Consider the following 144,179-nt stretch of genomic DNA (forward strand, 5'->3'; position numbering starts at 1 on the left):
ATGATTCATTGTCATTATTTTTCTGGTTCTCCTATCTAGGTCTTTTTGTTCTGTTCGAGTCTAGTCCACTTATCCAGCTTTGTATCTAATGATTGAAATTGCCAAGCAAATGGGGCACTCAAAACAGGCTTGATTAGCAAAGATGCTGAAAATAACTGGATGAACATCAGTTGAAGGCCGTTCACATACATGCACAAACCCAAAGCAGGGTTTTGAACTAAACAAAAACATTTCTTAGAGATGACCCCAATATATTTGACTTCCTAAAGTGAAATCCAAATAAATGTTTTGCATTTCAAAATATGATTAAAAACATCATATTTTTACATGATGACTTGATACCATCAATACCAATTCAATGGCACTGCACTCCAACACTTGCTTAATTGTGTTTTTAATTAGAATGTGACTAAAATCTTAAGCAAAAGTGTTTGGTGTTTCATTTAAATAGCACAAGTCTGATTTTCATCTCTGGCACTATTTCTGTCTAAATTGTTGGATTATATTGCTATCCAGTGACTTGGAGAAGGCAACTGGATTGTTGTTTCTGGGAGAGATTAAGGTAGAGGGACCATTGGCACTACTTTATTTTCTTTCTCCTGCTAATGGACATAGGTGATGTTGACTTTGCCAGCAGTGTCCATGGGAAAACTTGGTGGGTATCTTGTTATCTTGGATTGGGTGCCATTTTGCAGAACCTGGGCATACATAATTGGAGGATGAATTTTCCAAACATGCATCCCTATTTTTTTAGAAGCACCTTACAATAAGGTTTCCAGAGTTCTACATGAATGGATGCTACAAAAACAAAATAATTAGAATTATATAAAGCTCAGCTCAAAGAAAAAAATCCCTCACTATAGGTAGGCATGGTGATGAAAATAAGTAATAAATGTATATATTTATTAAAAGTATGATTTAATCCACATATCCCATCAGCCAAAGAGCATTGACTGACAAGAACTAGAAGAAGGGACTATTTCTGCTGTAGTCTCCGCATTACAGAATATTCTTCCTTTAGAGATTAGAACATTAGACTTTAAAGAAGCAGGATATGAAGAGTATTGAATCCTTTGAACGTAGGTGTTAGAGAATATTGTGGATAGCAAAAAAAAAAAAAACCCAAACAAATGGATCATTGAACAAATCAACCCAGATTTCTCCCTTGAGGCATAAATGACCAGCTCAAATTCTCCTGTGGACACGTTATATGAAGACCCAGCTCTAATGCTGAGAAAGTGGAAGAAAAGAGAAGAGGCAACCACCATCAAGGTAGATGGACTCAATTACAGTGGTAATGAGTGCACCATTGGTAGGAGAAATTGTTCATCGAGACAAGTCTTCTGCTGACCTGATTGCCTTTTTATTGTATTGAACAAGAAATCTTATCACTTCCAGTGTTTCTCTTAATCCTTTTTTTAAATTCCTTTGATTTCTTCGCCTTGTTTTGCCTCTTCAAAGAACTCCTGTCCATAAAATGGGTTTGGGGTGTGTAAAAGGTCAGTTTGGTGTAGTGAATAAGGCATGGGGCTAGAAACTAGGAACTCATGAGTTCTAGTCCCATCTTAGGCATGAAGCCAAGTGGGTGACCTTGAGCCAGTCACTCTCTCTCAGACCTAATAAGTAGACAATGGTAAATCATTTCCGAAATATTGACAAGGAAAATGCAGGGACTTGACCAGGTAGTTGTAAAGAGTCAACATTGAGCTGAAGGCAGACAAACAAATGCACAATAAAAATAAAAGCTAGCTGCTGAATGAAGATTTAAAAGTGCCTGAGCTTGCTACACTGCTTCAGTAACAACATCCAGGCTAGTTTAAATAAAAAGAAATATTATTATACAATTTAATTGCAAATAATATAAACCTCACTGCCATGAGGGTGAGGCAGCAAATATTGTCTAATAAAATTGCTATATTTCTTTGATATCTTCAAAGTGTAGTCATTTCCCCATCTTTTTAAAATTATTTTGATTTCTTTTAATTGTTATATTTAACAACTACAATATATAGAATTTGACAAGCATTAGAAATTTATAGGATAAGGTACTACATTATTATTATTGTTATTATTATTATTATTTACATAATAACTCAGATTATAATATAGTCATATTGAGAACAGAAACACTAAAATCAGTGGAATTTATTTATGCTCTTCTTGTTTCATTTCTTTAAGTAGATTCAGTTTAAGCAGGATGGTCAAGCATATGTTGCCATATTAAATAGATTATCATGGATTATATAACCTTTATCATACTTTATTATAGCAATAGCACTAAGAGTAGACTTATATACCACTTCACAGCGCTTTACAACCCTCTCTAAGCAGTTTATAGACTCAACATATCGCCCCCAACAATCTGGGTCCTCATTTTACTGACCTCAGAAGGATGGAAGGCTGAGTCAATCTTGAACCGGTGAGAATAGAATTGCTGGAAGCCAGCAGTCAGCAGACATAGCCTGCAGTACTGCATTCTAATCACTGTGCCATCGTGTCTCTTATGCATGCATATTAACTCACTCTCATACACATACATACTAGCAATGTGTTACCAGTAAAGGGTCTTGAAACAGTTTGTTAGGCCATAGGCCACATACTTGATGCTGCGTTACTTGAGATGGCAACATCTTCAATAGCCTTCATCTGGGTTACTGGGATTCATTATACCAGTGGTGGTATAGTCGTGGTTCAGTCCGGTTCTACTGAACCAGTAGCTCTGAGAATCATCTGTGAGTGAACTGGTCTGCTCTGAGGATCAGCTGCTGGGCTCACCCACCCGTCCCGGCTCTATTCTGATCTTTATTTCCTGGTTTTGAAGCTTAGCAGCTTCATGTGACACAGCGGATTGCCGTACATCAGCTGTTGAAGACACAAAGAAAGTGCAGGATTGCAGGACAAGGTCAGTAGCAAATCCTCTGCCTGCGTGCGTGCGCAAAGCACACCCACCAATCCATTCCCACAGAATCAGTGGTGAAAAATTTGAATCCCACCACTGCATTACACCATATTTTTCCAGACTATGAAGCCACATCTAAAAATGACCAAGAAACCTTCATGGTAACGAGAAATTGTTCCCAGAGAAAGTAAACCACATGGGAAAGCATGTGATGTTATATTTACTAACTTCCATGGAATGAATTTAAAGTCAATTAGGGATAGCAGGGTGGGGGCGGAGAAACTGAAGCAAGCTTTGTTGAAAGAGCAAGTAATTCATCAAAAAACCAGTGAAAAATCTGTGGATCCATTTTATTTTTACAAAACACATCCACGAGTATCACTCAGGAATCCAGGTTTTATAGAGAAACATACAAATTGCCTTCCCCCAGGTTTCTACATAAGGAGCTTTTAAAATGGGGGGGGGGGGGAGAATGCAGTCATCCGGAAAAGCCAAGAAATTGGAGAATTTTCTGCAGCCTTTGGTGTTCAATTTGCCAATTTAGGATGGTTGAGGCTTGAAATTATTAATGCTTATACTCATATATTAATGATTGGTTACCCTCCATTCATAAGCTGAGATCACCCAACAACAATCCATTGTCTTTTGGCCATTGTCTTTTCTTCTGTTGTGGTCATTTAAAAAAATATTTAATACTTAAAACAAATATATTTACATTGGCCCATTTTTTTAATGATAAATTGGGATATATGTAGCCTTGAGGATTCGACTATCACCACCTTTACTTTTCAGGTCCTATGACTCAAATTGAAGCAGCAAGAAGTTTTTTCAAGATATCAGTGAGCCCTATGACAACATGTTTTTTTAAACTTTGTTTTAGTGAAATATGGAATAGCCAAATTCTGATGGAAGCAAATGAGTGGGTGAGTTGGAAGTTTTGCTCCAAGATCAAACTCTGTATTTCTTGAAGACCCCTAATTCTTGATTAAAATATCTGTTAATAGATTTTATGCGAGTCAAAGATACATGAAAACTACTTGCCTAAATAGCAATAGCACTTATACCACCCAGTGTTTTACAGCCCTCTCTGAGCAGTTTACAATGTCAGCATATTGCCCCAACTATCTGGGTCCTCATTTTACCATCCTCGGAAGGATGGAAAGCTGAATGTACCTTGAGCCCCTCAGGATCAAACTCCAGGCTGTGGGCAGAGTTTGCCTGCAATGCTACACTTTAACCAGTGTGCTCCCAGGGCTCCTAAAATTCTATGCTCGCTTACAATTAATCTAAGCATACTTTTAAGACCTATTTTATCCAAAACCACCACCCTCTTGAGTGTAGGTTGGGCAGAGCTTCTAGGATTGGGTGTCTATTTGAATTTTAGTTTCTCCAGTCCTGCTCCAACAACCACTACACCATTCCAAGTTCTCACTGTCTAAAGAACTGGAGCACACATTTGACTGAAATACTCTTATGCACCAAGCAGGAATATCTTGTACTGCAACTCCCACAGTTGATGCGCCTTGTCACAGATTTATTAGTTGTGAATAGTTATTAATAACAATGGCTGCTTTCATTTTGTGCAGTTTGTAGTTCAGATACCATGTTGGAGAATGCATGCTTGTTATTACTTTATTTATTCATCTTCATTAGGGGTTACAAATTATAAGCAATCTGAAAAAAATCAAATAAAGTCACTGTGGAACCTTATAATACATTTAAAAAAATTGATTTTATTGAATGAAACATCCAGTAAAATATATCATTCAGTTACAGCATTATCATACATAATATCACCTGGGTACACCCAATGTACATACTGGCTTGCTGTACATACAAGTAGACACAAATAAATAAACATTGACTGATTTGATACACACAGAGATATTGTTTCCTATCTTCATAGTCACTCCTTATAGAAACATTTGAGGATAATTGCATGCATTCCCCAAATTTAGATTACCCAAAATACATTTGCTTGATTCTGCACCATAGTTAAATATGTGTCACCAAGCTACCCTATAAGGAGTGCAATGTATCTAATTGATGGTAAAGGTCCAAAGTGGTTAATTAAGGGTAACCTTGAGGAATTGGAAACTGCTCCCAAAGCTCTGTAGAAACATTAGCTGGGACTTTCATCTATTCTCCAAATAAGTAGTGTTCCAGTTTCTTAGATCTATGCAAAGATCTCAATACCTTCCATGTATCACCCTTTAGAAGTCAATTTTGGGGGTTTTGATAGTCATAGATGCTTGGGGAACATCAAAGCTGTGCTTGGGTTTTGCACATATCTAATTTCAGAAGTGCAATCGCTTCTTTGACAAATAAATCAAATTAAAGTAAGCAGACCTGACAGACACTGAAATGCCCCTTTATCCATTATCAGTTACAGAACAGACTAGATGACAAAGATAACTTGGGGAGAGAGAAATCAGAAATGTTTATTTCAGTTCTCATAATTACCAACTCAGTATGAGATCTGAGGAGGACCAGGATGGAGGACGATTACATTACAGAAACAACTAGACAGATAAAAAAAACCTCTTAATATGGCCATTGCTATAGCTTTATCCTTTTATGAAGACTACTAGAAAAAGTATATAGATAATTCAATACTGCCTGTTTCTTTGCTGTGCAAGAACATATAAATAGGCTACAGTTTATTCTAGAGGGGGAGAAAATGTAAAAGATAATTGTATACAGGCAATTTTAACATGTATACCCAGACAAGGCCATCAGCCACAATGCCAATGTTATAGGTTATAATTAGTGATAATGTCTGATGTAGCCTTTTTTCATTAAAATCCTGACCGGAAAAAGTGTTAATTCTTTAGAAGTCAAGAAGTAGTACTATTCCCACAAGAAAAATGCTTCATGTAGTGTTCAGTCCGAATAAAAAGTTTTATAGAACCATAAATTACAAAGTCATATTAAGGCATCTATTGAGAAATAAGTGAAACAAAATCATTTCATTTAGTGATTGTGACTAATACAACTAATACAACTAATAATCAACCATGAACACCCAGGGACTAGCAGAATGTTATCAAAAGAATATTATGCGACAATGAGCTTTTCAAATAATGGAAAATCTACAAATCAATAAATGTTAAAATCCTGCATTTTCTATGGAGGTTATACTTAAGAACATCTACCAAATTGGTCTTAATGGCACTTGCTATTTGAAAAGTGGGGTAATCCCAAAGTTAAAAAGCCAGTATCAAATTCAATAATGTTTCTTTGCGGCTTCATTAAGTTCCCTTGTTTTTGTATTTTCTGCATCCATTCTTTCTGTTTCAGTGCTAATGTTCACATAAAGAAATGTTCACATCATCACTTATAACAGTTCAAGATAAGATTATAAGACTGCAAGACAAGCATAACATTATCAACTCTACTGTTTGTAATCATTATAAAATCAAAATATCCATTTATTTTTTAAAAAAGTTAGAAATGTGTCATTACCACATTTTATTTTATTTTCTCTTGACTAATCTGGCTATCTGGCAAAGATTCTAGTTAATCATGGTAAAAACTTGCAATACCACTAACCTGCAGGTTTCTGCCCATGTCTCAGTGTTCTGTGTTCACTGGCAAAATTTAAAGCAGTTTTAATTTACATTTCACCATTACGTTGCCAAGACCAGAATATTGAATATTTGTCTATTTTCTAACATGCTTTACTACTGGTATACAGTATAGGGAGAGAAATATAAACCCCAAGCATATCCCAGAGTTAATGAGACATCTGTAGTTTCAGAAGAATGAGAAAAGGGTTACGAAGCTAACTCACAATTCATTTCATTATTTAATAACCATTTAACAATGCATAAAAAGTAGATAAATCATTACAATGATATTTAAAACCAGACTACAAAACATTTCCAAAATATTTCATAAACCCTACATGTTAAATAAATATTTGGGTGCCATATCTGAAGAGTGATAATTCCTCGCTCTCTTCTTCATCCTGTGTGGCTTATTCAAGAACAAAGTTAAAGATACAACCTAATCATGATTATTGGAAGAGATAAACAATGGTATGCATCTCATCTTCCTTTTTAAAAGCCATAATCTGACAGAAATATGCCCTACTCAATATAGGGAACAAAAATTTGCTTCCTGGTAAATTGCATTTTAATTATAATTTAAAAGTTACAGTCAAATTCAGATCTCTTGGCTAATTAAATAAAAATGGAAGAAACCACATGGCAAGCCACACATACGATCATTTTAGAAAACTGAAATGGTAGTATCAAAAACTTAATAATGCCATGAAACAGCTAAAATCTTCAGAAGAAAATTCTGAAAATAACCTTTGTGTAAACTATTTAATTTCAACACTGTTTCTGAGAACAGTATTCCTGAGAACAAAGGCAGATAACAGAAAATAGGATGTGTATTGCACTTTTAATATAAGAATCTCCATGTGCCTGCTCAATCAATTTATTTATCTGTTTTGATTGGCTAGCCTTTCAGGGCCTCTTATATGTGAAATAAGAAAACCGTGAAAGTTGGGCCCATGAATTTAACCTATGTACACATGCTAATTGGCTATGATTGCTAAGTAGGTCTCAAAGTGTTTCCATAATACAGAAGCAAAATAATTCAGAAGTTACAACTATGCATCTGAGTCACTTTTTGCTTCATAGTGTATCTACATATATACTCATGTGAAATTATTGTTTACATGAACTTGGATTATAATTATGACATTCAAGGCATTTTTTGAAATGTACGCTTGTGAATGTTCCTTGAAGCTACAACAAAGCAAAAGCTTACAACAGAGAATTGGTTTATAATATCCTGTTGTTTACACAACTATAAAAAAATCTTTAAAAACACTTTTCAATCTCCTGTCCAGCTCACATGCATATTTTTTTTTCACAGCAATTTGATATGAACCCTGCTATAGAGTCAAACTGGCAGAGTGCTGGACTTAGCAATATAAAACTTATTTCCATTTTTATATGCAGTCCAATTGGTGTTGCCTGGGAATTATAAATTATATAGCTTGATGCTGTTTTTAAGTTTCAGTATTATTATCAATAGACACAGAACTTCATGAGATAGGAGCATGAACTTACAGCATCCATTGTTAATATTATACATCAAGTTTCATTTCCACTTCCTTCTTCTGTGTTAGCTACTACTCCCAAGCTCTATTTCGCTTTACATGCAACTATCCAAAAGGAGGAATTTACTTTAGAAATGAGACATATCATTTCTAAATTGATAGCCTGGAATAGTTTAAGAACAAGAACAATGAAAATAAAAATGAACTATAACATGATGCTCAAAAGGCTTCATAAAAATCATCTGGTGAGGAGTATTGGGACTCCTAATTCTCCCCACTTTGACTACTCTTGATCCAGAAGTCTAGTAAAATCCAAGGTGCTTGCAAGACATTCAGTTTCTTCCAGATAGGGATAATCATAAAAGAGCACCTATTTTTTTTTATATGTCTCCTAAATCAACCCCATACAAAAAAAGAAGCATAAATAAATAAGAGACCTAAAAAAGAGCCCCTTCCTTTTTAACCATAGCCTTACTTGTTGAATCTATAAAATAAATAGATTTGGAAAGCGAGGAGGAGCCCCAAGTTCCAGCAGTTGCTATGAGGAAACTCAAGGTCCATCCGAATTGCAGATAACTTTTCAAAGTGAAAACAGGTTATAGTGTCATGGCAAAGCAACAGTGGCATTGGACACAGTTGGTACAATCAATTCATAGAGGGATTCATATGTCCCCACAACAAAGCCAATAATACCGAAGAGGCTGATGAGAATATCTTTGGCCAGGATGAGCGGGTGCAGGCCTTCCGAATAATAGGTGAAGATCTCCAAGAGGGGTGGAATAATAAGTGCTAGAGCACTGCTACTCACGGAGCCTACCAGAGCTATGACAATGTCCAAGCGAGGAATCAGTATTGCGAGGGTACCTGAAAGATAAGAAAGGAGGAAATAAAAACTTGGTCAAGGAAGATGCCTTACTGAAGAGCAAGCAGCTGAGGTAATTAGTCTTTCTTTTACTACAACTTCAAATGAAATAAACATCGCTTTAATTTTGGAGTATGTTTTTAGTCTGTAATAAACTCTTCTGGTAAAATAAATGGGGACATTAACAGACACACTGAATCAAGACAAAATATGCCATCAGGATGTACAAACTCAGAGATGGAATTTGTAAACAACTCAGAATCAATTCTTGAATCTAGCACCAATATTATTTATTACTAATAACTCTACAAAGCTATTGCATTAGTCAGGGGTCCTCAAATGTTTTGAGGTGATCAATTTCATGCCTTTGGAATTCTGAGACCATGATTTGACTGCCATGTGGGGTGACTCTCTAGTCATGAGGTGGCAACCATATTGGACAAGCCATATCACTATAGCAACCTAAGAGGATTTTTCACACATCTGGGTTTTTTGTTTTTTTTAGCAACTAAGACACTGCAGATCAATCTTGCAGCTCACTTTTACCCTTTTGGGGTAGAATTAGGGCAGGGTGGGGAATGATGGTACTTTTATGACTTATGGACTTCAATTCCCAGAATTCCTGAACCAAACATGCTGGCTCAGGAATTCTGGGAGTTGAAGTCATAAAGGGGCCATGGTTCCCCACCTCTGGTGTAAGGAGTGTATTTTTCATCAAACAAAAGCACTGTACTGCACTCGGCCTACATTTTTATTTTCTGTAGAGCCCAGTAATTTTCTTAAGAATATCTTTACCGCAATAAAGCATCCCATGGGCTAAATCTCTACCTGCCATGTGAAAAGAAAACTCTCACCACTCACATGTTATGCAGACCAGGAGTACTCTCAGCAGCACTTTGCAACATAATCTCCAGCGTTCAGGGACCTTGGAAGCAGCCACAGGTATTATTATTTCTGCAGGAACATAGAACTGCAGAGCATAAGTGAAGAAGATTCCGAGGGAGTAGAGCAGCTTGACAGACTGGTACAACCTGTGAAAATGAGGCAAGAGACAACCATTAAATCTACTTAGCTTCCTGGTGAAAAACCAAACCAAAAATTGAAGGTAGTCCACTGATTACACTCTTTGAGAATGCTTGGGCTCCCTGATCCAGTGATCATTAGGGAAATCTGGCTCACAAGTGAGGAGATAAACTAAAAGCAAGTAAGTCTTCCTTGAGGAACGAAAGTGCTGTTCCTGAATCAGGGCTTTAGGACTTGTAGCTAAGCAACAAGTGAAAGGAATTCCTATGGAAAACTGCCTGTCCCTGTTTTGACAACCACTAAAGTTCTTGTTCAAAATTACTTATGACTTCATGAGTTTTTAAAGGCACGGGTTCCGGTTTATAACTGAACACTCACTCAGTGATGCAACAAGTTTTATTTCAAAGCCTTCTTTTTTCAAATGGTGAGACATTTCTGATCTCATCAGAAATCAAACTCCTTGTATGCCATCACGAGATAGATAAAGCTGATAGCTAGTTGGTAAATGTTGGAAGATATATTGCTAGAGTTGGTGGGGCTGGAGTTTAATAAGGGTCATAGCTGCCCATTCCTGAATTATCAAAATTATTTTACATCTGAGTTTTGAAAATAATACAGCATATTTTTGCATATATATATAAAGAATCAACACCTGAATTTAAGCTTTCTCCCCTATGGAACTAATTCTGTTTATCTTTAGTGGCCACAAAAAATAAACAAAAATGAAGTAAAATCTAAAATACATTTTTTATCCCACCTACAGTTCTGCAATATTGTTTTTCTTTGATATCCTCTATAGTTTCTCACACTATAACTCATACCTCACTACCAAAATTTTGGCACTGGGAATATGTCCTGTCAGTTTTGATGTTATATTTATCTAGGAATTTCTATTAGAAATGGATAAAAATGAAAACTTGATTAAATCATCCGTATACGATAATTTATGAATTGGAGAACCTACTGGTGTGGTTGAAGTAAAAAAGAAGGGAGACTGGAGTACTCACAGTTTCCATCAGAATTAGAGATGGGTGAAAACAAATGAGGAATGGGAGTTACACTAGACAACTTTATTATCATCAATGCCCACATTTTCCAAGGAGGTATTCTAAGCCAATACAATGGCGTCCTACATGTGGCAATATGCTTAGTCAGCTAATGTAACTAGTTCTTGGTCCCCAGGATCATGAATGAAAATGTGATAACCCAAGAGTTAACACAATTACAGGGGACAGCTGCTCTGCATTCTCAAATATTTCTGTCGCAGCACTAGTTTTTCTCCCAGTACAAAATGCACTATTTGAAACACAGGATACATGCTTGAATCGGTTCAAAGCACGTCAAATTTAGAACACAGAGAAACATGGTTTGCTATAAGAGATGGTGGCCATGACGAAAAAATGAAGACATGAGACAGAAAGTGACAGGGAACACACACTAAGAGCTTCCCTACAAAGGAAGCACCTTTGCAAATTCTTCTCAGCGTCCACCTCTGCAATTCCATTCTTGCTCATTCAGGAGTAGCCTGTATAGTTCGGCTTTCTTTCTCCCTGGTAACAAAAGCTTCCCAGTTCAACTCACCAACAGTTGGGGAGGTTGAGTGTGATGCTGGCCTGGATGTTAGCTCCAAAGCGCAAATATCCTAGTGTTCCCAAGCTGAGGTAGAACGTGGTAACAATTGCCATTCCCACATACAGGATAATGTGAAAGTTCTGGGGGTTCTTCATTTTGTTTTCTAGAGGGAGCACCTTGGAGAAGAAAAAAAAACCAAATAGTCAATGAATATCATTTTAGTCTCCTAATTAACCTAACCTCTTCACAAAAGACCAGGGCATGCCATTTGGTCTTCTCAAAAAATCGCTGCTTGACTAGAGAAGAAAAGATATACAATAGATGGATGGATGGATGGATAGATAGATAGATAGATAGATAGATAGATAGATAGATAGATAGATAGATAGATAGATAGATACAGTAGTGTAACCCTAATTTCTTTGTTTTTGAGATAAGACTAGTGCAGAGTCTTTCTGCACTAAATTATGGTATTTGACTGGATCAGATGTAAGCTTCAAATAAAGTTATCCACTGGCTTCTTAAAAATCCAAGCAAAGAAGTTTCTACCAACACTTTATCTCTTTCCCCATATTTCCTGGGAGAAAAAAAATCTTCCCTAAAGCTAGTACTATCGTAAAGCAGGGAACTCTCAGGAATTGATACCAGAAAGCACAACAGGAAAGCAAATTGTTACCCTTTATCCCCGAAAGTACAACCTACCCTGAAAGTAAGTCCTAGCTTGATTTTTACATGTGCACCCAATATAAGCCCTATCCCCCAAAATAAGCCCTAATTAAGATTCTGCCCACTCGAGTGCACAGGTAAAATTAAGCTAGGGTGGGGATGATGGGGTGGAGCTGCCCTACTACCTTTGGACAGTTGTAGCCAGGCCTTGCATAGCACGACACCTGCCTTGCTGGCCCATTTGTTCTGCAGCCAGCAAGGATGGCAAGGCTTTCCTGAAGGCCTCTGTAGCTGATAACAAAGCTCCAGATCGATCTGGAGCTCTTTTATTGGCTGCAGAGGCCTTCAGGAAAGCCTTCCTGGCTGCAGAAGAAGTAGTTCCTGAAGGCCTCTGACAGCAAAAAGGAGGCCAAGGGCGACACACAAGTGAGGTTAGTCAGTGGATGACATCCCCCGAAAATAAGACCTGGTGCTTTTTTGGTGGCAAAGAATATATAAGACAGGGTCTTATTTTGGGGAAACATGATATTTGTTGCTGTATTTACATTGTCAGGAAAGGAAAGAGGCCCTTAACTACGTTTCTTTGGCAATGATGAGTTGGGAGGCAAGGTATGTTATTTGCTGCTGAGCCTCAGGTAGGAAAACTTATTGAACTGGCTTAGTTTCTAATACTTTATTAGATATTCCAGACACCTTCAATCACATCTGACAGTTTTGCACTCACAACCGATTGTTCTCAGTCTTCCTCTGAATCCTCAGAAATTGTCTTTATGATTCTTATAGCAAGAGTGCAAAATAATTGAAGTCAGTGCATAGACTGAGGCCTAATAAGCATTTGATAGGGCTCTACTGGGGGCCACATGGTAAGACACTGGGCTTGCACACCACTGAGGTCAGCAGTTCGGCGGCTCAATTCTTGTGAGCGAATAAACTATGTAGGGACAAGAAAGGAGCCTCCCCCAATTGCCTTCCGGCATTCAGAAGTCCTGCGGGTAAAAGTAACACTGCCCAAAAAAATTTCTTTCACAGAGGCAGCCAGCCACCTCGATGATCCCTGGCTAACACGTGCCATATGCTAAATAAATAAAGGGCTCTACTCTTGTTTTCATTGCTTGAATGCATAGCATAATCCAATAAAATGTCTCACAATAGCAACAATCATTCAAAAAACAAAATTACCCCTATGGCAAATTGGATTTAAATTGCTGAAAGATAAAAGACAAAAATGACTAGGCCAGAGAGAAGGAAAAAGGAACAGAACGGATCAAACATTTCCATGTTTATTCCAATAGATCAAACTAGATATGTTCAAAAGATTAGAGCTATATAAGATAAGATCACTCATGTACACCGTTATGTTGCATTTTAACTAGAGTTCCACATGGGAGTTCTAAGTTAGAAAACTCAACATAAAACAGTGTTTGATCCCAGAACAGCTGTGAGCCATTATAAAGTCAGGTAGAAACTGGTCAGATGCTGCCAAAGGATACAAAGATTCTCATTCAAATATAGATAAAAAAATATGTTGACAGCTTTTTGGTCTTCTCATATGTTCAATGCCTTGAAGACTAAAAGTTTCTGGATGCTAAATGCCACCTGACAATCTACCAAACCTAAGTTAATTTTCAATTCTTAGCAAAACAAGATTCCAAGCCAGGAAAACCCTGGCAACATAAATAAATGAACATTAAGGCCTGTGGACTTCAGCTCCCAGAATTACTGGCTGGGGAATTCTGGGAATTAAAGTCCATGGGTCTTAAAGTTGCCAAGGTTGCACACCCCTGTTTTAACCTAATTTTCTAGGCAAGACTTACCACTCCAATTCCTTCAAAGGCAAAAATGGCTGTACCAAAAAAGAGAGGCATTGTTTTCCAGGCAGCAACCATAGGCAGATCGCTAGGATTTGGAATGTCCTATACGGAAGAAAAGCAAAGGATCTTTAAGGGGTTCCAACAAGAGGCAGTTGCAAATTTAGGAAACTCTCTTATATGGAAGCAAAAAAGAACCCTCCTCACTCAGATTTTCTACACCAGCCTTTTCAATCTTAATACCTTCTTATTTGATAGAATTACCATACCCAGGGCTCATAAAAGCCTTGCTATCTATGGTACTACCTCGTGGGAACTGCAGTCCAAACTTGATAATTTCTTGCTCAATTGTGTTTGTATCCTGCCCAATTTTACAAAACTCTCTGGGCAATTATGTGGATATAACATTTTTTAAATCTAGAAATACAGCAAAACATACATTGCTGAGGAAAAATACAAATGTATGTAAAGTACTATAAACTGCCCAGAGTCACTTGATAGAGAGATGGCCAGCATATACATTTAATAAATAAAATAAAACCTTACAGAGATGGCAGTTATATCAAAATTGCAAGAATACCTCTTACATGGTAGCCTTACATTGACTAGTTGCTACTATTCAACTTCTCAGGCAATAGTGATGGAAACTCAACTACTTTTATTGTTTCCCTGACTTCTCATTAAGAAAGTGTTGGATTTAAACACATTAGTATCTATGAACCTCATAGATTGCTGAAAACAAGAGAATACAATGCTCAAGTGGTCTTCTACCAGCTACCAAAACCTTTCTTACTATACTCTTCCCTCATTAAATGAAATGCTAACCCTCAGATGCAAAAGTCTACCATAAAAAATAATTAACTTGTCCCATTTGTATATGAAAAAAATCAATCTCTTTATGGAGTTTTTTTCATTCTACCCTCAAAACAAGCATCTTATTGTTTCATGGGCTGGGTTTGGCTCACTCGATCTCTTCACATATGATATTTGCTCCTTCAATTCTGCCATTCATAACCTTTAAAAAAAAGTATTTCCTCTTTCTTCAATCCTTCCTGACCCAGAGCCCTTCACTTATTTGCATGTACTACTTTGTTCACCCAGCAAGATCTTTACTTTGTCCTTTCAAGTTGTTTTTCAGGGTAACTTTTCATCTAAAGTTTTTTATCATAATTTCACCCCCGTGACTGTCCAACTAAAATAAAATAAAAATAAAATAAAACTTAAAATATATGATCATGCCTTTCCTTTTCCCTAACCTAAGTTGACATTTAAATGACAAAGCACAAAGGCACTATATCTGTATTTGAAAATATTTCTTCCACACAATACCACGGACATCCTTATTAAATATATAGCATATTTCATTCACCATGGAATTATTATTATTATTAATGCAAAACCAACAAAACAGCAGCACCAAGTGCTAAGAAGATTCTGAAAGGAGTCAGTTTTATACATACCCGGACAATGTATTGATATAACATTATCAAACTGCTCAACATCAGAATATTGGCCACCATAGAGAAAATGGAAAGAATCTTGAGATTCTGGATGAAGACGAGCAATATCACAAATGGTAAGAAGGACAGGATATATAACTGAGAGCTCATCGTTGGAGCCCACAGAGCAGTTTCATTGACTCCGCAATCATTGGTGGTACCATTGGCAGCAGATATTACCTGAGAAATTATAAAGATAAAAATAAATTGCTTATGAACCAGCTGTCTATTCACATGATTCATAAAGTGATTATAAATTGTAGTCAACCAGATTGTGCCAATCTGGTACTGCTTAGAAGTCCTACAAGGCTTCATCACACAGGATATAGGATTATGAGAGTTAATCCAATACACTTGAGGTCAAAGGGTGGAGAAAACTTCTCTAAACCACCCAGAGTCACACAAGTATGGTGGGTAGTATAGAAATTTGATAAATAAATAAAATAAATTCTAATTTCAGCCCTAATTAAGTAGGATTTACAAAGGAAAGTTTGTACACTCCAAGTACTTTAAAGGTGTGATCATAAGTAAGTAGCACAACACAAAGCACGCACAAATGCAATGATGCTAAGAAAACATGGGCTTTGACTCCCACTTCTCATAGAATACCACTCATGATTTCATACCCAGATATTAGTTCAAAAGGAACAGATGGTTCTGAATCCCCATGTAAGAGGGCACCACCTGCCCTCTCTAAAAAAAACAAAAAAGATGTATCAGAACAGACTTTCAATACTTCATAAAACTAAACACATAAAATGACTCCATTTGGCTTAAGCCTTAGTGCAAACTTATTATTAAATCTGCTTGAGACATTGGCTCCATTTAGTAAACATTAAACTTATGGTATCTAGATCAGGATGAGAAGTGCTTGCCAGGGTATACAACTCATTATAGTATATTCAAATATGGAATCGAGTTGTTGACTTATGTCTCATGATTTATCATGTAAATGGCTGACAGGAAATCAGAAACTCAGTCAAAATAAATGAAAATATTTTTTTCAAATTCAGACAGCAATGATTCCACAGGAGAAAACACAGCCTTGGGTAAGACGGTGGCACTTTTGTGTTGTGCTTCCCTCAAAGATTAATACCACTGAATCCAGCATATCTTTTATGATTTCTCAAGACACGAAGGAAGCACATCTGAGATGACAAGTGAAAAACAAATTTGAGAAAAATGCATCTCATCTTTTGTAAGTTTAATGAAAATATTCTACAAGTTAATTTATTGGTTGGATGTATATGTTGCCATTCTTCTAAGAGAAGTAGCATACACAGAATTTTGTTCTTGGTTTTCCCCAGAACAACAATTTTATAAGGTGGTAGGGGTGAGAGATGGTGCCTGGCACAAAATATCCTTTTGTACCAGACAATGTACTTGAATCTAAATCTTCCCAGTCCTATTCTAATACTATACCATACTTGCTCTCCTTTTGTCTTGGTCCAAGTATAGGAGTGTTTGTTTTGCTTCTGGGAAATATCTTAGTTCACAGTCTTTCTAATTGCAGCAGAATACATATAATTTATAATAACAAGAGACTCAACCATGAGTCTCTTGCCATACATATGAAAGAGGTATATGAAAAGAGCTACATGAGAGAGCATGAAAGCAGCTACATGAAAAAGGTAAAGTTAGAACAATGCTTATGGTCTTGAATTTTTAGCAATACTTGCTTTGGATATTATAACACATTTCATTCTGTTGATTCTTACCTGTCTAAAATTGTCAGCAAGGAATACAAAATATACACAACAGAATCCCAGCTGAGTAAGAATTAAGAAAAAACCCACTAGGTACCTAAAAAACAAGACATATTGTAAGCAGGCAAGATGAACAGTTGTAAATATTTAACCTTCCTGATGTATCAAATTCAATCTTCTGAAATATTTCTAGTCATGGTCATAGTCATGAAGTACACTGAAGATGGTGTTTGATTTCGTTGCACAAGGTGCAATTACAATAAAGTAAACTAAAACTAAAGATACAAAGTCCAGTTAAAAATATAGTGCTCAATTTTAATGAAAATTAAAAATTCAGTTGGCAAAATGACATCTGATAATGCAACCAGAGACAGAATGAATCAAATCAAATCAAACTCATGCTGTGTGAGGATTACTGGCAAAGTAAAAATTTCCCCCCACTATAGTATTATTTTTCTCAATGAATTTTTCAAAGTAGTTTAGACCTGCTCTCAAAAACCTTGCCGAAATTGCGATGTAATAAAATTCAGTAGTAAAATTCCACAAAACATTTAAAATGGAAATTTGATTATTTTGTAATTACTTGAATTCAAGTAAGCTTTTGGATATGTCTGATGCTACACTATTATGTTCAATCTGCAAGATCTCAATTCTGTAAACAATACGCTTGGTATGGTTTAGCCAATTGTATATTCACCCAACTGGGACCTTCATAGTTTATGTTTGGCAAGAAATTTAACAGTTGGTTCAGTTTAGTCAAATATAGAGTGAGTGATCCCAAACTCCTTAATGGAGGCAGTAACCTGACCTAAAGAAATCTTGTCTGGTTTGAAAGACCCAAATCAATCTTCCCTGATCTGAATCCTTCCTATGCACTGCAAATGCAACTCATAAAATTCACAACCAGCATAGAAAAAAAAGTTAGGCCCATTTTAAGGGACAATTTAAATTGAGCACCATAGATCAGAGATATTAAACTCTATTTCATTGAGGGCCACATCAGGGTTGTGTTTGACCTCCGGGGGCCAGGGTGGGTGTGGCCAGGGTGGGCGTGGCCAGCTTGACATCACTCATTTCGGCAATACCTGTGGTGGCCCTGGTATTCTGCCAGTGAAGACGGGATCCCAAGCTCCATTTCTGGCTGTGAGGACCTCCTGCAACCCTCTACCAGCGAAATAGAGCTCACTAGCACCACGCGCAGCCCTCCCGAGCTCCATTTTTGGCTGCAACAGTCTCCAGCAACCCTCTGCCAGCAAAAACGGACTCGGGAGGACCTGAGCTCCATTTTCATTGGCAGAGGCACCACAGGCCACCCTCGCTGTTTCCAGGGTGGCCCCGTGAGCCAGATCCAAGCACTCTTGAGTTTGACACCCCTGCCATAGATGATACAACACAGTTGTAATTAAGATAAGTACCTTCCCCAGATAGAATGAGTTCTGAGCCATGAAAAGGGACTAGCTTCTAGCCCATGCATCACAGCATCCCCATAGTCCAGAAATGGTTTTTGATGCCTATTAAAAAAAAGAAAAGAGATATTTAGAATAGTAAGGAGAAAAGTGATTAATCTGCTTTCTGAAAAGGCATCTGTTGAGAAAAACAAAGTTTTGCTATGTATCATGACAGTGGGAATATAAGAAAACAGCAGCACTGATTTAGGGCTATAAAAACCTTATACGTATCTAATTCTATCACAGCAGCTCAGTCCATCCATGTTGAGACTTCAATGAACTAGGCAACACCTGACAAAGTAGAAACAGTGCAGTGCAGTGCAGGATCAACAAAAATAACAATAATATGTTTATATGGTGTCCTATAAGCTCTGTAATTGTAAATCATGATTCTGGGTGGTTTACAATTGTTAAAATATTTAAAAAAACAAAGAACAATATAAGAAACACAATAATGGCACAAGACAAAAGAAAATGATGAGGGAAAAAACAAACCCCCAGAGAAATTTCAAATATTTATGCATGCTTAACAGCAGTGGCTATAATTCTCATTTTCTTTTTGTGATATTCTCATGCATGTAGTGTGGAGTTTAATGTTTAGAGCACCAAATAGGCATATCTACACATCTTGTATCTTGAAACTTCAAATGTTGCCTGCTTCTCTGCTAACTATTGATCTTTTTCATTTTGTTTCATGTGACAATGAGATCTCTCGTGCAGAGAAAAAAATCAATATCACAAGTTTTTACCTGTATAGAAAAGAAGTAGAAACTTCTGCATACATTAGAATCTTCCATATTACATAAATAGAGCAAAGGCAAACATTGTAAAAAGAGAGATGCATTAGTCTATGGGGCAAAAAAAAATCAGGAATCTGGTAGCACCTTCTCCAGCTAACAAGTTTTATTAACAGGCATAAACTTTTGTGATGAAGTCAGCTGCATTTCATAAAAGGTTTTTTATAGAATGTTCTACTCCCAAAAACTGCTGCCACACTGCTTCTGATGCAAAACAGCTATTGGGGGCATTGTTGCATTGCTCTAGATGCTTAGCCTACCCTTTTGCCAATGACTTTGATAATAGCAATAGGAATCCAGGACTCCTGAACTGGGTCACTGGGAAGAAGGAAGAAACAATTAAGATTTCCTCCTTCCTTCTCAGATACCAATATGGAATACTGTTGCCATTAGCAATCCAGTCAATTTTTCAACCATCTTACAGAAAAAAAAAACTGGAAGCACACTTTTCCTCAAGTCTGCTGATCAATCTGATGAAGAGCTGATAAGGACCAAATGCTGCTTTTTAGCTATTGAAGGCAATCTGGAAACCAGCAATCTAATGATCATTCAGAAAACTGGGCAGAGTTCTAGAATAGCACATATTGAGGTTGCAGGCGACTTAAGGTCTATAGGTAAGTGATTCATAATTTAGATACAATGTAATCCAACAGAGTGCTTGTAGTATTTCAATATCAAGGTCAACTGAGCTTTAATTAATTACAGGTTCTCCAAAATGAGTCATTCTAATTCTGGCGCCATCGGATGCTTCAAGAGAAAAGAACACCATCCTAAAAAGCATGAGACTTTTTGGGCAATTCAATTATCATTTAAAGTCCCACCCTCAGCCCCCAAAAGGGTTGCCCAATTTAGCTTTCTAAACCAAACTTCACTAGGTTTTCTTAATAGAAATCTATTTTATTTCTGCATGAGATCTACCAAGGAAAGTCTATGCTTTCCCAGGGATGGAAATAGCTCTGAAAACAGATGAATTGTATATTTTCTAAATAGGTGGCTCAAGCATCATTTTTTTGTTTATTCATTTTAGTAGCATTTGAGAAAACAGAGTGTGTAATCTGAAGCCATTCCAACAGCTAATGAAGCATAACAGGATTGTGTAATCTTCTCCCACATGATTATTTCCATGCCTTCAATATAAGCTAATTCTTATACCCTGCTGTATATTTTGCTTTATCAAAAGAACTAGGTTTGTTATTTCAGCTATTTTATAATCACAATCATTTTCTTCCAGAGATAGCAGTTGTCATAATTCCCTCTTACTTCTGGCACAGGTGGTGAGCGCATTTAACAAGGATGTCCATGCAATGTACTGCGATGATTCCAATCACGAGCAAGCAGATGGGACCCAACTAAACAGTGAAAGAAGAGTAGAATTAAAAACACATTGTTGTCACTGAAAAGATAAATGCAGGCTTTGAGTAAAAACAGAAGAGTTTTCAGCCAGTCTTGAAACAGTCATCATTCAAAAGAGGGGACGGGAAAAAAAAGAACCCAGAGGTTGATAATCTGATATTTGAATTTTGGTACATCTACCATGTAAATACTAATACTAAATAAATACAATTTTTTTTTGGTTAATTGTCGAACTTACATTAATTCGTAATTCTTACAAGTTTTTATGCCTCATCAATCTCCCAATATTTTGCTGCCAAAATTCAACAATAAATCACCCTTTTTCCTAATTATTGTGGCCACAAGTTAATACCTCAAAATGTGAACAACAAAAGCTAAAAATCCAGGCCTCTATCTTCTGATAAGGTCAGGGCCACCTTCCATTGATTGCTAATTGCTGGAAAGAAACACCTCCTCACCCCAAATCTTTTTACTTGCATCCATGCCAACAACATTTCTATATACCAACAACATTTCTATATATCAAACCTCAGCAATATAGGTGAATACCTATACACCAGAATGAGCAACAGAACCCTCCAATAAGCTTCAAAAAGAAAAGATGGAAAGTTCTAATATCTTACTATTACCTGGGTTGCATATGGCACTATGCCATGATATTTTTAATATATTTTCCTAAATAAGCTACATTTAGACAGCTGCTTGTGCATATTAAGCTATAAACAAACAAACCCCTGTCTGGCTTGTCACAAAGTATGAATTCTGTCTGAAGATGCATTGATTTTTTTGTGGATATGTGTTTAATTTAATACTTCTATTCCCTGCAAAGGGTAGGTGAATTAATTAAGTTTATTCCTCTCAGTTTTTAATTTCCTCTGTCCAATTTCTAACCTTTTTTTAAAAAGTTGCATAAAATGTACGTATGAAAATGTAATGTTTTTTAATACAAATTTTATACACTTCCACTAATACAAATATCTTTACAATCTTTTTTTTTCAACATAAAGCATTCTTGTGTTAAGTTTTTATTAACTCATACTTTTGTGGGAAATGCATAATATAAACTATCAAAAGAAAATTGTGTGCCAGTCTAGAAAATGTAAATTAGATAAATATGAAACATATTTCTACTGTTTCTTCAGCATAGTTTCCATTAGCACTCAGTATGTTCATTTTATTAATACTCTGTTAGTACCTTTGAAACTCTTTTTTCAGCTTATTTTTTCCTGAAACCTATCTTTAATAAATATGACAAAAGCACCAAAAAGTCAATGGACAATGAGGAAACGTGTAGCTCCTTAAAACAGGTTGATTAAAGCATCAGGTAAAATGAACTATAATTTACTCTATCAGATACATAAACCTACAAACATCCATAATTCACTATAACTCTTTGTGCATCTGTTCAAGACTAGTGGCACCTCAAACATTTATATAAATTAGACATAGTCTTTCAGGTGCTAGAAGGTTATGTTATACTGAAATATGCTTGTTTTTTCATTTGATTTTCTGGTTCGTAAACAATTTTTCTATTATTTATCATGTTAATAATCCACTCACTCCTCCAGAAGTTTACTGAGGAGATGTTTCACTGGTTTCAATTCTTCCTCTTTCAAGCAGAATTCTCCATTTATTTGATCATGTGGCTTTCCCTCTCTCTTAGCTACTTCCTCTTGATCCTGTAATTCACTTTGAATCTTTATTTCCATGCTGACACAAGCCATTCACTTTTTTGTCATCTCCTTTTCATAATAGCTTTGCTTGTATTATTGCCATCCTGATGTCTCCTTATTACTATTATAAAAATGTGCTTTAGAAACAGAGAAAGCATGAGAAAGGAGATAAAATTAATGTTAGTCCTTTGAGGTGGGCCAAGTCAGGAAACAGACTCTACAAGTCTGGCTGGAACTTAACTTTATTGATATAGGCCACAATAACAAAACCTTGAAAGCTGACTGAGGTTTCCCCCTCTCTCCCTCTTGTACATTAGTCTAAGGATCAAAAGGAGGACTAATAGAGAACTAATCAGTCCTCTTCCACATGAGGTCTGGCTTTTTGTGTGTATTTTCTTTGTTTCTTGGCCTTAAAAGCATGCTTTCACAAACATTGTCTCTGCTTCGCTTCTTCAAAACTATCTCCTCGTCTCTCTTCAGTTACCTACATTCACTTGTGCTGAGGATGTCAAAATAATATAATTAGTACCATGTAGCTAATTCAGTTCTTTTGTATACCATACACATGACATTAAAACTATTTTGATATAACCTAATTGAATTATAGCTTATAAAACCTTAATGACAGGTTTCTGAAAAACTTTGAATTGCTGGGAGAGTTCAAATGCTCAAATTAGAGTCATATTTAGTTCATGGAGTATGTTTAAAATGTTAGGGTACAAGATGTCCACATACTTGAGGATATGTTTTTCATTAGTACAGCCTACACACTTAATAATCTAGGTAATTATTTCACAGAACAGAAAGTAACTATATTACTCAGGCTGTGTTGAGTGAATATTATCTGATGCACAAACATGCACTTCCCTAATGTTAGATGGTTTATCAATAGAACAAGATGAGGAGGACACTAAAAATACTCTAACTTAGATGTTTGCCATGGCTCTTATTCAAATTGCTAGAAAATTGAACAGAGGTACATGTCGGAAGTCCTCTTTTTTCAATGTAAGCAAACATACGTTATGTTTCTCTGTTCTAGCATGTATCATAGATGCTGTAATTATTTTAAAAGCAGTAAGGGGCCATTTCTCATTATAAATTTTCATTTATGGGGAATATTAATTATCTTATTGCCTCACTTTCTCCGCAGTTTTTAAAACACATATAGATATGTGGCAAATTCAGCAGCATTTCTATAAACCTAGTTGATGCAGTAGTAGGAAAAGTACCAGTAATTGAGGGAAAATATTTTACTCTATCTTTAGCATCTTGATTATTCTTCTCTTGATACAGGTCCACCAAAAATTAAGCTTGCGAATTGTCCATTATTACAAATTATGTTGCAAGACTTTGCAATAGTAACAGCTAGTTTAGAAAGGATAGCTCAGAGAACGATCAGAAGAGATCCTCATTTTTTTCTCAGAACAAAAATTACCTGCCAACAACACAAATTTCTTGCTTAAATAAGCAAGAAATGATGTAACGAAACTTGCAAGACAAGTCTTCTTCTCAAAGAATAGCCATGTGATCCCAGCAACTGAAACCAACCAAATGAAAAATTCTTACCACAATACCAGCATTTTTGATTGCTAACGGAAGTCCTAACAGGCCAGTACCAATATTTCCTTTCAAGAGATGTATTAAGGTTTGGTACCATCTGAAGGGGGAAAAAAAAAACAATACAGAGAGATTAAGTACTCCAAAGAGCCCATTGCTATTTCTTCAATATTAGAGATGTAAAACTTCTGTTGTTGGAGAACTGCAACTCTAGAAGTCCATGAAGCATATATAAAGTAAAGGATCTCAGATGTTGAAGTTCAGCAACATTTGGTGGTTCTGGAATTTTTCATCCCTGGCTTAGGGCAAAAGAAACGAAAGCTGAAGCTGAAAGATTGCACTCCTTTGGAGATGTGGGAGGGGTGCCCTATAAAAGTATGTTATGTTAATTGCAGCATATATGGCAGCAGCCAAACACCTATTTTACAGAAAGCAAGCAGCTGCTGTATTAACTGTTAACACAGTCTTGACCCTATGTCCAGCTTCAGCAGATCTAGTAATTCAACTGATAACACAAAATCTTTTGTTAAAAAGATGCCAAGACAAGCTTTCAAATAATATCACACTAGTAAAATCACCGATACAAATTAAATTACCAAAAAGGTTTCAAAAACTCACAATTTCTCTGAGAAGCAAAGTCCTTTTAGACTACAAAGTCTTAGCTTTTCTCACACTTAACTGATACAGATTAAAGATGTCAAATCAGAGACTTTAGAAAGACTGAAAACATGGCCTGTCACTTTATGGGGATTTCTGTGTGCCATCATGAGCAGATTTCCATGTTCAGGATAGTTTGGGGAAAATACTAATAATGGAAACAAATCTTTGAAATGGGGGAGCTAGCAAATCATAGTTATCTAAAGCAGTCAGAGGCCAGAAAAAATTAACTTTAAAATCTGAAATGTTAAGTAATTCATAATGAAGTAATTTGTAATTGGGATATAAGTCTGCATGCTGTATCCCCAGTAAATCCAATAAGTTTATCTGTGAATGAACACTGCTTTAGTTTTTTATCTGTAATCTGAATGGGCCCTAACATGATGCCTGCACGCTTTTCCCTTAAGGTTAAATTAATTTGCCTATGCATTTAGATGCAGACTGATTCTAATGAAGAATAAAACTACTTACGTTGTTCCATTTGTTTCTCCAAATCGTTGGTAGGATGATGGACTGGAAATATTGTTCAAGCCATCTGGAAAACTGCCATCAGGAGTTACATCTGTTGAACTGTAATCATTGTAGTCTTCATTATACAACCTCTTGGAGGACATTGTGACTGTGGGAAGAGTAGTATTAATAACCGAAGTATTTACTAACTCAACATTTCCCACCTGGGGCTTTGTGGCCTTAACTACACAAAATTTCTCTAGATGGACCATGACTGTAGCACAAGTGTCCTGCTCCTATCAATGGAACGAATTCTGGCAGCTATAATTATATATGTAGAGTGCCACACCTTCTGACCTACACAAAGATTTGCAACAGGAGCATATTTAAAGGAAAACTCCAGATCAGAGATCAGCACTTTAATCTAATTACCACTGAAGTCAAAGTATAACCCTTTCAAAGTCCAAAACACCCACATTTTCTCCCCGTGGGCAAGAAATTGCCTCTCTGAAATTCACTCATCCAATCCCACTACCTTGAACAATATCGTCACAGATTTTTGTACTTTGCAGACTGCAGCAATTCTCCCCAGCCATTCTGTACTCAGAAAAGAGGTCAAGACAGATAGCTTTCTATCAACTAGTTCAGGTGATGTCTCTTTGAAGGGGGCGTGCCTAAGTGCACCAACGTGCCTACTGTCCATGTCCTATTGTTTCTTCTATTTTTTTATTTTTCTTATATGTATCCATGTATTCATAACTATGTTTTACTTATACCTATTACCTTGTAAGCAATTGACAAAAATAAATTAAATAAATAAATAAATAAATAAATAATTCCTAGACAATAGGGGCCAGGCTAGTAGCCAATCATAAGAAGCTGTAGCTTAAGTCTTAAAGACCACAATGAATAAAAATGAACTAGATGAAAAACAGTGGGTGTCAGATTTTAGGATTTTGGGGGGAAAAAACCATGAATTATCCAACTAAAATTATGACAAAATTTTTTACTCGTCTCTTTTCATAGACCCTGATTCAGATACAGAGTGAGACCAAACTAATTTCGATCATATTGCAATGACTTTTACTTGATTCATTTCTTTCAGTGTTAGACAGCTCATCCAACTTTTAACGTCAATGATATTGTCCAATTCTCAGAAAGGGACGGTGTGTTGCAGATCCCAAGGTTTAACTGGTAGGATCCAGACGTGAGGCAGGCCCCGGCCCCCACTTTTCTGGCCTTCAGAAACAATGTTAAGACCAAGGTCTGCCAAATGGCATGGAAGTCAAAATGTGATATGCAACGCTGGGATGGTTGGTCTCATGAGTGTATTCTCTTTACCTTGTTAACTTTTAAACTTTTAATACTGTAACCCTACCTTTTAAATCTTGTTAACATTGTTCTTATTTATGCTTTTGTATCATATGTTTTTTTTTTTATGGTGAGCAGCCCAGAGTCATTGAGGTGAGGTACAAATGATGAATAAAAATACATTTCCTTGTTGCTAAAAAGCTTTCTCTCAGGAAAAGCTGCACAAAAGGAAGATTTATTACTCAGATCAGCTTTTTGTCTATCCAAGGAAATAGAACTAAGAAGCCCAAATATTGACTGTGACAGAAATGAAATACTTTTTGTCTTGGATTAATTTTTTTTTAACTTTATAGTTTTTCAAAGCATATTTTTTTATCATATGTCACACTTTGCATAATTGTTGATTCTGTCTTTAGGGAACTATAAACTGCAAAACTCTACTTCGAACAATTTGGGTGCTGTATTAGTGAACAGGTCATATTGTACTTATATATGACGTGTGGTTCACAATGACCGTAGCAAGAAGCTAGCCCTCATTCAGATATAATGTTAAGTGTTCTATGAACGAAGTCAATTGCTTTGTTCAGCAACCGTGACATGAAAGATCCTGGCACAGCATTATATATAAACTGTTCTTCAAAAATAGTAATTAAGAAAATTAAGAACAGTTATTAAATGTGTGTTATTTCTTCCATGAACACCAATTTCTCAAAACCATGCATGTCCCAGAGTTATGTGATCATCTTTTGTGAACGTCTGGCAAGCAAAGTTAATGGGGAAGCCAGATTCACTTAACAACCAGATTCACTTAACAACGGTGTTACTAATTTAACAACTGCAGTGTTTCACTTAACAAATGTGGCAAGAAAGGTAATGGGGCAAAAGTCACTTAACAAATTTCTCACTTAGCAACAGAAATTTTGGGTTCAATTGTGGTTGTAAATCGAGGACTACCTGTATAATAATCTAATGGAGAGCAAGAACAACAAAACAAACCAGGGGCTACTGAATGAATAATAAACATCAATCCCAGTCCTAAAACAAAGTTAAGTTTTCAAAGTTTTCAGGAACCCCTGAAAATATGGCACCAAATAAAAAACAGATAGTATCTGTAGGTACACAGATTTTCTATAATTTAATCTCATTATATCTTGGAACAATAAACAAAGGGACAAACTCTCTACTAAAAGATGGCTGAAGGGAAGTAATTTCATAGAATCCCAACAATAAAGACAAAAAGGGAGGATGTACATCAAATGTATTCAGTTTGAGCAAAGATCAGTAATAAAAGAGAAACAACCAATCACCCCATCCCACTTCCCCAAAAGATAAAATGATATTTAAATACCAACATAAAATTTGTTTAAAGAAGCCAAAATGAGCCTATTACTCAACAGAATTTGGGTTCATTTTGTCAGCAGATATTGATGATTGCTATGCAAAATGTTGCAACTTTCTGTGTCAAAAGGGTTTTTTTTTGTCCTGTCAAAAGGAAGTTAACATGAAATGTGTTAAACCAACCTGGAACATGTAATAAAAGGGATAATAGATTAGCCTTCATAAACAGTCATTAAAGCAGGAACTATTTGGCACGAATGGATGAATTTTACAGCATTGGAGTCACATGGACAAGTTCAGCAAGTTACAAGCTCGATATTTTTCATATTGTTTACCTACTGAGGATAAGATGTTAAATCTGGCTCTAAAGGATAATGTTTGCTGATTGGCAAAATCATGTACTAATCATGTTCTCTATGGTTCTCCGGAGATAAGAATAGTTTCACATTGATATCCAATGCCTATAAGCTTTTTTCCGATTATTTTCTTATATAATTATTATTTTCTTATTTTCAAATATATTTGAGACCATGAAGGCTGAGATTGGCAGACGGTGTAAGAGGAATCAATCTCGTGGAGAAATAATGGCCAAATAATTAGGCCAGATACATTTATTCACACCCCTGTTCTTTCAGTCTTCAACTGACCAGACTCTAATCTCTGGACCTCGTTAGATGCACATTCAGATGCTGGTAGCATCAGAGGCGCCCACAAGATGTACCACTTTCATCAGTAGTGCCATCATAAGTTCCAGTTCCTTTCACACATGTGTGTGAGAGCATGATATAAATACAGATAAAAACTCAGGGTAAACCTCACCAAACTTGATTGCAAGAAATACAACTTCAGCAACAGTGGTCAATGTCTGGAATACTCTACCTGACTCTGTGGTTTCTTCCCCAAACCCCAAAACTTTAACCTTAGACTGTCTACTATTGACCTCACCCCTTTCCTAAGAGGTCTGTAGGGGGCGTGTATAAGCGCACCAACATGCCTACCATCCCCGTCCTATTTTTTCTTTTCTTTTTTCTTACATGTATCCATTTCATGTATCCATAACTATGTTTATACTTATACCTGTTATCTTATAATTGCTTGACTAAATAAATAAATAAATAAATAAATACAAAAGGGACATATTTCCAGTACAAGGGTACCTTATTCATTTGCCCATTCTTATCTCTCTTCCCTGCACCCCAAGTAGTTATTGCCTTTCTATTATCAATCTCAATTTCCTAGATACCGTTGCAAAAGCTTTCAGTTTAATATGCTGAAAAGTAATTACCGACTGGTTTTCTTCACAGAATTATGCTAAGTTACTGTGGGCTCATTTAAGGCTAACCGGAATCCTTAAGTTAATTGTTGCATTATTATAAATGGCGAGAATGGCACATTCACTTCTGCTGCTTTGAGAAGTTGCAATTTAATCTGAAAATGTCTTTGCAAATATGTTTAACTATAGATAAAATAGTAAAGGAACTAAAATGCAACATTATTCAACTCCCTTATTTACCAAGATCTGTATTAATGTTGAGATTTGTAGTTAGAGCCAGTTTGGTCTAGAGGTTAAGGCACCCATTAGAAAACAAGAGACATCTGAACATGAGTTCAAATCCTACCTTAGCTAAGAAAGCCAGTTGGATGACCTTGGGCCAGTCACTTTCAGCCCAACTTACCTCACAGGTTGCTGTTATGGGGAAAATAGGTGGAGGAAGGCGCATTGGATATATTCATTACCTGAGTTATTTGTTGTAGAGTTGTAATTGCAGGAATGTTCCGATTTTGGGATGGTAAACCTCAGATAAAGAAGCTGCTGCTTTAGGAGGGGGAGGAGCATATACAGTTGAGCAGCTATTTTGTTCTGGACCATTTGGTACAATTCCTACTCAAGTTGTTCTTCCTCCAGCTACGTTAACTATTGTTTCTGAATGTGCCTTTCGTGCTTTTCTTAAGGTACCCCAAGCTGGAGAACCTGGAGCAAATTTTTCAAACATTCAACAGAATGCCAACGACCCTTATGGTGATTTTGTTGAGCATCTGTCCAAAGCAATTAGACAGCAGTTATCATGATCATCAGGAAGCTGCCGGTGAACTTCTTCGCCAGTTAGCTATTGAAAATGCTAATGCAGATTGTAAAAGAGCTTTACAGCCGTTAAAGGCTACTGCTCATTACACTCTGGCAGATATGCTGCGAGTCTGCCAGGATATTGGATCACAAACTTATAAAATGCATATGTTAGCAGCTGCTATTCATAAAGGACAGTGACCAATTGGTAATTGTTTTAAGTGTAAGAAGCCTGGCCACTTTCAGAAGGACTGTCGTTCTACCCCTTCTATGCCTCAGAATTGTCCTTCTAAGAAGTGCCCTATATGTAAAAAGGGATTTCATTGGGCCAATCAATGTTGGTTTCGGTTGGGAAATTTGCCAATGGGTGTGGCACCAACCCAGAATCCAAAGCGTGCCTTTCCCATTACTCTGACTCCTCCAGCAGTCTCTCTCACTCCTCCCCAGCCACAGCCGGTAGCGCTGGGATCGATTTAATCACTCAAGAGGAAATTGAGTTTAAATTTCCCATGGAAGTCAAAATAGTTCCATCTCAGTTTAAAGGTCCTCTTCCTTCGGGATTAGTTGGCTTAATTTTGCCTCATTCTTCTGCACACAAAAAAGGCTGTTTTGTTGTGCTTGGGGTAATAGATTCAGATTGCACTGGTATCCTCATGATTCAGATTTGGGTGAATCTTCCTCTTCTTCCTTGTAATTCTTCTGTTGCTCAATTGCTTCTTCTTCTGAAATTCCATCTCCTGATATAGGTAATCATGGGGATGCAGGATTTGGATCAACTTCTTTATCTGTAGGCTTACTTCATCAGCTGAACTCCTCTCATCATTTGTTAACGCTCTTCCTTAATAAACAACCATTTCAAGGGTTATTGGATACTGGAGCCAATGTTATTGTCATCTCCTCTTTACAGTGGCCAGTACAGTAGTCAAAAACAACAGTTTCTTCATTGTGGGGAATAGGAGGTTCTACAGCTGCTTGGCAGAATGTTCAAGAAATTAATGTTACAACATCTGCTGGTAAGTCCTTTTTCCTACAACCATACATTCTAGATATTCATACTAATATTTGGGGCCGTGATATCCTTTCTCTTCTTAATGACCATTTGATTCTTGATGATGGCTCTTCCTCTTAAATGGCTCTGTTCTACGCCAGTTTGGGTGGAACAATGGCCATTATCAAGGGAAAAACTCGCTGTTTTACAACAATTGGTTCAAGAACAATTGGCTGCTGGTCATATAGAACCTTCTACTAGTCCTTGGAATACTCCTGTTTTTGTTATAAAAAAGAAAAATGGGAAATGGTGCCTCCTGCAGGATTTAAGAGAAATTAATAAATGTATCCAACCCATGGGTCCTTTACAATGTGGTCTACCAAATCCTAACTTAATTCCTAATTTTATAAATTATTGGTAGTTGATCTTAAAGACTGCTTTTTTACTATACCTTTGCAGCCTCAAGACAAAGAAAAATTTGCATTTACTGTCCCAGTTTTTAATAATAGCATACCCACAAAACGATATCATTGGCGAGTGTTGCCTCAGAGAATGCTTAATTCCCCTACACTTTGTCAATATTTCGTGGATAATGCCCTTCATCCCTTTCGGAATAAATTTCCTTCCTATTTAGTCTATCATTATATGGATGATATATTGATAGCAGCCCTGGATTTTGATGAATCTAAGTTGTTAAAAGAGTTAACAGATACTGTGGCACAACAGGGATTGTATATAGCCTCAGACAAAATTCAAAAGGTAGAACACTATACCTACTTACGACGTAGAATGTTGCAGAATTTCTCCATTCCAATTCTTCCTGAATTACAAGTGCAGAAATTATATACACTAGTACAATGGCAAAAATTACTTGGCATTATTAATTGGACACGCCCATTCTTCTACATTACAACTGGTGAAATGTTGCCCTTATTTCTGTCTTGATACCTTGTCACTGTGTAGAGATAAAGCACTATTGTAGGAATTTAAATGTAATACCCATAGGCATTGTCTTATGTAACTTTCTACAACAATATCTGAAGCTTTTACCAAAACCCACCTTCTCATAAATGTGTTTTTAAAATATAGGCATGTAGGGAGCCAGCTTTGTCACATAATTCATCTCCATAATTGCTCAATCATAGGGAGTTTCCTTTATTTTCAAATATACAATGAAACTGAACTTCTCAGTATCAACTATTTCTTTAAATGACTAGAAATGACCCCAAAACAATTTATAATATCTAGTAAGCAAGCAGCATTGATCATTTCTAATACATGACAAAAGTATTTGTTTTGCCAGGCAGGGCAAGAAAACTCTCCAACAAATCTGAGTACAGATAGTTATCCAGCAACAACTGAATCATGTAATCCTCCTAGCCCACTAGAAACATGAGAAATGAACTAAAAGAAAACATTGACATGACTGTTGTTATACTCCTACACACCCAGACTTAATGTCACCCTATAATTTCTGTAAATAAGCACAAGAGCTCTACTTTGAAAATCAGCCAGTAGAGGCATTTCATCACAAGTAGATTCTTTTATTTTATTTTTTAAGATTAGAGATTACAAAACAGCAGGAATCATGAAAGGCTAATTCTATCCTAAATAGCAAACAAAGAAAAAGAAAAAGAACCCTGCTAAAGGAAAAATACCAGACATTTACAACCTTAGATAGGAGAAAAGTTAGCAAAGCAAAAGGATCCTTCAGAGATCAAGGGTGACCTATGTTCTTGTCCTTTTCTGACCGCAGTCCAAAACACAGTAGTGAGTACTTTTCATTCAAACACTAACTAAACTGTAGAAAACTGTCTTTGGCATGGATAGAATATTCAAAACTCAGGATAGTTTTAGAATTTATAATTCTCGAGAGTTTCTTCGAGAATTCTATATTTATGGCAATAATGCAATAGTAGTGCAAAAAACAGATGCTATGGTTTTTCTTATTTGGTTATTGCCTTCTAATGATGATCACTGTTATGGAAAGCTATAGATCAAGACCAACATGCTGAAGTAAATCACAAACTGACTATTTCCACAATAGGGGAGGATATTATATTACACTTAGGCTCCAATTTACCCCTCCGTTTTCCAGATGTGTTTAAACACTGGAAAGTCCTGGACTGGTCCTCACTTAACTACTCATTCAATGACTGTACAAATGTACAACATCGTTGAAAAAAAGTGATACTTAGGATCAGTTCTCACAGTCATGCAACCCAGGTACTCAGTGACATGCTTGCAATTATGATGCTGCAATATCCTATGGTCACATAATCGCCATTTGCTACCTTCATTGCCAGCTTCTGAAAGCAAAGTCAATGATGAAGCCGGTAGAAGGTTGCAGATCTTGTCATCTCACGCTCAGTAATGGCATAGGATTTGCTTAATAACATTAACTAGAAGTGCCGGAACTGCCTTCACTAAACGATGCAGTCATACAGTGTCACATTTCATGATGTCACTTAGCTATGGAAATTCCAGTTGTTAAGTGAGGACTACCTCTTCAGTGTTCACACATGTCTGCAGAACATCAAATTGGAGAGAGCTGTTTCAGAGTCTTGTTCTTCATTGTTTCTGCATCCAACTTTGGCTAATGTAGCATGCTTGAAAGTCTCTATTTAGGGATTACAGAGGCAACTATTAGTTCTAGCTTTGAAGCATTTTGTAAGTTGCCTCCAGATCATCATTTCCCTAAACAGGAAGAACTTCATTGCAGAAACATATTTTACACACAAACATACCTACCCACAAATGCACACAGAGTCATTATCTAAACCGCACCTACTCCAATATATTTGTACAGTGTTCATATACTGCATTTTTCTTTTTCCTGTTTCTTTATTCACAAGTATTCCAATGGCAATTATTCCAACACACATTAAACATTCTTCAGAGCACGATATTTATTTAGAAATACCTCATTTTTACCCCTTTCCCAATACAAGGAGGTCCATAGAGTTTCCAACTGGTCACATATATACCATCTCTGTAAACAACTACTCAAATCCGGGGGAAAAAACCCAATCCCTTTCACTTGCTTGGTTTCACTTTTTAACAAATGCTCTGTCCATGGTTAAAGGATAGATTTAAAAAGCGTAACGCTTTTCACATAAACTTAATGTTTTCTCAGCTGCTATTTGCCAGACTACCCACTCCCGAGCCTCCATCTCCCCCCACCCGACCCCGGGGCTGTGCCAGCCTTGTGGGCCTCCGCACAGCTGAGAGAAAACCCGGACGCTCCCCTGCCTCGGGGCTCCTGAATGCTTGGCCGCATCAGCGAAAAGAAAGCAGCCTAAGAAAAGCAGCCCCGTTGTTTCCCCATGCACGCAAGCCAAGCCTCTAGTCCTCATGCCCCCGATCCTCCTAAGCCGGTCCCCTTATCAAGCTGCCACAGCCTCTTTTCGAGCCAAAGCCAGACCCACCTCCACCATTAATCTCTTTTCCTTTGCCTTTGCCTTTTCCTTTTCCTTTTCACCGGCTTTCCATTTTGGCCCCTTCCTGTGACAGGTCATCTGATTGAACTTGCTTTCTCCTCTCACGTGACCACGCCGGGTCCGCGGTCGACGTGGAGATGGCGTGACGCTTTTGGAGACGCGGAGTTGTACTCCGCCCCGGCTCGCCAACTCCGACTTCCGCCCCCAAAAAACCTAAACAGCGGCTCTGTTTTGGTTTTGAGTCTTCACGCTTTGACTTGCGCTCCTTAGAGGGGCGCCGGTCCGTTGCAGCGGAGAAGCCGCTGTGACTTGCTGCTCCTTGAGCTAAGCTCGGCCGCACTTCTTCCTCCCGCTCTGCGGCGGCGCTTTTTCCGCAGGAGACGCACGGAGGCCAAGGCGGAGCCCGCCGGCTGCGATTTAGCTTGCCTGGCCTTCGCGAGGCAAGACCCGGCTCTTGTATTGCAGCAGCACCCCGGGCCTGTCTGGTTAGGGAGCTCGGTTGGTAGCAAAGCGCCAGGAATCCCAAAGGTGCTTTTTTTTTTTTCAGGAGGCAACTGGACTTTGTTTTTTTTTTTCTTTGAAGACGTTTCGCTTCTCATCCAAGAAGCTTCTTCAGCTCTGACAGGAATGGAAAGATTTATACTCCTTGAAGACAGCTGGTCATTTGCATCCTTTTAGGGGGCCTTTGAAGCACTTGGAGGTTTATCTGTGTCCTCAGGGTCACCTGAGTGGTGCTCCTGGTTCCTGTAATCTGCATTTTTTTTCCTCTGGAAATCCATTCCTACTCCCACAGCATTCAAAGGGTGTTCATCCCAAATTGTTTTGGGGCTTTCTTGGTACAGTTATCAGCTGTTGCTGTCCTTATTCCTAATGAGAAATCATGCAATCGTTCTGAGTGGTGGTCTCCTTTTCACGGGGGCTACAGCTCTTTTCCCAAAATGGATTCTGACAATGAGTGAATATTTTTTGGTGTTGTAAAATGCTTTGAGCTATTTCAAAATGGAGAAAGTAAATGATAAAGAATAAGACGGAGTCCTTCGGACAGCAAAAGGAAGAAAAAAAGGAGTGGTTTCTAGCCTTCGATTTTTAGCTGTTGCCAAAGAGCAGCTAGCTTCAGATTTTTGGTAAATTTATTAACTAGAAGGCCAAGGAGAAAGGAAGGAGTTCTTGCGGGATTTTTTACTGGGACTTGAATGGCCTATTAATTAAATGCATTATTATTATTTCTGCCAGGTATCAAATGCATGCACCTGGCTCATTTCAGCTGGGCTTTGTTGAAACAGGGCTTGGTCACCTCCTGTTTGGATCAGTACAGCACACTCTTAAGTTGTAACTGGTTCAGAATGCCCTGGGCGAGGCAATTGTTGTACCACTCTGCCAAACTGCGTTGGTTTCCGCCAGATGTCTAGCTGAAATCCAGGGTGTTGGTTATTATCTGTAAAGACCTGGTGTGGCACAGGGCTATATAATGTGACTGCCTACCTCCCATTTGTTCTGCTTGTTGCATAAATTCGACAAAATCACCATGCTTCAAGTCCCTTTTGTGAGAGTGCCATCTAGCGGCTCCAGTAAGCATTCAGCTGGGCTTTGTTGAAACAGGGCTTGGTCACCTCCTGTTTGGATCAGTACAGCACACTCTTAAGTTGTAACTGGTTCAGAATGCCCTGGGTGAGGCAATTGTTGTACCACTCTGCCAAACTGCGTTGGTTTCCGCCAGATGTCTAGCTGAAATCCAGGGTGTTGATTATTATCTGTAAAGACCTGGTGTGGCACAGGGCTATATAATGTGACTGCCTACCTCCCATTTGTTCTGCTTGTTGCATAAATTCGACAAAATCACCATGCTTCAAGTCCCTTTTGTGAGAGTGCCATCTAACGGCTCCAGTAAGCATGGTTTTTTTTGTGTCAAAGCACCTGATCTGTGGAAGAGTTTCTCCCAAGATTTAGATGACTCTATTATAAGGCTCTTAACACTCTTAAGGCAGTGTTTCTCAACCTTGGCGATTCTTAAGATCTGTGGACTTCAACTCCCAGAATTCCCCAGCCAGGACAGCTGACTGGAGAATTGTGGGAATTGAAGTCCGCAAATCTTAAAGTCTCGAAGGTTGAGAAACCCTGCTTTAAGACAAGGGTCTTCAAACTTGGCAAGTTTAAGACTTGTGGACTTCAACTCCTAGAATTCCTGAGCTAACATGACTGGAGGAGGAATTCTGGGAGTTGAAGTCCACAAGTCTTAAAGCTGTCAAGTTTGAAGACCCCTGCTCTAAGGCAATGTTTCTCATACTTGGCCACTTTTAATTTATGACTGGTTCTTGGTGCCAAGTTTGCTTGTTTTCATGGAGACATTTCATTAGGTAACATCAGTGCTAGTAAAGAGTACTGCTTGCTGTCTGTTTATACAATTATGTCAGTTTATACTGACCAAACTGCACTCTTTACTAGCACTGATGAGTTTATCCACTTGGGATAATGAAACTTCTGCAAGAAAACAAGCAAACTCGGAGAGCACCAAGGACCCCTCATTTCAACCGAGCTACAAATATCCTCCTTTATTGGTACTTTAAGCTATGTGAACTTCAACACCTAAAATTCCCCAACCAGGCTAAGTAGGACTTCTGGGAGTTGAAGTCCACACATCTTACAGTTGCCAAAGTTGAGAAACACTGCTTTAAATGTCGTTTGGCATATTGATTGGTCTCCTTGGTTAACAATTTCTTTTGTCTATTGTACCTTACGACTATCACTAAGTGTTGTAGCTTATGATTCTTGACAAATGTATCTTTTCTTTTATGTATACTGAGAGTATTTGCACCAAGACAAATTCCTTGTGTGTCCAATCACACTTGGCCAATAAAGGATTCTATTTCTCTTCTCTTGTATTGTATTTGATACGCTTTGCTTTTGTTTGTTACATCAGGTGGTCATACAAGTTGCAAGAATTAAGCCACAGTGGTCGGACTCATATGTTACACTAGATCAGGGGTGTGAACTTGTGTTGTCATGACTGCATCCACATCATGTGACATATTGCAACTTTCCCCCCCTTCGCTAAACTGGATGTGGGCGTGGCCAGTGTGTAACGCATCTGGCTTGCGGGCGATGAGTTACTAGATGGTAAACCATAGTTTGCAAACCTTAGGGAATACCTGGGTTCCTGTTGATGGATTGTAAACACTATTGCTTTACACAGTAAGCAAACTCATCTTCGCTGATCATCAGGCCAGACATATACTTCAGCAAAAATATTGTTCCTCTCAGAATAATGGAGTTTTAAGACAAACTAGTTTGCTAATGAAATCTGTTAGACAAGTATGTTTTTTGATATACAAGCAATGAACTTATTTTATGAATGTAGTTTGAACAGTCTGCAATCACATCACATGTTAACCCTTAATTTGTTTCATCATGGCTTGCAAGTAAGCAAAGCACATTTTGATGTAGGGGGCTGCACAACCCCAGCCACAGAGAGCCCAAAGCTTTTAAGTGTATTTGCACTTTTAGATACAAAAACCAGGAGTAACATTTCATTTGTTCTTGTCCTCTTACATCAGATTTGCTAAATATGCCCTTTGACAAGTACCCTTCAATATTGGACCAAGACTCCCCAATGTGTGTAACTCACAATAAGCTGGCTTCCTTTTCCCATGATATTTTACAATTCAAATCGGATATAATTTTATATGATTATTTTCTTCTCTACCTACTATCAATTCACTTTAACAAAATATGTAGAAAGGAGGATGTAAAATAGTGGCTAAGAATGTGATTTGTACTATGCCTGTTTATGCAATAAAATACATTAAAAAGAGGTATCTTCATGAAGAGTTTTTCTTACGTAGTAATTGGCTATTGCAACCCAGATGTGGTTTATTTTTTTAAAAGGAATGCTCTATTGCTCATTTTCACTAAATAGAATTGGAAACAAAATCTGGTTTTGTTCTAGATGATTTAGCAACTGAATAATGTTTTAAAAATCCAGATAGTTTTCTTAGCTATGAATCATTATGCCAGAACAAATTGTTACAATATGTTGCCTATCACAGGTTTATTACAAAAATTCTTAAACTGAAATAGTAAAAGGTTAGCAACATTATCCAATAGCGTAGAAAAATACCTGTGTGGCTCACAACTGATTGCAGCACCTGGCCAACCTTGGCTGATCTTAAAAAGCTTAGGAGAGTTGGACCAGAAAGTCCTAAAATGGAAGATTACCAGGAAATCATGGGGATATAGGCTACACTGGGGAGGGGAGAACTCTGCAAAAGACAACGATGGCAGATCATTTCTGAATTGTTGCTAAAAAGTTATGTTTTGTGACCAAATATCAGTTTCAGGGAAATTTTGTGTGCCCTATTTCCCACATTACTCATGATGATAACATAAAGTTGTGTTCTTCACATTTACAATGCTCAGAAGCAAAACGTGTTATAAAGGTATTAAAAGGAATAAAGACGGCCTTTCTTCCCACTTCAACCATTGTATGTGATCATTTCCATTTCACTTTATGACCATAAGAATTTTATAGGAATGGTTTGAATTAAATGTCTACATGTCTACTTTATTATAACACAAAAAGGAGGTTTATTTTGAATTCCCATTGTTTCTTTCAGAAGAAAAGGTATTGCTCGTGTCAAATATCTCTGTAAATCAAGATTGGGATTTAAGTATTATTGCAGAAACTAAGAAAATCTATCCTTAAAGAAAAATATTACAGGAAAAGATAAAGGAACTGTTTAAACAAGATATATATGCCTTTGCTGTACAAAGTTGTAACAGTAGCTTACTGAATAATGTTAGTCACATAGCTATGCCATAGCTCTGACAATTAAAATAGAAATACAAGATAGTTGCATGGTTTGAAAGCAATACAGCCATGTCTAGAATCTTTTTATGTATGCGATTTAGAGACAACTGTATGGATGAGAGAAGGAGATCACTGCATTGCTGTATGCAAAAATATAAGTAAACCTTTGCCTCTCCCTGTCAGTTTCCCAGATTCTTACTTGGAAATTTCATGTACTAAAACAAAATTTCAAATTTACTCAAGATTAAGCAACAAAAGTTCTCTAAGTATAGTTTGGATAGTTACTCCAGCATAAGGTGTGCCAAATTTTTCCTGTTCATATCAAACGACGCAACTTTTATTAGAATTCAGGTAAAAATGGAACATATTGTACATAGTGGAGATACAATCAAAAAGCATATTGAGTAGGTGGAAGAACCAAGATTTAGGAAGTCAGAGGATAGAACATAAAACAATTTTAGTGGAATAAGATGACATTTTAGCCTAACCTTTTAATCTCTATGGAATGCCATCAAATTACAAGCAACACCAAAAAAATCAATGAAACCTAATACTTGAGACGCAGATTTCTGTTAACATTATTAAAAGCAATAGCATCAAAAATACATTTCTGCACAGAAATACAGGTATAGAAGCTAAGCGTCTTACTGCTCAGAGGACAAAGTGGTAAAAAAAAATCAACAGAATACATCCAAAGTTATTCTTACAATTGGAAGAAAGATTCTGTAATTTTTATATCAATAATTGCTGTCAATCCTAATTCTTAAGCTAGAGCTATAAGGCCAGGGGTCCCCAAACATGGCAACTTTAAGACTTATGGGCTTCAACTCCCACAAGTCTTAAAGTTGCCAAGCTTGGAGAACTCTGTATAAGGGCAAAGATTCTTTTTCTGGATTGTTTGCATGAATGCACCTTAAGCACTATTAAACATGTATTAAACATGGTCAGGAGGCAGGGATTGTACCTAATTGGCTCTAGCTAAGTGCAAAAAGTTAAGCTGCATCAGATCTAATATACTTGGGGTGGTAGATGTCCAAGGAACCCCCAGAACTATAGGTTAGACTGGGAAGTAAAACAGAATCCCAGAAAGTTGCAAGGATACACTATACTTTTCTATTATTGCTGGAATCAATTACATAGAAACCTCTAGGCAACTACCAGGAATCAAGTCCAGCTCTAGAGAGCTTACTTTTTAGTAGTCCAAAATATCTAGAAGACCATCTGAGGGCTTATAAGGTCTAGGGTAGAAATGGGAAACCAAGTTCTAGTTCTCCCTTAAATGTGAAAAACAAGTAGGGAACCTCGATCAAATCATTCCTTCTCAGTCCAAAAGAGTTTTGGGTTCTAACAAGCTGGTGATAAGTTGAATCTCTCGTCACTCCATGGTGAGTCAGGTTGGCTATAAGAACTACAGCAAGCCTAGTGCAAAAGAAGCAAATCGTGTAACAAAGCAGGACAAAGGCTCAAAAGAACAGCATGCCAATGCTTCCTTCCATTAATAAAGAGGCTCATGACGGCTCATTGTTAATACTTCTCAAGGGCTGTGATCAGAAAATGTTTCTAATTTTAACATATTTTGCTGAGACGGCAATAATACGCTTTCGTTGCATCAGAGAATCACTTGGCAATCATTGTTTGGACACTGAACCTTCTGTAACAGGAAATATACACGTGACATTCAAATTATGGCACAATACCATATTTGATTGATGTCTTGAGTTATTTGATTATCTCCTGGGTCATTCATTTATTTTCCAATTGGACAATCGGTTTTGCTTAATGCATAGGATGTACGATATGTTAGAAAATAATAGATAGTTGGGTTCTAAGACACTTGTTTGTAAGTGGAACTAGTTGGTTCCTCAGGAACAAGAAAACCGGTCTTCAAACAAGGAGAAAAATGCTCATTTAGAAGGATCTGTGCTGCTTTGCCCAGCAATACCTCTGCAAACAGTTAGGTTTTTTAAAAGAAAAGTTAGTGCGTTCTTATATAAATGGAAATTGCTCACTTTTTTTTAAAGCTACTTTTCATGGTTGCTGTGACTCACCTCCCCAAGAAAACATTAAGCTTAAGAACAAAGGACAAGGATACACATTTTTATGCAGTAGATAATACCAGATAACAAAATGTACCACTTAAAATAAGAGGGTGTAAATGGAATGTATTGCCAAAAAAAAAAAGGAACAAATGGGAACAATCCTGATTTTCTCAGTATGTTTTTTAGCTCCCACATTCACAAAGCTCATCTTAGGATGAAAAAGGCTGGTTGAATTGCACAAGGCATTATTTAGAAACTGTCCATTCCTAAAAAAATATTTCTGGTATACTGAATGAGCCACTCCATATAGGTTCTGTAAAGTGTCAGAGGGGTAACCAAATCCGGCTAGACTGAAGGAGCTTCCACAAAGTAGAAAATGTAATTTCTCCTGGTGGGGTTTTTTTTTTTTTTTTTTGGACACCTGGTTCAGATTACCCTGTTATCAGTGCACTTCTACTACATCCAGCCTTGAAGAGGCCTTTATCTACCATTTAAGACTCTGGAATGTAGGGAAATCTAATAAGGGAATCCTCTAATAGAGTGTTGCAATGCTGGGCCCATTGCATTTGGCAGTGTGTCTGCCAGCTAAACATATGCTTAATGTATGCAGATTCCCCTTGCTATAATTTGTACAATCTGGTCCTTAATAAGTTTTAGACGGGCAGGCATCTTTTTCTAATAAGAAGCATTCTTTCCATGGATTCTCCAGTCTGCGCTCCCAGTAATTAACAGCAGTCACAAAAGCAGTAACTATAACCCTTCCTCTTTAAACGCTGCAAAATAACTCTTCATGTTAGTCATAACAGAATAAAAAAAGCTGGAAGAAACATGGCACTTGATGCTGAGACTCAGTGCAACCACCGGTTCTCTGCCTGCAAGGAGAAGGAGAGCTTGGTGCAGGACATCTCTTGGTCCCCGTTGCTCAACACAACTCTCATCCTATAGTCTCCATTGGTGAGGAAAGAAGGCAAATCCATGTTGGGTATGAAGAATTCAGAGGAAGGAAGGTTGTAGGTACCCTGAAAAGAAAGACAAACGATCCCATCAGTCTCCATAACACTGATACACTGCCTTTCCCTGTCTATCTGACTATAATTTCAGTACCAATAAACACCAAGGATATCTTTTAAAACAGGAGCAGAAATGAGGAAGAATTTACAGGATAAACTACTGAAATAGCTCTTTCAGTGTAATCAGTAAAAGACCAATGCAAATTGCTTAAACAAAATTCCACGTTTGAACATAACCCAGTATGGAAAATTCTACTTTCTGCTTCTATATTGTTATTCAAGTTCTAGAAGCAGTTGTGGATAGTCAACAGTTGTGGGCCTAGGACATTTAAGCTCCTACCATTGGCTGCGCCTGCTTCTTCTCCAGGATTTGCTGACCGAGACAGTTCGCTGCCAGCCAATTGGCTGACTGCCAATGGTGGTAGTCACGACACAATTGGTCCATGGGCTGGGAAGGCCAAACGCCTGAGACAAACTGTATTTCGACGAATGGAGCATGTCGAGGGGCCTGGGAATGGAGGGGCTGTGGCCCATTGGCCAAGGCGGAAGGATGGGGGTGGGCCAGCCAAGGAGAAAAGCTAGTGGATAATAACATGGAGGCGAAACCCTGGAGGAGAAGCAGGCATGGCCAACAGTAGGAGCCTAAAAGTCCCATTCTGGACAGCTGCTATCTAGCAAATTTTCTATAGCCTGATACGCTGGCTAGCTCCTCTGAGAAAAAGGATAACTACTATGGCAAGGTGGATTGCTAAAAGCAGATTTGAAAAAGAATTTGGAAATTAACACAGGCAGAATAGTGAAGAGCAACAGAATTGGGCTGAAATGGGGCAAAATAAGTAACTCTGGGAAACTGGCACATGGATTGCATTTTGTGATCATAGTAAGCCATATGCTTTCACAGAAAATCTGGATTCCCCTTTGAAAGATGCCCAGTTCTATTTGCAAGTTAATTCCTTTATTTTAATGCATCATTATATTTTAATTGATAAGTTTTCACAGAGATGCTCTGCATTACGGGCCACCTGAATGTATTCCTTTTGTAATTGTAAGGCTGAGGTTAGGTAAATACCGGTTAGTAAAAAAAATCAACACCCCAAAATCTTAGAGCAAGATTTGACTATAGCTGAAAATCCTCGCAAGTCTATCATCTACTTCTGGACAGAGCTGCATGAATGGAGGCACACAATTATTGGAGGTGCACAACTTTATGGAGAGAGAAGTGTAAGGAGCTGCTGATGCCCAAAGAATTTTGTTGCTGTGTTTCCAAGATTAAGAAAGAAAAAGAGGAAGAGGGCTCACCGCTTTGAACGGGCAGTGACATGGAAGGCCGTAAGTTTGCAATGGCTGTGGACATGGCTGGCCTGGAGGGAAGAGACTGTCCAGCATGGCGCAAGTATCATCATAGGTACAGCTCCCAATATCATCCACACAAGGGACTTTGATCCATATATCTCCAAGCTTCTTCTCCAGTATGACAATTGCCTGGAAATAGACGTGAGCATTAATATTCTATGGAAAATTTCTTCCTATAATTAATACAACCTGGTGTTTCTCTCCCTACCCCCCCACCCCCACCCCAAATAGCATGTTGACAGCAAATTAGTTAAAATAACTTGAGAAATCAGTGATTGCACAGTCAATTCTCTCTTTAAAAAAAAAAAAGTTTTATTGAGTTTTAACAAAACAAATAAAACATCTTATTTGAGTACAGCATCGTTCCAGGTTATCACATTTCCATACAAACACAATTTCATATGCATATTAATCTTATGTATTATTCTATTTCATATCTTATTACTCTTTTTCCAGCTTCTCACTATTTCACCCTTTACTTCTCTTAATTTTCTTTTATGGTTATCTCATTTTCGTCTTATTCAATTGTATTTCTTTTACCTAAATTTCTGTATCTTTTTATTCATTGTATTTATACTTTCGTCTGTCTTGTTTACAATTTCATATGTTCTCTTCCAACATTCTTAAGAAGCAAAATTCCCCCTATGATTGCCAATCGAAGTGCAACACCTTTAAATTTTATTGTTATTATCATATGACATCTCATTAAACATTGAATTTGTGCGTTCTAAAATTATAACATTCAAATTTCTAATATCTATTTTATATCATGTAGATCTCATCATTCAGACTCTCCTTGGTACTTCCCCTTGAAAATGTAAAAAGAAAAATTCTAAAAACATAACAAAAACAATATATATATATATTTATTTATTTATTTTCTGAGGTTCTCGCGGGTATTTGTATGTGGATCTTTGGTTGTTCGGGTTTTCTCCCGCGTAAGATTCGAAGTATCTAGGCAACGTTTCGATGAAGTCTCATTCATCATCTTCAGGCTTCTGTCTCCGGCTCTGTGCTTCTCAGCCAAACCCCCTACCAATGAGAACACACCCCCACCCAATCAGAACACAGCCAAGCCCCCACCCAATCAAGTCCCACCCCCACTGGCAGTTAAAAGGAGGAAGCAGCTGCAATCTCACATTACTCTGAGAAGCACAGAGCCGGAGACAGAAGCCTGAAGATGATGAATGAGACTTCATCGAAACGTTGCCTAGATACTTCGAATCTTATGCGGGAGAAAACCCGAACAACCAAAGATCCATATATATATATATATAAACATTAGTAAACAAAATAGTTATTCAAAATCATTCTAGTACTGGTATGAACCTTGTAAATCTTTCACGTTTCTTTTCAATATCTATCAATCTTTGAGAACAATTGAAATTTTTCCCTCCCTTCTTCATTGTTACTTAACTGTTAATAAGCATACCATTGGATAGTCATACAGTTTTATCTTATAAATTATTTACTATTAATAAGCAAAATAATTATTCAAATTCATTCTAATAACTGGTATAAATTTCCTTATAAATCTTTCACATTTCTTTTCAATATTTTATCAATCTTTAGAAACAATTGCAATATTTCCCTCTCTTCTTTATTATTGCATTAATTATAAATAAACATACCATTACATAACAATACAGTTTTATCTCATAGATTATTTACTTATTTCATTTCTAACTCATTACAGTATTCTACTGTCACAACACTATCTTTTGTACCTTTGCAGAATCCTCACTTTTAACTTAATTTAACCATTGTCTCTGTGTTTTCTAGCTGAGCAAATACCTTTAATCCTAGTACGTTTCCCCTTTTTCTTTATTTCCTGTTTTTGTCCCTCATAAGTTCTTTCCCTTTCTATCTTCCCCCCCTTTTCTCATCCCTTTTTTATACCCTTCTTTCTCTAATTTTCCCTTGTGTAGTTTTTTTTTCCTGCTTCTCTTTGCTGTTATATTTCTATTTCAGACTATTTTTCTTTTTGACTGTTCCCTTTGACCTCAAACTTTTAACTCCTTTCCCCCTTTTTCCCCTTATTGCCACACTTGGCATTATTTGATCATTTAAAATGTCTTCTTCTTCATCCCGCCCTTCTTCTTGATCTTGAAGCTTTTCCTTTTGCTTTTCATAGTTCAAGATCTCCATTTCAAAAAATTCAAATACAAAGCCTGTTAGGGATACACCCTAGCAGAATGTGTATGGCATTCTGGCTGGCATTGTGGCGTTTTTCTTTCTTGCAGAATCTAGCCAAATGTCCTCCACAATTAAAACATTTTCTAATTGTATAGGCTGTTGAAGATAATTTCTCTTCTTGTGGTTGTTCCCTTCTCAGTTGATCCCTTTCAAGCCTTCTCCTGGCTTCTTCAATTAATCTGCCAGTAATGTCAGCTAATGTGAGGTTAACTTTTGGCAGTACTTCCAGCGAAGTTACATAGTCATCATAGCTCTCATCTAACGAAGACAAAATTATATAAACCTGATGTAGTTCAGTGAAGATAAGTTCTTTTTCATGCAGTTCCTGAAAAATCTTCTTCATAGTGTTTATATGAGTCAACATGTCTCCATTCTTTTGAAGATGTGTTCTGAATAGCTTCCATGTAAGATTTATATGTGCTCCTACACTGTCTTGAACATAAATCTTCTTTAAATTCTCCCAACATTTCGCAGCTGTTTCTTCTCTACGAATATGGACAAGCTGCTGGTCACAGAGTGTCAGTCCTATTATACAGAGAGTTTGCTCATTCTTCAGTTTATATTCTTGTATTTTCTGGGCATCATCCTCATCCTCCGGATCCCAAGCATCTACCTCTGGTGGGTTTTGAATTATACTCCACAAACCTTCTCTACATAGAAGTAGGCTGCATTTCATGGACCATGAAACATAGTTTGTTCCATCCAGTTTGGATATTAGAGACAAACTTGGTAAATTGACTTGTGCCATCTTTCTCTGGATATTAAACTATAATTAATAAAACACAGCTGTCTGTTTACAGTATTGTGTAACTACACTAACTCTCACTTTATATAAGCCTGTTATATCCTGGTTAGTCTGACTGTGCAGCTGGGCCCATAACCAGTGTTAGGGATACACCCTAGCAGAATGTGCACGGCAGGCAGGCAGGCAGGCAGGCAAAATATGTGAGATAAACGTTTTTGTAGCTTACACTCAGTAAAACAGATACACTGTGCTAGTTAAATAGTTTATTCCAGTAAGAGTTTTAGCATAGTCAAACAGTCCATATATCATTCACTAGTTCAGTCCGTCCGGGGATTATTCAGTTGCAAAGTCCAGTGTCAAAAAAGAGGTCAGTAAACTTACAAATATCAGTCCAGTAATATATCTCCTCGCAGTAGAGATAGGAAGAAGTCAAACCTCCTTTCTTCCTTCGACGTTCAAAACTCAGCAGCAGGGAACATGCAGTTAGCAAACCAGCAATCGTCAGCAATCGTCAGCAGGTTCTCTTGCTCCCTCTTATGGCGGTTTCACAACCGCACCCAAAATTACATGCTTTGCAGTTTAAAGTGACACACACTTAAACTTACTATCATAGTTTATATATATTATTTTACCCAAACTACGTTAGGTAACCTTGTTATTCCTAACAAAGCCAAAGGATCTTCCTCCCCTTTCTGCATCTTCTTTCTGTTTTTTAAGACTCATCTTCAATTCCTCCAGGAGTGATGGCATTTTAAACACTTTTGAACAACCACCCAATTGACTTTAAGTAAAAACAGAAAAAGAAAGAAAAAACCAATGCCAAAAACTTTTTTTGTAAATCACCAAATGATCCCAGACTGTTCCTTCTTGTTTCTTTCCTTTCCTTTTCCTTTCCGTGGGTTACTGTATCTTTTAATAAGATTTCAGTTACAATGTATACAATGTATTCAGCCCCGAATCCAAAGGATTGGGACACTAAAGCGGCGAGCTCAGATTGAAACCGTGCACGATCGTGGATTTCGGTCTGTTGCTGAAGAAACCCAAGCCGGAAGTTCCACAGTCAATTCTCTGAATGTGTATCACTGTTTAGGCTACTTGCTTTGGAGAAATAAAGCAATAAGCCTGATTCATCTTTAAGTGAGGAATTGAATCTGGTCTGACAGCTAAATTCAGGACCCCACCTTACCTAGGAGAAGATAAATATCAAGGAAGTACACCTTGAAAGAGGTGTAAATCTCATCCCAGGAAAGCTCCTGTTCCTTCTACCACTGTCACCTTTTGGACAAAGGATGCCACACTCCCAATAAACTCAACTGGGAGATGCAATTGGAACTTGCCATTTTACTTTTCTATTCAGCATGGGAGAAAGTGTGGGAGAAAGCCACTTGCAAAACACTATTTAATTATAAAGTGCACCACATTAAAAGAGCATATTCATGGACAGGATTTATTCTCCATGAATTATCCAACATTACAGGAATTAAAAGGGAGGGTGACAATATCATTCTATAAGGAGTATTAATAAGCAAAACATGCACTCTAATGTTAAGCTATAATCAAGTGGGCACCCCTGATATAAACCTAATGATCAGATGGGAAACTAATGACAGCCAGATGCAACTTTTATTTTAATTAAGCAAGGCAGTTCTCATGTTCTCAGATATCATAAGCCACCACCTGTGAGCAGTAGAGAGCCATACAAATGCTGCAAGGTTCCTTCACACTCTTCCCATTTATATATCCTTTTTAGTACAGAAAGCAGTTTTCTCCAAACTGGAGCTTTCCAAATGTTTTATGTTAACATGGCAGTCCCCTCAACCTTGCCTGGCTAATAGCTGAAACACTCTTCTCTGTCAAACTCACGTTGTCAGGGCAGTGTCATGTGACGTATCAGGACTTTTCCCCCCTTCGCTAAACCAGGTGTGGGTGTGGCCAGCGTATGACACATCTGGCCCACAGGCCGGGAATTTGACAGCCCTGCTCTAACACATCTGCAAAGTATCAGCTGATATCAAAACACATCTTCTTTCCCAGCCGTTTATTCCTATCCCCTTTTTCTCTGTGAATTTTCTCTAGAGCTCCTAAAGGAAATCAACCTCAACTGTCCTTTGGAAGGACGGATACTGGAGCTAAAACTCAAACACTTTGGCCACCAAATAAGAGAGAACTTATTGGAAAAAAAAGATCCTGGTGTTGGGAAAGACTGAAGGCAAAAGGAGAAGGGGGTGGCAAAGGATGAGATAGACTTTGTCTTTGACATAGTGGACATGAATTTGGGCAAACTCCAGGACAGGGCGACCGGGTGTGCTGTGGTTCATGGGGTCACAAAAAGTTGGACTTAGTGACGGGATAACAACAACTCTAGAACACACCGGAAAAAAAGGCTCAATGCCATTGCTCTGTGCTGGTCCTTAGAGGGAAAAAAAAGACATCAAAAGCACAGTTTAAAAACACAAGGTGGCCAAGCATGCAAAAAAAATAAAATCCCCTAACTAAGCTTCTGCGCTCTTACTGGATTGCTTCCTCCCAGCCCAAAAGCATGATAAGGATTCACATGACAAGTGCTCACAAGGCGGACCAGCTTGTGTGGTATCAAAGGTCTCAGACACGTATCCTATTTTCCGTGATGCTTCTGAGAACAGCTGAAGCATTACTTTTTTTTCCCCTCTGCAGGGGATCCCCCCGCTTCTACATGTGGTCTGTCCACTGCTCTCAAATTGGCCCCTGAATTTTCCCACACCATCATCTCTATTCATAAGCAGATACAATTTATCTCTAGCTCATTACCAGCACCTCCCAAATCACAGCTGATGGGAGTTTGCAACATGGAAATTGGGAAGAACTGGTATGGACTTACTTCTCACAAGGGGTGTGTATGTGTGTGAGTGAGAGAGAGAGAGAGAGAGAAAGACAGACAGAAATAGATAAGATAGATGATAGATAGAAATAGATAAGATAGATGATAGATGATAGATAGATAGATAGATAGATAGATAGATAGATAGATAGATAGATAGATAGATAGATAGATAGATAGATAGATAGATAGATGGAGACAGAGACAGAGACAGAGACAGAGAATATTATTGAGTCACTCTGGCCATGACCTTATCCTTCCTCGTCCCTGCAGAGGTCAGCTGCCACTGAGGCTTGCTAAGATGCTACTATTTAAAATACAGCAAAGGGAGAGTGACTTTGTGGTTTGCAACATCCCCTGACTATAATATCTTGTTGGGCTAGATGGGAAACCATCACATATATGAAATGAAAACATAGATGGGAGGCAGGGCATTGGTTGAATGTCTTTGGATTTTCCTCCTGTTAGGTGGAGGAAGTACTAACAGGCACATCTTTCTCTAGCATTCTGAGTGTGGCTGTACCTAAAAATGTCAGCAAACTTTCTTTCAACAATTTCTGAGTAGCTGACAATTGAAATGAAATGCTCTGGAGGAATATGTCCAAAGGAAATGTACTTCCTCAAGGAGAGATGTGAGTTTGATTGTCCCCAAGTATCATTTTTAATAATCAACCTAATAGTAGTCCACTTTCTGGACTACCAAGTTACACTTTTCCAAATTTTGCAATATAATATTTCTCAAAAAAAGAAGGGTTTAAAAATCTCTATTTTGGCTCCGAGATGTACAGGAATGTTTGTGGAAACTATATTAATTTTTATGAGAATTTTCATACAGTTTTGTGTGCTTAAGTGACGTGGAAATTGGGCTGGATGGATTTAGGCATGCAGCCCATGCAAAGCTGCCATAGCCAGGAAGCAAACTTCATCCCTGGACAAAATCTTTTTGCAGAATTGGAGAAATCCAGCATAGGTTACAGCACCCAGATAAATGAATAAAATGAAATTATCAGAGGCAACACACAGAATTACTCATGATAGATTTTCTACTTATGTTCCATTTTCACAAGACTCTACAGGGCCTCTAACATTTTAAACTAGATCCAACGCCTCCGAGTTTCCTATTGAAAGGTATTAAGCTTACTTTGTTCTCCAATGAATAATTTTTCAGGCATTGCTATCAAACCAATGTATTCTTGCATGAATATTAAGAAAACCTCTAGGCCTCAACTAAAGAAAAACACATGTCCTATGTCCAAGCAGGTAAAAAATAGTGCTGCCTGGCCACATATGAGCAAAATCTCCTTCCCTCACTTTCTTTAAAAAAAAAGAAGAAGCTTGGAGCCAAATGTAGAAGATTCAGGTTTGAAAACAACCTTGAACATGTAAATGTACATATCATGTCCCAGTTTTCTAGTTAGAAGTCAATCTCAGTTTGCCATTTTAAGTCAACCTCAATTCAAGCTAATGAACAAACCATAGCATTATATCTGAAAGGATTCTATGTTTAAAACTATCCTGTGACTCCACAGCAGGAAAAGCTTGTGGCTGTCAATTGATTCAAGCTGAAGTCCATGTAAGGAAGGGTTTCAACACTAGGTGTGTCGGAAACCATCCTGGAGATTACCCAAGAACACAAAATCCTACTATTTCCTTTGACAGAGAACATTTCATTCTATTTCATCTGATATCCCTATCTCAGTGCCTGAAATCCAGAACAGGAAAAACAGCACTAGATCTCCCCCCCAAAAAATGGCGCTAGAATGAACATAACTATGAGAACTAGTAACAGAATGATCAAGAAACCAGTAAGACAGGAAGAGACTTGAGAACAGGACAAAGTAATAAGAAAACAGCATGCAACATCTGAGCTAAACCACAACCCACATTCTCAGGCCCGGAACTCAAAAGGTTCATATATACATAATTTTTCAAAACTCATAAAGCTTTGCGTACAACCAGTTAGGTTGTATCAGTACAATCAATAAACACAAGGCAATTTTCATTAGGACTGCAGAAAAAAACAACTACCAAACTGCCTTCCACTGAGGACCTGTATACTGCACAAGTCAAAAAGAGGGCTGTGAAAATATTTACAGAACCCCTCACATCCTGGACATAAACTGTTTCAACTCCTACCCTCAAAACGATGCTATAGAGCACCGCAAACCAGAACAACTAGACACAAGGACAGTTTTTTCCTCAGAATGCCATCACTCTGCTAAACAAATAATTTCCTCAACACTGTTCAACTATTTACAAAGTCTGCACCACTATTACTATTAATCTTCTCATAACTCCTTATCACCCATCCCCTCCCACTTGTGACTGTATGACTGTAACTTTGCCACTTGTATACTTACGATTTATATCAACTGTTTCCTAGTATGATTTGATTACCTATTTGTACCCTATGACTATCATTAAGTGCTGTACCTGATGATTCTTGATGAATGTATCTTTTCTTCTTATGTATATGACAGCATGTGCAAATTCCTTGTGTGTCCAATCACACTTGGGCAATAAAGAATTCATTCATTCATTCATTCATTCTATTATTCTGTGGGTGTTAGCTGCAGCCTTTAGATTCTTTGAAGGCTGATATCATTCTGGATATGAAATTATTGTATGCCTCCTGATTTTATTATAATCCCTTAGAAATATGGCTGAGGCTAGACTATGGCATGGATAAGCGCAGGTAGCCCTCAACTTACAACAGTTCATTTAGTGACCAAAGTTACAATAGCACTGAAAAAAGTGACTTCTGACTTATTTCACACTTATGACCATTGTAGCATTCCCGTGGTCACATGTTTTACATTCAGATACTTGGCGACTGATTCCTATTTATGATGGTTACAGAGTCCCAGATCCATGTGATCCCCTTTTGTGACCTTCTGACAAGCAAAGTCCAGATTCACTTAACAAATGTGTTTGTTAAGTGAATCAGATGTTACTAATTTAACACTTGCCGTGTTTCACTTAACAAATGTGGCAAGAAAAGTCATAAAATGAGGCAAAACTCACTTAACAAATTTCCCACTTAGCAACATAAATTCTGGGCTCAGGTATGGTCATAAATCGAGGACTACCTGTAGGTGCTTAATATGAGAATATAAGCTGGAATCCACTTTTTTTTTTTAAAAAAATGGTTTATATGGCTACCTAACTCCCAAGTACCTTACATAGGGTAAAAATGTATAAACCAAACTAGCCGATAACACTACACACTATACGGTGAAACAAGCCATATCACAATACAATGTAAGTGAGGTCAAAACCACACATATTCCAACGACGTTACAGGCCATTCAGTGCTATGAGTTGGTTCAAGATGTTTCTCAACCTTGACCACTTCAGGTTGTGTGGACTTCAACTCCCAGAATTCCACAGCCAGCACGGGGAGTTGGAGTTCATACTATTAAAGTGGTCAAAGTTGAGAAATACTGCCCCAAAACATCTTCAAGCACTCTTTCCTTCTTCTATTTGGAGGGTGGCCAATTTTTTAGTCAGAAGGAACTGAAAATATGAAGTGGGGAAATCATGCAAAATGCATGGCTAATATTTTCCGTATTAGGGGAGTATTATTTTGCGTTATTCTGTTTCATTCTTAATGGTGTCAGGCCTGTTTTAGGACATATAGCTTCCCTGTGTTTTCTGACTTAACATGGCTGGAAAGTGCAGCACCACTTTTCAAATAATTACACTACTAAAATCTGGCAACGGGCCTTGGGTCTACAGATATTCACTCCTAGTCAACTCAGAGAAATATCTTTCTAGGACAACAACCAGGAGGCAAAAAGGTTTTAGCAAGAGGCAGCACTAAGATGACTGTGAATTATCTTGGAAACTAAGCAGAGTCTGCCAGCGTTGACGCTTTGATAGGGCATCAGCTGAGAATGACAAAGCTGCTGGATCGACTGGAAAGTTGAAAATAAACAAACAAACCCAGAAGGCAGCATTCTGTTAGATTCCAAGAAAAGTACATGGATTCAGTCATCAGGATTTGAACATTACTCAAAGATGCCTTTATCCAGGAAAGAAAGAAAGAATAAGGAGGGAGCTGAAAAAATTGGGCTATCAATGTCCAAGCTGAGCCGCCACAAAACTAACAAAGAATATGACATTTAAACTAAAAGAGGAACTAACGAAAGAAATGGGCATTCAAATCGTGAACAAAGTGAAATACTTAGGTATACTTAGGAATTTTTTCTCCTAGGAATAATATCAGAAAAATATAGGAAGGATTTAATGTATCTAATAGTACATGTATCAACAGCGGCTAGAGTAATATATGCACAATACTGGAAAAATGAAAACATACCTCCAGAAACAGAGATAATAAGAAAAATTATGGCCTGTGCAGAATCAGATTGGTTAACTCTAGAATTAAAAGACAAAGGAGAATCTACATACTATGAAACATGGAATAAATTTTATCAATGGTTACAGACAAGAAGGCAAGGTCGGAGTTATGATGATTGGAATAATTAGTAAATAATATATCAAAAAAGGAGGTTATAAATGATGAAGTGAAATCTATATGTGTATAACAATTGTAATGCTGGATCGGCTGTACCGTGTTGTATTCCTATAATTAAAATAAAAAAATAAAATTAAAAAAAAACTAAAACAGTGTGCAATCTTATATCAGCCTGATTTATAGTTCAAGACACCAAATAAATGTGTTTATTTTAACAAATGTGCTACTGTCAGGGATGCAAGTAACATTTTTTGGGTTTGGTTTGGTTTGGTTCCATCACCTTCCACGTACCTTTAGAGGAGCACAGAGGAGTATAGTGCTGGCCCCCGATGCAGTAACTGTCACATCTCCAGGGACAGCAATTGGATCAGGACTGACAGAGAGACTCTTGATTATTGCAGGTTCTGATGGAGGGCCACAGTTTTCCCATGCAAAGTTTTGTACCTAAATGTGTGAAGAAAGACCAGATTTAAAATTGTGCATTAAGTTTGACAGGAAGACCTTCTCCAATCTGGTTGGGAAACTCTGGCTAAATTGGCAATGCAGCCCAAACGCACTTGGAAAACCCAAGTGCGATGATAACTGGGTCATGCTTTCTGTAACAGGATAAATAATAGTTACAAAACTTGAAATGCATAATGTAATTAAGGGAAAAAGGGGGAGCAATTGAAATATCCCTTTCTGCCTATCTAACGCTAAATAGGAACACGGTGGCTCAGTGGTTAAGACACTGAGCTTATCGATCAGAAAGGTTGGCAGTTCGGGCAGTTCGAATCCCTAGCGCCACGTAATGGAATGAGTTCCTATTACTTGTCCCAGCTTCTGCCAACCTAGCAGTTCGCAAGCATGTAAAAATGCAAGTAGAAAAATAGGGACCACTTTGGTGAGAAAGTAACAGTGTTCCATGCGCTTTCGGCGTTTAGTCATGCCAGCCACATAACCACGGAGACGTTTTCGGACAGCGCTGGCTCTTCGGCTTTGTAACGGAGATGAGCACCGCCCCCTACAGCCGGAAACGACTAGCACATATGTGCAAGAGGAACTTTTACCTTTTAACACTTCCTATTCTTTTTTCAATTGATCTAATTGCAGATTTCCTTCTTTTTGTTCAATGAGATCTGTACATATGTGATAAATCTGCATTTTCTAGACTTTCTGTGAAGGCTCCCGTGATCTATCACTCTTTTAAACTTAGACATCAGAATGCTACTTCCCAAGATTTCTAGACTAAGCTACTGCCAAACATGTAGTTTTCTGCACATTTTTAATGCGGAAGACCATTAGATCATGTCAAATTCTCTGTTTGAAGCCAGAAAAGATACAAAAAAGATTTATGACTTCAGTTAATCCTATATTTCCATTTGGGTCCTGCATAAAACTTATATACATAGCCTTCAAAAGACAACATCCAGAAAACATTTTTGTTCTCACTGTTTCCTTTCAGTAGCAAAGTACAAGCTAGGCTAGGTGTTTTGAGATTAGTTGTCCAGGAGCATGGTCACCACTTCTGAAGAGCCCTAGATTGGACAAAGCAGAGCTGGAAAGTTGCCGTGGCTCTTTGCTTTGCAGTATCATCTCGTGGTGGTCTTGGGATTTCAATTATTATATTACCTGCTGGAGAACTAGCTTCTCAGTTATCATAATTCCACTACAAGTAGTCCTTGACTTACAAACACAATTGAGCCCCCAAATTATGTTGTTAAGTGAGACAGTTGTTAAATGAGTTTTGCCCCATTTTACGACCTTTCTTGCCAGTTGTTAAGTGAATCACTGCAGTTGATTAAGTTAGTAACCCAGTTGTTAAGTGAACCCAGCTCCCTCATTGATTTGGTTTGTCAGAAAGTCACAAAAGGTTATCATATGACCTTGGGGCACACTAACGGTCTTAACTATGAACCAGTTTCCAAGCATCTTGATAAGCCATGGTAGCACAGTGGTTAGAGTGCAGTACTGCAGGATACTTCTGCTGACTGCCAGCTGACTGCAATTTGGCAGTTCAAGTCTCACAAGACTCAAAGTTGACTCAGCCTCCCATCCTTCCAAATGAGGACCCAGATTGTTGGGGGCAATGTGCTGACTCTGTAAGCCGCTTAGAGAGGGCTGTGAATCACTGTGAAGTGATATAGTCTAAGACTAAGTGCTTATTGCTATTGCTATCTGAATTTTGATCACAGGATCATGAGGATGCTGCAAAAGTCAGAACTATGAAAAATGGTCATAAGTCACATTTTTCAGTACCATTGTAACTTTGGATGGTTGACGAACGGCCTCAGTCACTGAACACTACAGAAACCATCAAAGTCCTACGCTTCCTTATGGAAATGCAGGATTCGGCTCACCTAGCCCTTCAGGATTGGCAAGTACTTTTAATTTTTAATGAGTGGTGCTTCTTGTGTAGGAGTTTTCTATTGTTTGGGGAAAGCCTTCAAGGGACTGGTTAGACAGGATGATTCTCCTTAGTTCCAATTGGTAAAATCTCAGTTGAAAACCACTTTTAACACAGAAGCAAAGCACTACAATTTACAACAATTTCATCACAGAGTACTTCAGGTTTGTACATGTTGGACTGGGTATGTAAAAATCATGACACACCTCAGACCTTCATAGGGATCATTGTGTCCCTTGTTTAAGGAGGTGCTATTGGATAAGCCTAAATTTACACAGATCTTTAAAAAAAGAGAAGTGTCCTTGAGAATTGGGATTACAGTTTAATTATTAAGCTTCTTATTTAACAAACACGGCATTCTTGTGCAAAGACGTTTTGTGAAAGTGTTGCAAAACCTCTGCTTCATTTGGTCAAGTGTAGTCTATGGCACACTGGTAGGACGTTATTTACACAATATCAATAAAGGAGAATATTTGTAGCTCAGGGCTGAACTGAGGGGTCCTTGATGCTATGAGCTTGATTTCTATTTACCCAGACTAGGTAACTTCAACAGTGCTAGTAAAAAGTAGAATTTACTCTCAGTTTATATTCTAGTAGCTTCAAGACCATTTCTAGTAACACTGACAGAGCAAGCCATGGTTAGAATATATAAACTGAGAGCCAACCCTACTCCTTACTAACATTGATGATAACTAGTTTGGACACGAAAATGTCTGCATAAAAAACAACTAAGCTCTAAGAGCACCAAAAAAAAAAACCCTTATTTAGAATGTAATGTTTTATAAGTAGTAACATTAGAGATAATTTTGAAAGCAATCTTATTAGATTCCAAGCTAAGAATCGGTTTTGTAAAAAGAGGTATTTAGGCCCATGCACTGATCGATCAATCAATCGTCCCTCAAAAAACAGAACTGCATATCCAAAAAGAATGAGTGTCTTTATACATTCCACATCCTAGAACTGTACCAGGAATTCACAATGCATATGGGAAATTATGTCTGCATGCTATGTTGTGCATTAAGTTTTGTAAAATGACAGAAACAACAGCTGTTCTTCTGAAATAAAATGGTGGACTTATACCTATTGCCTAGTTGCTCTGTCTCCAGAACCAACAAGCAATCATTTCTAGAAACCAAGAACATCACTTTGTTCATGCACAGGCATGTTTTCCAGCTGCCATTTCTCAAGGAAATATTTTCCCTTTATCTTCTTTGAGTGCTCCTGTCTGTTTTGGCTGGTGTGGTTTACTTCCTTACGAGCTATTTCCAGAAGTCCAATGGCTACTTCACACAGGAATAGCACTGAATTGCACTAATTGTTACCGTGATCTTAATGTCTTTTAGAGTGACCTTTATCAGTAATACAATAATAACCGTAGTAATATAATGTATTTTTAAAGGCTGCCAGTTTGAAATTGGCAAACATTTCTATTACTTTTTAGCCATAATCTAACTAGTTTTCCCACGGTCATTTGAAATTAAAAGATTATATCTACTCTGGATGTCCTCACTCTAAAGCGAATTGGAGAAATAATCACCTGATGCACTGGAGAAGTTACCCAGAAAAATAGACCATTTTAAAAACTTTTTCCCTGAATTTTGACCTAGCAGCCTTCTATTCTCAAAGCATTTGTTACAATCACTGCACCATTGTAATGTTACTCATAAAATAGCTATAAAACCAACACTTTAGTAGGAAAAGCATTATTTAAAATTGGATACATGTGCATTTTGAACTTTAATTCTGAGTGTGTGTCCCCACCTTCCAACATAGCCCAAAGGTTCTTTTCAAAAGGCAACCTGACTGTATTTTTTTTCCTTGAAAACATTTAACTTCTTATCCAAAAAGCTTCTTCAGTCCTTCGTAAACATTTTCAAGGGAAAAAACTAAAAAATTTCAGTTGCCTTTTGAAAACCATCGTTGGGACAACCATTATCTGGATGACTGAGAATTTCCATAGACACTCTCCCCGCTCTCCAATAAGAGTCATTCCTATCAAGGGAAGCAACTGGAATTTTTCCTGGAACAGAAATGAGGAAGGGGTAGCAGCACCTGGGCCATTGCCCAATGAAAGGATGTGGTAGCAATAGCCAATTGACAAAGTGTACTTCACAAGCAGAATGTCCCCTGAGCTACCCCACAGGTGCCCATGTACAATTTGGTGCAATCTGGAAAGCTGCTAGTAGTGTATGTACCCAATCCTAGCCTGAATGACTTAATGCTCTAATTCAGTTTACAGCAGAATCTTATGTGCCACATAGAGCCAATATCACAAACTTACTCATCACTTACTCCCAACAAGTTCATTGAACTATTTTGGATTGTCCCTTTCCTGAAGGCCAGCAAGCAGTCAAAAGCATATTTAATAATCATAGCCTTATTTTTTTAATATTTTAAAAAGTCCTATTATTGTACTAGTTATTTTAGGTATTGCTTATATTTATGTTCATTTTACTGCCCTATATTCTGTATTTAATATAGTCTGCCCTGAGATCCTTAGGATAATGGCCCGGTCAAACATATTTATATTAATATTTATCTTGCTGCTACTTTAAATGAAGGAGAATGAATAGGAACTCAGCAAACCACAATTCCATATATTTTGTGTGAGAAGCACTATTCAAATTTGCATTCAAGTACAAAGCCTTGAGCAAGATACTATTTATATATACTATCATATAATATAATTATAACTATTACTAACCCACTACTGTTTGCTCTGTTCAAATCTATATAACCAAGTATACTATTGGAAGTTGTTTCCTTAGCCTGGGTCTAAATATACAATTACACAGAAATCATTTCTCTTCCCAATAAGATGAGACTTTGGAGTATACTTGGAGTATATTCCTATTAATTTCTAACAGGAAGATTTATATTAGTAACAGCGATGAGAAGGTCTTTAATACACCTAAAATTCATGTTCCGTTGGTGGTAAGAATTAACTACAACATCACATGCATAATCATTAGGACTGCCTGCAAAAACACAACATTAAATTTCTGCTAACAACAACAAAAAGTAATCAGATGTGGGCTCCTGATAATAATAGTCTCACTGTTTGAAACCCATAGTTATTTGTTTTCTAACTAGATTGACAAGCCAATATATTACCAACTACTCTTGTAGTGTTAAATCCTTCAGCACCACCCTAGATTTCCAAAATGAGGGTACAGAATTATAATAAGTCACATAGGCCATTCTGTCACACATGCCCAGCTCAAAAACAATTCCTGATTTAAGTTTTCACACAAATAGTCCGAAGAAGAGAGCTAGGATAAAATATGAAACACAAAAATTGCAATGTACAAGGCGAGATTTTGTACATTATAATATTTTTGGAGGCTGGGAGGGGAATACCTATAATTCCCGTCACTTCTAGCAAGGAGATTAGGTTGAAGAAGGAAGGCTCCACTAGCGCATTTTTGCAATATACTTGCATGCATGCGTGCACATCAGCCGCCACTCATCGTTACGTCTGTCAAAATAATAAAAATGCATTTTCCCCAGGAAGCCCCCTATTCTTTGGCATTCAAGGATCAGCCACAATTATTCCTCGCCTTCTTCCACCCTTCATGCCACTAGCAGAGGGCGAAGCCTTTTACCACTGCTGCCATTTACCTTGCTCAGGGACCAGGTAATGTCCGGCGCGACAAAGCGTTGTTGTTGGGGTCCCCCCTGGACAGCTGTCAACAGCTGCAGAGCGCCGATGGTCAGCCAGAGCGCCAAACCCTGCATTTCTCGGGATCAATTCGGCTACAACCGGGAAGGATGCGGCTCACAAGCGCAGAGAGATCGAGCTCTTCGACGATCGCTTTAGAAGCTCCAAAGATGCAAGGTCAGCTTTTCTGGGAGGAAAACTTCCCAAGAGTCCAGAGTCCACCAAAGTCTCGGGTTTGTTTGGTTTTTTTTTTTTTTTACTGGCCTCTAGTCCTCTCCCCCTGCATCAGAGATACATGTGAACCCGCCTCCTTCGTCCAGCAGATCTCTTGACGGAGAAAACGTGACTTCTTTCGCAAGCTCTGAACCCGGAGAGGGAGCTCTCTCTTCATGCTCCGATGCGAGGGAAGCGACTCTGACCTCTGCTGGTACGGAAGGTGTATCGCCCAGGCAATTCGGGTGCGGAAACTTTACAAAATGATTGATTTCTACTTTTTTTTTTAATCAAATGCTTCATTGAAGGGGATGGGGGGGAAAAAACCCCATTGGAATCTCATTTTTTGCTAATCTCAGATCTTTTATTTCTGCACCCATTTCCATTTCGCCGTTTGTTCTCCTTAAAAGCCAATGTGGAGACTCCACTGCAAATCACTCATTTATTCAGAACTGAAAGTTTAGGGCTAATAAAGTTACTCCTAATGATTCTGTGAACAGGGCCATGCAGTTTTCTTACAAAATTAGCTATAGCAATAGCACTTAGACTTATATACTGCTTCACAGTGCTTTTACAGCCCTCTCTAAGGGGTTTATACTATAAGGGACTATACTTTCAGGGATCATTTCTATAGTATCCAACTAGAGAAATGCACTCGAAAGTGGTCGGCTGGGCTGAGTTTACAGAGTCAGCTGATTGCCCCCAACAATCTGGGTCATTTTATCCACCTCCAAGGATGGAAGGTTGAGTCAACCTTGAGCCTGGTGAGATTTGAACTTCCAAATTGCAGGTAGCCGGCAGGCAGCAGAAGTAACCTGCAGTACTGCACTCTAACCACTGCACCACTGTGCCTCATTAGGGGAGTGATTTGCCATTATTTTCTGAAGTAAGTCCAGAGGTGGTATTCAACAGGTTCTGACCAGTTCTGGACAACTAGTAGCAGACATTTTGAGTAGTTTGGAGAACAGCAAATACCACTTCTGACTGGAGATTTTACAGTATTCTTCCCCTGCCACACCCACTAAGCCATGCCCACAGCACTAGTAGTAAAAAAAATAGTCAATAGTCGACCGAAATCGGCCAAGCCTCCTGGGACTCGAATGGTTTGCACCATTAGGAATCGAAGTCACAGGGATAAACAGCATCACTGAGACCGAGTGGGAAGAGGACCTGATGGAAGAATTCCGGGACGTGTTCGATGGAGAACAGGGCAAGTACTGGAGGTCCCCAATTTCCTTTAATCTAAACCCAAACATAGCCCCTATAAGGTTAAAGGCGAGGCGGGTTCCTTTCACACTAAATCCAAAAATTGATGAGCAATTGGATAAACTCATCGCACAAGGGGTTTTAGAACCAACTGACCACTCAAAGTGGGAAAGTCCAATTGTTACACCAATTAAACCTGATGGGCCGGTATGCATCTGCAGGGACTACAAAGCAACCCTTAACCACGTGCTACAACAAAGCGCATACCCGGTCCCAGTGGTACAGCATCTATTACATTCCCTTGGGGGGGGGGGGGCAGAAATCTTCACGAAACTAGACCTCGCACAGGCCTACCAACAGTTACCCATTGACCCAGAAACAGCAGAAGCCCAGACAATCGTGATGCATAGGGGGCCATTCAAATGCAACAGACTACAATTTGGCGCCAGCATCGCCCCAGGGGTATTCCAGAGCTTAATGCAAGGGATAAAAGGGGTTTTGATGATATTTGATGATGTCCTGGTATCAGCCAAGGACAAAGAACAACTGTGAGACCACCTAAGGAAAGTCCTAGGTAAATTCAAGGAGGCAGGACTAAAAGTAAAAAAGGAGAAGTGCCAATTATCCACCAGCAAAGTTGAATTCCTAGGATATCTTATAGACAGCAAAGGAATCCACCCCACAGAAAATAAAGCCAGAGCAATCAAGGAAAGCCCCCAGACCCACAAATAAAACTGATCTGCAAGCTTTCTTAGGTCTCATTAACTTTTATAATATATTCCTACCACAGAAAGCAACCATTGCGGAACCACTACACAGGTTGCTTGACAAGAAAGCAATCTGGGCCTGGGGCAACGGGAAGAAATGGGATTCCAGGAAATAAAAAACTTGATCACATCAGACTGCATACTAATACAATATAGCGAAACACTTCCAATAACACTAACCTGCGATGCATCACCTTTCGGTGTCGGCGCTATACTCAGCCACATATTACCAGATGGGAAAGAAGCACCCATTGAATTCTATTCAAAGACTCTGTCAAAGCCGGACCGGAACTACAGCCAGCTAAACAAAGAGGCATTGGCCGCTGTCACAGGAATAAAACGTTTCCACTAATATATCTATGGGAGAACTTTCACACTAGTCACAGACCATAAGCCACTCTTGGGCATCATTGCAGGAAACAAAGCTACACCTAACATACTGTCACCATGAATGACACAGTGGTCAGAATTCTTGGCTGCCTACAACTACAAATTAACCTGCCCACCCTGAAAGGACATAAATCATGCTGACATGCTTAGCTGTTGCCCTCTACCTGACATAGAAGATGACCCAGCACCAACCACATTAACCCTCCAAATAGAGACATTAGAAAACCTACCCATAACGGCAGCAGACATCGCTAGGGAAACAGCTAGAGACAAAACCCTGGCATGGATTTTAAATTGGGTAGGAAAGGGATAGCCAGAAACTGAGATCGACGAGACTGCCAAACTGTTCCGGAATAGACAAACAGAACTCTTGATGCTGAAAGGGTGCGTACTATGGGGGAATCGGGTGGTCATACTGGACGTTTTAAGGAAATGCATACTAGAAATGTTACATGAGGGGACACCCAGGTATTGTAAAAATGAAATTCCTGGCAAGGAGTTATGTATGGTGGCCAGGGATGGATAAGGAAATAGGGGACTGGATAGCAACGTGTAAACGCTGCCATTAATCCAGGCCAACAACCCCCACAGCACCAAAACACGAATGGGAAACACCAAGGGGACCATGGTCAAGATTACACATTGATTTTGCAGGCCCAACAAAAGAACACACATTCCTAATAGTCATAGACGCTTACTCCAAATGGCTAGAAGTAAGCATCATGCACTCCACCACAACAGAAGCCATCATTAGCTACATAATTTACAAAGGTTTAAAATAAATATCACTACATTCCATGAGCTTTGAGATCCAAAAGGTAGTACCCCTCCTAAGGAAACTTTTTGCAACACACAGATTGCCGGATTTAATTGTATCTGACAATGGGCCACAATTCACAGCAACAACATTTGAGGGATTTCTAGCACAAAATGGAATAAGGCATGCACTGACAGTGCCGGGAGACCCAGCCTCAAACGGACAGGCAGAATGCATGATACGTTACACGAAGGAAACATTACAAAAGTTGGGGCCTGGGGACACACAAGAAAAAATAGATAAACAACTAAGCATACAGCATATGACACCCAGTGCCACAACAAATAAAAGTCCAGCAGAGTTACTAAAGGGGAGGAAACTTAGATCACACCTAGACAGACTACACCCCAGATATAGCCCAGAAAAACCAGCAGGCTCCTCCAGTAATTGCCGCACATTTCAAACAGGGGACCCAGTATATGCAAAAAATCTTACAGGGGAACCATTGTGGATACCAGCAAAGGTGACCCAGATAACCAGACCCCATTCATACAGGGTAGACACCACGGACGGGAAGAGCTGGAAGAGGCACATAGACCAGCTCAGATCTAGAGCTACAAAGGGAGACCCAAACCGACCCACAGAAGAGGTGGGAGACCCCTCAAACAAACAAAACAAAGACAAGGAAAAAGGGGGAGATCCCTCAAACATGACCATAGGGGAGGGGGGATCCCTCAAACAGACAAAATACAAGTAGGAAGGGAGGGGGAGACCCTCCACAAACAAGAGAAACAACAGAACAAACCCTGACAACTAGCAACAACCACTACTAACATTAGCCCCGGTTGGGAAACGCAAACACGTACCTGAGGCCAGGGAAGAAGGCAGGCCGGGGAGACAGGAACAGGTCCCGAAGGATAGCGGGAAAGCAACCCCTGGCGGGAGCAGCCACACCAACTCAACCAGCCAGGAGGTTCCAAGAAGACAGACGGGAGAAACAACAGATCCGTCCGAGCAGTCCAGAGGCCAAACCACGACTGAGCTGCACAGATCTAGTAAAACCCATAAAAACACCACCTACCTACGTGATTATGTACGGTAGGTGAGGCTCAGATTGGTTGGACTGGACCAGGTGGGGAGGGGTGTTATATATTAACATACTTACCTGCAATTGGTCGGTCCATGGCGGTGGGAAATTTGAAGAGCCATCACTGGCCACAGCTGTGAGCAGCCAAATATAAAAAGGCTGCCGTGGTTTCTTCGGCGCTCAGTCCTAGAAGGAAGTAAAGACAATTGACAATCACGCTGGTGTCCTGAGTCTCATTTCCCATGATCTAACAATTACCTTACCTATAAGGTATGGTTTGTACATGAGACTGCACAAACCATACCTACAGGCTGGGTGCTTTCACTGAGCTAAATAACAGTTCATTTCATCCTGGGCTATTAAATAAATCATAACTAGCAGGGTTCACCATCTAAGTCATACTATACTGTCCATGTCTACCTATCCAGTCAAAATTCATCCAGTGAACAAAGACAAAGTAATTATGCAACTGCACAGTGCCCAGGAAGTTTCAGAACTGACTTGGCATTCTTCCTCAGAGCCAGATTGCATTTTGCCAAAGAATTGGATGCAACATAAATAAAACATATATTGATAATGTTTTTATGAGTGTAAATCTCTGCAAAAAGCAACCTGAAGTGCATCTTTTAGCTGTGTAAAGCTCCTAGCATTCCATATCTGATGGTTTTGGGACCAGTTAAAAGGCAACTCCTCTGAAATACCGGCCTGAACTGCATCTTTCATCTGTGTAAAACGTCCTGAGGTCAGCATTTCATATTTGATGGCTTTGGAACTTGTTAAACTGCCATTTCTGTCACTCTAGTACACCAGTGGGTATCACAAACATCCATGGCATTTGATACAAGTGTAAATGTGGGTGACCCCATTTTCATTTGCCTCACCTCCCTCTACAGACACAACAACTCTCTTGCCCTCCATATAGGAATTGAAGTTGAGGAAGAGACTAGGCCACCATTGGGCCCGGTTGGCTATTATGTAAATTCTTAGATCTGCAAGGCTGAATACTGCAGCCAAAACCTATCTAAAAGATCTGGCAGGGTTGCATTGTTCCTCCAGATTGACTCTACTCTTTCTGATGGACAACCTGCTTGAGCACTGATTGATGACCACACAGTGAATTGTTTCCTGCTAGTATTTTATTTTTATCAGACTTGCATCAGATCCCACTCTTTTTGCAGCAACTCAAGGTACCTTATCCAGAGATCTGCTTGAGGCAACTCCCTCAACAACCTGTTGGAGCTGAGAGATGGTCATTGGCCCACAGTCATCCAACGACTTTCACATGAAGCACAAAGGCCATGATCAGTACTTGGAAGTACTGTACACTTGGATGCTCAGATTTAGTGCTCTTTCAGACCATGTTCAGACAAAAGGAGATTGAGTTTGAGCAGATTTCAAAAGCTGTATTCCCTAGGCAAAGGAAAAGCACAAGTGACCGAATGTTACTGGCAGATAATTGAACCCATATTTTCCTACTTTTCAGGACTGCTTTGTAAACCTTTCCAGGCAAAAGAATGACAATGGAAGAGCTCTCCAAGCTACACTTGAGATGCGAAACATGATTATATTATGCCCATTTCACTGGCTCAGCTACATTTTGCATTCTTTGGTAGTCATGTTGGAGATCCTAGGCCGATTCCATCCAAAATTTTCTTTAGAACACTTTTTCTACACCTCAGCAACTTTCAAATGTGTACTTAGCAAATTCTGGGAGTCTCACACATCTGAGGGTTGCTGAGGTTGAGAAATGTTGCTTTAAAGTATTTTTCCAACAATAGTTTTTCCATACTTAAGTAATTAATGGATTGTATATAGAATAGAATAGAATAGAATAGAATAGAATAGAATAGAATAGAATAGAATAGAATACCTTTATTGTCAAATTTATTGAAATTTGAAAGCTACTCCAGCACAGTGCCCCAAACACCACATCACAATCACACTACAGAGTATATATCCATCCATATATGTATTTCTAGTCATCATTACTATAAACAATGTCTTCTTCAGAAGTGAAGAAAACCTTCTGAGGTAAGATAACAATATCAATAAAAATATTAGCAGCTTATAATTTTTTGATGCCTGCAATGGAAAATATACTCCATTCTGGATAGATAATTTATAATTTGCATAAGGGTTGGATATACTTTAAGTGTATGTTTTTGAGACTTCCAGAAACAGCACTAATGCTGGCTCCAACTAAAATTGAAAAATAGAAATATAAAAGTATCTAAAGTATTGATAAATACTTCAAATATTTATAAAAGGGTGTTTTAAAATCCTAGCATGAGAAATAATTACAAATGTCAACATTTCTAAAAATAATTTCCTCAAGAATGGCAGAGAAAATATAATGACTTTAAAAAATAATAATAAGAGGAATACTTAATACCTGCATAGTAATGAAGCTATCTTAGGGTAGTATCAAATTACAAGAAATTCGTGAAAAGGCAATGGAGTCAGTTTTCTTTACTAATGGAGTATTCTGATGTCCAAAAATCCAACATTCTTGAAAATGATTGTGTCCTCTGTTCAGTTAAAAAAAACATTGCTTCATGTAATGTTCATGAATTTTTGACATGTCAAGCCCAAAAGGTTTGCCATCATTGCTTTAAAAATGCCTACTTGCAGGGACTAAAAACAATTTGCTGAAGGTTGCCCAGGGAGAGAATTAAATTTTGAACTATCAAAATCTTTTTACCTCTGTTCCGTGTCAAAAGGTGGAAAAATTTGTTGCTAGCACTTTGTATCCAGGAGTAAATTGCCTGGAGGGAAAAACCCACACAACCTGAGGCTTTCCTTTGGATTAGCCCCCTACTGCAGAGAAAGGGGAAAACATATTTTTTCTCAATTTCACTTCATTTCTGTTTGACTGAGTTACTTTATTTGTGGAATACCAGCAGCAGATTTTTAAGATGCAAAATGGCTCAAAACAATCTCATATGGGGCTCTAAAGTATTATTAGCAGGGTGATGTCCCTTTGACTAATTGTATGCAAAAATGTCTGAGCTACTACAAGGAAGACCTGTGAATCTGGAAAATCACTTTTCCTGTTTCCTGTCCTGTGATCAAGATGTTATCTCAGCTTAAACCAGAGAGCAAGCAGGAGATCCTACCAAAAGGAAAACAGATTGCCTATAAGCTTGGCATACCATCCTTGTGGTAATTTCCCCCCCATCCCCAAGTTAGCTGAGTCCAAAATGAATTAGCCCAGTTGTTAAACACAGACGACAGGAGAACAATACCCATGTGCTGGTGTATTCTCATCTAAGGAGCATTGGGGTTGAGCTGTAAATATTTGCATTATAAAAGAGATGTAGACTGGTGGAAAATCCTTTTGTAAGAATAAAATGCAGCTAAATCTATTGCAGAAACCATTGTACCAATTCTGTCACTTTTGGGGGAACAAAAAAGAGGAATAGCTTGTAAGAGGCTCCACCAAAGCTCTAGTATTTAGAAAATATATTGCTCCCTGTGTGAACTTTTCTCTGTTTCTAAGCCTTCACATCTCTGAATTTCAACCAAGTTTAAAACAATATGTTAGCTATGTTTTCTTATAAATCACCTTGGGATGTAGTTGAATAGAAAGAGGTATAGAAGCACATTAAGTAAATTAAATATAATTGGTTTTGATCAACCTACAACTTCTGACACACCCCCTTCCTCAATGAGCACTTCCATTTAGGAGAAGGCACCACTGATTTGATAAATCTGGGGATGGAAATTACAGCCTGCCCTGGGATTGTGAAACCAAAAGTTGTCTGGCATGGCTCCACGTACTCAGAGGATGTTTGCAGTTTTGTAGACCACAAGCTTGCAGAGTTATCGTACCATAGCAAACAGTTTCATATAAGATTAATCTTTCCAATAAAATAAAAGCCACACACCAAAATTCTTGCCAATTTATTTATTTATTTGGATTTTTTTATCCTGTCTTTATTATTTTATAAATAACTCAAGCATCAACACATACAATATTCCATCCTCTTATTTTGTCCAAAACACTAACCCTGTGAAGTGAGTTGTGCTTAGAAGGACTGCGATGACTCAGGGTGTGGCACAAAGGCAATACAGTCAAATAATAAGTAGGAGTCCCTTTATTAGCTCCAACTTTGCCCCCAGTGTCCTGGTTACCTTCTGGTCTGGAGAAAAAACTCTCCCAGGAACAGCCTGTGGCTGCAGAGATTCAAGTCCAAAACATTGTCAACACAAACTTTTAACTATAAGTCCAATCAAGGCAAGATGAGGTAATTAATCCAGCAGGGCAAGAAAGGGAATTTCAGACGTGAAGGAACGGCGTAAATCAACCCAGCTGGGAGGATTCCAGGAACGCAGATAACCACAGTCAACACAAGAAAAGCTCACGTTTGTTCCCAGAAGTCACCACTCTCAGCTTTGCAACTCTTTTAAACTCTCTTCCCGGGTGTGCCTAATGAAGGAAATCAGGGGCCTTTCCTCCCCTGTAAGTCACGCAATCCACGTTGTTCTCTTCTCCATTCCGCCCTGTGTGCCCTAGGATGAAGAGGTGATGGGCCTGGGTCTTCTTCTGAATTTTCTCTCCCTTGTTCTACCTCTCTCCTGCTCTGCCCAGCCGGACTTTACCCTTACCCAGTTTTCTCCACAGCCAACAGAGCCACACTCCTGCTCCCTGTCAGTTGTTGGTCTTTCTCCTCAGATTCAGACTCCAGCAAGGGCATGACACTGACTTTCGTGTCTAAAGTGGGACTAGAGCTCAGTCTCCTAGTTTCAAGCCTGGGGCCTTAACTATTAGACCAGACTAGTTCTCCTATTTAACAAAATTAATATCTAGCCTCAATCCATTTGATTATGAAGAGACTCTTGGCTACTTTTTTTGCAATATTGTGCATCTAGCTTTAAAAAGAGCCGATAGCTTCTTGTGGTTCATTATTCCTATCAGCAATAGCACTTAGACATATACTATTTTACAGTGCTTTTACAGCCCTTTCTAGGCAGTTTACAGAGTCAGCATATTGCCCCCAACAATCTATGTCCTCATTTTTACCGACCTCGGAGGTTTAGATGAGATGATTAAACAAGAATAACAAGATTAGAAAGAAGAGAATGTGCCTCTGTTTGGGAATCAAAGTATTACCCAGAGTGCAACTTCCTTGCTGCTTAGAACTGCATATATTGGCTGCACAAGAGGAACGTGTCCACTAGGTCAAAAGGAGCCCAAGTGCTCTTGCCTATTTTTAGCAAGCCTGCATTTGTAACATCCTTATTTAGCAATCTACAACAAGGAGAGGCCGAGTGTGCATATCACTGTGTATGCAAGAGTTTAGAGGGGATTGTGACAAAAGATGTGTTCATGGAACATACTACTGCTTGACACCAGGCAGGCAGTGACAACTGCTTTCATTATCTTTTGCAAAGGATTAAGAATAGCAATAAATAGCAATGCTCCAACGTGACTTTCCCTTCCTGTTATCTATCGATCAGCTTCTGCTGAGTTGGTAGCAACAGGAGAGACGGTGTAAAATTTACACTGTAAATCATCTAGCATGGTTTGATTTCCTGCTCTCTCTCTCTCTCTCTCTCTCTCTCTGTGTGTGTGTGTGTGTGTGTGTGAGAGAGAGAGAGAGAGAGAGAGAGAGTATGAATGCTTTGTGTTTGTGTGTGTGCCTGCATGCGTGTATGCTTGTCTTGCACGGGCTAGGCTGGCCAGCCAAATCTTGTCATTATAATCATCAGAATAGATTATTAAACAACCCAAGAATATTCAGTCACTGCATTTGTTCATGTGTTCCACAACTGCTTGCCATACTGAATCTTTGCTGGCTGGCTTGATACCGCTCTTGGTTAGACTTGCGCAAAGCTGTGGCTTGTTTCATCATAGTTTATTGGAAAAGTCACCTGCTGCCTGAGACTGCAACATGCACAATCCAAACCACAATAGCTAAATTCACATAAGCCAAAATCAAACTATATGGCCTAAGGGCATAAGTCCCTAACTTTTGGGGTTGGTGAGTACATTTGGAATATTCTGGACACTCCTAGAACATGTTTGCTAAAAGGTTACTATTATACGCAAATAGCTTTAGAGGAGTTATATATATCCAGTTATAAAATAATAAATTGCTTATTATCCTTTTTATTCTCTTCTTGTAGGATTCTTCCCAGAGGTGGTATTCAGCAGGTTCTGACAAGTTCTGGAGAACCGGTAGCGGAAATTTGAGTAGTTCAGAGAACCGGAAAATCCCACCTCTGACTGGAGATTTTATAGTATCCTTCCCCTGCCACGCCCACCAAGCCATGCCCACAAAACCGTAGTAAAAAAAATTGAATCCCACCAGTGGTTCTGCCCCTCATACTTGCTCTTTTTCCAGGGCTGATGGGCAATCCTCCAGTATAGTAAAGAGTCACAATGTAAGATGGGCAGCTATGGAAATCTAATAAATAAACACTGAGCTGACGCCACATAACACTTCTGTTTTTTAAGAATGCCTGCAGGATTTATTGTGTACACTTCTTTCTTGTTTCTTTTTTCCCCCTCCTTTTGCTTGTCAGTAATTTTTGTTTTTGTTTTTATTGTAACTTTTAGTTGCTTATTTCATGTGTAATATCTTTGAAATTAAAAAAAAATCAGTAAAAAGATTTAAAAAATCAGTAAAAAGATAAAAAAAAATGCCTACAGGATTTGTCGGAGGCTGGTATTTTGCATTGCAACAGACCAGCTTCCCATATTTAATGTAGAATATCTTTTACCTTAAAGTCAGGTGGGACAAGGAGCCATGTGAACTCTGTGGGAGATGAGTTTAGAGGTAGGGAAGATAAAAACTACGTTCAGGGACTGTGGCGAAGCCTGTTTGGGATGACACTGCACTTCCCCTGAAAAATTCATTCAGTTAGGGAGTGTCCCTTGATTTTCAGGGCTTGATGGATTTGCAGGTGGAAACCATAGAGAGAAGCATACGTTCACCCTAATGGTAGCTCCATGTAGTGTTATGTCTAATAGGTCAAGTGTAACTCTTCCTGAAGTCACTCAACCTGACAAACCTTTCCATGCCTTGCTTTCTCCTGGGCCTCAGGCAGTTTTCAAATAAATAAGTAAATACCACAGTGTAATATAACATCTTGATTATTGCAAGTCCTAGGTGTGACTGGCCTTGAAAAGTGTCTGGAACAAAATGCAAAGTAGAGGTGCAAGGTATGCAAGATAACTTTTGCAAGGAAGAGTAATGATCCCTGAACAGGAAGATCGACATTGGTTGCCAACTGAACACGCAAGAGAATTTAAAGTGTAAGTGCTGACTTTTAAACAGCTTAATGCTTGTCCAGGTTACTTAGATTGGCAGGAGAGGCCTTTAGTGTCCCCACCATCACAAAGATATCCATCCAGTATATTGAAGAGGAACTTGTGTCTTTTTTTTAAAAAGATTTTTTTATTTTAGACAAACATACACAAACAAAACATGAAGCCATCTTCCAGTTACATACATACAGTGTGTCGGTTGGTTACAAATCTTTTGTGCATCCTCACCATAGTCCTCACCTACAGTTTGTATAAATTCTCATATTATCAATCTAGCATATATGTATACATTATTATCATTGTTAATCATTTATTTGACTATAACTACCGTATTATTCCATCATTTTATGAGAGATATTCAAAGTTTTTAAATTAATTTATATTATAACATTCATCACATCACCCTAAATCCATCAATAGTAGTACATCTTTATATTATATTCTGTATAATTCTATTATCCTTGTATTGTAAAATTCTCTAACATATTTCATTTCCATATTTTTTTTGTCTAACCATTGATAAAACAAATCCCATATCTTATAGTATTGTTGATCTTCTTGTTCTCTAATTTCAAATGTCAATTTACTCATTTCAGCACATTCCATTATTTTCTTGATAACTTCCTCCTGCATTGGTATTTTCTCATTTTTCCAATGTTTAGCAAATACAATTCTAGCCGCTGTTAATACATTTACAATCAAGTATTTCAATTCTCTACTGTATATTTCCGGTAGAATCCCCAATAAAAATATCTCTGGTTTAAAGTCTATATGTTTTTTTGTCTTTTTTTCCAACCACGTGTGGATTTTAGTCCAATATCTTCTAGCACACATCCACCACAGACATTTCCAACATTTCTTGGATTTATTCTTAAACATTCTGGCTATTCTCGTCAGGGGTAGGTGCCACCTGTAAAAAATCTTATACACATTTTCTTTATATGCTGTTGATATTGTCATCTTTTTGACATTTTGAGGCCACAATTTTTGTCATTTCTAAGAGGAACTTGTGCCTTGTGTCAGTCACAAGCTATGACACCTTCTCCCCAAAAGATACGTTTAACCGTCGCTTCCCCAATACTTCAAAAAGTGGCAAAGACCTACTTGTTTTGTAAACTTTAATTACCCGAGTTTATTTTCATGTTTTACAATTTGCATTTTGCTTAATTATGCTAACTGTATAAGCAGAAAAACAGGCTATGTCTTTAATCAGGAGAATGCCGATGTCCACCCAGCACGAGAACTTTTTGCAAGGAATAATAATGCATGAAGAAAGAGGCACATGTCTGAAATCAATTCAGTGAATCAATTAATATGAGTATGTTTTCATATTCTCAGGGACTACAGTCTACATTCCCTATTTAAAATCTTTACATCAAGAAGTATTATTTTGTTGTCTTATGCCAGGGGTGTCAAACTGGCAGCCTGCAGGCTGGATGCGTCACATGCAGGCCATGCCCACCCCAGCTCCACAAAGGGAAAAAATGTTGCAAAATCATCATGTGATGGCAACATGACGGCGCGTGATTGAGACAGATAACAGATAATCAGAGTTGGAAGGGATCTTGAAGGTCATCTAGTCCAACCCCTGCCCAAGCAGGAGACCCTATACCCGTGATGGTGAACCTTTGGCACGCGTGCCACAGGTGGCATGCAGAGCCATTTGAATCAGCATGCAAGCCGCAGGCAAACTTACCTCACTGCACAAGCGCATGCCTCACAGCTGGTTTGAGGCCTTTTTCGGTCTCCCAGAGACTTGAAAAAAGTCTCTGCAGGCTGAATAGGCCCATTTTGTCATTTCCAGTATTACAGGAAGTGACAAAATGGGCCTATTCAGCCTGAAGAGGTTTTTTCAAGCCTCTGGGAGGCCGAAAAAGGCCTCAAACCAGCTGCATGCGCAGGGGCCGGGGGGGCGCATTGCGTTCTGGGTGCTGGCATGTGAGTGCTTGCATGCCAGCATGCACACAATTTTTGGCACAGGAACCCCAAAAGGTTAGCCACCACTGCCCTACACCATTTCTGACAAATGGCAGTCCAATCTCTTCTTGAAAGTCTCAACTGATGGCACTCCCACAACTTCCAAGGGCAAGCTGTTCCATTGCTTGATTGTTCTCACTGTCAGAAAGTTTCTCTTTATTTCCAGGTTAAATCTCTCCTTGTACCTTTTACCTGGGCCTCATACCAAAGGTGTAAGTGAACAAGTAGTGTTATAGCCCATCTTTCCATCAAAGCAATGTGGTTAAAAATAAGAACAAACAAAAGCAAATCGTTGAAATACAGGTAGTCCTCGATTTACAACAGTTTGCTTAGTGACCGCTCAAAGTTACAACAGCACTGAAAAAAAGTGACTTATGACCATTTTTCACACTTGTGACCCTCACAGCATCCCTAGGGTCATGTGATTTACATTCGGATGCTTGGTAATTGTTTCATATGATGGTTGCAGTGTGCCAGAGGTCCTGTGATCACCTTTTGTGACCTTGCAGCAAGCAAAGTCAACGGGGAAGCTGGATTCTCTTAAGAACTGTGTTACTAATTTAACAACTGCAGGGATTCCCATAGCAACTGTGACAATAAAGGTCATAAACTCACTTAACAACTGTCTTGCTTAGCAATAGAAATTTAGGGTTGTAAGTCGAGGACTACCTGTACCCAAGTGCAAAAGCAAACCACCAGGGCCTAATCCAAGGAGCAGATCTTAATTCTTCTTCTGATAATACAGAGAGTGGGAGAGAAATGCACCGTCTATCGCGGTGTTGCTCAACCCTTGGCAACTTTTTCAATTCTCAGAAATTCTGGGAACTGAGGTTCACGCCTCCTAAAATCCCAAGGTTGAGAAACCCTATTCTATGAGAAGGAATTCCTAGCTTAGGTGTGACCGGATGGGTGGATGGGTGGGTAGGTGTGTGGATGCAAAACTCTAATCAGCATAATAATCTGGGACTTCGCTAAGAGATTAATTTTACTATCTGCTCTTCGATATGGTACAAGTAGTCCTTGACTTACAAAATTCATGTAGTGACCGTTCAAAGTTACAACGGCACTGAAAAAAAGCAATTTATGACCACGTTTTAGTTACAACTTTTGCAGCATCCCCCTGATCATGGGATCAAAGTGTTTGTGGCTGTTGCTGTGTCCAAAGGTCACAGGATTCCTCTTTTGCAACCTTCTGACAAAGCAAGTCAATGGAGAAGGCAGATTCACTTAACAACCAGGTTACTAACTTATTAACTGCAGTGATTCACTTAACAATGGTGGCAACGGAGAGGTGGTAAAACGGGGCAAAACTCACTTGACAAATGTGCCACTTAGCAGCAGAAATTTTGGGCTCAGCTGTGGTCGTAAGCTGAGGACTACCTGTACTAGATAAAGCCTGACCCAGAAGATTGCAAAGAAAGAGCTATGTGAGGGAAAGAGAAGAGGGCACTGGGTATATTTTTATGGAAGTGATTTGCAGACACAGACTTCAGAGGATAATTAGGACTTGCAGAAAAAACAATTTCTACCCATCTGCCTTCCACTGAGGACCTGTATACTGCAAGAGTCAAAAAGAGAGCTGTGAAAATATTTACAGACCCCTCACACCCCGGACATGAACTGTTTCAACTCCTACCCTCAAAACGAAGTTATAGAGCACTGAACATCAGAACAACTAGACACAAGGACAGTTTTTTCCTGAAAGCCATCATTCTGCTAAACAAATAATTCCCTCAACACTGTTCAACTATTTACAAAGTGTACACTATTACTACTGTTAATCTTCTCACCACTCCTTATCACCCATCCCCTCCCACTTGACTGTTTCCTAGTATGATTTGATTGTTGATTGTACCCTATGACTATCATTAAGAGTTGTACGTTATGATTCTTGATTCTTAACAAATATACCTTTTCTTTATGTATACTGAGAGTATTTACACCAAGACAAATTCCTTGTGTGTTTTATTGGCACACTTGGCCAATAAAGTATTCTATTCTATTCTATTCTATTCTATTCTATTCTATTCTATTCTATTCTATTCTATTCTATTCTATTCTATTCCATTCCATTCCATTCCATTCCATTCCATTCCATTCTATTCGCCTTTGTCTTTGCCTTTGCCTTATACTGGGATTCCCAAAGGTGCTTTTTCAAGAGGCAACTGGACCTTCTGGTTTTTCTTTGAAGATGTTTCGCTCAGTAGTGGGATTCAAAAATTTTTACTACTGGTTCTGTGGGCGTGGCAGGGGAAAGATATTGTAAAATCTCCAGTCAGAGGTGGTATTTGCCAGTTCTCCGAACTACACAAAATTTCCGCTACCAGTTCTCCAGAACTGGTCAGAACCTGCTGGATACCCACCTCTGGTTTCACTTCTCATCCAAGAAGCTTCTTCAGCTCTGAAGCTTATACTGGGATATGTTTCCAAATGTTGTCTGCAGCCCTGGATTTCATGATGGTCACCTCCAGTGGTGGGCTGCAACCGCTTTAACAATCGGTTCTGTAAGCGTGCGCAGCATTCAAAAAATACCAATTTGAACCTCTATGAGGTAGCCCCAGTAAGTAAAACTGAAACAGAGCTGAAACAGACAGAAATATAGGACAGGATGGAGGGCTGATCATTGGAACTATCCGTTTGGTAGAACCGGTCCAAACAGGCAGCACCCCACCACTGGTCACCTCTAGTTAGTTATACAACAAGTCTGACCTTGTCTATTTTTTTCAAGGTCAGCCAAGGTTGACTTCTTGCATTCACCTGCTTTTTCTTCTTATGAGAATTGTTCTTATGAGAATTCTATGTGGTCATAAATTGGCTGCAGACGCGGCTGCTATACACAGGAAGTTGGGAAAGTCATCTTCAAAGTAGATCATAGTACTACTCATAACCATTCATTTAGTGACTGGTTTGAGGTCACAATGGCACTGAAAAAAGTGACTTATGTCTGGCTTTCACACCATTGTAGCATCCAAATTCATGTCATCAAAATTTGGTTGCTTGACAACTGGCATGTTTGCGACCGTTGCATGTCCAGGCATCCTGGGATCACCATTGTTGACTTCCAACAAGCAAACACAATGGGACAATCCTGATTCACTTCATGGCTGCATGAGTCATTTGACAATCTCAGTGATTTGCTTAACAACGGTGGCAAAAAGGTCGTAATATGGGATACAGCTCACTTAACAACTGTCTTGCTTAGCAACTGAAATTTTGGGCTCCACTGTGGCTGTAAGTCAAGAGCCTGCATTGGTACACAGTAGAACTTCTCTATAATCCCAAGAAACGCTGTGGAACCCTAGAAAATTGGGATCTGGAAAAAATACTCTCATAAAATTTTTCACATCATACATCCATTGAAATGTTCTACACTGGTGAAGATCCCCCTGAGATCTGCAATCAGATCACCTGGTGTATGGCCCAATAAAATTGCATTCCCAACAATGGAAATGACATTGAAATGCACCAAGGTGGGACAACTTATGGATGTCATTTATGATGTTTCTTCTGATCTGAATGCCATCTAGTCATAGTAGCTAACCAATTTAATCATTTATCCCACACAAGAATTTTAAAAAAGAAGTCTCCATCGCCTAAAACCTTCTCTTGACAAGGCAGGTGCCTGCTCTTGAAAATAACATTTCAAGTGCCCACTTCCTGTTTCCTGTTGAATCATTTTTGACTTAGGCAGTTTGTAAAATACAGATCCAAAGATTACAGTTACATACAGTTTCTGTTCCTGCAGCTTCAGTCTATATCTTGCAATTCACTTAGCCATTTCTTCTACTATTATTACTGACTTAAAAAAAACAGGGCTTCTGCTCTGGTGGTTTATTACCTATCGTCTTTCAAATGGCTGGGTAGCTACCGATGAGTACTGAGCTCCTAATAACTTCAATTACTTAGTTAGTAGAAGTGGGAAATTCTGCAGATGTTATGAGTTGGACATGCTACACCTGCTGAACTTGCTCTTCTGTACAACCGCTAAAGGCATTTTTTCCATTCAGTCTGTTTAAAGTAACTCCTCCTTTTTCCATCCACTGATTTACTGAAATTAAATCCTTTTGTTGGGGTCAGTTCCTGCTCCTGCTGCCGCTAGTCTTTTCTCCATTCTTCTTTGCAGAAAAGAAGCAATGGCATGTCCATCTTTGGGGGTAAAGTAAAATTCCTGAAAAGAAGCAGGATTTGGCAAATCAAACCTCCTCTGATTTCACAGGTTCAGGCACACCGCCAAGAAGGACAGCCTCTCGGCTCTTACACCACCAACCTCTTCTGGTGATAGAATTCTAAGCAACTCTTCCTTTGTGACATATTTGTATTTATTAGACTTATACCCATTCTCTCATTTAGGACTTCAAGATATAATATTTCCACCTTCCCCACAGCTGTTGTGGTTAGCCGGCAGCAGGTGCAGTTGGATGAGGAGAGCAAGAACTCAGATGAGGGGCCAGGACCATTAGGGAGTGGACTGCTGCCTTCAGAGACTGTGGGGGCTGGCAGCAGTGATGAGGAGGAGGTTTCCAAGGAGCCTGTGCCAAGTGCATATACGCACAGGATTGTTCATAGGAAAGAGCAGCTACAACAGCATGGGCGACTTGGAAGTAAGGCTGCAAGGTAATGGCCCCTCTTCAAGAAGATAAAAGCCACTGTGAAACAAAAGTTCTTTGCAGAAGGCAAAGACGTTTTGAAACTCCAGCCTCGTGGACATTCCAGTATCCTGAGTTTGCATTTGAAGGTTCTTGTATTGCAAATTATTTCTTGTCTGTTATCTTTTGGCAAGTCTTGGACAGTTTGGCAAGGCTTGTGCTTATCACAGCTAATTATTTTGCAGAAGCATTAAAAGGTTTCTGTTCCCTTTGGATCGTGATTGATTTGTTGGGAAAAGCCATGGGTCAGAACAACAGCAACCAAGTTCACAGAAAGAGTGGTGGAAGCTTGGAACCAACTTGCAGCAGAGGTAGTGGGTCAGTCATCAGTAACTGAGTTTAAACATGCTTGGGATAAAAGAATAACAGAGCTGGAAGGGTCCTTGGAGGTCTTCTAGTCCAGCTCCCTGCTCAAGCAGGAGACCCCATACTGTTACAGACAAATGACTGTCCAGTCTCTTCTTAAAAGCCCCCACTGATGGAGCACCCACAACTTCTGAAGGCAAGCTGTTCCACTGGTTAATTGTCCTACTATCAAGAAATTTCTCCTTAGTTCTAGGTTGGTTTTCTTCTTGATTAGTTTAGATCCATTGTTTTTTGTCTTGCCTTCCAGAGCTTTGGAGAAAAGATTGACTCCCTCTTCTTTGTGGCAGCCCCTTAGATGGAACACTGCTATCATGTCACCCCTAGTCCTTCTTTTCACTAGGCTAGACATACCCAATTCCTGCAACTGTTCTTCATAGGTTTTAGCCTCCAGCCCCCTAATCATCTTTGTTGCTTTTCTCTACACTTTTTTTCCAGAGTCTCAACATCTTTTTTATATTGTGGTAACCAAAACTGGATGCAGTAGTCCAAGTGTGATCTTAGCAAGACATTATATAGAGGGGCTAAGACTTCACATGTTAATTGGGAGTGTTTATCCTAATTGGATAAACACATATCCATCATACGATAAAAATAAAATAAAAATAAGTAAAATATAAAAACAAATAAATAATAAAGTGAAAATAAAAAAATAAAATCAAAGGGCAGACTCAGTGCACCAGTAGGTTTTTTTGTTCTGCTGTCAGTTTCCTACGTTTCTAAGGTAGCTTGAGATACCAGAGAAGAATTGGCCCGAAGTTACTCAGAGAACTGCCATAGCTGAGGGTGGACTAGAATTTTAGCATTCCCATTCTACACTTCAACTACTAGGGCACTCTGGCAGAGTGGGTCGAATGCATAGACCAGCACTGAATGGGGATAGTTATTAAAGTTAGAAGGGAATAATTAAACTGCACTCCCACATTTATCCACCAGGTGGGGTATCCTATTCCACTGGATCCATTCTGATTCCACAGGACTTGAGCAGCTGTTCTACTGCTTTAGCTCATCCCTGTGGCATCTTTTGCCACATAGTTCAGGAAGAGACCAGGCATCTTTGCACTCACTTTGCCTACTCCATTAAGGCACAGAAGCCAGAATATCTTTGTTAAGGAGGCATCATTGTTCCCAGTCAACAAAGCTTTCTTAGACTGCATTCAATTCCCCAAAAACAAATAATCCAAAATTAGCGGAGCCAACTGTTGCCCTTTGTCTTCTTCAATTTGTACCTGGTCTTCTTTCACTTTCAGCAAGAGATTCATGCCTTCCTCACTTCTTGCCATTCAAACAGCCTTTGAGGTATTTTAATTTCTTCTGTTCCAACATTTCTCACGATATCTTCAACATTTAATTTAAATAGATGGACACTCCAATTTTGAACCATTTGATTGCTCCGTAACAATAGTGCTCTTACAAAAGCTATGGCAAAACAACCTAAAAAAAAATAACAAAAGATAAATTGTGTAGGTACAGAGATCCTGTTTATTTTCAATAGAATCATCAACACGGGCAAGCAGATTGAAATCTCTCTCCCACCCTTCCTCCCTCTCTAAATGCAATATATCAGAATAAACTCTAAGTATAAGGTAATACTTCCAGATAATTCAAAGATCCCTTAGATGCAAAATAATTCAACAGTTTCCTTTTTTGTAGCAACAAGCAACTGCTTTGTGTACCTTTCACTGGGATTCTTTCCAGTCGAGACTTCCCTATCTATCTTGATGAGGGAAGTTCCTTAAGGGGTGAAATCTTATCTTGCCTGCCCCCCCCCCCACTTTAAATGGCAAGAACTTACAAACAAAGCTCCTGAAGTCAGTAACCACAACACTGCCTGCTCCAGAACACCCTCCCTCTCAACCTCTGACGTGATGGATCGTATTGCAGGGAAGACTAGGCTGGGCTGAGAGTTGAGAAGACCACAGTGCTAAGGGGCCACAGCCACAAGGGTGGACCTGGGCAGTGCAGTCAAAGCCAGCAAACCCACACGTCCATTTCCGGTCTTCTGGATTTGAATATCAACGAGCCAAGATGGAAGAGGTTAGCTGTGTAACAAATGGTGTTCTCTCAGTGAGAGATTGTGCCTCTTTGCAGTCCTCACTGCAGAGACGGTGCCAGTTCTGCTGAGGCAGCGAGTTCTTGCTATCCTCCTCAATAGACAGATCAGGGCTTAAATGATGGTGGCTCACTTTAAGTTGAATGATAGACTGTTTCAAATAAACCTAACACTGGTCATGCATCGTATCACACATTAAGCATCAAGTCATGATGTATAAACCTCAATAACTGGCAAACACTAGGCCTGTGTGAGAGTTGTAATGATAGAGAAGACACACTTAAAAATTTGCCAGCATGTTTCTGCTGCTTTCTTGAAGCCGTCGCTTCACATTTCTGTGTGATCTTGAAAAAGGAAAAAAGAAAAAAAGAGCTGCTGCTTTAGCAGATTCAATTTAATGTGCCAGTATGGTCTAGTGCAGGGGTGTCAAACTCAAGGCCCGGGGGCCGAATCCGGCCTGTGGGGCATTTAGATCTGGCCCATGGGGGAGCCCTGGAAACAGTGAAGGACCAGCCTGTGGTGCCTGGGCTGCATGCGGCCATCCCAAGCTCTGTTTTCGCTGGCAGAGGTTTGCAGAAGGCTGTTGCAGACGAAAAGGGAGCTTGGGAGCCTGTTTTCTCTGGCAGAGTGCTTGGGCCACCACAGGCACTGACACAAGTGATGTTGAGATGGCCAACCCCTCCACCCACCCACAACCGGACACAACCCTGATGCGTGCGGTCCTCAATGAAATCAAGTTTGACACCTCAGTTCTAGTGGTTGAGGCACCAGGCTAGAAGTCAGGAGACTGTGAGTTCTAATCCTACCTTAGCCATGAAAGCCAGCTAAGTGACCTTGGGCCAGTCTCTCTCTCTCTCTCTCTCTCTTTCTCACCTCACCTCACAGGGTTGTTGTTGTGAGGAAAATAAAAGAAGGAAGGTGTGTTGGAAATGTTTGCTGCCTTGAGTTATTAATGTCAATAATCAGGCGGGAAATAAATAAATAAATAAATAAATATGAATTTTTAATTAGCAGATTTGTTCAACACATTACATCAGAGGTCTCCAAACTTGGAAACTTGAAGACTTGTGGCCTTCAACTCCCAGAATAACTGGCTGAGGAATTCTGGAAGTTGAAGTCCATAAGTTTTCAAGTTGCCAAGTTTGGGGACCCCTGCATTACATCATAAACCAGAGCTTACTACTCACAATGGTTGGTTTGCAAAATATGCTTAACTCAAATCATGATGATAGTAGCATAATGGGCACACATGGCTTAGAAAACCTTTTTTTTAACCTGCATTGGGCTATTTCTATGCTGTTTCCTGCTGGAATTTTGGTGCAAAGCTATCACTAAAGGCAGAGAGGTTAACTTTGGTGAAAGTTTTCATCTAATATATAAACAAGTTCTTGCACAAATAGTTAATGCCAATGTATGTAGCCATTTATGCAGCAGTTTATGTACCAATTTATGTCGCAGTCATTGGAGTCCATAGGTCGGGAAATAAATGACAACATCTGCACAATGAAGTCATCACACAAATCACCACTTAAGTACCTGGATCAAATGTCAGGATGAGAGTATGCAATGGCTACATTTGCATGACAACATCATTGTGTGTGTCATCATTTCACTGTCACTGTGGTTTGCTGCAGATGACACTGCAAATAACTTCGTCTCAGACTAATGTAATTTATTCATTAATATGGTTGAATTTGTATTCCATGTTTTTACCTGAAAAGGAAACTTAAGGAGAATGGCATGAAGAAAGTGCAGAACAAATGAATAAAATAAAAAAGATACTGTAAAACCAATTGTTAGCATGCATAATTTTTTTTAAAAAAAATTCATTATATCATTAAGACAAAAATAAAGTCTCCTTCACGTTGAATTTCAGGAACTGCAGTGACAAATCGATGGGTTCTCTTGATTTTGGTTTTCCTGGGTTCTTTTTTCAATTTTCCAGTTTAATGTACAGCCCGGGGATTTCCAAATGATCTCCCATCCAAGCGCTAACTAAAGTTTGTGGGGAAATCAACCGAGGTGGTCTAGTTGCTAGTCTCAGACCAGGAAAGGTGACCACTATCTTGGGCAGCCGGACCTGACCGGGTGGGTATCTGTTTTGTGCGAAAACGAAAGGACGGGAGACGTTGTGTTTGTTCGTGATTTTTTTCGAAAGGAGCTTTTCTTCTGATACTTACGGCGCTCGACTGCCTAAGCATGAAGTTGAAACGGGCTGTTTTCAGGTTCCGTTTCACAGGGTCTTAGAGGAGGCAGCGAGCGAGATGGAGACCTCGCTGGCCGGCGGCGGCGGTGGTGGCGGCGGCGGCGGGGATTGCCGCTGCCGCCGGTGCCCTTGGTCTTAACCCCTTGACCCCCGCAAGGCTCCTTCCCTCCCAGCCACAGAATAAGCGAAGAGGAATGGGCTGCAAGGAGAGCAAACCGGGCTGCTGTGAAGCCAAAAGGAAGGTAAAACCAAAAATAAAAAGTAAAAGCGCACGGGTCAGAGGCGGGAAAAGTTACTAGGGGCTGCCGGGGGTGGGCTGGCACCCTGGTAGTTTCTCTTGACAGCCCTGGTAGAGGCTCCAGCCCCGGAGAAGAATTGGGACTTGTGGAATTCCTCCCCCCACCCCGCACCCCGATTTCTTGCAAACTCACACACACACACACACACACACACACACACACAGTCTTACACACACTCTTACACACACTTTCTAGTGCAGAGAACTCCAATCAGTTCGCGAATCGGAGGCTCCGGGAAGGGGGAAAGGAAGCCGTTATTTAGCAACAAAGCCCAGAAGTTTGCGACCGCAGCAGCGACAAGTGTGTGTGTGTGTGTGTGTGTGCGCGCGCGCGCGCGAACTAATTCAGAGGCTATTCAAGCTTTCTCTTCGCCGCCGCCGCCCCAAAAACCAGGCAGATACCCCGAAAGGTGGCAGACCGACGTCCCGCAGGAACGCTGGGGCGTCGAACCGGACCTTTTGCCCCTAGCAAACAAAGGGAGCCCTCCGAGGGAGGGAGGGGGAGGTAGCAACAGCCGAGGGCGAAGTCAACTTTGAGAAGAGGACGGTTGATCCGAGACACATTACAGTCCAAGGGATGGTTGCTTCTCGCTTGTGGGGCTCGGGGTGGGAATCCAGGGTGCAGCCCCCGTTACTCCCAAGGGAAATCTGTGGTCCCGCGTAGGGGTCCGTTGCTCGTGATCGCACATCCCCTCCCAGATAAACCTCCCACTAAGTCGCCTTTAAGTCAGTAAAGGATGGTAAGGGGAAGGGAAACAAACGGTTTAGAAGCACCTTGGCTAACATTCACACCAAGGGGCTCTTCTGTAAACCAGGATTTACAAATCACAGCAGCTGACTTCAGTGCTAAGCTAGAACCGGCAAACTTCACAGTGGGCTAAAAACGTAGGCTTCCTTGGCTTCGCCTTTTGCCGTTGTGATGAGTGAACCAGGATTTTAACGAGCGGGATAAGCAGCGTGGAGGTTTATGCCCCACTGAGAAACTTATCCGAGATTTTCCAAATAGACTGCTAACGTAATGCAAGGAGGCAGTGCACCCTATACTGAATCTAGTATCCAGAGGCAAGGGATTTAGTCTAATTTGCATTTGGTGGGTGTCTAGGAAAAGAAGCAATATCAGGATGTAATTTTCAACTGGAAAAATAAAAATAAAATCTATCTCAAATTGTATGAAAGGCAGTGCAAATTCCACTAACGTTCTCCTTTGTTTTAAACAAGAAAGTTTCTACTAGGTCATTATCTTGCATTTAAAATGATGCTTCCAACCACATATCCAGACAAATAGCAATGCCTGTAATTCCATCATGCTTATTTTGGGATCAGGATGTATTTGTTTAGTTTCAAGATGCTAGCAAGAGCAGCTTGGTGGAGTGGCAAGGTACTAACTTTTTATAGAAGTAGTTATTTTGAATTGAATTTTTATGAGGCAACAGGGCAACGTTGTATACAATCTATATAAAAAGTTTTGAATAAAGTTAGACTTAAAAAAGTCTGTGCAGCTTTTTCTTTTATTAATCAAATTCTTTAGCAAAATACAGCATTTATGGGACATACTACAGGGCTAGTTAAAATGAACTATACTGAGAATGACGCATTTTGAGCATTGAATGATCCATGCATGCTAAACTCAAGTGTGAACCATTTGTGTAGTAGTTAAGGCTTCAGTCTAGAAAATGGGAGGCGGTGAGTTCTAGTTCCGCCTAAGCCACAAAGCCAGTTTGATGACTTCAGACTAGTTCACGCTCTCTCAGCCCTAGGAAGGAGACAGTGGAAAACCTCTTCTGAAAACATTGCAGGACTTGTCCAGGCAGTCTCTAAAAATCAGACATAATTAAATGGGAGAAAAAAAATGTGATATACCATCTAACCTTCTGATTCTAAACAGCATGAGGCCAATGCAGAGGTGGTATTCAGCAGGTTCTGACCAGTTCTGGAGAACCAGTAGCAGAAATTTTGAGTAGTTCAGAGAACCAGCAAATACCACCTCTGACTGGCCCCACCACCATCTATTCTCTGCCTCCCGAGTCCCAGCTGACCACCTGAATCTTCTTTTGTTGCCCTGCACAGGAGAACGGAGCTGGAAAGCAGGTTAGTGGCATGGGGAAAGAATGGGATTTTGCAGTAACCTTCCCTTGCCATGCCCATCAAGCCATGACCACAGAACCGGTAGTAAAAAAATTTGAATCCCATCCCTGGACTCATGAAATAAAAAAAATGCATATAATCATGAAACCCTATTCATCAAACCAATAAATAGTTACCAAACATCCATCTTTCCTTTCCAGTAAATCCTTCACCCCTGGACTGATTCTTCGCTACTGGTAGTCCTCAACTTACAACAGCTCATTTAGTGACTGTTTGAAGTTACACTGAAAAAAAGTGACTTATGACTTTTTTCCACACAACCATTGTAGCATCCCCAGAGACACATGATCAAATTTCGGGTGCTTGGCAACTGGCAGGTATTTATGATGGTTGCAGTGCCCAGAGATCATGGGATCACCTTTTGCGACCTTCTGACAAGCAAAGCCGATGGAGAAGCCAGATTCACTTAACAACCGGGTTACTAAGTAAATCAACTGCAGTGATTGACTTAAACAGCAGTGGCAAGAAAGATAATAAAATGGGGCAAAACTCACTTAGCAAATGTTTCACTTAGCAACAGAAATATTAGGCTTCGTTGTGATCATAAGACAACCTGTACATCTTTCAAATGGGCCATTGGCTCTGACCCACTCACTACCCTTTAGTATAAATGTGTTCAGAAATAAGGACAGGAGAAAGAGGGAGGGAGGGAGGTTAAGTCAGGGGTGTCAAACTGGCGGCCTGCAGGTCAGATGCACCACGCACAGGCCATGCCCACCCCAGCTCCGTGAATGGGAAAAATGTTGCAAAACGTCACTTGACAGCAGTGTGATGCGGTGAGTTTGACTCCCATGAGTTAAGTCACCAGACTAAGAATCCAGAGATTGTGAGTTCTAGTCTTACCTTAGGCATAAAGCCAAATGGGTAACTATGGGCCAGTCACTCTCCCTCAGCTCTAGGAAAATAACAGTGGCAAATCACGTCTGAAATCTTGCCAAGAAAACGGCAGGAACTATTTCAGACCGTTGCCAGGAACCAACACTGACTCAACAGGCATAATAAAACAAACAAACAAAAGGCTGGTGAGACTTTCTGTTCTGTACCTTACTTGCACAGTGGAGATGAAAGAGTTTTGCAAGATGCAACTCTTTATTTCTAAAATGAAGTGCCACATTCCTGATCATCCAACCACACACATCAATCTATCATAATTATTGATAGGTGAAACTAAATGCTTTGCCCATGTGCAGAAATATGATTGAATGATCGATTGTTGGTTGATTCATACGGTGAACACACAATTCCTACTTGAGGCCGTGTTTCACCTGACTGAACTTGGGCCTTGTGAAAATGATGGTGCAAGCCTTTGCGAAAAGTCACTGTAGCAGTGAATATTAAAAAAAAAAAAATCATATTCTGCTCAGAAACCCCAATGTTTGCCTTTTTACCTGCTTTTCTCATTTCTCAGAGAAAAAAGAAATCTAAAAAGACAGGCCTGTTGTTCTCTGTGTTTGGAATCCATGCTTTGAATTACTAAGGGACATCTCTGAATGCTTTTTTCCATCTTTTCTTTGGCAATGTGCACCTGTAAAAAAAAAAATCTGCTTCTCAATAAATATGCTTAACTCAGTTGCATAATACATTAATCTTCTGCATGCAGTGAAAACAGTTCTGTACCAGCCCAGAAGAGCTCTGAGAGAAACTTACATCCAGATTACTCTTATGTTTTAAAACCATCATGTGAAAGGCAGAGGTCCAGAATTTGAGGATTCCCTTGAAAGAACAGGAACTGGAAAATACCATGAGTTCAGATTATTGATATTGATGGACTACACTTACTTCTACATATGACAAATAGAGTGAGAATTTCTCATAAATCCCTTACAAAATACGTCATACCTTATCAAGTATATCCTTTGCCCCCAAATTATTAAGATTGGAAACAAAATGTATTTTATGTTTTGGTCTGGTGAAAGGGAAAAACAGTGGTAAATAAGTGTTTGGGGATTTTGTCATTTAATCCTTAATACCGTTGCAAAGCCGAGGGTATCCTACAGCCCATAAAAATTAATGGATATATAGTCTATCCCTATTATATTCCATGTAAGATTACAATCAACCAATGGAACAGCTTGCCTTCAGAAATTGTGGGAGCTCCATCCCTGGAAGCTTTCAAAAGAGATTGGACTGCCATCTGTCAGAAATGGTGTAGGGTCTCCTATTTGGCAGGAGAGGGTTGGACTAGAACGTTTCCAACCTGGCACCACATTGGGAACCAACAACTACCATTGCATACCATTTAAGTTTAATGGTGCCCGAGTCTATAACTTTTATTATTCAACTATTTTAATGTATTTTGGATGAAGGACAGAGACGAAATCAATTATTCAAAAGTTTATATGAAGCTATTCACACAAATATATCTTTGTCGTGCTCAGTACATTTTATTTAGTGATAGCTATTTTCTATCATGCATTGTCTACTTTGTCCTTGTATATATGATCTTTATTATCAGTTAGACTTTTTTTAAAAAAATATCTTCTTTTAAAAGAGATTCAGGCAACATTTATGGAATTAACCATTTGTCCCCTTGCAACCAATTGCATCCACAGCAACTCACAATGTCAAAAGGATAGCATATATCCATTATATCACTGCACAAATAGTAAAATGATGTCCTGATGTCTGATAGAAGTCCATTAAATCATGTCCTTTGCATGAAGATATCACAATATACTTTGCCCCTCACCACAGTTGTCCAGTAAAGACGGCTTGTTCAAGTGGCAGACAGGGCACAGTTTTCCATCTCAATCATGGCACAACTAAATAAGCCAGGATTGTATTGTTTTATACAGCATCTTGAGTCATAATAATTTGTTTATTTGGGATTAGTGCATTGCATGAATCCACTAAGACCCAGGTTAGTAAATCATGACCTCTGAGGTAAACCAACTGTGTCAACTTGGCACATTTCAATAGTATGATCTGCTTCCAAAGTGTTTAGCAATGGCAGGTGAGCTGGGGATTTAGAGAGTGGTCAGGCTGAGCCAAAGTTTATAGTGTGAATCCACACAACTGTAGTTTACACAGCAAACCAAAGTTAGCCAAACTCATAAACATGAGCTAGAAACTTTTGAGATTATGGCCAGCTGGTAGTATCCAACACAGAATGTTGTTTCTTTGGTTTGCTTTGATTGTGTTGTGTGATTCCAACTATTGTAGTTTGTAAACCATGATTTATAGGGTAACATTATGATCAGACCAGACTACTGAAACAGAGAAGGTTTGAGTGTGTGAGCTAACTAGCTAGGAACCAGCTGTTTGGGTAGGGCTGTCATAATATTCCATGTAGCAGCTTCCCTGCCATTTCAAGGGTGTCGGCTCTGTCATCTATTTTTGTTTCTTAAAGGACAAGAAGATAAGGAAATGATTGTGTTGGTGCCACAGCCAAAAGCCCACGGGGATCTGTAGCGAGAGGAATGCTGGCTAAGCTGCCCAGAGGATTGTAGTGTTACATTATATCAGGGGTTGGAATTCAGCTGCCTGGCACAGGGGGAGACAACGTGTGTTTATAGTCTGATCCCTGATGGGAGAAGGGCTGAGGGATGGCTGGCCTCATTCCAGAACCAGATTAGATATCCTGCACTACTGGAGAACAATCCTGTAACAAGCTAGAGTTTTATGAAACATAAGCAGCCGAAGTCTGAGCAACAGGCAGAAATGAAAAGGACCAGAAAAGAAAAGACACTGGACAAAATGTGTGGGAACAAAACATTCCTGAAGGAATTTTTCCTGCATTCTTCGAATCCAGTTAACAAAGTTTCTTTATTGCATCTGAGATGATTTACTGGGTCTTAAGATTTAGAATAGTCTCAGTCTTTAGCTTGCTTCCAAATGTCTTGGACTACAAGCCCTATAATCGATACCAAGCATAAATGAGTTGCTGGACAAGTGTTGTTGAAGTTATAGTCTAACACAGTTGTGGGGGACACGAAATTAGAAAATGTTAATCTATGGTCCCCTATCAACTACAGAGGGAGAGGTTCTCTTCTCAGAGATGTGCTTATCTGGATTCCTGTTTGTTTATTCAATTTCTAGTTGTCCATCTCAAACCAATTGATTTTTGGATGGGGGAATAGCCAAGACCCAGGGGCAGAGAGGCTAGATGGGCTCAGTCTTCTGGGACTCTATGGTGGCTTTTCAAAGGCACTGCTGCACTAACAGCATGAAATTTGGCATTGATCTGAGTGATCTTACTAGGTTGTTAAGCATCTGTACCTCTTAACTGAATACATATTATTGTGATTTTAAATATACATTTAAATATGATTTGAAATAACCAAATAAAATGAAATAATGGCTTCCTATACTAGCCATCCCCTCAGCCTTGATTACAGGAAGTACTTGACTACACTTCAAAGATGTCTCCAATCAGGCTGTTTGGAAATCACAAGTTTTGTAGTTCTACAGCCTGGAATATATAGTATACAGATCAAATGCTGTATACTTAACAAAAACCACCCACAGCCACAATATAAATACATATTTTTTTAGAATATACATATTCTAATTCTTCTGTAAATCAAGCTTGCTAGAACAACCTTAGTCAATGCATTTCTGTTAGAATAGAAGACTATTGAATGATTGATTGTACTCTACAGTCCATTTTGTCCCCAGCATGGTGGCTTTTAATATCTGTTTGTTTGTTGTATCTAACTTTTATTATGTTTATAAATAACTAAAGGTGGTGAACATAACTAATATTCCTTCCTCCTTCTACAGTATTTTCCCCACAACAACAACAAACCAGGGAAGTAGGATGAAGGGAGAGAGAATGACTGGCCCATGGTCACCCACCTGACTTTCATGCCTAAAGCAGGACTAGAACTCACTGTCTTCTGATTTCTAGTCCAGTGCCTTAACCGCTCGACTAATCTGGCTTCAGAATGTAATCCATTACGACTCTCCCCAACTATGACAGCCACTATACTTGTTTGGAATGATGGGAATTGCAGTCTGGCACTTTTCTAATGCATAAAACCAGTAAAAGCTGCGCTGTGCCAAGAGATTTCTACACTGGAATTTTCCAGGGATAATACCTTATCGTTTAAGTGGTCTCCACACTTCAAGACCAATGGGAGCAACTGCATTCTCTTCTCTTCTCTCCCTCCCCCCCCCGCCCCTTTCAGTGACTAAATAGAAAAGTAACATTCCTCCCAATCATGTTCTGCCTCTGATTGCCAGTATTATACCATCTCCTGCAGTCTGGAATGAGAAAAACTGGATCCTGTCTTTCTTCTATGTGACATTATTTCAGGATATGAAGAGCGCTATCATATCCCCTTCTTGTTTGTGTTTTCTCGCATAGGAACACATGCAGTTCTTCAGAGGTTTCTAGCACACAGAATGTGGAATGGAATGAAGCCCATTCTGTTGTGGCTGAGTATTAGCTGATATGAATATATAAAAGATCAAGTGACCAAATACCTGTTTATGGCTTTAATTGCCAAGGGCTATTCTACAGATTAGAAATTTTAGATCTAATTCAAGTACCGCTTAAAAACAGCATGTGTGTGGCTGTAAACATAACAGGTGAATGAAATAATTTGATTTTTCTCAACTTTAGCTGTCTCCAGACACGATTCCTGAAAGTCTCAGCCAGCCAATGTGGGGGGTGGAAATGATGTGAATGATGGCTTCAGATACATCTGGAGGAAGGATGAGTGAGACTCGTGTTCAGAAATATTCAATCCGCAATGTATAGAGATATCTAAGAGATGGTTATGTTGTAGTTCTCTGCCAAGTGTGATCTCATGGTCAAGCTCAGATGTTTAGATTGGACCTACAGCTCCATCTTTTTGTAGTCTGTTAAATATTGTCGTGACACTTAGGTCATTTCCTTTCATGCATTCGGCCCATCTTTAAATTGGCAGAAAAGCACATAAAACATGAAAAAATGTCAGCCAGAATAGCTTTTGCACCATTATGGAAAGGAGCTCATATCCCCTTAGTTATACAAAAAATATTGGATTGAGCCAAAATGGACAAGCTCACATTAGAAATGAAAGACAAGGAGGATTCTGAATATTATTTAATATGGGACAAATGGTATGAGTGGTTACAATACAGATATAAAGATTAGGAAGAAGGATTACAGTAAATTAAGCAAGAGACCTTAATAGAGTATTAATGTAGGTATCTATATAATAATGTATATAGGATATATGTATTTGTCGATGCCAAAATGTTGTTACAAATATAAGTGAGATCTGTATTTTTGAAAACTGCAATAAAAACATGAAAAAAAAAATGAAAAATTGTCCAGGCCCCTTGGTTAAATTTGATTGTGCTTTAACCAGCCATAGGTCTAAGAAGTACTGCCATTGATTGCAGAAGGTTAAATAGAAGTTATGTGTTATGTAAAGCATAAAAGACACACAATTGGCTTAGCAAAGTTATTTGACATCTGTCAAATAACAATTGACTGCAAAATTTCCGTTAAGTGAGATTTTGTTAAGTGAGTTTTGCTCCATTTTACAACCTTTCTTGCCAGAGTTGTTAAGTGAATCACTGCAGCTGATAAGTTAGTAATTCGGTTGTTAAGTGAATCTGGCTTCCCTCATTGACTTTGTTTATCCGGAGGTCACAAAAGGGGATCACATTACCTTGGGAGGCTGGAACAATTATAAATATGAGCCAGTCGCCAAGCATCTGAAGTTTCATCACACGGTCATGGGGAGGCTGCAAAGGTCGTAACTGTGAAAAACAGTCATAAGTCACATTTGCTGTTGTGACTTTGAACTAGTCAGGACTACCTGTACTGAAATAATGTCATTTCATTGCCCCGCCCCAAGTTAGATTGTACCCTTTGATATCAGAATACATCAAACATAATGCAGGCAGTCCTTGACTTACACCCATTTGTTTTTGTGACCATTCAAGTTACAATGGCACTGCGGGTGGATGGGAAGTGATTTTATTATAGTTTTTCACACTTACGACCACTGCAGCATCCCCATGGTCACATGATCAAAATTTGGACACTTGGCAACTGGCATGTTCCTATGACGGTTGCAGTGTCCTGGGGTCATGTGATCCCCCTTTGTGACCTTCTGACAGGCAACATCAATGGGAAAGCCAGATCCACTTAACAACCGGGTTACTAAAACTTAACACCTGAAGTGATTCACTTTTGGCAGGAAAGGTCATACATAAAATGGGGCCAAAAAAGTCTCTCAGCAATGGACATTTTGGGCTTAATTACCATCCTAAGTTGAGGACTCTCTGTAAAATAAGTCTGTGTTTCAATTTGCCTTGTATCCTCCTGACTGCACAGTGGTGCGCAAAGAAAAAACCTGGTAGAGAAAGAGGCTTTAGGAATTGCCACTCTAAAAGTAAGGCAATTTTGTCAGGTACAGAATAAACAGTACCCAGCTTTGTCTGTGACCCCCCCTGCATCAGTGGTGGGATTCAAATTTTTTTACTACCGGTTATGTGGGTGTGGCGTGGCTTGGCTTAGTGGGCGTGGCAGGGGAAGGACACTGTAAAATCTCCATTCCCACCCCACCCCACTCCACTAACCTGCTTTCCAGCTCCGTTCTCCTGTGCAGGGCAACAAAAGAAGACTCAGCTGATCAGCTGGGACTCGGGAGGCAGAGAATAGATGGAGACGGGGGCCAGTCAGAGGTGGTATTTGCCGGTTCTCTGAACTATTCAAAATTTCTGCTACCCGTTCTCTAGAACTGGTCAGAACCTGCTGAATACCACCTGTGCCCCCCACCCTCCCATTATGTTTCAAATTAAGTCTTTCCTAAGTGGCAACTTCTTAAAAGTGTTTTATACAAATGTTCCTCCTTTCCTGGGCAACAAAAGCTGGTTGCAAAATGGATGCAGCGCCAAGTCTTAACACCAAAAAAAAATAAAAAAAATCAAGATCTTAAGTCCTTATAGACATCCTTATTTAAAACCAGGCTGAGATGGAAACTCTGACAGTAGCCAAGCTTAAGGAGATGGTAAAAAACGTGGATGCTGTAACAAAGCATTCCTGAACTGATGATATCACTGCTTGAACTGCAGCCTCTGCTGAATATGGGTGAGTGCCAGATATTTGGAGGAATTATTAGCATCTGTCTAGTAACCAGTGATAATTTATTGTCTTCTGGAAGGACAGTGCACTCACGCTGCACCCTGATTTTAACCTCCAGAGCTGGCTATAAAAAGCAGCAAATTATTGTTGAGTTACTAGCTCAGCTTCACCAGGTTGTGCAGATGTGTATTGTGATTGGACATCCAGCTCCTCCAGGAGAATTATGGGCATATGTGATGTGAAGCTTGGGCTAAGGGGAGGCGTCTGGCACAACTATTGGAAAGTGTGCGTTGCACCCCGGTTCAGTGGAGTGGGATGCCAAACTCTTATGCCTTGTTTGTCAGTTTCTTAAGCCTCCTTCATATTTTCCAGCTGCTCCTTCCCAGACACTCCTTAAGGGAGTTCAGGGGCCCCATGTTTCTCAGCTCAGCTCAGCTAAGGTAAAGGATGGAGCCAGCTGCAAGGATAGAAAGCAGAATGCAAAATAAAGTGAAGATGGAAGCTGAATATATTTCATAGTCCTCTAAAGAGAATGCGAGGGTGGGTGTTACAATCCATGTTTGTGTGTTTTCAGATCTGCAGGGATCTTTTTCATTTTTTTTAACACACTAGGTTTCACAATGAGACCCCAGACTAGGAAATACAATGATTCAAATTCATCATAGCCCATTTAATCACATCTGTTATTCAGAATGTTTCTGCGTCTATTCCAACTCTGTAATTGAGTTGGTAGACCAATATTTCTCAACCTCAGTGATTTTAAGACTGGCGGATTTCAACTCCCAGAATTCCCCAACCAGCAGAGTGGCTGAGGTTGAGAAATATTGCAATAAACCATGTGTCAATAAACAGGTAATCTTTGTCAAGTAGTCCTTATAAATCATGACAATCGTAAAAGGTTTATGACCTTTTTGCAACAACATTAAATGAATGCCATGGTCATAAAGTGGCCAATGTGGTTGTTAAGCAAATGCCACAGTAGTTGAACAAACAATGGCATGCTATGGGTGTGGTTTTGCCGAAAACTGGAAATAAATGCCCGTTTTCAGCAGAACCATTGTACAACATGGTCACATGGCCACGGAATGATCAAACGGTTGCTGACTTTGGTGACGTCGTCCTGAGAGGGCCCAAGTGTTGATAGTTTGAATCCAAACTGCAAGTAGACCCCACATAGGTCCACCATATGTTTGAACGGTTGCTGAGTGACCAGTTGTAAGTTGAGGACTACCTGTATCTTACTTGGTGTGCTGAGCTCATAACCTCACTGCTTACTATGTAGGCTGGTCTGAAAGGGAAATTATTTGTTTTTTCCTTGCAAATTTTTCCACAGAAATTTCTCAGAAATGTAACAAAAGTTTGTTTGATTGCAATTGCCATTAAAAGAGTCTGGCTTTGATTCTTAAATGATTTAGTGACAGTGGCCTTTTTTTTTTTTTTTCTTTCTTTCTTTCTTTCTTTCTTTCTTTCTTTCTTTCTTTCTTTCTTTCTTTCTCTCTCTCTCTCTCTCTCTCTCTCTCTGTCTGTCTCTGTCTCTCTCTCTCTCCCCCTCTGTCTCTCTCCCCCCTTCCACCCTCTCTCTTTCTCCTTCTTTCCTTCCTTCCTTCCTTCCTTCCTTCCTTCCTTCCTTCCTTCCTTCCTTCCTATTTTTTTCTATTTTTGTACAGTACTATTGCAATGTTTATTTCTTCATTTCTTCAATTTATATGGCCTCCCATCTCATTAAATGACTCTGGGCAGCAAGCAATCTTCAAATATCTTAACAATTCCAACCATAAATACAAAAATTAAAAAAAAAACAGCAGCTGAGGAAGATATCACAATCAACAGTCACTAGCACAGCCACAACACAGCATCCTTTACCCACTCAGGGGCTCCAGGCCCAGGTCCAGAATCAGATCAGGTCATCCCAATATCCAAAACAAGAAAGGTCCTCAAGGTGAAACATGCCTCTTGAGCCTTAGGCCTGAAAGCTGACTGGATGATTTAAGGTCAGTCACCTTCTCTCAGCCCAACTCACCTCACAGGATTGATGTTGTAGGAAAACAGGATGAGGAAAGAAGATGACATATGTTTTCCACCTTGAGTTACTTATAAAAATGGGATTCAAAATCTAATAAATAGATAAATAGATGGGGTCCCACTGAGACCACTACTTGCTCCATTCTGCACTAGTTGAAGCTTCTGAATGGTCTTCAGAGGCAGCTCCATGTAGAGCGCATTGCAGTAGTCTAGTATTATCACAAATCTCCTTCTGTGTGCCGTTCTCTTGGCCTCTGACAATACGTTAATAAAGTTGTGGGTTTTTCATAGCATCTGAGACATGATGAAGCATAGGCAATATGGAGAAAAACAACTCAGATATATGTACAAAGTGAACAGATACAGTTAAAGGCAGAATGAGATCTATTGTTGTAATCTGCTTCTACCTGATGCAGACACTACTTTTTGTTTCATGTGTGAATAGTCTGGTTTTTAAAAAACATTTTAAACACTATATTTGCATCTTGGAGAAACAATATAGATTTACCTTGATAGTATAACATAAAACGCATGGTTGAAATGATAGCTGATGAGTGAAAACTAAGGATATCCAATGCCATGTCACAGCTATGAGATGCTGTGTGATGCTTCAGTCTGTCACAATTAAAGGGAGCATTAATTTAACTCATGGCAAAGATGTACATAGCAGTAGACAATTTCTTACAGTCCTGATTCAGACCATGCTACATCTCAGCTATTTTCAGCCTAAGTATATAGTCAAAACTGATTGGCAGGATGTCTTCCCAAGCCTTACCAGGAGATGCCAGATACTGAATGTGGAATCTTTGACAAGCTGTTTACCAGTGAGTTAGAAGTCTTTAGGTTTGGTAATAAGAAACAGACGATAGATGCCTTCATCTTTAAGAAAGACTGAGCAAGTTAAGCCCAATTTATTTCACTTATGATAAATCTACAGGTGAACTTTGCTTGTGATCTATCTGTAGGGAAATTCCAAGGATATGCTGTTTCTTTATGGGGAAAGTCTGGCATTTCCTGCCAGGAAATGGGTTCTCTACCATGAACAATAGAATGTTTTATAAATAAACGGAATAAATTCTGCCTAGATTCCATGACCTTTGCCTCAAAAGCGGCAAAATGGAGCCGCTATTTTTCCAAAATGATGGGCTAGGTGTGTACCAATAATGTATTTGTACGTGGCGGACAAATCTTAACCTTTAGCAACAGTCCAGTGGACCAGTCCTTTCTGCCTCTAACACACACACATTATAACCTCTGGTAGCAGTGATACTAGCACAGAGGATATAATTGATTTCACAAGATGGTAAATAAGGAGGGTACTTAAATGAAACAGGAACTGATGGTCAATCTGAAGAACTATGAACTCTGCCACCATTGAATAATTTGCTGTTAGAACGATTCAGAGAATATCCCATGCCGCCAGCATCACCAAAATGATTTGATTATTTTCTCCTCTCCTCCTCCATACAGTAAGTTATTCTTCTCTTTGTGTCTTTTATACAGAAAGAAATAAAAACTCAGTATAACAGCGGACAAGTTTCCTGTGAATTGATTGCACTGAAGACTGAAGGTACGGACAGTTATGAATTAATTTGATGCTCTTCCATTTGAAAAATCACTGAAGGATACTTTTGTTTTTCTAGAACTAGTGGCTACACATAGAAAGTTCTTATTATTTTTGGAGATGAATTTGGGTGGAGTAATATGGAAGCCTACTGTTAATGGGTATAGCTGTTGAGCAAAGAACTTACTGTTCTTCCCCTCCTAACTCATTCAATTTGATGAAAGAAAAATTGTTCTCAAAGGAGAAGAGGATTTTGGTAAAATTGTTAAGGAGAATATGAGTGTCACATTGTTGTATTTATCCAGTTATAATGTAGCTAAAGATATGTATGGCAACTCGAAAACAAGCATAGGAATGGATGGACATTATGAGTTCATCCGATCTTCTCTCCAATGAACTGCTATTTCCGTGGCTTCCCACACTTCAATTAAATCTTAAGGAAAAGTATCAAAAGGGAAATTTCTGTGGGCTTTTTCAGTCGTGATAACAATAGCACTTCGACTTATATACTGCTTCACAGTGCTTTACAGCCCTCTCTAAGCAGTTTATGTAGTCAGCCTATTTCCCCCAACAATCTGGGTCCTCATTTTACCAACCTCGAAAGGATGGAAGGCTGAGTCAACCTTAAGCCCATCAGGATCCAACTCCTGACAGTGAACAATGAGTTAGCCTCAGTACTACATTCTAACCACTGCACCACCATGGGTTTTTTTTTTATATTATTTGAGTGCTAACAGGAGTTCTGCCTTCTAGTAATTATTGGAACACTCTTCCTTAGAGAAATTTGGAGATTGGATAAGAACATATGACCCAACAGGGCACTGGTTGTCCACCCAATTTCTCTGCCCGAAATGGAATGGAGAATTTTAAAATGTAATTAGTGCCTAATAGGTCAACAAGGCACTGTGCAGCTGTGTGGTTGGAAGAAAAATGTTACTGTGGTCCTATAAATTCTTACTTACTTTGAGTTCCTGATATACACTGTATATGTATATATTGCACAGGATATGATCAAGCATAGCTATTCATGCAACGTATGGAATAAACTGGGCTTTTTTAAACCAGCTTATTATGATCTCCAAATATCCAGGCCTTCAAGTATATTATTCCCTCAAATAACCTTCTTCCATGCTAAAAAGTAGAAGATTGGAGATGGCATTGAGCCTATATCTTGGCTTTTCCTCATGCTCCCTCTCATGAAAGCCTTATTGGAGCCTCAATTCAGTATGGAGGAGTTGCAGAATAAAAGTGGTGAAAAGAGACTATCAACTCTTCCTCCCTAAACATGTTTTGTCTTGAATGAACCTTCTTCACAAATAGGGGGTTGTGAGTGGTAGAACTGAAGCTATTATGCATAAATATTTAATGAGATACCAAGGATTCTCCTATCATCTCTCATCATGAGACTTGTCAATTCTCTTTTACTGTATATCAAGAAATATAGGCATACTGTCTTGTTTCGGAAGGGATTTAGGGAATACTACACAACCAACCAGTGCCCTGTTGGGTCATATGTTCTTATCCAAAAAGAGAAACAGAATGACCAAGAGCAGGCAAGCGCACACACACACACACACAAACCAGTGGGAGTGAGTACGACTTCATATTTCCTGCCAGCTTCCTTATTGAGTTCCCTTGTGGGAATCTGGGAGGGAGCATCAGAAATCTCCCTTCCTTTCCTTTCCGTTCCCTTGCTTTCCTGCCTGCTGGTAAGTGGCTGCTGTGGGATGGGGGAGGAAGCAAGAGATTGTGATACTGGCTGGAAAATCATCATGGAACTTTGAAAAATGAAGATCACGCTGTAGCAGCCACAACTTTCCCACATATCATTCCCTTGGGAGTCATGGGTCCTGGATTTTGGGTGCATTCTGTGAGTTAGCCCATTTGATGTACCTTGGGTCAAAAATTGTTGCTCTATGATGCACCTTACCCCCAGTTTAAAGGCCATTGTGATAGATTTAATGACTGGTTTGGTTGATACCTGATGGACATAAAGCATTCACTTCTAAGATATTTTATCAAATAAATTTTGTTCAAACCACATTTGCTCCACATATTGTAGGTAGCCCATTGCTCTGCACCCTTGTACCCTCATCCATTATGGAAAGATTCACAAAGCCATTGGTGGTTCTTGACACAGCATCTGGGAATTGCAATCATAATAAAACATCTCCCTCTGTGTCAGTAGGAGCCCGTAACAGTAAATAAAGGTAATTTGGGAGCCTTTGGTTGTTTGCTACATGTGAACAATGTGGTGTCCAGCATCATAAAAATATATTTGAGTAGAACCAAGTAATGCCATTAAGTAATATGCCCAACTTGGCAATCAGCTTCTCCTTGATGTTCCTGAATAGTCATGAACTCACATTTCTGCAAACAAGTAGTTATTTTTTAAAATATAGGTTTTTGAGACCTAGCAACATGTTAACCAGTGGTGGGATTCACATATTTTTACCACCGGTTTGGTGGGCACACTTTGCGCATGTGCACACGCTTTGAGTGCATGCGCATGCCAAACATACACTTTGTGCAGGCGCAGAGGTGTTCCAACTCACCTCCTGCAAGCCTGCACGATCCCAGTTGCTTCAGCAGCTGCTGTGCGGTACTCTTCTGTGCTGCGCAAAGCAGTTGCGCTTCAAATTCAGAGGATAAAGGTGAGTATGGAAGCTTGAGTGGGCAGGAGGGCCCAACAGCGGAGCGGTGGAGAGAAGCGGTTCGGTCTGCACTGCTCATCGCTGCTACCGGCTCTGCAGAACCAGGCTGAACTGGTAGAATACCACCACTGATGTTAACCCCAAACTTCCTAACTTAAGCTCTTCCAGTTGTTGAGAAAACCATAGATAACTATTTAGTCTTTATTTTGTGCATCAAGCTGTGCAATGGAGGCTTTGACTGTTTCCTTTCCCACTTTGCTCCAGTGTTGCTTTCATTGCACTTATAATTCACAGGTTCAAAGAAATTGAATTCTAACCTTAAATTCTGAACAAATATCTGGCATGGAATTGCCTGCCTTACAACGAGTGCTGTGTGAAAATTTTTGCATATAAATAGCTCTGCAAACTAGATACCCCAGGTTTGCAAAAGGCATTCGCAGAAGCTGAGAGATAGCTTGTATATTTTCGTGAACTTGATGGTGACCTAAGAAAGACTTTGTCCTAATATGGACACAGAAATGTGGATCTGGAGCTTGCAGATGGATTCCATCTATAGCAAGCTGAGTGTACATCTGATCTGTTGTGATCCAGAAAATGATGCATGCATAGGGGATTGACATATATTAACCCTCTTCTTACAGAGTGGGACATAGCCTAATACAGCCTCTGCTGTAGCATGCTATATATAACGTAACCATAAAGTACCAACAATGACTGGTGCACCTGTCTGAAGGTAACAAAGCATTCGTAACAGCAGCAGGGTATCCTTAAAAATACAGGTAGTCCTCAACTTACAACAGTTTATTTAGTGACTGTTCAAAGTTACAACAGCACTGAAAAAAGTGGCTTATGATCATTTTTCACACTTATGACTGTTGCAGCACAGTCATGTGACTTACATTTGGATGCTTGGCAATTGGTTCATATTTATGACGGCTGCAGTGTCCCAGGACCATGCGACCATCTTTTGCGACCTTCTGTCAAGCAAAGTAAATGGGGAAACCAGAGCCACTTAACAATGGTGTTTCTAATTTTACAACTGTAGTGATTCACTTAACAAATTTGACAAGAAAAGTCATAAAATGGGTTAAAACTCACTTAACACATTTCTCACTTAGCAACATAAATTTTGGGCTGTCGTAAGTTGGGGACTAACTGTGATCTCATGTGTATCCTAAATTTGATTTTGGCATGTTTTCGGTTTGAGAAAGTGATTTCATGAGAGTTCAAACGGGTAGGATATTAATCCAGGATTGTGTATGTGAGATCATGATAGCAACCTATTCTGATTTCTTGTCATAGATAGGTTTAATTATTGACTTTAATTCCATCACTTAAAGTAAGGGTAAAACTTCTCAATGTTCAAAAGCTTTGGCAGAGAGGCTGGGTAAAAATCCCCTAGATAATTCCAACCCAATCAATCATTGAGGGAAATAAGCAAACTTTGGGAGAATTAAGCTTCCAACATGGATTAAAAAATTGGGAGGGATTCAAAGAAATGCTCAGAGAATCATTGCAGAACATGTTGGTACAGTTAAATAATATTAGATTCTGGAGTGAGTTTTATGCCTCTCTTGCCTTATTTAGCTCCATGTACTAATCCTTGAGTGTTCCATCAAGTGTGCAGTACTCAGAGGCTATTGTAATCAACTTCATTGAGGTTTGTTTTTGTTCCCAAAGGTTTTTGCTCTAAAGTTATTATTGTAAAAACCTAACAGAGTTCTTACAGCTATCTTGGAGAGGAGTTGAGGAAAACACTGAACTCCATTACTCAATGTTGCACATCTACACACAGGGAACATCAGTCTGCATGCAATACACTGCCATTTAAAAAAAAAATACAAGCCAAGGCTTTAAGCATTCAGGATCACAAATCTACTTGGGAGGAGTGGTCTTCCCCCACCCATCCAGAGTAGATTTTTGTGGGTACATAAAAGAGTGTTTGGATAGGAGAAAACAGATTCTTCTGCATTCTGCTGACAAATGTATTCCCATCAGCTGAAGCATGTAATAGAATTATATTGAATATTTCTTTCTAGTGCTTGAGCTATCGTGTATATATCTACACGATGTTGTTGCTCTCATGGACTATGAATGTTTATAATTGCAATATAAACAGGTATTTTTCACTAGTTCATAGTGTTAGTAAATGAAAGTGCATGTGACTTAACACGTTATACTACACCAATTTTTTTGTCTAAATAAACAAATTTCTATGGCTTTCCCAACAAAAAAGCAATACCAAATTCCAGTTGTTTAAATGAACAAGAATTTTGCCCTTATTACAGCTCATCCAGGTTCCTTATCCAGTGGTGAATAATAAAAAGACTGCAGTGAACATATTTTGTTTTCATTTATAAATCTTAATTGGGTTCAACTGGGATTTTAAAGAATCTCCTTTCCAGGTTTTAGGTCAGAAGTGGTACTGTTCATAACAGAATTCTATATTGAAGGGCATCAGTTGGTTTGATCAAAGACCTATTGATACCCACAGCTCATTCTTTGCATATTCCCTCTGCATATTATTTAGGAAGTTTTAATCCCTGACAAAGATGCATGGGAATCCAAATTTATGTAACCCTCTTCCTATATTCTGTACTGCAAGTAACATTCATAAGCCCTCATTAAACTCATGACAGACCAAGATTCCTAGCTGTCACTGATTGCAAATGGTATGAGAGAGTAGTTTGTTTAAGCAAATCATGGTGTACAGAAATGAACATTTGTTACTTCCAGTTTATATCTGATGCTTATCACAGGCTCTTCTAGAGGGACCTTAGACATTGTGTGTATGTCAGGGCTCCAACAAATCCCCCTCATTCAAAGCAAAAGTCTCTAGCCGCATCTCAGAAAAAGAAAATTGGTTTATTAGAGGCTGCCATGTTGGCGTGTGGCTGTGTGCAGCCGATACTAAATCACATCATACATTTCCCACTTGACCCTGGTGTCTCCCCCCCACCCCCTACCCTGATATGACTTCTCCAATAGGACACATCAGTCTCCAAGAGTCATCCATCATGATCTCCAATAACTTTCTTATGCTCCAACAGCTTTGGGCTGCTGAGTTGATTATCTAGGCATTTCAAGAATGCCTTGTTTTCTCCCATTCCCTTTTTCTGGTAGCTAAAAAGATCAAAGGAGTATCTTTTTAGTTGACAGTGTGACTGAAAGAGCCGTCTTGCTAGCAATGTCAGATATCCCAGAAGCTTCTTCAGAAATTCCTGTTTTTCTGTACAGGTAGTCCTCGACATATACAACAGTGCATTTAATGACCATTCAAAGTTACAATGACACTGAAAGGAATGACGTATAACCGTTTTTTCACACGTATGACTATTGTGATGTCTCCATGGTCACATGATCAAAATTCAGACTGGCAACTGACATATCATTTATGACCGTTGCAGTGTCCGAAGGTCATGTGATTCCTTTTTGAGACTTTCTGACAAGCAAAATCTGTGAGGAAGCTAGATTCATTTAAACAACTGTTTTACTAACTTAACAACTGCAGTGACTCACTTAACAATTGTGGCAAGAAAGATTTTAAAATGGGACAAAGCTTACTTGATACATGTCTTATGTAGCAACAGGGGCTAAATTGTGATCAAATGGAGCACTACCTGTATTTATAGAGCATGTAGTATCTCTTCCCAGAAACACTTTTAGATAACTAATTGGGCTTTTATAACAATGTTGGAGAATAATAATAGCATAACAAGCAAGATAAGGAAAGGGAAAAGAAAGCCACTTCTATGTAATTCTTCTTTTTTTTCCTTCTCCTTGATCAAGCCAACACAGATTATTTGCACAATGAAGGAGAAAAAAGGAAGGCTGCACTGCTGGAGAAGCAGATGGAGGAGACCACTAGGCTCCAGCAACAACTACAGGAAGAGGAAGATTGTCTGAAGGAAGTTCACCATGCTGAGACTCACAGACTTAGCCAGGATATTCAACTCCAGGTTAGAGTTGCCCTAACTCGCCGATTCAATATTTATCTAATTAAGTGCTCACATATATTTCCTTTCAGTTTGGAATTTTGTTTCTTCTGTTTTCTGAAGTAATCAGATTCAGATAAGCCCCTAATACACTCCTCGGGGATGCCATACAAACTCAGGATTTATATGGCTCCCCTTTTTGTGTCACCTGAGTAGAGTACTTCTGTATTTGAAGATGAACAACCTTGTTATATTATTTCGGTTGGTTTAAATTCACGGTTTTTAAAGACCACATATTTGGACTCACTTGGGATCTTTAAAAAAAACTACGAATACAAATGTTAGCTTCTCCTCTGTATGCTGTAAATGTCACCAATTTCACAATTGCTTATTCCCTTTCCTGCTATTTCCCATTTTCTTGTTCTTTGTGGAGAGCGGTACTGCAAGAGAAATCCCTGTGGGTTTTCCCAAAGTTGGGGGAAGTTTGCCTACTTCCTTCTTTCTCCTTTAATTGAAGCTGTTCAAACTGAGGAGTGTTGTTTTTTTCCCCAAAGTGCACTGAGATAGTGTTGCTTGGGTAAATATGGAGACAAAGTTAACAGCTTTATTATTTGGCTCCTGTGTCAGATGACCATGGGGCAATTTCTGCTAATGGTAACTAGCTGATTTACAGTAGTTGCCACCCAAGATTTGTGAGATAGGGCATCATTACTGAAAACAAGCTATGCTATTTCTACCTAAATCATCATATGTGTTGTGGCCCACCAGCAGCTAGTGGAGCTGGAAGCTGTTATGTCCCTGGATCTTGCCAAAGTCCCCACCCAGGTCCGTTCATGCTGCGGGGGCGTTTGCTGCCCCTCATTGGCTGGCTTCCCTCGACGGCCGGCTATAAAAGCCAGCTGCAGGGTTCGGTCAGCCGCTGTTCGCTGTGAGCCTGCTCCAGGCAAGGCTAACACGTTCAGTCCTTTATTTCTTTAATAAAGTCTTGTTGCATCCATGCCCTGGTCTAGCCTCTCATTGCTCAATCTACAACACTGGCGACGAGGGTGGGATGGCTACCAGAGGCAATCCGCAACAGCTGAAGTCACTCAATTGCTGAGCCGCAGCCGCGCCGCCGGAGAGCTCGGTCAGCAAAAGCGAAAGGAAGAGCGTCTGTAGCCGCTCGGTTAGCAAGCTACAGGGAAAGTGAAGCGCTGCGAGCTGCAGCCGCGCAGCTCAAAAGGGCGCGAAATTCAAATGGCTGTCGTTTGAATTCGAGTCGGAGTACAGCGCGGTGCTGTCATTCCTGGAGTCTCTGACGCCGGCGCAGGGCGCGAGATTCGAATCACTGTCAGAGGTGGTCAGCCATTACCGCCTACGCTCTCCAGGAGCGCGAAATTCAAATAACGCTGCCAACGACCGTTACAGCCTGAGCCATAGCGTAACCCAGAGAGAACAGAGAGATTCTGTGGAACCTCTCAAGAGCTGAAGTCACTAGCCTGACAAGAGCACGAAGGGCCATTTTGTCGTCCCAGAGAGACCTCACAGCTGAGTAACCTGCAGAAGTTCACAACATGAACTCCAACCCAGCCTTCCCACCGTTCAAGCCTGATGAAGAAAAGTGGGAGTCATACAAAAATCATTTTAACCACTACATCGATGCCATTGGTCTGGCTGATGCTGGGGAGCACAGAAAGAAGTCATTCTTCCTCAGTTATTGCGGAGCCATCGTTTTTGATACCGCCACAGCACTCGTTGCTCCACGTGAGTTAAAGAACGTCCCCTGGGCAGAACTGCTGGAGATCCTCACAAATCATTACTCCCCCAAGCCTTCACAAATTGCGAGATGTTTCGCCTTCCAGATGAGGAAGCAAGCTGAAGGGGAAACTATCAATCAGTACATGGCCGCCTTGAGAACCGCAGCCCTCCACTGCGAGTTCAAGAACTACTTAGATGACATGCTGCTCGACCAGCTCGTCTGCGGGGTCAAGGACCTTCACCTCCAAAGGCGACTGCTTGCCAGGAAGGATCTCAACCTCTCCCAGGCCGTCGAGGAAGCCTTGGCAGCAGAGCTGGCAACCCAGTCAGCCACCGAGATTCAAGGGTCAGTTCCCAAACAAAGCTGTGCCACCATCCACTCGGAGAAGGTGATCAACGAAGACGATCCCAACGATCAAACAGACATCCACCGTCTCACCCAGGCTAAGCAACCGCAGGTAGGAACCAGGCAGGATAGCAGCAGTGAACCCAAACATATCATCCTGTGCCTATCCTGTGGCGGACCACACTCGAGAGCTTCATGCAGATTCAAGGGTGCCACCTGCAACAATTGTCACAAAAAGGGCCACATCGCCAGAGTCTGCCAGGCTGCTCACAGCTCCACACAAAGGGTTCCTTCCTTTCCCCATTCTGGGCACCAAAGGCAAGTACTAAAGTGTCACACTTGCTACCATGCTAACCACACCTGTCATTCTATTAGTAAAATCACACTCTCCATTTTATTAGAAGGTAAACCTTGTCGTATGGAGGTTGACACGGGGTCAGCGCTCTCAATCATCTCTTGGAACACACTCAAGAAAATCCAGCCCAGACTATTCAGAAGCCAGCTCCAGAAGTGCCAGCTCACCTTGAGGGACTATCAAGGGAAGGACATTCCAGTACTCGGCAAAGGCAAGTTCCTTGTTAATTTTAAAGCTTTCAAAGGCCACCTGCCTCTAGTGGTAGTTAACGGCAACCTCCCTAGTCTCTTGGGGCTTGATTGGTTCCCCTACCTCGGCCTAGGGTTAACAGGAGTCCATGCTGTCTCAGCTTCTGACACTGACTCCTTATTCACTGACTACTCAGACGTATTCAGCGATGAGTTGGGGTGTTATAACGGTACTCCCATATCATTTGCAGTTGACCCCCAAGCAGTTCCAGTCCGGCTGAAACCTCGTAGAGTCCCATTCGCCATTCGGCCTAAACTGGACGCGGAACTGGATAAATTATTAAAGCAAGGGGTCATTGAGCCGACAGACTTTGCCAAATGGGAGACGCCAATTGTCACACCCCTTAAAAAAGACGGCAGTCTGAGAATTTGTTCGGATTACAAAACAACAATTAACCGTTTTCTACAAGTTAGCGCTTACCCAGTCCCGGTCATTCAACATTTATTGCACACTTTTGAGCCTGGCAACATTTTTGCCAAATTGGACATGTCACAAGCGTATCAACAGTTCCCTGTTGACAACCAAACAGCCGAATTACAAACTATCGTGACCCACAGGGGTGCTTTCCGGTGTAGGCGTCTCCAATTTGGCGTAAGTGTTGCCCCTGGCATTTTCCAATCCCTCATGGAGCGTATACTTCAGGGCCTCCCTGGCGTAGTACCCTACTTCGACGACATATTGGTCTCGGCCAGGGACAGGCCCCAACTCTTCCAGAGAGTCAGAGCAGTGTTAGACAGGTTCAGGCAGCATGGCCTCAAATTAAAAAGGGAGAAATGTGCCATTGCCACTAGACAGGTGGACTTTCTGGGCTATAGAATTGACGCCTCAGGCATTCATCCCCTAGAATCCAAAGTCAAGGCAATCCACGAGGCACCCACACCAACCACTAAAGCCGAGCTACAAGCCTTTTGGGATTATTGAACTTCTATGCGTCATTCCTACCTCACAAGGCATCAGTAGCAGAGCCTTTACACAGGCTCTTAGATAAAAAATCACCTTGGCACTGGGGACACAAGGAAGACACCGCTTTTCGCGCAGTCAAATCACTGCTCACATCAGACGCGGTCCTTATACAATTTGACCCACATCTTCCATTAGTACTAGCAGCTGATGCATCCCCTTTTGGGATTGGAGCTGTCTTAAGCCACAGACTACCCAACGGCTCCGAGGCACCAATCGCTTTCTTTTCCAGAACGCTCTCAGCAACAGAGCGTAACTATAGTCAAATCGACAAGGAGGCTTTAGCCGCAGTGGCAGCGGTAAAGAAATTTCATGAATTCCTTTTTGGCCACAACTTCGAATTAATCACGGACCACAAGCCTCTTCTGGGTCTTCTATCCGGAGACAAGCAGACTCCCCAAGTGTTGTCTCCCAGAATGACGAGGTGGACCTTGTTCCTGGCGGCATACTCGTACAAGCTCATCCACCGCCCAGGAAAAACGTTAAGCCACGCAGATGCCCTCAGCCGCTGCCCCCTGCCAGCTCCAGCTGAGGACCCGGCCCCGGTCCATGCCATCTTCGATGTCACCGAGCTCGACCTTCCTATCACCGCCCTCGACATCGCCACCAAATCCAAGACGGACAAGACAATCGCCCAGGTACTGGACTGGGTGAGGAGGGGGTGGCCGGGCACTAACCTCGCAACCGAATTCACACCTTTTAAGACCCGTCAACAGGAGCTATCTAGCTTGCAGGGCTGCCTGTTGTGGGGCACCAGAGTTGTCATCCCGGCCTCGTTTCGCACACCAGTCCTAGAGGCACTACACGAGGGCCACCCGGGCATCGTTCGGATGAAAGCGTTGGCTCGGAGTTACGTCTGGTGGCCTGGCTTGGACGACGACATCGTCAAGTGGGTAAGCTCTTGCCAACCCTGTCAGGAATCCAGACCATCCCCTCCAGTCACCACCCCCACAAAGTGGGAGAGCGCCAACGCGCCGTGGTCAAGGCTTCACATTGACTTAGCGGGTCCAATACACGGCAAAACCTTCTTGGTGGTCGTAGATTCATACTCTAAATGGATCGATGTGGCCCAACTATCCACGACCACCACACAAGCGGTTACCAAGGCCTTGACCCGTCTATTCGTGACACACGGGCTACCAGATACCATAGTTTCGGATAATGGCCCCCAGTTTGCCTCTACAGAATTCAGCCGCTTTGCCACCAATCTTGGCATCCGACACATCTTCACGGCCCCCTTTCATCCTGCCAGCAATGGATTGGCAGAGAGAGCCGTTAGGTCCACAAAGGAAGCGTTAGCCAGATTCAGCAAAGAAGACTGGCATCACAAACTCTCCCGTTTCTTACTAAGCCAACACTCAACCCCTTGCATGGTCACCAACAAATCCCCAGCTGAACTTCTGATGGGTAGACGCCTAAGAACTGTGTTGGATAGGCTCCACCCTCACTATTGCCCTGACACCCCTCTTGCCTCGACGACATTTTGACGGATTTTGTCTTGCAGGAACATGTTTTTGCAAGGAACTACACCGGAGACCCATTTTGGATTCCAGGGGAGATTGTAGCCATCACCGGTCCCCGGTCGTACCGAGTCCAGCTGGAAGACGGCCGCATCTGGAGAAGACACCTGGACCAGCTAAGGAAGCGACAGGGTACCCTCGCCAGTGCCGGATCGTGGGCACAGGTCAGCCCCCAGGTGCCTCACCAAACTCTCATCGCAGACCATTCCAGAGGCTCTTCGCCACCATCACCCGAACTGAGGGAGCAGGCAGTAGACCGGGACTGCCTGATGGGTCCTCCACCTGAACCGTCTGATGGGGCTACGGCACCACCGGCCAGAAGCACTTCACCGGTACCAGCACAGACCTCCAAACGAGTTCGCACCCCATCACCAACCCTACCTGTTTCTTCGAACTCTGAGACACTTGGTAACTCGCCTGAGTTACGACGCTCGGGGCGCCAGCACAGACCACCCGCTTATTTAAATGACTATGCATGTTCGCATCCGGGGGGAAGGGGTGTTATGTCCCTGGAACTTGCCAAAGTCCCCACCCAGGTCCGTTCATGCTGCGGGGGCGTTTGCTGCCCCTCATTGGCTGGCTTCCCTCGACGGCCGGCTATAAAAGCCAGCTGCAGGGTTCGGTCAGCCGCTGTTCGCTGTGAGCCTGCTCCAGGCAAGGCTAACACGTTCAGTCCTTTATTTCTTTAATAAAGTCTTGTTGCATCCATGCCCTGGTCTAGCCTCTCATTGCTCAATCTACAACAGAAGCAGAGTTGGACAGTGAGGAGGTTGGGGAGGAGCATGAGTCAGTCCTGAGGCTGAGGAAGACTTGGATGAGGGCTCTGCGTCAGAGGCAGAGATGGGGCCAGGGCAGGCTGGCAGCCATCAGTTGCCTTTGGAGTCGGACAGCAGTGAGGCGGGGGAGCAGCTGGAACCAGTTCCCAACCTGCACATGTGCAGAGCTGCCAAAAGAAAAGAACATTTACAAACAAAGGGTCGACGTGGGAGTAATGCCACAGGTGGACAGTGAATGCCCCCTCCTGTAGGGTTTAAACAGGGAGGGGGCTTTTGTAGGAAACAATGAATTCTTTGCAGCAGTGTGAAGATCTTTCTGTGCATCTCAGAGACTCTATACTGAGTCCCTCCTTGTCAGCACTGTGTTTGAAAATATTTATTTGGCAGCTCTCCAAGCTAGATAAGGTCTGTGCTTCTAATTACATCTTTGAAAGACTGTTTACCAGGCCTTTGACTGAATGTGAATGCAAGAAATTCACCTTCATTTAATAAAAGGGATTTTGCCGGGACAAAGAGTCTGCTTAGTGCTTTTGGGGGAAGCCTAGGTCAGAACAATATGTTAACATCAGACTCCACTGAAGATGTTATCTAGCCTGGTAATGATACATTCAGACACCAACCCACACGCTTGGAGAACAAACCTTCACTCTCATCCTATACCCAAGCTGCAGATATTCACCCCTATTGCAGATTAGAATATCCTTAACAGCCACCAGTTGTTGGTTGACTATGGATATGAACTAAACACTAAGTAATCTATCATTTTTCATCCATCAAGTCTGCTTCTTTATCTCTGTGCCATAGTGCTGTGTTAATAATTAACAATTTTCCATGATAAAAACATACTTTTTGCAATTGATCCTTTTTTTATTTTTTTTTTTGCATGGGTTTTTTTCCCCCTCATATTTTAAAAGCCTACCAAACCTGTTTGATCTGATATTCGAGTAGGGGAAAAGAATGCTTCTAACATCATCAGTCTCTATTCAAAATTCTACGTAAGTATATTCAGATGCAGATTCATTAGGGTTATTCACAGAGCTGCATAAAATTAAAATGCTAATCTGGCCACTCCCATTTCAGTCAACTGGGAGTTTGGGAGTTGTAATTTAGAAGAGACCAATATGAGGAAAATTCTTTTTGGATGATTACAATGCAGAATGTTTCATGATAATGTTTTATTTTTATTTATCTACAGCTTTACCTTTTATACCTTTCTCTCCTTTAGGTAGAGAAAGAGGACTTACAGCACAAACAATTCTCTGAAAAATATGATATGTTGAAGAGAGAACAGGAGGACACACTGCAAAGTAAGAATCTAAAACATGTTTACGGTATTTATGACACTTCTTCTGTTTCTGACTTTTTTAAAAATAAAGTACCAATGTATGCCACCCTGAGTTATATATAAAAAGGGCAGAAATAATAATCCAGATTAGTGTAAAACGAGTCTGTGGCAAGTCTCTACCATTAAAGATGAAGGCTGGGAATGAAATAAGTATGGCTCCCCACATCTAGACAGGATCAAGTTTTATTTATTTACTTAAAACATGTATATACTCACCCCTCTTATAAACAACTCTGGGCACCCCTCAATCAAATGTTCAGATAACAGGAAAACCACAGTGAACTGTAAAACCAAATACATTAAAACATAATAGCATCATTGACTGAGCTGAGTGGCCATAGAAATTTAACAAATAAATGAATAAAAATTAAAAACAATAAACACCTGACACCAAGTCAAACTTCTAATGTGTACTTACCTATTCTTATCCCATCACTTGGGGGGAAAGCTGGGTCTTCAAAGCTTTATGAAAGGCTAGGAGGTCAGAGGCCTGTCTGTTCAGAGTGGGAAAGTGTTCCTTAGGGCAGGGTAGGGGCTGTCACAGAAAAGGCAGCCATCAGAAGGCAATATGTAGGGGAAGGGAATAGGACACCGGCCACCTATCTGACCTGGTATGAGGTGCAAATGCCCTTTGGGGCTTTGAATAGAGCCTCGGTGGTGCAATGGTTAGAGTGCAGTACTACAAACTACTTCTGCTGACAGCCAGCTGCCTGCACTTTGGCAGATCGAATCCCATTCAAGGTTGATTCAGCCTTCCATCCTTCCGAGGTGGGTAAAATGAGGACCCAGATTGTTGAGGGCAATATACTGACTCTGTAAACTGCTTAGAGAGGGCTTTGGAGCACTATAAAGCAGTATATAAGTCTAAGTGCTATTGGGGCTCCCTTGCCTTGCAGTTTAATATTTTGTTTGAATGAGAGACCTTCGGAAGAACAAGCTTCAATTTACATATACTGTACGTGTTGACAATAATACAGATTCTATTGCTTTTCTTCATGGGCTTGGTTCTGGTGGTCTAACATTCCTACAGTGAGATTGCCAAATTGTCCATTGGATCTTCTGCCTCTCAGTGCTTTCCCTTTGGGTCCTACCTGTCACAGATAGTTGTCTTTTATTAACAGCAGAATTAAGCCTCTTTCTCCAGTTTGATGGGAAGGATGCCGAAAGATGGCCAAGTGACCAAAGCGTAAGTAATAACCACAGAGACTCAGCAAGAAATGACAGCAATAGAATCACATTTATGAGCACAGGTTTTAATGACTGATCACTTATCACCTCTAAAAAAGCTTTAGTCGTAATTTTGCTATAAAGAAAGAGGTGCCTTCAATTGCTTCTCTAGCAATTGGTGATGCTTGCAGGAAACTCTCGGCTCATCACCAGTATGACATCTCCCCAAACCAATTTGCTATCATTCTTGTTCCCTATAGAAAGCTCATATTCACTTGAGATGCACAATACTTTAATAATGTGGCTCATCCTGTTTTTCAGTGCCTTCTGGCTCTTTGTCTATCCAATTTCCTATGCTCCGTTTGCTTACTCCATCTGCCTCCAGGATGTGACTCAATATGAGTGATTTGTCAGTCACTGCATATATAGAAATCATGGATACATCAAAATGGAGCTTGTGTTTTCTCTTGTTTGGACCCCCATTTTGTCTTTCTCTTGCAGAACTCCAGAAAACACATGATCAAGAGAAGCTGTTCCTAACTGAATCCTACCAAAAAACTCAGGCATCTTTGCAGGTACCAGTTTCTCCGCTTCAGGGAAGCAGAAAGCTCTAGATTCAGTACAGTGGGGATCAAAATGGCAGCCAAAAAGGCTATCCTTATCCCACCCCTTTACCATCCTAGCCCTAACACAGTGGCGTGTATGAATATTCATCTATAAATTGCTACCAGTAATCCTCAGTGAACAGTCATTTGTTTAGTGACCATTCGAAATTATGATGGCGCAGAACAGAAAGATTTACCATCTATCCTTGAGGTTGCAACCCTCACAGTGTACCTACAATCCCATGATTGTGATTCAGGCATTTACTGACTCACACTTATGAGGCTCACAGCATCCTGCAGTCACGTGATCACCATTGGCAATCTTCACTGCTGGCTTCTGACAACAAAGGAAGTTGCAAAAGGCAATCGTGACATCACTGATACCTGGTGGCACAGCAGTTAGAGTGCAGTCCTACAGGCTACTTCTGCTGCCTGCCGGCTGCCTGCAATTTAGCAGTTCGAATCTCACCAGGCTCAAGGTTGACTCAGCCTTCCATCCTTCTGAGGTCGGTAAAATGAGGATCCAGATTGTCGGGGGCAAAATGCTAACTCTCTAAACCGCTTAGAGAGGGCTCTAAAGCACTTTGAAGCAGCACATAAGTCTAAGTGCTATTGCTATCACACTTAACGATTATGAGGGATTCACCTAATGACCTCAACTGAAACTGCCAATCATAAGGTCGGCACAATCATGTGACAGCTCACTTCACAATCGCATCGCCTAGCTAGCTATTACGTTTCCCAGCTGTAATTATTGTAGTTGACTAAGGACAGTATAGGTCTGGGTGCTTTCATGTGTGTAAGTATGATGCGAAGATTTGCATTTAGGGGATGATTTGGAAGGAGGGGTGGCACTGGTGCCTCATAAGTTTTGGTGCCCTAAGCCAGTATATTCCTGGCCATATAGGTAGCCCTTGCCTTATCAACTGCCTCAATTAGCAACCATTCAAAGTTATGATGTTATGAAAAAAAAACAGCTTTGCAACTAATCTTTGCATTTACATCCATTGCAGTAATCCCATGATCATGTGATTCCCGTTTGGACATTTTGCAAGCAATGTGCATTTACACCTGTTGCACGTCCCATGGTTGTTACATGATCACCACTTGCTGTGCTTCCCAGCTCACTTCTGACAAGCAGAGTAACATTGGAGAATACAGAAGTAACATTGTAAGTTGCAGTCTTGTGATGCATCCATTTTGAACTCTGTTTATAACGAAGTACATGGTTTGTACTCTTGAATGTATGACAGTTGAAAAATCTGTTGCTAAAAATTGAAATATGGTATCAGGAGGTTATCGTTAACAGCAGAACTGACAGGCCTGACAAATCAGTTTGCTTAAATAACTGTATAAACTGCTCCTGTATTATTAAATATGTTACTTTTGAAGCAATCATCTCTCTGCCATGACAAAGAAAGGAGCCATTAAAGTTACCTGTTGATAACTACAATACAGAGTTCAGTAAATCATAGTGAAGTATATTTGTCTAATAATGATAAAAACGTCTTAAACTTTCATCTCTGTTTTGATCTGCATTGTTCTACCTGGTCCCTTCCCAATTATACTGTCATACTTCTATAGGTCACAATGTTGGGGGATATAAATTGTATCATTATATTATAGATTGTACTTGGAGGAATTGGGGATCATGAAACTAGCTGTACTATAGGTGTGTAGTGGTAGAAAATTATTATTGCTATTCTGCTCTTGTTTGGAAACACCAACATTCTTATTAACGGCCTATGGCATCTTCCAGAGTCTTCTACTCATAATAAAGAAGAAACAGGGGAGGTCTTGTGATAGCACAAAAATGGATGGATAATGCTATGATATCATTGGTGGAGAAATGTCCAAAACCAGTAATATGCTAGTATAGCATTCCAACTGCTATGGCTTTTGTATCAGAAACGGCAAAAGGAAATTTTGCTCCAAATCATTAACCTTTGAGGTTCTGATGAAATTAAAAACGAGGTAGCCAATGGTGGAAACAACTCATTTCAGCACTATGGCACTGAGTGTGGAGAGCAGGGAAAATCCGATGACAGTCATAAAGAAAGAATAATCTGTCTTATTTTTCTGCTCCAGGAGACTATTGACAAGCTGACTTCCCAGCTGAAGGCCTTTCAGGAGAAAATGAAACGGGTAGAAGAGTCAATTCTGAGCAGAGATTATAAAAAGCACATTCAGGTGACTTTACCACTGTGCGGGATAGCTTGATCTGTTTATTTAAAGACAGCAAGTAAGAAAGTCTAAACAGCAGGGTCTTCTGAATATACCAAAATAAAACCACAATAAAGAAGTTGGAGGAAAGATATTTATATTCTTTTGCTTTCAGCCGCCATTCTGCACTACCAGGTCATAAGAACGATTATTTTTCCCAGTTCCCATTGCTGCTTGGTTTAGTGTGCTTAAAACTGTTTACAGATAGTCCTTGAATTATGACTAACTAATGTGGTCATAAAGCATAATGTTACATAATCACACCACTTGGCAACGGTAAACCCTGAAGTCCTTGTTGCTATTGTCATTAAGTGAAAATAGTGGGTTGTTAAGTAAATATTTTCTCTCAACTTCCTGCTGGTTTCCCACAAACAAACTCAACATGGAAGTCAGCAGGAAGTTGCAAACCCCAGGTGGCTTGCAAACAGGACAGAGACTGGCAAATGGCTACTGCTGGGTGGGAGAAGGAGAAAGGGAATGCAAAGATGGCTGCAGATGGGGTGCAAGCATACATAAGTAGCAAAGGACACACAGCAGAGCATGGTGGGGCTTGGGGTGACTGCTGCTGGGTAGGGGAGGGTGCACAAGTTTGTGCAGGTGACCAGAAAACAAGCACAAGCACACAGTCTCAGAGAGGGTACACAGGTGGGAAAGACTTACCCAAGAAACTTGCAGCTTTCTCTGCCAGCTACCACATGACTTTGCTCATGGGAAGCCAGCAGGGAAAGTTGCAAATCGTAGTCACCTGATTGAACGATGCTGCAACTATTGTAAATGCAAGTCAATTGTCAAGTTCTTGGATTGCAATTATTGTCCACAGTGGTGTTGGGATGGCCAGAATTTCAAGGAACAATCATGATCACCATTGGTTCAGTGCCATTGTAACTTTAAACAGTTGCTGAATGAGTGATCATTAAACAAGGACCTCTGCTCTTATTATGCTACCTGAGATTCAGTTACTGTACTTTGAATGGCTCACAACAATAAAACAAGAAATTATGAAATAAAAAAGATGGCATGCATATTGAAGTGAGAGGTCTCATCCTCTCTTGCCAAAGGCTTCCAGTAGGTGAAGTGGGGATCATCTGGATCTTCGGGGGGAATCTCATTCCAGAGGGCAAATGCAGAGAGGTGCACTTCCAGGATCCTTATAGAGGATATTGCTTAATAAAAGGAAACTGGAGTGTGTCAATTCTACAGGATTGAATCAACAGGGTGGACACTATAGGAAATAGCCCAACCTCCCAAATAACCAGGTCCTATGCTATGTAAGGCTTTCTAGGAAGCAACCACCTCCCTGGAAGCAAATTGGCAACCAGTGTAGCTCGCAGAGCACAGGTGTCACAGGGATCAACCAAAGCATGCCCATTCCTGCTTTGGACTAGTTGAAGCTTAATGCCTTTTTTTGCTAGCTATTTTGGCAACTTATATTGGGGGTGAGGGGGGGGACAGAGCTGCTACAAACAAATAAATTCATTTCTCTCTTTTTAAAAATAATAACCTTTATTTTAAAAGGACTATGGGACCCCCAGCCAGTTCTGGGAGCAAGAACTAGAGAGTCTACATTTTGTCATTGAGATGAAGAATGAACGCATCCACAGCTTGGACAAGAAGCTGCTGAACCTGGAAATAGTGGTGGGTTACTTGTATGAATTCTAAATGTAATTGAAAAGACTAATAAAAGAGCTGTATTGTACTTCAAAAGAGAGAGAATCGCCTGTTCCCATTTTGTGCCACTAGATACTCTGGAATGAAAAGATAGGAATACAAGTAAACTGCCTTATTCTTCCAAATGACCAATTTTTTCATGGCCCAAATCATCTAATCTCACTATTAAAATGAAAAAATGGCTTGAGAGGCTCTTTTAAGACACTGCGATGCAGCAGCTACTGGTATTTTCACATGTTTATGAATATGCAGTATTTTCAGAGAACGGACAGTCCAGTTGAGAAAGTCCAGAAATATTTCACAAGAAGAGTTATTCGCTGCTCTACTCATTGCAGAATACCTTATGCCACCAGACTTGAAACTCTAGACCTAGAAAATCTAGAACTACACCGCCTTCGGTCCGATCTAAGTATAGTATATAAAATTATACATTGCAATGTCCTACCTGTCAATACTTCAGCTTCAACTATAACAATACAAGAGCACACAATAGATGCAAACTCAAGGTTAACCACACCAAACTTGATTGCAGGAAATATGACTTCAGCAACAGAGTGGAATATTGTCTGGAATATTCTACCTGACTCTGTGGTTTCTTCTCCAAACCCCAAAAACTTTAACCTTAGACTGTCTACTATTGACCTCACCCCTTTCCTAAGAGGTCTGTAGGGGACATGCATAAGCGCATCAATCGTGCCTACCGTCCTTGTCCTATTGTTTCTTTTTTTATTTTTCTTATACGTATCCATTTCATGTATTCATAACTATGTTTATACTTATGCCTGTTATCTTGTAAGCGATTGACAAATCAAATCAAATCAAATCAAATTTCCCCTTCCTGGTCATTAGATAAGCAAAGAAATATCTCAGCCAATCAGTAGTCATCTACCAGCCTAATTAGGGATGCCTTATAATCCCACCCCTCTGATTTGTGAGGAATTACAGCAAAGCCCTTCCTTCTATTCTCCAGAATGAGCAAGAAACCACAAGCCTTTTATCAACTGGCCATAGCAGGATCCCTTTATGCAAACCTGCCATTCCCCTCTTTGCCTTATGGGATAATGGGAGCAGGGAGGTGGAATCAGGGGTCTCCTACAGCCTCATAGGCTGCTTGCTCTTTGCAAGACAAGGCTGTGATTCACTTCCACTTTGGCAATGGTACTTGTTTCCATTTTGCACAAAACCTCCCAAGTGCAATGGTAGGGAGGAGGTGACAGGCTAAGCACCTAGGGATTATGTTGTCGGATCACTAGGGGACTCAGTTCTCCTTGTGAGCAGATCCATGCAGAACTCAAAGTCAGATCACTGATAATATTGAATATGTTTTATTTATACTGGTAAGGATTCTTGAGGGTTATGGATAAGCATTTTTCAGCCCGAATTGGTACTGTTGGGAATTGGAACCTTTGACCTTCCCTGAAAATCACATGCTTTTTCATACAATTACATGCTAATGTTTGGAGTTGTAATCCAAGACTTTTGGAAGGTGCATTTGGGCTTGAAAAATACTTTACAACCAGTAATGTTCTTCCATTTCCTTCAAAAGGCAAGTGATTCTCAATTCTCAACAGATATGAAGGCAGAGACCAGGATTTTATTAGTGCACTTATAAATCTAGAGTTTCTAGGATGAAAATGTGTTTAGGATGATCACATTCCTATATAAAGTTCCACGGCTTGCTCCTTTGTCTTTATGTGACTGTGAACTTCTTGCATGCTATACCTTCATTGTATCTGAGGTTTGTCACCCTTCTGATCCTCTTTTAGATGGAGTCAAACTTACTACTTGAAGAGAAAATTAAAATTCTACAACAGGAAAATGAAGATCTCCAAGTACGGATGCAGAACCACATGACAGTGACAAGGTGGAGTCTTCACTACAGTAACAACCCTTAAAAGATTTTATTTTATTTTATTTATTAGATTTTTATCTCACCTATCTTACTTTATAAGTAACTCAAGGAGCAGAAGAACCTCTTTTCCACAGAACAAGAAAACTGTGAATTGGGTGGAGTCCAGAGAGACTGTTTGGCCCAAAGTCACCCAGCCAGCTTTTATAACTAGGCAGAACTAGAATTCGGCCACCTTGGTTTTATCCTGGTGTTTTAAGCACTAGACCCAAACTAGCTCCCATTCAAAGATGATTCCTGTTTGATCAGTTTTCCATGTCAGTGTAATCTGATGACTACGGGAAATGTTTTTCTTCCCCAAAGTCTCATGGCTACTGCACTTAGTAGCATTACAAACATGTAAATAACAACTAAATTGGGCAGTTTTTTTTAAAAAAATGTTTATTTTCAACAATATATTATGTGTGCTTTTCTCCCCAATCAGTAATTTCTCCTAGCAGAGCTGGATGCATGCTTTGTGGTTTCCATATGTTTTTAAACTGTAACCTTCCATTATTCCTCCCAACTGATAGACTAGCTGGGCTCATACCACACACTAAGCCATAATGGCATTACTCTGGCTTTGTCTTAAAAGCCACTAGGGTTTGGAAATCATGGTTTATGACTTATAATGATGTATTCAAGAAATTATGATCAAGGAAATCATGGCTTAGCATCTTGGGTAAACTCAGGCTACAACTGATGACAATTAAGAGTTCAGTAACATTTGAAGAGCCACAAATAAGAACAGACTCTGACCCTGGAATTAACTGAGCTTGTCATTTTTGAGGCCTCAAGGGTTTTCCTCCAGAGAGTGAGACATATATTTTGGGGACAATGCAGAATACCAGCTATTTAAAGGGGTAAATTGGCCATTTTAAAATATCTTCAAGGAATCAAGAACCTGTTGTGGTAATCCCCAAACCTTCACCAATGCAGAAAATAAAACAAATTATTAGATCCAATTAGAAAGGCTTTGAAGACCACAAAAGCTTCAAAGCCTTTCTAATTGGAAAGTCTTTAAATGTAGCCACTAAGCAGTGCAAGTTTTACACTGGTTTATATAGAAGAAGTAGCAAATCCTTGGAATGAAAACTGATGCATACTTCTTCCTTCCTTTCTGTACAACGTAGTCTAAGAATTGTAATTCTTACCATAGGCAGCTGTCTGAGGAGCTTCTGACCATTCGTGATGCCCTGGAGAAGGAGACCCAGCTGAGGGAGCAAGGTCACCGAGAGAAAGAGGAGCTCTTGTACAGGGTGCTTCATGGCGATTCAGGCCACTCCTTTGCTATCTCTACTGAGACCTCACTCATTGCCACATAGCACTTTGAGAGGCCAAAGACACTGACGTGGTATAAAACCAGAAAAGGAGGGAAGGAGACCACAATGTGACTGTTTCATCATTGCATTCTACTCCAGAGGTGTTCAGATATTTTTTTTTAATCCCATGGACTAAGGTGGCCTTCAAGGGACATGCTGTAAGTCACACTCCTCCCCAACAAATGAGGGCCAACTTAAGAAATGGGAGTAGAGATAACGTTCACATTAAATGAATTAAATAATAATGCCCTGATTATTTAAGCATTTTCCATTTCTGCCACATTAATAATTGCAATGTATTGGTGTAGAGGGGATCATGCCGAAGGCTGGCAAGGGAGGGCTTGGGTCCAGGTTGTACACCACTATGCTGGCCCTGGTGTTATTCTATGGCCTAAGGACAATTCTTGTTGGGATTTTCTCTTATGTCCTTATTCTTTGAAATCTTGAAGAATGGGATTTTTGCATCTTCCTTTCAATTTCAGTGCTAGTCAAGGAGTTCATATTTTGTGGTATTTTGTGGTATTCAGCAGTCAGATCAGGTTTTGTCCTTCTCCCAAGAAGTAGCAGAATTAACTACCTCATATAATAGACCATGTGAGGGGGTAAAAAAAATAAAGAAGGAGTAGGAGCTACAAATAAAGTCACACATCTGTGAGATACTACAAAGTCACACATCTGTGAGATACTAGATTCTAAATGCAAGGTTTACAGGTGATTTCAGCCAATGGAACTAGAGCTATACCAAAATTCTAAAGTCATTGCTTTAGAGCCAATGCTTTGTAAATTTGAACAGATTTATAACTAAGTTTCTTTCTCCATTGCATCTTTTTCCTGTTGTGTGTCTCCATGATATTTCTTTTATCTTGTGCCTAGCTCATGTGTGACTCAAAAGCTTAAGTCATCCTTAGCTGTGCTTGGATTAAAGTAGTACAATATTTTCACCTTATTCCAGTCTGGTCAAGGATGACCTTTCTCATCTAGTAAAATCAGGGGACTATATGAGTAGTGCCTTAAAACTAGGACAATTGTAGGATTGTCACCATAGACTTAGGATATAAATTACCAGTGGGGGATGGTTGGATAGCACTTAACACAATAATGGAAAAAGACCTTAAGGAAGAGGTTCTTAACCTGGGGTGACTGCATTCTCAGGAAATGTGAGATGCAATTTCAGGAGGTATGACAAAGAGTGACTTGTGTTCCTTAGTGACAGGTCCAAGTCATAATTACTTTTTTAGCGGGTGCAAATATTAATCAAACATTTTCTGGGGGCATGGGGCATCATAAACAAGTTTGGCAACCACTGCTTTAAGGGAAGATGTTGTAGTTTTTCCTGCCACATGGGCTGCTTATCCTTGATCACTTTTCATCTCCCTAAGAAAAGGTTTTAAAAATTTCTCAGTTATGTGAGCTTGATTGTTCTGGATCTCCCCATTTTCTCAGTTGTTAGAATTATGACCAGTCCCTGCCAACATCCTCTTATCTAATCTTCTAGAATCTGGATAAAATACCTGGTTCTCACAGATTTGGAGGACAACAGAAAAAAAAGCATCATTTTAGTTCATTTGCTTCCAGAATCAAACTCTTTTGTCTTGTTTGACAGGGTCTCTCTTTGCTGGTTCAAAATTTTGAGGATGGTATATTAGAATGGTCCTCAAAAATTGAACAGAGATTGAAATTCTTATTGTATGATTGTTTTGTAAAGCTGATAAATGACAATGCCCTCTACTGATTGTAGGGTGGTGCTACAAGTTATATAAAAAGTAATTGTCAAATTGGAAGTACTATTATAGACATGTAATAATTTAAATTCAAAGACATTGGATGTTAAAATGTATTGTTCTAATGAAGAGATTATATTGGTGTTTATTGTGGTTCTAGTGCAATGTAGACACTGAATGAAGTGAATAAATATTGATAGTTAGCATTGCAATATATTCAAGGAAAGTTGATTTAATTTTATCTGGACAAATCATTAGCTTTAATTAACTTCTGAACTACTCTCTAGCTAAATGCAATGATCTGTGTGACCCTCTCCAACATATAATAATTTCTATCCAACCTAACTAATTGTTCAGGGCAAAACTGTTCCCAGGTAATTTTTCCACTCTATTCTGCCCTGATTAGACCACATGTGGAATATCACATCCAGTTGTGACATTGCAGTTCAAAAAGGATATCAAACTGGAGCAGGTTCAGTGGAGGGTGACCAAGATGGAGAACAGTTAAAGAATCTTGGTGTATTTAGCCTACATAAGGGAGGAGATATATGACAGCAGCTTTCAAATATTTGAAGAGCTATCACATAGAAGAAAGAATGGATGTATTCTCTGTTGCCTAATAGTATAGAACCAATGGATTAAAACTACAAGGCAGTAGATTCAGGCTAGATATTAGGAATATATTTCTGACTGATATCCTTCGGTAGAATAAGCTGCTACATGAAGTTGTGAGTTCTACCTCACCAAATTGTTGGTCAGCTGTCAGAGATGCTCTAGTGCACAGATATCACACTCACGGTGTCACATTGCTGTCACATGATGTTTCATGATAGTTTTTTCCCTTCGCGGAGCTGGGGTGGGTGTGGTCTGCACATGATGCATCTGGCCCTGTGAGCCCCCAGTTTGACACCCCTGCTCTAGTCTAGTGGATCCTGTATCAGCAGGAACTAGATGATTCTAGGAAAACTCCATAAAAGCAACACCAGCACTTCTCAAGAAATGAGTTTTATAGGAACATCTACTGTTTTTCAGAATGAAAGATTTATACAAAGGAATGTGCAGGCTTATGTACCATGGCACTACATTATGCCAACAGACAATGGATAAATGTTATCCTATAGATAAATATTGAAGCCCAATGGAACATAGGATTGCAGCTTGTAGGACCAAGTCATATACCTGGGTTCTGAAATAAGGTAATGAAAGATAAGAATAGCTTATTGAAAAAACAGCAGGTGAGAAGTCAACCCCAGTGCAACAGACACACCTTTGGCTCCAATGATACCTACCACTTTTGTCAATCCCATTTACAACCATAAACTATTTCCCTGATCTTGAAAATCTGGTACAGGAGAGGTATTTGGTTTTGATACTTTGCTTGTCATAAAATTAGGAATTATATTATTGCAAGTATGAATCACTGTGACATGAGTAACATTTGAAATTATCATCATAGCTCCAAAGCTTACAAAAACTCTAGTAATAGTTCAGATTACAGGAAATATGTATTTATTTAATCTCATCTTTATTATTTTGATGAGTAATTTATAAAGAATCACTCTGGATAGTGAGATAGATGACATATAAATTTAATAATAAATAAATAACTCAAGGCAGCAAACATACCTAATACTCCTTTCTCTTGATATTTTCCCTACAACTCTGTGAGGTAAGTTGTTATAAGAGAGAGTAACATCCAGCTGACTTACATGCCTAAGGTGGGACCAGAACTCTCAGTCTCTTGGTTTTTAAAAAGCCTGATACTGTAATCACTAGACCCAACTGGCTAGCTAGAATCACTAGATCTGAAATACTAATTCCAGATAAATCACAGATGGCAACAAAAAAATTATACTTTATCTCCTTACTGCCATCTACTGCCAGAGTTATTAGCTCAGTTCTCATAGTTTTCATTATTTCCAGCAGTAGCTATTCACTCATATAATTATGCATTTAGAAAACCACTTTATTAGCAAGTACATTATCTGACTTTACTGCCTGCTCTGTATTTCAACTAGAGATCCTTCCATTTACAGTACTACTAGTTAAAGAACTAAAGTTTTAGTAAGAACAAATGGAAGTCTTATTCCTGGACTAACTCAGAAAAAGGCACAAATCAGCCACTGCTGTTTTTCCCTATTTTTTTTGTACAGAAAACCAATGAATACAGTTTTTTTTAATGAAAAAAATAATATTTAAACAAGTATTTGCATTTTTAAATATATATTCTCAAAAAGTTCTTTGGGCTTTTCCCTATAATGCCTTAACAGATGCCGTAAGATATGCTACTTAGAAATGGTGGAGACAAATGATACAATATCAAAAATATTCACAACTTTTACTGACATTATTTTAAAATGCTATTTTATAGATACCTATTTTTCTTACTGTGTGAATTTTTTTTCTGTCAACACATCTTTTTTTCATTAAAGCACTTCAGAAAAAATACTGTGATGTTTATGATTAAAAATATGAGGAAGGTGGTATTTGCATATTGGTGCAGTTAAAAGTGAGGGCTAGACTTGGTCCGATCTACAACTGGTAATGGTCCTTTCCTTGAGGTGCAACCATTTAGTAATGACAATACCTTCTGTTCAGTAACAAAAGAATATTTCTGCCCATTTCCTAAAAGAGACCTTCTTCTTAATGCAAATTCCAAAACCATAGAAAGTAGATGTGAAAACAAAGCAAATATCTTCTATTATGAAAAGGAGTTGAGAAAGTGTTTCCAGAAACGAGTTTTCTGTTTGGATGAGCTATATATAAATAGCCAGCAAACTCTCTTATACCTATTATTTTCCCTACTATTGCTTTTCTTTGTGTTTTAAATTTGCACAAGCTGTCTTGTTATTGTTATTATGAAAGACAGAATAATGAATTGAAAAATATAACTGAAGGCTTACATAAGACTATAGGTAAAACAAGTGTGGATTCTTGACAATGTAATTCTTTTCTTACTCTTAATGCTGGTACTTATAAGGAAAGGAAATTAACCAGCTAACCAGCCAGCAAGACGAGTCATTGCTTATCATTGTTTTATTTTACTTTTTTAGCCATTCTGAGAAAACAGCCCCATCATTATTAATGGATCATGATAGCCTTTTGTTCATTTTTCAAAGAGAGTAATGCCAGAGACCACCCATAGACCAACGATTTGGAAAAATTGTTCTGCAAGACAAGCTCACCTCACTACCTACTTGTATCTCCTGTCCTAGTAGCCCCAAGTGAAAACAGGAGTAATTTTTGGCTCTCCAAAAACAGCACAAGGGACACTGCAATTGTTTCTGGTCTGAAAGGATGCTGTTAAAGGGTTGCTTGTGATTTAGGAACTGAGGAGTTTTGGAAAAAGTAGAAACCAAAGACAAATATGTCTCCTTTTTTCCAACACTTTGGCCATTATAGATTCAAATATCAGCTGCCTCTGCACTCAGAAGTGCTTAACCATAGCTATGAAGATACCAAAGTGATGGTTTCTTTTACGTTACAGAAAAATATGTAAGGGGTAGGGAACGTTCAGGATGATGTTCATGGCACTGTGATTTGACCTCCACCATTTTGGTAATGTGTAGGTTTTCTGCACTGGCACTGCGGTCATCCAACCAGCAAGCAAGCCGAAGTCCAGAGATCTACAAACTCAAGAGGTTTTGGAAGCCAAGAGTCCTTTTTGCCTAGAGCTTAGAGATGATAACTGTAACAAAATAAAGGCATGGCACAGGTCAAGTCTGACAAACATAACAAATCCCTCCTCCCCCAAAAAAGAGAAGAGGCACAATATTGTGGAACATGATACTCAAAGTACCACAGTAAGCACGGCAAACATGACATGAAATTCAAAGTACCAAGGTAAGCATGGCAGAACTTGAGACTTGAAAAGTTTTTCCACGTTTTTTTTTCAGGGAAGGAGGCCAATCAAGAAGCCAGGCTGAACCACCTCCCAGAAGCGCAGATCATCTATGTTGCTCATTGGAGTCTATTCTCCTGTCTGCCTGCTTTCTTGGCTGGTCTGACTTGTGAAGATCAGCCCTTTGATTCTGTATCTTTAAAACATGCCTCTGCTTGGGACTGGGTGGGTAAACCTCAGAATCTGAAAGGTTTGTTAGTAGGTTCAGGCAAAGATTCCTGCAGGCTTGCCAGACCTGCCTCAGCAAGAATGGAGTCATTGGTTTCAACACCGCTACAATCACCTTCTCTAGTGTAGCTTATAAAATATACTGTATTTGAGATTCTTGTAACTTTGGTTCCCCTGTACCTTGTTTAGCACAAACAGTTCTGTTCTTTCAGTTGTTACCTTGTTTCTGTTGTTTCTATAGCTGTTTCTTTTAACAATTGTTGGATTGATATTATCCAATCCCTATATGCAGGTTGTGGGAACACCAGAGTTTAAGAACACTTGGTTAGTTTATGGGTTAATTTGTCCTTTGCCACACTGCTGCAGCCTTCATCTAGCGCAAGGGTCTTCAAACTTGACAAATTTAAGACTTGTAGACTTCAACTGCCAGAATTCCTGAGCTAACATGACTGGAGGAGGAATTCTGTAAGTTGAAGTCCACAAGTCTTAAAGCTGTCAAGTTTGAATACCCCTGATCTAGTGGATATGAATGATTAATTTTCTTCCAAGTCAGTTTTTGATTCTTGGTAACTGCCTGGACTAGCCCCTTTGTTGGCAAGGGTTTTTTTTTGGGGGAATAGCTTGCTCTTGCCTCCTTCCTCGGGTTGAGAGAAGGACTTTCTTAAAGTCACAAAGATGTGAGATTTGTACTTAAGGTGGGACTTGAATTCATCGACTTCAGGTTTCTAGCCTAATGCCTTCATTTCTACACTAAACTGACTTTCATTTCTGTTACCTATTGAGAAATAGAAGTAAATGGATAACATTGAAAGCATTGTTATGAAATAAGCCATTTCACACCATGGTTTCTTTAGAGTCATTTTTTAAAAGTGACATTTGAATCTGTGCTGTTTATTAAATGAGTTGGTTTCTCTAGAGATGAATCTTTGTTCTTCTTCTCTGTGCTGTGACAAATTCCATAGCCAAAGTAAATGAGAAAACCTGCAACACATAGGACAGCAGCATCACTCTTTTCCTTTCAAAATGTAAAATAAATAGAATAACCCCATAACAAACACCCATATAAAATAACATTTATAGTAATATAGTCTATGGTTGACTTTGTAAATAAAACACTTGTTATCAAGATTATGAAAGTTAATACCTCATCCCTGAGTCATAATTTATTTTACCTACAATTGACCAAAATCAACATAACGGTAAGCCAAAATGTGCCTTGGTTGCTTTCAACTCCAGCCAGTTGTGGTTTGTCCAGTAAACCAAGATTAAACAATGGTTCACAACTCACTAAATCAAAACCCCAAACCAAACCATAGCAGCACAATAAGTAAATGAACTACATTTCTTGTGGTGCTATGGGCTATTAGTGTCCTTATTTTTTATGAGTTGTATGTGATTTGGATCTGATTACATTGCACAGGCCCTTGATGGCCTGCATATCTCATTGTTCTGACGGGGTACAAATAAATATAATTGAAAAGCATCGGTGATACCCCAGTCAGATGCATTAACCAATGTTTTAATTTAAAATTTAACCTATCCAATAGCCTCAGAAACAACAACAACAACAAAAAAAAAACAGAAAAGGAAGAAGTTATTTAGACAATAGAATCCATCTCCCTGCTCAATGCAGAAATCCATATTCAAGCATCTCAGACAAATGGCAGTTTAGCCTCCATTTGGACACATTCAATGAAGGAGAATCAACCACTCTTCCGGGTAACTGACTCCACTGTCAAATAGCTCTGTGAACCCTGAGGAAAAAAAAGAGCTGCAACCAAGTTAAGGGTGATATAAGCAGGAATGGAATTTGAAAAGGTGTCTCAGAATTGACCTGCCTCATTCCACAATCCTTTCTTCTATCAAAGAATAAGCCATAATTATAATTTAGCAACTCTAGTGAGATAATAACCAAGAACTCTGCCTTATCAGTATTCAAGGGACACAGATGGACAAATCATGATTGATTTGAAGCCTATTGAGTACATCTCTGCACTTACCAATAAGCAACCATATTGAGAACAGAACCCAGGTCTCGTAGCTCAGTTGGGCCATCAGAAAAATATTGACGAAGATACTGAAGATGGGTAGGAATGGCAGGCATGGTACCTAAATTAACACACATATATTTAGGCATTCGACTTTAATAAAAGTGTGGCCTTCTACGGGCTTCATAAGACATATCAACATTCCTTTTAGGATTCCCAGACTCTTCAAAAATGGGTGAAGTCAAAATTGTTGGATCTTTTTCTGCAGTATGAAAGGGTGGTTAATGGGTGTTTTAAGCTTTGCATAGACTTAAAATATCCAAGGTATTTCTTAAAATCTATGCAAACTCACAAAAAGTTCAGGTACTTTTCCCAGGTTGATGGATTTTAATGAAATAAATAGAAGCGTACCTTTTTATAGTTAACTATTTCACCCTTCAAATTTTCCCCGGTTTCCCCTCAAACCAAAAAAAGTATCACCTCCTATGATGATTTTCTTTTCTAATTCTTGTCCTTTTAATCATTAGGAGCTAAATGGGGTGGTGGTGGAAATCATAATAGTCTTTATTTATGAGAATGACTTCGCTATATTATTATAAAATAAAAATAATAGAAGAAAAAAAAATAAAGGGAAAGAGTGTGCCTGCCAATTTTTTGACTTTGCTCCTGACATATTATATGAAGGTTATCACCTCATCATAGGAGGTGACATATTTTTTTGTTTCTGAGGGGAAAGCAGGAGAAATTTGATGGGTGAAATAGTTAACTATAAAATGTATGCTTCCTATTTATTTCATTAAAATCATCAACCCCCTTGGGAAAAAAGGCCTGACTGCTCTGGCTCTCAAAAGTTGTTTGACCATTCTTTGTTTAAGAGAACAAAAACATTTTTATATTATGGCATTTAGTTATTCTGTAGGTAGACAGATATGTGGCTATAGCTTTTAACTTTGGCTGATCTTGTATACTTAAATCAAATGCAGTAGGACAAACAGTACTTGAAAAGGACACATCCAGAAAAAAACAGGACTGGGAAGAAAAAATGGTGCTGAAAGAAGTCAGTGGTAAATCACTTGTTTTTTGTCAGGAAAACTACATGGATGCACCCATAAAATCGTCAGGATCAAGTTAGATTAAAAAGAACTTACTGTGTTTTTTTCTGAATCATTATAAAGAAGCATTCTAGGGGTGTGGGGTATAGAAAAGGTTGGGAACTCCTGTATTGGGAGTGGGGTCAGCATTCCTCCAGATTAAACTCATGAAAATCTGCATATTGTAGAAGTGTTTACAGAACTCCTATCTTTTGCCTAAATATCATGTCATCATCACTGCTCCACCACAGTTCTTAACAACACTATCTCCATGGGCACAATTCTTCAAATCATTGAGAAAATGCAAACTGCTGAAAGTGTAGAACAGCTTTGAATCATGAGAAGAACAAAAGAAGAAGAGGCAGCTCCATTTTAAAAATGTACACTAAAGGAAAAGAACAAAGAAACCTATTAGGCCTTCTCTTCCCAGGTCTTCAGGAGATTCCACCCAGCTAAACCTAATCTCAGCATTAACAAACATAACCTACCCAGGAAACATGTTTTTGTTTTTAGCCTATCTCCATGAAGTTACCTTCATTTTGTTTCCATTCCAACAAATGAAATAGGGTTAAGGTCCCTTTAGGTGTTAACAGTGTCAAAGCGTTCTTGCCATTGTAACATGTTAGGGTACATAAAGCTTTGTCAGCCATAGGTTTGAGTGAGGTCAAGTGATCGTAGTGATTTGAAATAAGGACTGGATAGAGACAGATAATAGAAAAAACAAAAATCAAACAAATCTGTTTCATTTGTAGATGAAGATTACTTCAGTTCATGAATGGGTGGCTGCCCAGTGTTCATACCTCATGCACATATTTGGCTTGCTAACCAAGTATTTTGCTGCTTACCTTGAAATCTACTTTCTTCTGACTTTGAGGCTGTCTCCAGATGACCAAAGATGCCAGTAGAATCCCCAGCAAGTTGGAACAAAGGCAGATAACACACCACAGGGTTCCAGATGTCAAACATGGCAATTTTGTGGAGGTCAGCATGCACACAGCACAGATGAAAAGAACTGGATAGAATATAATCTGTGAAAAGCATGCAGGGGACAGGCACATTTTCCTCATACAAGACTAGACTATCCTATACATCCCTTTATATGCAGTGGAAAAGCATGAGACAGAATGGTGTGACTGTTTAATCTAAAACCCTTTAGGAACTTGTAAAGCTGTTGTAAATCATGAAGCTAGTTATGCCTTTTTTTCTAGGGTTTATTAGGGGTTTTGAATGTTGTTCAGCACACATATGATCTGACTGTTTCTACTCCAAGCGATGGCTGTAATATTTAATCCATATTTATGCATTTATCTGATGCAACACTTTTCTTATCTGATTTTTATACATTCAGTGAACAACTCCTCAGAGATAATGGTGCCCAAGATGGATGTTATGTTTGGTCATGGGCTCAATGACGATGAACAAAATGAAATATAGACTAGATAGGATGTTAGTGATCAGATTTTTATCATCTTAAAACAACTGCTTGTAGTCTGAGAGAGCATTTTTCTTTTAGGGTGGTTGCTTTTAAGGTGGTTAGATTTAGCCAGAGGAATTCACACCATGATTATGTTTTAATTTAAAAGCATATCTATACATTTTAAATGGTGCAAACTACAACAGTTAGCTTTCTAACTAGTGCATGATAATGTATGTGATTAAATTATAAATCTGCATACATTTCCACACATCGATCTTAACTTTCAAACATTTTAAAGCTTAGCTATATTCAGAAACCTGTTATAAAACTATTTGAATGCTTTGATGGTATTGTTTTGAAAATACATTAATATACTTTTGTTATTATCCATACAAGAAATAACATTCTCCTATGTTGTTCCAATTTATGGAATGTACTTTTTCAGGGATTATATTGGACCAAATGTTCTTTGCCTTTAGAAGAGTAGTCAAGGGATAACTTTCTTTTCTTATGTTGATTCTTAATAAATTTAGTGGTTTTCTAAACCTGCGTTTCCTTATTTTTCTACTTGGTATTTTATATTTTAGATGTTATCTGTCAATTGAACCCATGAAGATGCCCATGGACATTTCAGGCTCCTTATTACTTAAATTTTAAAGATTATTAAAAAATAATTGGAAGGAAAGGAAAGAAAAAAGCTGGCTAACTTCAAAACAAAACCTCTAATATTCTTTTATTGACAGGAATGGCTCCAGGATTCTCATAGGCATAATTAGAAAAAATTAAAAATGAAAAGAGTGGGTAGCTGCAGATTTAAAGGGGAAAAAAGGAGCATTAGAGAATATCCGGAAGGGCTACAAGTGATGATAGAAAGCAACCAATTGACTATGGAAGTAAAAAGGGAAACTTAATTTTCTGTTTTTCTTTCTCTCTTTGGTATATACATGAAATAGAAAATGTAATTGTTTATATAAAGGATATGAGGAAACAGAAAATATGATAAATTAGAAGGGACTATATGGGAATATAAAGTATTTATAATGAGAGTATATTTGTTGATTAAAAGCAGGGGAATGGGAATTTATAAAATTATATAGGCAAACTTTGGCCAAGCAGAAATAAAGAAAAAATATGACTAGGGATTGCATTGGAATATAAAGTATTTATAATGAGAGCATTCTATTATGACTAAAAGTAGGGGAATGGAAAACTATTAAATTGCATAGGTAGATTTTGGCTAAGTGAAAATATAGAAAGGGCAAAAAAGGGAAATATGGAATGATTATAGGCATATGTTTTGGAATAAATATAAGCTATAATGTAGATTGGGGCGATATGCCATGTGGATCCCAATTCCATTAGTTTTATTTTATTTTTACTCTTTTTCGATTGTTTATTATATATGATCATGACGTACAAAGTAAAATAAAATAGGTGGTAAGCTGAGAATGGAAATAATAGGGGATAAAGAATTGAAAATATATGTGTGGATGAAATGATATAGATATTGGATTAATGAATTGAAATATGAAATGGAAATTTATTTAAAGATTTGTGGATGATTTGAGGTGATGTTAAATAAAATAGATGGAAATGCAACTATGACTATGTATAAATGTAATCTGGAACCACGCTGCTCACGTGAAGAGATGTGTTAAAAACAAAAATAAAAAATCTTTTATTAAAAAAAAACAAAGCAACCAATTGACTATCTATCTAATGAATGCTTCTGACAGGTCATACCTATTATTTTAACTAGTTAAACCTTTCTCCATGACAGCCATTTTCTGAAGAGACCAAAAGCATGCTCTCAGAATTCTAAATGTGCCCAGCCCAACACTTACCAAGAATAAACACTGTGCATGTCACTAGTCTGGAAGAGTGATGGGATGGAATTATGTCAGGGTGTATTAGGAGGTCTATCCAGGCCATTCTGCTTACAGTTATTTTTTCTATAGAGGCTGGAGAACTAGGATCAGGTTGGTACCTACAAAAGAATTTAACAAAAAATAAATGGTGTCTTATTTGTGCCCAATGGAATTGGCATCTCCAGATGGTGTTAGAAATATGTCAGAGCCATTGCAAATAAAGTCATTTTCAGAGAATTAAAAGGGCTAAGGGAGGCCATGGAGACATATGGGTATACTAAACTACAGCTTAGTTTTTGTGGTTTTGGATTCTGATTCAAATTCCTCACTAAAATTTACACAATAACATAACAGTTGCATAGAGAGAGAAAGGGAGATGCAGAAATATGAAACTGCAAAGAAAATCTCCATGGGAGTAATGGTCCAATGGTCCAGGAGCATCAATGCTATTTGTGGAAATGAACTGAATATGAAAATAATATATCACATTACATCATTAGTATTCTTCTAATATTGAGTCATTCTATATCCAAAGAATTGTATGAATATCTGGAACCTTCTACAATCATATATACATTTTCAATATTTTAGTTTAGTAACAATAGCTAAAAGTGCAGCTTATTACCTGAGAAGTAGAATGGAGACAGCAACTAAACTGTAGGCCAGCAATGTTCCAATAGACATCACATCAACCAAGACCTTCAGATCAAAAAGGACAGCCAGCAGTGCTGTGGAAACAGAAAAGGATGCCTACTGCAAGCAGAATCAGTTGAATAATTTCTGTTCTGATAGACATCTGTATAAGGACAAGATCTTCAAAATTTTGCCAAAACAGCTCTTGGAAATACTTGCCATGATTTCAGTCTCTTGAGTTAGAAATTAGGCAAGGGAGAAATTCTGTATGAACTTTGAAAATAATTCAGAGTACTCTGCAATGAGTACCTCTCTGCTATTCAATTCAAGCACCCAACTTTCTGGTTTTGAGTGAGACTATTAAAAAAGGCACTACTTTAGGAAGACAACTTAAGATGAGGGTCAAAAGCATCTCTAAACTGTTTTGGAAGTATGGACAACCCTAGTCATGATTCAACAACTCAAGGAATATTTATGTTCATTATTTTTTTTTATGGAAAAAGAATACCTAGACTTACCTGAAACTGCTCCAGATACCAAAGTTGCAATAACTGGATTTTGTTGGCTGTTCACTCTGGCCAAAACATGAAAGAGAAGTCCATCCCTTGCCATTGCAAATAGAATTCGTGGCATTGGGAACATAGAACCCAACAAGCTGCAAAAGAACCCCAAGAAAAAAAGTAAAGTATCCATGTTAATAACTCTTTGTTTCCTGTGGCAACCTGCATTAAATGCGTTATGCAAGGAACAGATTTTGCAAGGGAAAAAATCTTAAGTAGAATCATGGAATTGATATTTTGAGAATGTTATACTTCCATAGAGCTTGATGATAAAATAACGTTTTAGGAAACCATTGTATTTTAACCTCCATTATGTCATGCCTGATAATAAGTAAAATAATCTGCAACATGTACTTGACATACCTGAGATACATGAGAAAGGAAGTTTTGTACTTATAGTGATTTGTTCTTATAATGAGCAAAACGGGTCAATTAAAAAGCTGATCACATAAAGGATGGACAAGCTAAAATGTATTATGTACAGTATCTGCCCTCTTTTGTTCTATTGTTATGTTTTGTTTTAATCCTGTTCTTATGTAAACTGCTCCAAGTCCCTTTCTACTAGAGCAGCAGAGAAGCCTAGTAAAATAAACAATAATCAATTACTGCATTATGTCTCAAAAAATATATCAGTGAATTATAATGAATGGCTGTATACTCAAAATAATCAGATGGAAAAACCTGCTCAAAAAATGCATCATTCATTCATTTACAGAATTTGCTATCCCAAAATATAATGATTGCCACATATAAATTTATTAAGCACTGATCTACCAGTGTCTGTTAATGACAGTTAAATGGAACCCAAGTTTCAGAATCTTTAAAATAAAGGGTTATCAAGCCAACATTGTGTAACATGTTGCCTTCCTGCCTTTGTCATGGTCTTGGACATTTCTGTAGGGTTATAGTTAGAACATCCTAGATAAGATGGTTCTTGTTACTGTATGTTCTTGAAACATAAGGATACAAGGTACCTCTACCTGGTTGTAAGCGCACAGAGTGACCCCACAGCAACAACGTACTTGGCTGATCTCCATCGAACATATTCAAAAGCCATTGGTAATGGGCTTAGTGGATCCAAAAGGTGGTAGGGCATCATGAGGGTCAAGGCAGCAGAAACACCAAAATATATCAGGAAACAGATGAGAAGTGAGAAAATGATTCCCAGGGGGATAGATTTATGAGGATCCTTCACTTCTTCACCTGTTAAATGCAGACATGAGAAGCCCTAAGATCACATTGAAATATACACTTTCATACATCTGATTATTTATTTAATAATTAATTATGCACAGATATAAAACCAAATTATGAAAGAGAAATAAAGCCCAAGTAATTTCCTTTTCTCAGTATCACTGGGATTGGAAGCACACTGAAATAATATGGCTTTAAGTTACTTCCAGACTCAGTGAGTAAGGGACATAAATGCCTCAGGGAAAGAGCTCTGAAAAAGGCCTGTCTCCTAATCTATCCCCTTCTTTCAGTGGCGTGGGGTGTGTGTGAGCCTTACCACTCCATCTCTAGATGACCAGATTTCATGGGCTGATTCAAATCTGGTAAAGTATTGTCTAATTATCTTATTTCAGACACCAAAAATGAGAGCATTTTCCATCTTGTCCTTAGGAGAACAGAACATAGGATAACTTTTAAAAGACCTATATCTCTTCTTGAAATCACACCAAGTTTTATAATAATAATAATCTGTTAAATTTGTATGCTGCTCAACTCTCAGCATCTCTGGCTCACAACAATTAAACAAATAAATTCCAACGAAGATTTAAAAAAGTAAGCTCAATGAATTAAGGGGTCTCACTCTTCCTCCCCAAAGGTCTCGGTCTTCACAGCTCATCTAAACAACAGCAGAGCGATGGCCATCCAGATCTTAGGGGAGGGGGGCAACCTCATGCCAAGAGGCAGGCACTGATATAGAAGAGGTACATTTCCAGGATCCAAATAGATGATATTGTTTAATCAAAGGAACCCAGAGTGTGTAAACTCTGTAGGATCAGATCAGCCAGGCAGGTATTATGAGAAATAATTATCTCAAATAAGCAGGCCTCATGCCATATAACTGCCAAATAGGAATTTCAATCATTCAGATTTGCATTGCTCTATACTCTTACCTATCCATGGACTAACCATTAAGCAAAATAAGTACATGTTTATGGCACCAAGGGAAGGGGGCACCATAGGGTTTCCATCCCTGGCTATCTTGCTCTTAACTTTTTCACTGCCGTGCTCTGTTTTCCAGCTCTTGTTGAGATTTAGAAGAGCCATGTGCACCATTGTTGGGCCATGTGTAGGACATCAGTTGGCTTTAATCTGGCACTGTTCTTACCTATAGCTGCAATGCAATCAAATCCAACAAAAGCATAGAAGCATGTAGCAGCTCCAGCCAGAGTGCCTGAAAAGCCATATGGCATGAACCCTCCAGTTCCATATTTCCAGGTTCCATTGCCAGCCAGAGTTTGGTTACTTTGAAGAAAAATTACATTAAATAAATCAATCTGAGGAAGAGCTGAATGGGTATAGTTGACTTAATTGGGGCCTATGAACAACATATGAAGGATATACAAAAAAACTATAAATGGGAAAACTGTACAACAAAACTATAAATGGGAAAATGCTCAAGGATAGAAAGAAAGTATTTTAAAGGAGAGTTGTTTTTCTGGGATGATCTTGTTGAATTTAATTACTAAAATCAATTAGAGTGCTATGGGGATAGAAGAAGGAATGTTAAATTGGGAAAAGTTAAATTCAAATCCTAGTTTAACCGTAAAATTTATCATTCTTCTTTAGCTTAAGCTATTTCCCCAGATACATGCTATCCTGATTTCTCTAGAGAAGGGGAGGTTCACCTCACAAATGAAATAAATTCTAGCTAATCCTCTAACTATAAATAGAAATATCATGAATATGGTACCTTGCAGAAAACATTCACATACTCAAAGCTTTTTCTTTTAACTGATTCTAAATCTTTTGAAAACATATTTTGTGGATATTTGTTGGTTTTTACTTGAGCACTGATCAAACTAGTTTTTTACCTAAGGTTACTGTCAATTAGCCTTCGCAAATCATCTTCACTTAATCTCCAATTTTTCAGGTCTCCTTTGAATAACCCACTAATTATTATGAAGATAAGAGTGGCCAGATTAATAGTTGTAAAGACTTTATTCACTATGGTAGATTCTTTTATACCTATGGAGAGGAGGCCTGTAGAGTGAAAAAAAAGCAGAATTATATTTGTGCTAAGATCTTATTGTTGTCAGGTATTATGCTATATGAATGCATATGGCACAGTCTGAAAGCATGTCAAGAATATCTGGACATGGTGTAGAAAAAGCTCCAAACTGAAAGTACACTTGCTGGTTGCTAGCTTGTAAAATATAATTGCCAAAAGAACCAGCAAGAGATATTCCCTGCACTATTTTATTTATTTATTGGATTTGTGAATGCTACCTAACGCCAAAAAGATTCTGAGCGGCATTCAATAAGTCAAATACATAGATTAAAAATTAAAACCACCTAATTGCCCAGGCCAAAACAATACTCCCCAATATACAAAATTTCAGCAGCCCCCAGGCCTAGAACCCAAGCCCTGTCTTAGGAACTTCTAGAAACCAAGGAAAGAGGGAGTCTTGAGTATCTCTGGGTTAGGGCTCATTACAATCTTAAAGGATGGGACTACATCAAGCACGCCAAATAATGTAATAATGGATTGTGGAGGTGCTCATTGTTAAACTACAGATCAGAATGCAGGTTTTCTATGTCAAGTATCTTCAGTGCAATCTTTAATATCTCCCAGCAATGCTGTGAAAGGTTTCTGAAGTTCTGAAAGCAGTCCATATAACCCCAATGGAACCTGGTCTGCTCTGAAATAAGGCAGGCATGTTACATTGTTGCACAAAACGTGTTCAGGAAGATAGCTAGAAAGTAGTCAGAAGAATCTTACTTTTTTGGTTCCTACAGAACTCGGAGAAGATTTGGAAAGCAAATAACAAACTTTTATGTAGTACTTTAATGTCAATGTCAACGACTTCCTGCAGCCTTTTCAAATCCTATGTCCTCCCAATGAGTTGGAATTTAACACCCCAAATTCATAGCCATGCACATTAATTTAATAATGAATAAGAAGCTATTCCTCGCCCTGGAAACAGGCATAGTAACAATAGCTGCAGTAAACCTAGTGAGTGCGTGAGTGGCAGCTGCAAGGTTGGGAAACTGTAACTGAGATTCTGATATCATCATTTTGGGCTGCCTGAGATGAAGAACAAAGGGCATAGAAGAATATAAAATTGCTTGCTTCTAGAAAAATGGGCTTGGTTTCTAATAGTCACAAGATTGAGAAACAATCATGCAAACATACCTGTCACCAGAAAAATGAGGCAAACAGCAAAGATATCTAGATATTCAGCCAGACCTGGGATGCTCAGGGTCAGATGTATGTTGAAAACATTCCCCAGGTTTTTGCCCAAAATCTCATCAAAAGTAGCACTCCATGCTCTGGCTATACTGGAAGCTCCTATAGAGAACAAACCAAGTGTACCAAACATTGTCATATATCAGGCAGAGGATATCAAAATTTAAGAACAACACATTTTGCACAGTTCTATCACCTCTTTTTTGAGCACACATTTACATTGCACAGGAAGATGTTGATAATTGCTGGGTTCTATGTGGGGTGGGCGGGGAGAGAAGGAAGAGGAGAAGAAAAGAGGAAGAGGTAGAAGGAATTGTAAATCCAGAGGCTGCCTAAGACAAAAGTTTAGTATATGACTTGAGATGGGTGACTCTAGAAACTGAATAAATAAGCAAAGTCACTCCATCACTTTTAATATCCCACTCATATACAATCTAAGAGTCCAATTCTTCTATTTCACACAGGCCTCCAATTGCATACAGACACACACAATCAGAAGGAAGCTTACTACAAAGCTGCCACTTCAGTGCATTTAAAACACCTTGAAATATACAGGGAATTGACTTTGTGCCTCCTAGCATTCACAGGCCAATAAAGAAACCTCATGGGTTGAATTACGCTAGAGTTCCCTTTGCCTAGTTATGCTGTATGGCAGAGGGTCTTTAGATTCTACAGCATTTTCAACAATGGCCTGTCCCAGGGCAGCCCAAAGAGATGGGGGTTTGGAGCTAAATGGGCTATAATACTGAACTTCATTCTCTCTAGAAATCCAGTTCTACTTAAGCATTGTCTGGCTATCTTTTCTTAGGCCCAAAGCCCTGATATAATTGAAATCTAACACAGTACTAGAATGGAGAGGCCCAAACCATAATACCAATTACATAGGACAATAGCAGGTTCCACCCAGTGACGAATGCACATATCTCTCCAACTGTGACGTAGCTGTACAGATAGGCTGATCCTGCCAGAGGCACCCGGGCTCCAAATTCAGCATAACAAAATCCTGCCAAAATGGATACCATAGCAGCAATAAAAAAGGAAATGATAATACTAGGTCCTGAGATATTCTTGGCTACTTCCCCTGCTAAGACATATACCCCTGCACCTAGAGTACTGCCCGCCCCAAAGGCTACTAAATCCAAGACAGTGAGGCAGCGGTTCAGGTGTGATTCTCCGTAGCCATTGGCAGTTATTACTTTCCGACGAGAAACCATCTGAAAGAGGGAGATGATGGAACTCCAGACTGGCATCTGAAACAGAAAGAGAAGATCCAGATTTTCTTCTATATGTGATATCCTTTCAGATATTTGAAGAGTGCTATCATATCCATCCTGCATCATCTCTTCTGATGACACATAATGGCAACGTATGGTCCAGATTTGATGATAATCTCAACAATTGAGTTCATTCATATAGTTATTTGTATTTATCTTATGAATCTTTTTGGTTTTAATTTTTTGTCTTTTTCTTTAGTATTCAGTGTATATTTTTTTACTTTTGTATGTCACTTATTAATTTTTTTTTAAAAAGCACACTTTTTTGCAGGTTCATGGCTACAAGGAAAAGAATCAGAATGGAAAATATTTTTACATGTATGTTGTTACCGTACGGTTAGATGCATGGACAAGCAAATGGAAACAATACCAAAGATGTTGAAATAATTATATACCATTATATAAAAGCTTGTTCTGGTGTACTGTGCAAAGAACATTTCCTTAATCATTTTAACGCATCTGCCATATTTTAATTTAGGTGACTCAATCTTAGAAAAAGCTAATTTGGAGGGCTGTGTAGAAAATAATCTCCTGATATATTCAATTAATCTGAGGGTTTATAGGTGGTCCATATAGGACTTTGGAGCCAGTTCCAGATTGGTGTAAATCACATGATATCCCACATTGGTCTTATTGTAGAGCAGCTACAGCATAGTCCATGCAGAATTGCAAAGTTTATTTTGGAAATGGGCATGCTGGAACTCTGCAAAGCTTGGGGGTGTGGGGCATTTCTCATTCTTAGAAATGCCTGTGTGCTGGGTTTTTTTTTTTCTCTTTTCTCTTCTAACTCTGTAATGTCCTTATGCTGAGGATTGTGAATCGAGAGAGAGAGAAAGCTATAAATAGTTTGTCCATCTAAGGAAAATATGCACAGTGGCTGAGGGAAGGAGGGCACTAGTTGAATTGTATAGTCTGTGCTCTTCTAATGGGCAGCTGCTGAATCATCTGGTGATCTTGGAGGCTGTGCAAAGGACAGCTGCAGGCCATTGAGAAACTGGTGAAAAGGATCTGGGGAAAGTTCAGGAAGTGACATGGGCAGTTGTGTATAAAAATACTCTCAGATATTCCCAGACAAAACTGACTGAGTAGAAAGGTTGTTGCTGTTCTCTCTTCAATCAGCAGGTTGCAGAGTTCTGTAACATAGTAACCAAAGGGTGATTTGAAGATGGGTTTTAAAAATAGACTTAAAAAAAAAACACTATTCATACAATAAGCCATCATGGTGGCTATTCATGAATATGAAGAGAAAATACTGAAGACTGATGCTTTAATCAGAATGATCAAAGCTGGAATACATAAGCAAATTAATCTGACTACCTGTACTTGATCTGAAGTCAGGTATTATTTTTCAATTATTCTTAATCGAGCACAAAAAATGCTTTTGGCTATGCCTTTTTCTTTATCTTGCTTTCTAGCAATTAATTTGCCTTTATACTTGTATCTTATTTTCTTTCATACTTCTCCAGACTTTCAAGACACCCACTTTAGATCCTAAATATGGATTTTTATTTATAAACATGCCAAATGATAGTGTTTTTAGAAGTGAAGATTGTTATTTCAAATTCATCTAGCCACTTAGTCTGTTTATAAATTCCCAAGTCAACATTCTAATCACTCTACAGTTGGTTCTCGATTTACAGTTCCAGTTGGGACCAGAATCTTGGTCATTGACCAAAGCGGTCCTTAAGTCAGTGCTTTGTTCAATGATCACAATCCCAGCTTTCCCAATTGTGATTGCTAAATGACCATATGGCTCACGCAATGACCACAAAAGATTGGCCCAGGGGGTGAGGGAGGCTCTGGGAGGCCTGCCATGGTAGAGGTAAAGGTATCTGTAATTGTACCTGTACTGTTTAAAGTTTAGAGCCACTTTGGTCTAGTGGTTAAGGCAACAGGCTAGAAAACGAGATGTGTTCTAGTCCCGCCTCAGCCATGAAAGTCAGGTGAGTGACCTGGGGCTAGCCATTCTCTCTCAGCTCAACCCACCTCACAGGGTTGTTGTTGTGGGGAAAATAGGAGAAGGAAGATATGTTGAATGTTTCCTATCTTGAATTATTTGTAAAAATAATAAAGACAAATAAAATACAGGCCCATTGGCATGAGGAAACTGCCAAAGCTAGGAGGACTGGCCCCTCTCCACACCCAACCACACCAGGGAAGCCCAAGCCTTCCCCCAACCCTACTTATGTCTACTTACATTTGCCTTTCCTACCACTGCTGATAAAGCCTTTCTAGCTTACAAAATAAAAGTGAAAGCCAAGCCTAGCTTTCACTAGGCCTGAAAAGAGCCTTTCTACCTATTACCTTCCTAGAACAAAAGAGAAAAGAGCCTTTCTAGCCTTCGGAATGAAATAGAAAAATTGCCTTTCTAGCCTTCAGAACTTTTCTGGCCCTTTTGGCCTAGAAGCTAGAGAAAGCAATCATTCTGAAGGCTAGATAAGTAAACTTGTGCAAGACAGGGTGGGAAGGCGGCCTGGGCAGTGGAGGAAGCTAGTCAGGGAGCAGACCAAGGCCTAAAGAGCCATGGCACTTTGTGCATACCAATGGGCCAAGTCAGCTGCTGAGATGGAGGAGAGAGACAGGCAGTTGCGGGTGAATTCTTGTGCTCCTATAGCTCTAGGGGTGGGCACCTTGTCAAATGCTCAAATTTGGATCATGTGACTATAGGGGTGCTGCAACATCTGTAACTTCAAGCAGGGACATTTAATGAATACTTGTAAATTGGGGATTACCTATATTCCAAAATAATTTTTAAAATTCTTAAATTTGCATAAAATGTTTTTCCCTAAAGATTGTGGGAGTCTCATCCAGGGTATGAAACTTGCCATTCTGATGATTTCTAATATCAAAAAAACCCAAAACCAGTTAACAGATCATTTCCAAAAGTAATTAAGAAACAAAGTACGCAAACCTTTTGAGAGTGCCAAACCATGGCTTGGCCCAAGATGGTGACTGGTGACCCCTTGATTCCCAGAACAATAAATCTGCTGCGGACTGCTGCTTTGTATCTCCTGGCAGAGAGCTTTCCTTTTCTAGAGAACAGGGAGTATAATCACCCGAAATACAGTAGAGCAAGCTAATTATGTCAAGGAATTCATTAATCCTTATTCCCAAATACTCATGGATAATAGCTCTGAAATGTTATTACAAAAGTGTATTGAGTCCCAAAAAACAATGTAAAGTAAAACAAATGATGATTAAAAATAACTTATATCATGTAAAAGATTTTCAGAATAGGGAGCAGAATTATAATAGAGATATGCTTTAGAGCAACTCCCAATCTGGTGGTTATAATTACTGGGAATAATAGCAAAAAAGTAGTTTAACATAAATGGAAGACACTAGGTTGAGAAGAGTACTTTGAAGAAGGAAAGCTGCTTTGGAATAAATTGAAGATTCTGCTTTGGAATAATTAGCAGTTAATATTTATGATGAGAAGTAATGTTAAGTTAGTCTTTAACATAATGTGAGTTAGGCAGATGCCCAATTTTCATACCAGAGTGTAGTTTTAGAAATAAATTACTCATAGTAGGTTAATCAGATTAACCTTCCTTTTTTTAAAAAAAAAACTTTATTGAATATACAATTAAAATAAACAAACAAATACATACACAACATAGAAAAATAGAGAAAAAAAAACGAATAAAAGGCAATTCCATTATCGACAGTTGGTGGTTCCTTATTTGTTATCATTATTGGTGTCATATTTACAATAAAATCTTAAAGCGAGTATATAGTTACTACCTTCTTTACGGTTTAATGTTTACTATTATATTATCTATCTTTGTTCTATCCAATCATACCAACATTCCCAGCTCTTGTAATATTCTGATGATTCTTTATCCTTAAGTGCTAGGCTCAATTTATCCATTTCTGCACAGCTTACTATTTTCTGAATAGTTATTTCCTCTGCTGGAATATCAGCTTGTTTCCAACATTGTGCAAAAGCTATTCTAGCTGCAGTAAGTATGTGTAATATTATATATTTGTCTTTTTTGGGGAGTTGTCTATTGAATATCCCTAATAGGAAGAATTCTGGTTTTAATTCAATCTGCTCAGCCATTATTTCCTCCAACCATTTTTTGATTCTCCGTCAGTATCTTTGGGCTTCTGTGCAGGACCACCACATATGGTAGAATGTTTCATGTTTCTTTTCACATTTCCAGCAATTCGGATTCATGTTAGGAGACATCTTCACTAATCTCGAAGGAGAGAGATGCCTTCTGTAAAACATTTTATAGGCATTTTCTTTATATGTTGCTGATTTTGTGATTTTATTATTCCTGGTCCAGACCTTTTCCTATTCTATTAAGGTAATGCTACGTCCTATATTTCTATTCTAAGCTATCATATTGCCTTTGACTACTTCCTAGATAAAATCTTACTAGGTTCAGACCAAAAAAATATAACCAAATTTTACAACTACCTATTAGAGATAGAACTAGAGGAGGAATCCTTTTCAATGGATTTAAGAAAACCCATGCTTAGAGGACAAGGGGGAATTTATACTAGTTACCAAGCTACTGTTATTGCGAGAATGAAATGGCTGCTCTGCATCTGGCATAAAGGCACATGCTGCTGTTTACAGATCTCAGCAGTGAAAACTAAAAACACAAGCAAACCAAGTATGCCACATCAGAAGAATGAAACATTCAGTGTTATACTTTATTTAATGAAACAGCATCTGCTAAGGGACGGGAAGCTAGCAGAGCATTTTCCTAAGAGATCGTATTTCATTGAGCCAAAAGAAAATGTTCTTTTTAAAAAAGTGGGAAAGTTATAGTTATCCATATATGGTCAGAAAGTTAGATTTAGTGAGATGTTGTCTTCAATTTAGATCATGTGACCCATCTGAGGTTTTTGAACTCTTGTCCATTGCTGCGGCCGGTGCTAATGCTTACTAGAGCCAAGTCTGAGGAAAATCCTCTCTGGTGGGACTTCCCTTGACTTTTGGCAAGCAGGATCAGCCCTATTGTTAGGCTGAAGCTGTCAATTTTGGCAGCTATTTTGGAGTAACCTCGCATAAGTAATTAGTTTATTTGTTGTGATGGCTTTTAGGAAGGAAGGATTTTTCTGCTTTAAGCGTCAATAGAACTTGGTTATTCTTGTGGGAGTCAATTTAGAAAAGGGGGTATAACTTCTTTTTTCTACCTTCTGCTGCAGTAGCAGCAGCTACTACTGCAGCCAGAAACTTTTCATTAGTACCATATTGCAGGTTATGTGGCAATACTCAGCATTTTTTCAGGCCGTTAAATCTACTTTCCATTTTAATTTTCTTCAGGACTTTGTAAAGATGCTGCACCAACAACATAGCATCTCCATGTCATTCATTATCTAGATGGAGACAGAATTAAAGAAGGTCACGACAAATCTCTGTGGTGGGCTCATGACAACTGCTCAAGGATGCTGGACCCAGTCCTAATTAGATTATTTAGATATTCATATCATTCTACCTAGATGATATGGACTTAACTTGAGTCAGTCTTCCCCAGCCTGGGCCCTTCATATGGTGAGATGAACACTCCCAACATGACCTACCAACTGAAAGTGATTTTCTCTGGATATTCGATATATTAATCTAATCACTTTCTTGACACAGTGAAGGCAAGTGATTTAAGTTTAAAGGTGTGTTTTTATTTAAACCCAAGACAGAGTCATTTTCCAGCATCAGTGAG

The 144,179-nt window shown here is 39.3% G+C and overlaps 5 protein-coding genes, 1 long non-coding RNA gene and 1 pseudogene across 10 annotated transcripts in view; 3 read left to right on the forward strand and 4 right to left on the reverse strand.

The window, feature by feature from the left end:
- Positions 1-4,612: 4,612 nt before the first annotated feature.
- On the reverse strand, positions 4,613-34,538 carry LOC113433826 (proton-coupled amino acid transporter 1-like). Of its 2 annotated transcripts, XM_026696630.2 has the most exons (11): positions 34,178-34,538; positions 25,069-25,216; positions 23,950-24,040; positions 20,618-20,706; positions 18,528-18,623; positions 17,125-17,209; positions 15,368-15,586; positions 13,914-14,012; positions 11,443-11,609; positions 9,700-9,869; positions 4,613-8,840 (listed from the first exon to the last, which is right to left on the reverse strand). In XM_026696630.2, exons 2-11 carry the CDS (start codon positions 25,209-25,211, stop codon positions 8,581-8,583), a joined length of 1,419 nt encoding a protein of 472 aa, XP_026552415.1. In that variant the 5' UTR covers positions 25,212-25,216; positions 34,178-34,538; the 3' UTR covers positions 4,613-8,580. The 2 variants fall into 2 exon arrangements, with proteins under 2 accessions (XP_026552415.1, XP_087780389.1); XM_087924263.1 differs by lacking the exon at positions 34,178-34,538 and having other exon boundaries at positions 25,069-25,334.
- A 4,188-nt stretch (positions 34,539-38,726) lies between these two features.
- Positions 38,727-60,124, reverse strand: GM2A (ganglioside GM2 activator). Its single transcript, XM_026696629.2, has 4 exons — positions 59,681-60,124; positions 53,965-54,117; positions 43,342-43,524; positions 38,727-42,051 (listed from the first exon to the last, which is right to left on the reverse strand). Exons 1-4 carry the CDS (start codon positions 59,795-59,797, stop codon positions 41,881-41,883), a joined length of 624 nt encoding a protein of 207 aa, XP_026552414.2. The 5' UTR covers positions 59,798-60,124; the 3' UTR covers positions 38,727-41,880.
- A 412-nt stretch (positions 60,125-60,536) lies between these two features.
- On the forward strand, positions 60,537-60,626 carry LOC113433874 (small nucleolar RNA U3; annotated as a pseudogene).
- A 3,592-nt stretch (positions 60,627-64,218) lies between these two features.
- Positions 64,219-80,169, reverse strand: LOC148126909 (uncharacterized). Its single transcript, XR_015741419.1, has 3 exons — positions 80,076-80,169; positions 79,629-79,833; positions 64,219-64,326 (listed from the first exon to the last, which is right to left on the reverse strand). It is a non-coding gene; the product is annotated as an uncharacterized LOC148126909 (long non-coding RNA).
- A 2,474-nt stretch (positions 80,170-82,643) lies between these two features.
- On the forward strand, positions 82,644-121,396 carry CCDC69 (coiled-coil domain containing 69). Its single transcript, XM_087924264.1, has 9 exons — positions 82,644-82,900; positions 96,653-96,719; positions 103,157-103,326; positions 110,471-110,552; positions 112,259-112,332; positions 114,451-114,552; positions 116,101-116,220; positions 118,020-118,117; positions 119,301-121,396. The coding sequence occupies exons 1-9, from the start codon at positions 82,853-82,855 to the stop codon at positions 119,464-119,466; spliced, it is 927 nt and encodes a 308-aa protein (XP_087780390.1). The 5' UTR covers positions 82,644-82,852; the 3' UTR covers positions 119,467-121,396.
- Positions 121,397-125,860: 4,464 nt separating this feature from the next.
- On the reverse strand, positions 125,861-138,570 carry LOC113433556 (cationic amino acid transporter 2-like). The gene is made up of 11 exons (XM_026696173.2): positions 138,105-138,570; positions 137,177-137,332; positions 135,855-136,023; positions 135,149-135,285; positions 133,791-134,013; positions 132,769-132,905; positions 132,243-132,345; positions 131,594-131,736; positions 129,178-129,344; positions 127,254-127,362; positions 125,861-126,234 (listed from the first exon to the last, which is right to left on the reverse strand). The coding sequence occupies exons 1-11, from the start codon at positions 138,568-138,570 to the stop codon at positions 126,110-126,112; spliced, it is 1,935 nt and encodes a 644-aa protein (XP_026551958.1). The 3' UTR covers positions 125,861-126,109.
- A 4,820-nt stretch (positions 138,571-143,390) lies between these two features.
- The window catches only part of ANXA6 (annexin A6), a 48,741-nt gene continuing 47,952 nt past the window's right edge, over positions 143,391-144,179 (forward strand). For all 4 annotated transcript variants that reach the window (XM_026696625.2, XM_026696626.2, XM_026696627.2 and 1 more), the window contains exon 1: positions 143,391-144,179. This exon is cut by the window's right edge and continues 642 nt beyond it. The gene's annotated coding sequence lies outside the window, so the exon portion shown is untranslated.

The sequence above is a fragment of the Pseudonaja textilis genome, chromosome 2 (assembly GCF_049901715.1).
Source record: "Pseudonaja textilis isolate UNSWEBS1 chromosome 2, rPseTex1.2, whole genome shotgun sequence".
In the NCBI taxonomy this organism is placed as follows: Eukaryota; Metazoa; Chordata; class Lepidosauria; order Squamata; family Elapidae; genus Pseudonaja; species Pseudonaja textilis.

What these genes read in the sequence shown, in the direction of transcription:
- LOC113433826 (XM_087924263.1), bottom strand. Translation starts at nt 25,319, where the DNA reads ATGGTCCATCTAGAGAAATTTTGTGTAGTTAAGGCCACAAAGCCCCAG. An exon ending in ACTCATTCTATCTGGGGAAG is followed by an intron (nt 17,210 to 18,527) that starts GTACTTATCTTA and finishes CTTGTTTTTTAG; the next exon opens with GTACCTAGTGGGTTTTTTCT. An exon ending in ACTCCTGGTCTGCATAACAT is followed by an intron (nt 8,841 to 9,699) that starts GTGAGTGGTGAG and finishes CTTATCTTTCAG; the next exon opens with GTACCCTCGCAATACTGATT.
- GM2A (XM_026696629.2), bottom strand. Translation starts at nt 59,797, where the DNA reads ATGCAGGGTTTGGCGCTCTGGCTGACCATCGGCGCTCTGCAGCTGTTG. An exon ending in TCCTCTGTGCTCCTCTAAAG is followed by an intron (nt 43,525 to 53,964) that starts GTACGTGGAAGG and finishes GTCTATTTCCAG; the next exon opens with GCAATTGTCATACTGGAGAA. An exon ending in GTCACTGCCCGTTCAAAGCG is followed by an intron (nt 42,052 to 43,341) that starts GTGAGCCCTCTT and finishes CTTTCTTTTCAG; the next exon opens with GGTACCTACAACCTTCCTTC.
- CCDC69 (XM_087924264.1), top strand. Translation starts at nt 82,853, where the DNA reads ATGGGCTGCAAGGAGAGCAAACCGGGCTGCTGTGAAGCCAAAAGGAAG. An exon ending in GCCAGGATATTCAACTCCAG is followed by an intron (nt 103,327 to 110,470) that starts GTTAGAGTTGCC and finishes TCTCTCCTTTAG; the next exon opens with GTAGAGAAAGAGGACTTACA. An exon ending in AACCACATGACAGTGACAAG is followed by an intron (nt 118,118 to 119,300) that starts GTGGAGTCTTCA and finishes TTCTTACCATAG; the next exon opens with GCAGCTGTCTGAGGAGCTTC.
- LOC113433556 (XM_026696173.2), bottom strand. Translation starts at nt 138,570, where the DNA reads ATGATGCAGGATGGATATGATAGCACTCTTCAAATATCTGAAAGGATA. An exon ending in TGATTGCATTGCAGCTATAG is followed by an intron (nt 134,014 to 135,148) that starts GTAAGAACAGTG and finishes TGCATTTAACAG; the next exon opens with GTGAAGAAGTGAAGGATCCT. An exon ending in GTCTCCATTCTACTTCTCAG is followed by an intron (nt 131,737 to 132,242) that starts GTAATAAGCTGC and finishes ATTCTTTTGTAG; the next exon opens with GTACCAACCTGATCCTAGTT.